Below are 141,384 nucleotides of genomic sequence, written 5' to 3'. Positions count from 1 at the left end.
AAGCGTAGATCTCCCGCCGACGTGGACCTGCAAGCACAATACCGGGCCGGGGAGGGGTTCCCCGGCGATGGCCCTCTGACGCTCATGTAAGATCTCCGGCGGAAAGAAGTAAACCAAAGAGGAAACGAGCACTGTAGCTACAGTAAAGAAGTGAGCATACCTCTGTCGAAGTCTAGGGGTCCTTATATAGGGCTCCCCAGAGGCGCGTGCATGATCCCCAAGGCGTGCACACTCCTCAAAGTATACCTGGAATGGATATGTTAGAAAAGTGTGTCTGACGTCATACCTCAATAGCACGAGCATATCCCTAACGAGACAGTAGAAGCTTCCTCCGTACGATTCTCTGTCTGACCATGCCGCCGACCATGCCACCTGTCGGCGACACTGGTCCCCAAGAAGATATCATCAACTGCTTCCTTTGTCCTCTACCGGGCCGAGTGGCGGGACTGTCCGGCTAGTGCCTTTCAGGCGACACTAGGGCCGGACTGAGCGGGATTTTCGCTCGGCCAATCATCCTATTGTCTCGATTCTGTCTCGTCGAGCGAAGAAACCGTATTTGCAAGGCCGAAGCTGCGTTCCACGTTCGACCGAGCGGGGAGGCCGCTCGGCCCTCGTTCCTCCTTGCTAGTCATGCTTGAGTCTTCTTAGCGTCGGAAGCTCGGCATCAGACCGAGCTGTAATGCAGAATCGGATACACATACGTCCACTCGGCCGGATACTCACAACGTTGACCGTTGACTTTCCACGTATCATCGCCCCTATTTATTATCAAATCAGATTGTAAGGTCATCCCTACAGAAAGCTTAACTACCTAACATAAGTTAGTAGTGTTGGATATATACTCGAGTATAATATTAATAGAAAGAAAATATATACGACTCCTAAAATAAAGTGGTAAAAATTAAAGGATGAAAAATAAAATATATTTAAGGAGAAGGTAGGAGTACAAGTATTATGTGAAATATATGAAGACTTTAATACGACATGAGATAAGATGATATCAAAGTTGAAAATAATAGCTAAAAGTGTACTCGGTGAGTTAAAGGGATATGCACAACTAAATAATGAATCTTGATGGTGGAATGAGAAAGTACAAGAGAAAGTAAAGGAAAAAAATGAATAGCCTATAAGGAATTATATATTTATAAACAAACGAGAAAAATTAAATATATATATATATATATATATATAAATGAAGTAAAAAATAAAACTTTTGAACGATTATATAAAAAATTGGATACAGAAGAAGGGGAAATAGACATTTATAAAATAACTAAAGTGAGAGAAATGAAGACAAGAGTTCTTATCCAAATAAAATGTATTAAAGATGAATATAATAGAATACTAGTAGTGGAAAAGATATTTTAATCAACTTTTTAATCAACGCTTAGGTGATCAACTTAACTCAGGTAATTTAAGTAGCTCAAATAAGTTTAAAAATTTAAATTTTTATCATAGAATTCAAACTTTAGAAGTAAAATAAGATTTAAATTGGATGCACAATGGAAAAGTTGTTGGACCAGATGATATTTTGATAGAGATATGGAAGTGTCTAGGGAAACAAGGTATTAAATAACTTATAAAATTATTTAACATGATATAAAAAATAAAAAAATATTTTATCAATGGAGACGTACAAAATAAGGGAGACGTACAAAATTATACAAACTATAGGAGTATTAAACTAATAAGTAACTTTGGGAAAAAGTAATAGAAAAAAGATTAAGGAAGGAGATCATGATGACCGAAAATCAATTTAGGTTAATGCATGGAAGGTCGGCAATAGAAGTTATACATTTTCTTATACAACTAATTGAAAAATATTGGGAGCAAAAACAAGATGTATACATGGTATTCATTGACTTATAAAAAGTTTATAATAGAGTCTCAAGAGAAATTATATGTAGAATTCTAGAAAAGAGATGTGTTGACGTAATATATATTAAACTAATTCAAAATATATACGAAAATGTAATGATCAAAGTAAATATTTCAAGCAGAATAACTAAAGTATTTCCAATAAAGATAGGGCTACACAAAAAATCAACTCTAAGTCTCTATATTTTTACACTAATTATGAACGAACTCATTACATACATTCAAGACATAGTACTGTAGTGCATGTTGTTTGCAAATGATTTTGTTTTAATAGATGAAACAGTGAAGAAGTAAATGCTAAACTAGAATCTTGGCGGGAAACACTGAAAGGGAAAGGTTTTAGACTTAGTAGAATAAAGACGGAATATATGAAATTTAAGTTTAGCAATCATAGACATAATGAGATAATTGTTAATGATACGATATGTGATGAGTGGACCCAGTAGTGAGACGAAAGTCAAAGTCAAGGTGAGGTGACAGTTAAAGTCAAAGTGAGGTGACAATCAGGGTTAGAATATAAACAGATGGTCAAGTCCCTCTCACTGAGAATCATCTCCTCACTCCTCAACGCTAACGCATTCAGCACAGAGTCGGTCACCTTCAAGCCAGTCGAACTTAAGGGTCTTTGATGTGAGCCCGCAAGTGCTTGGGTGTCATCAAATAATAAAAGATTATCGATCCCACGAGGATTGGTTATAAGCACTAGTAATTACTCATGACGAATTAGCTAAACAATCGAGGGCTAAGAGTTATGCACTAAGGGAAGAGAAATAAAGTGAGAAGAAAAAGAGAAAGAGGAAAGGCGTTGAAGAACTTGGCTTGGGAAACATTTTAAGGGTTCGGTTTCATTGTGATATCAATCGATGTATCATGGATCACCTATCGCCTATCCTCTATTCCTATACACTTGAGGAAGTTAGATTCATATTCTATACTACTGAAGGGAAGTGATTCCTATGAAGTCCAGTAAGGGATACCTATGTCACTAGGACCCCTCGATAATAAATCACAAGAACACACTAACACTCATTAACATAGAAATAGAAACAACAATCATATCCAATTCCATACTGTTGGTGCGAGAAGCATCCGACGATCGAACCTAAGTTTTGATAATGGCAAAGAGATTCAAAGTTAAGATTCCTTGTTATCTAAAGTGCTTAAATAAGATTGCAGGAAAGTCCTAACTGCGATTAGGTAGGTGAAAAATGCTAGGGGGTGGTAACCCTAGATCCTAGGGGAAGGTAACCCTAGTGTTAGGACCTTCGGATGCGGCTAGAGAGGGGGGTATGAATAGCCGACCCTAAATTCACGTTTCTTCCTACAATTTTTGTTAGCGCAGCGGAAATAAAAGATAGAAACGAAACAGGAGAATATCAAACCTCAAACGCGATGATATAACGAGGTTCGGAGATGATACTCCTACTCCTCGGCGTGTCCGTAAGGTGGACGAATCATATCAATCCGTCGGTGGATGAGACCCCGAAAAATCGGCTAATAAAAACTCCTTCTGGGTGGAGAAACCTCGCCACAATCTCTCTTGCAACAGCAAGATCGGAGTACAAAGATAAAGCAAGAAGCCAAGAACAATATGAATGTAAAAACACTAGTTTGCTTGCCTTCTCATCGACTGGTGATGAAGCAACCACTTCACGGATGCCAACAACAGCAGCAACTGATCAGTTGGAGTTCAGCCGAGGGAAGCTCACACAAAGCTTCAGCAGTGGAGAGCTCAGCAAAGCTCAGATCGCAGGAGCAAGAAGAAGTCAGCACTTCTTATCACCTTCCTTTTCTGTAGAGGCCTTCAACCTCGATTTATATACTGAACCTGCGAAGAAGACAAAGAAGACACAGAAATCTAGCCGTTGTGACTCAACGGCTAGACCTGGATCGATCAGGCTCCACCCTGATCGATCCAGGACGGATCTGATCGGTCTGGGGACCGATCAGGCCATAGGTGGATCGGTCCACAGACTGATCCCTCCTATTCCTTCTCCCAATCTTCTCCCAAGCTGTTTGGTTACTGATCGGTCACCCGACCGATCAGATGACTCACAGTGAGAATCAGTGTATCACTAGATCGGTCAGCAGACCGATCCAATTTCCCAGCCTTAAACCTAAAGCCTTCCTGATCTAGAGAACGAGTTATCGAGCCCTCTCTGACCTAGTCTGGAGAACGAGCTACCGAGCCCTCTCCGACTCCCACGTCCGGTCCAGAGAATGAGCTACCGAGCCCTCTCTGACCTAGTCCAGAGAACGAGCTACCGAGCCCTCTCCGACTTCATCCAGTCCAGAGAATGAGCTACCAAGCCCTCTCCGACCTCCCATGCCAAGCTTCCATACTTGGACTTTTCCCCGTGCCAAGCTCCCTGCTTGGACTTTTCCCGTGCCAAGCTCCCTGCTTGGACTTTTCCCGTGCCAAGCTCCCTGCTTGGACTTTTCCGTGCCAAGTCTCCATACTTGGACTTTTCCCGAATCAGGTCAACTCAAGTCGGGTCAACCAGGTCAACCTTGACCAAAGGTTGCACCCACAATCCCCCAAGTTCCTATTCTTGTCAAACATCAAAATACAACTTCTCTATTCTTGTCAAACATCAAAATATACCTCGAGTCGGGTCACCCAGGTCAACCTTGACCTAAGGTTGCACCAACAATCTCCCCCTTTTTGATGTTTGACAAAAATCATAATCAAGTTAGGTTAACCCGATAACCTAACTTAGGTTTTCCAATAGTTCTCCAATGTTCTTCCTTGAACATTCTTTGAACATTCTCCCCAAACTCCAATGTTCTTCCTTGAACATTCTCTGGACATTCTCCCCCTTTTTGACACGCATCAAAAAGAGTGAATCAAGGTCAAGAGTTTCTTCCTAATGAAAGTCTCATACCTTTCATTGAAACCCTTATTTTCCCCCTTGATACTAAAATCAACAATCAACTTAGTGATAATCACTTATCAAAAAAAACTTGACGAGCAAAAATTCCCCCTAAAAGTCAACTCCCCCTTGACCATTAGGTAAAACTCCCCCTAAAGATCAACTCCTCCTTGACCATTACACCAACAATGTCTTAGAGAGTTTCAACCCTTTAGAAATCTAAAGCACCAACTTCCATAGTTAAAATTTTAGACAACAGTCGAAAATCAGTATTTTGGCATGCTCTGATCGGTCACCAGACCGATCAGGACTCCACTGGATCCACACTGCCCTGGATCGGTCCAGTGACCGATCCAGACTTCCCTGGACCGATCAGGATCTTCTCTGATCGGTCCACAGTTCTCTGATAAGAATTTCTGATTTTTCTCCCGAAATTCAGAAACCCCTAAAAAATTACAGAAAATTCCAAAAATTGTAAAATTTTGAGGATACATTCCTCATAACATATATTATCACGAAAAAATAGTTTTCTATGAAAATAACTCCCATTTTTAAATCTTGATACAAAGTTCGAAAGACTTTGAAATAGCTCAAGGTTAATCCTGTTAGGACCAAAAGTAGCTAGAGGGGGGGGGGGGGGGGGGGGGGTGAATAGCTCGTTGCTCGCTCGTTGCTCGGCGTTGCTTGTTTCTTCAAGGATATGCAGCGAAAAATAACAGAAACAATCACACAACGCTAACAAGGTTGGTTTACTTGGTATCCACCTCACAAGAGGTGACTAATCCAAGGATCCACACCACGCACGCACCCTCCACTATGAAAACACTCCTTTTCGGTAACTACCGAGGGCGGAGAAGCCCTACAAGACTCTCAGTACAAGAAGAAAGGAAAGGGAAACAAAACACAAGCGCAAAGCTTACAATGAGTACAGAAAACCCTAACCCTAGCTTCTCTTCTTGCCTTTGATCCGCCTCTTGACTTGGAAAGCTTCCAAGATCCTTCAAGAACTGGCGATCTGATCTTTGAGAGCGCTGTGGAGAAGTTGGCGAGAGATCTGGAGTGAATCGGTGAAGAGATGCCGCAGCCATCGCACGCCTGCAGCTTAAATCGACGCCAACGGTCGGAACCCGATCGATTCAAATGTTCCCAATCGATCGGGGAGGCTTTGGATCGATCCACAGATCGATCCAGCGCTTATCGCGCGAAGCAGCATCGATCGATCCAGCGCTTATCGCGCGAAGCAGCCGCGTCCCAATCGATCCACTGATCGATTGGGACATCTGGATCGATCCACGGATCGATCCAGAGGCTTTCTGTTCGCTGGGAAAAGCCTGGATCGATCCACTGATCGATCCAGCTCCTGGATCGATCCCCTGATCGATCCAGCACTTGGTTTTTGCCCAAAACCAAGTTCCAAGACTCCCAAACCAACATCCGGTCAACCTTGACCCGTTGGTACATCATGCCTAGCATCTGGTCACTCCTTTGACCTGCTAGGACTTCCCACCAAGTGTCTGGTCAATCCCTTTGACCCACTTGGACTTTTCTAGTCGTGCCAAGTATCCGGTCACTCCCTTGACCTACTTGGACTTCCACCAGATGTCTGGTCAACCTTGACCCATCTGGATTTCCTCATGCCAAGTATCCAGTCAATCCTTTGACCTACTTGGACTTCCCAACACCAGATGTCCGATCATCCTTGATCCATCTGAATTTTCCCTTGCCTGGCTTCACTCACCAGGACTTTCACTTAGTTTCACTCACTAGGATTTTCCATCTGCCTAGCTTCACTCACTAGGACTTTCCATCTGCCTAGCTTCACTCACTAGGACTTTCCATCTGCCTAGCTTCACTCACTAGGACTTCCCAGTCAAGTATCCGGTCACTCCCTTGACCTACTTGACTCTTCTTCAATCAATATCTTATTGTCAAACATCTAAACTCAAACCAAGACTCAGCTTGGTCAACCAGGTCAACCTTGACCTGAGGGATGTTGCACCAACAATCTCCCCCTTTTTGATGTTTGACAATACCACAATAACACTTACAATACCACATGTAAGTTAAGCTAATCCCATAGCCTCATTCTTCATGCCACTAGGTAATGAACACATAAGTTAGACTCTTCATTCTCCCCCTAAGAGGGCAAACTCCCTCTAGGTAATGAAAGCCTAACTTACTCCCATTCACAAGTCCTTTCATTCTCCCCCTATTGGCACACATCAAACCCCCTACTGATAAAACACATCAACCCATCTTTGGGCACACATCAACCCATGCCCCAATTTTGGGTATACATCAACAAATTCATTTGTTGACAACTCTCCCCCTGAAGAGTTGCTCATCGTTGTTCACAACATCACTCGTTGTGATCAACACGACAATGAAGGTCCCATACCCTTCATTTATCCTTAACTTCTCCCTCAATGTAGACAAATACCCAACCTTGAGCATTTTCTAACCACTTGAGTTTCCACTTGAAATAATGAGGATATCCACTCCCCATTTCAAGTTCAAAAGCTCGTCCATGAGCATTTTCTTTAAAAAAAAAAAGGTTAACCACCTTCCAAGGTTCATGAAAAATAATTTTCATGCCTTTAAAGAGTCCCTCCCCCTAAAGACATGGTGGTAACTTCTGTCATTGCACCAACAATGACTTGGAATCCCTAAACCTTTAGGAAACCCAGATTTAGAAGTTTTGAGGTTCAAATGTTCAAAATTTGAAACAAACCTCAACCTAAACTTCAATGAAGTCTTCCTTAACCATTCCATCCTTGTTTTCAACACGAAAATACCCTTTTTATGTATACAAATATATTTTAAGGGTTTGGAATGGTTACCTAGACTAAAATAGGTTTAGAGTGCTGAAATCAGACATTCCCAGCCAAAATCAGCATTCCGGATCGATTGAGTTGGGTTCCAATCGATTCAACCTATTTGAATCGATCCACCGATCGATTCGAGATGTGTGGATCGATCGGCTGATCGATCCGACTTCGCCAAGAGTTGAGGTTCCCAATCGATCCACGGATCGATTCAGCACTCAATCGATCCATGGATCGATCGGAGCTCGATAGTTGCTGAATTTTAAATTCAGCCAACTTCGAAACCCCTAGAAAATTCTACAAAATCCAAAATCATGAAATTTCGTGTAGACATTATTTAGGGCATACTTAATCATGGAAAAATAGTTTTCTATGAAAATACTTCATATTTTCAAAGATTGACACAAACTTGAAAACTTGCAAAAACTTTAGCGTTTTCTTCAAGTTTGTGTCTAACTGTTCAATGGTGATTACTATCAAAAGATAGTCTTCACCAAGGTTTTCCAAAAACATTTTAAAAACATTTTCGAAACCAATATCTCATCATGTTCCTTGGGCATAATGCACATGACTTGTACATTAGCTTTCCCAATGATGGGAAAAACACATAACTATGTGTTTTGATGAACCTAAAAACTCAAAAGAATGCACTAAATCAACATCTTAAGCTTTGTTCATCATCCTAACATCTCACTTGTATCTAATGTGCACTAAACCACATACAAGTCATCTTATAGTCTTTGTGAGATGTAGATTTTGGTTTTGCCCTGAACTAGGGATCATGCATATCTATCTAGGCATTTTAGAGATATTAGACATCCACCTAGGATGTCACTCGTTAATAAGTGTTGTTAAATGCCATTTGTCCTTAATTACAAGGAATTAAACTAATGCATGATAATGTTATGGCATACATCAAAATAAAATAACTTTCAAAAGAAAGATTCCTATAACTACATGATGTATGAATGTCATGACATGGTATTTTTGGATTTTGCATAATAAAACATGAATGCAAAAATAGACATGATGTCATGGCATATGATAGGCAAACAATCATGGCAAGATTTAGCCTAAATAAAATATACCTAGATTAACTATCTAAGTATCCTTGAAATCTTAGCTAAACTTACAACTTAAACCTAGATTGCCCTAAAGTGCTTCATGAAAATGTCAAAGCCTAAATTGGCATTTCTACTTCCCTTGATTAATTTATGCCAATTGAAATTAAGCATATTCCTCAAATGTTGGCATATTTCATTTTTCCACAAGAGTAGCACAGTTAAATTAAGGGCCGGATTGCCTTAAATTTCCTAAGAGCATACCAAAATCCCAACTTGGTAGTTCTTATGAATTTCCCAATATGTGCCATTTAAGATTAAAATCAATTCTTCCACCATTAGGCACATTTTACTCTTTCAAGGAGTAAATAATAATTTCATTTCATTTTCAAAGGTTAACAAAAATCTTGAAAATGCTCCTTGAGTGTCAATTTCCTCAAAGTTGGGTTAACTACCATTCTAATCGGAGTTGACACTCTCTAACCCATCTATGGGGTAGAGAAGATGCTCTTAGGAACCCAACACCTATTGGTGCTCCTTGGATGCTCTAGGTATTCACTAGGGATAACTTCCCTAGATACCTTCCTAGTGACCTTGTTTGGCTTCTTGGAGGCCTTGGTCACACTTTCTAGGTCAACTCTAGGGATAGCCTCCCTTGTGACCTTGTTTGTGACTTTCTTAGACTTCTTAGAAGCCTTAGTCACATTTATTACAAAAATACTCTTAGGGATGACTTCCCTAGTATTTTTGGCTTGACCACTAGACCTAGGGTTTGTTCCATAAGTATATGGAACTCTATGGTAAGAGGGCACATCCTTCTTAGCCTTTGGTTTGTATCCCAAACCTCTATGGCCATTGGATGGCTTTTGTACCCCTAAACCTAGGTTATGCTCTTTTTGCCCTAATAGGATATTTTCCATCCTTTTTAGTGTCTTTTCCATTTTATCAAGTCTTGACCTCAAGACTTGATTTTCCATCACTAAGTCCTTAGTTTTTGTTTTTCCATTAAGTTCATGAGCATTTTTGTTTCTAGGCTTGTAGCTACAATCCTTAGAGTTCTTGCCTAGACTTTTACCTACATTCCTAGCCTTAGGTGTAGTAGTTTTGGCATGTAGGGCCACATGCTTTTCCTTAAAGCCCTCATGCTTCCTATTCTTATGGTAAATTGCATTAAAATGATAAAAGTTAGAACTATCATGCTTTTTACCATAATGTAAAGGGGTAGGCTCAATAAATGTTACCTTCTTCTTTACCTTGGAGGCTCCCCCTTGACTAATGCCTCCTTGAGCCTTGACCATCTTCTTCCCCTTGGGGCATTGACTTCGGTAATGCCCTTTTTGGTTGCAAGAAAAACACACAATGTGCTCCTTGCTCCTTTTTGTTCCGGGGATGGTCTCCTTGGGCTTCTCCTTGCCCTTTTTTGCCACTTGGTCCTTCTTCTTGGCCAAGTTGGGACACTTGCTCTTGTAGTGCCCACTTTCCCTACACTCAAAACATATTATATGATTTTTATTTTTAATTGAAACATTTATACCTTCTTGTGTAGGGATGACACTTCCTCCTCCATTTGTTATTTCTTGAATTTCGGAGGTGGCACCACCTTCTTCTTCTTCACTTGACCCGGATGTCGAAGCTTCTCCTTCTTCTTGATCCGGTGTCACCAAGGATTGCTCCCCCTCAATCCTAGAGGTGGAGGCTTCATCATCTTGAACATGAAACAAGGAGTATGCTCCCTCCTTGTTCCCTTCGTTGCATTCCCTTGAGGATGAAGCTTCTTGGATTTCCTCTTCTTCGGAGGTTGAGCATCTCTCAACCTCGGAGTCCTCTTCTTGGTCTTGCTCCAAAGAGTCACCCTCTCTGGATTCTTCATGATCTTGTACAGTGGAGGGGATCTCTTCATGAAGCTTGTCCAATTTGCTCCATAATTCCTTTGCATCTTCAAATTCTCCAATTTTGAAAAGGATGGTGCTTGGCAATAAATTGACCAAAAGCTTGGTCACTTTGTCATTAGCCTCGCACCTTTGGACTTGCTCTTGGCTCCACTTGCTCCTCTTGAGAACTTTACCCTTTGAATTTCTTGGAGCCTTGAAGCCTTCCATTAGAGCAAACCATTGCTCTATCTCCATCATAAGAAAATTTTCGATTCTTGATTTCCAAGAATCGAAACTCGTAGAAGTGTATGGTGGAGCCACCCTTGTTTCAAATCCAAGTCCATCTTGGAATTGCATCTTGAAGTTGAGCTTGATAAAGTCTTGAACTTGAAGAATTTGCTCCAACTTCTTCACCCTCTAGCTTTTCTTGTTATGCTTGACCCTTCCGGCGATGATTCCGGTGAAGAGCAACCTCGCTCTGATACCACTTGTTAGGACCAAAAGTAGCTAGAGGGGGGTGAATAGCTCGTTGCTCGCTCGTTGCTCGGCGTTGCTTGTTTCTTCAAGGATATGCAGCGGAAAATAACAGAAACAATCACACAACGCTAACAAGGTTGGTTTACTTGGTATCCACCTCACAAGAGGTGACTAATCCAAGGATCCACACCACGCACGCACCCTCCACTATGAAAACACTCCTTTTCGGTAACTACCGAGGGCGGAGAAGCCCTACAAGACTCTCAGTACAAGAAGAAAGGAAAGGGAAACAAAACACAAGCGCAAAGCTTACAATGAGTACAGAAAACCCTAACCCTAACTTCTCTTCTTGCCTTTGATCCGCCTCTTGACTTGGAAAGCTTCCAAGATCCTTCAAGAACTGGCGATCTGATCTTTGAGAGCGCTGTGGAGAAGTTGGCGAGAGATCTGGAGTGAATCGGTGAAGAGATGCCGCAGCCATCGCACGCCTGCAGCTTAAATCGACGCCAACGGTCGGAACCCGATCGATTCAAATGTTCCCAATCGATCGGGGAGGCTTTGGATCGATCCACAGATCGATCCAGAGCGCCTCTGTGCTCTAGGAAAAACGCCTGGATCGATCCACGGATCGATCCAGCGCTTATCGCGCGAAGCAGCCGCGTCCCAATCGATCCACTGATCGATTGGGACATCTGGATCGATCCACGGATCGATCCAGAGGCTTTCTGTTCGCTGGGAAAAGCCTGGATCGATCCAGCTCCTGGATCGATCCCCTGATCGATCCAGCACTTGGTTTTTGCCCAAAACCAAGTTCCAAGACTCCCAAACCAACATCCGGTCAACCTTGACCCGTTGGTACATCATGCCTAGCATCTGGTCACTCCTTTGACCTGCTAGGACTTCCCACCAAGTGTCTGGTCAATCCCTTTGACCCACTTGGACTTTTCTAGTCGTGCCAAGTATCCGGTCACTCCCTTGACCTACTTGGACTTCCACCAGATGTCTGGTCAACCTTGACCCATCTGGATTTCCTCATGCCAAGTATCCAGTCAATCCTTTGACCTACTTGGACTTCCCAATACCAGATGTCCGATCATCCTTGATCCATCTGAATTTTCCCTTGCCTGGCTTCACTCACCAGGACTTTCACCTAGTTTCACTCACTAGGGTTTTCCATCTGCCTAGCTTCACTCACTAGGACTTTCCATCTGCCTAGCTTCACTCACTAGGACTTTCCATCTGCCTAGCTTCACTCACTAGGACTTCCCAGTTAAGTATCCGGTCACTCCCTTGACCTACTTGACTCTTCTTCAATCAATATCTTATTGTCAAACATCTAAACTCAAACCAAGACTCAGCTTGGTCAACCAGGTCAACCTTGACCTGAGGGATGTTGCACCAACAAATCCATCTTTGTATCAACTTGCTCAATGATAAATGCTATCACTAGAAAAGCTTCATCAAGGTTTTTCAAATCAATTTTGAAATGATTTTAAACCATTCAATTTAGGACCACAATCTTAGGGCTACCTGACTTGTACGCAAGTTTTCCCTATGATCCTCAATTTCAAATTAGGCTCATCTAAGTACAAGAACTATGCACCTTGATCCTAACTCATCATCCTAATATCTCACACACATCTAAGGTGTATCAAACACATCCAAGTCAATTTTGATGTGAGATATGGGTTTAGGTCATCTTAAGCTAAGTTCTCATGCATTTTCTAAACAACAATTAGATCTCCATATCAAATTGTGTTTTTATCCTTAAATCAATTTAATTGATCATAAATGCAAGAGATGATGACATGGCATAAAATAATATCATAAGTAGAAGTCGTCACAGGCTCCGAATCAAGTAACTCCTCGAGTTCTTATGTGATTGTTTATTTTATTTCCGCTGCGTTATTACTCGAGTTTTGCGATTCTGAAACGAGTGAAAACCACGAGCGCTATTCACCCCCCCCCCCCCCCCCCTCTAGCGCTTTCGATCTAACAATTGGTATCAAAGCGGGGTTGCTTTGAATTGGTACAACTATCGTTCGAGCATTTTTTTTCGTCGCTTTCTCGTTCGTATAGGGTAAAATTGTTTTTTTTTTCATCATAGCCTTTCATTTTTTCCCTCCAAAATTATTTTCGAAAAATTCATTCTCATCTCTTCACCACTCATTAGTATTGATAAAATATCACATTAAGCAAAATTTGATATAATATTTTTTTAATATTTTATTATTTTTTCTCAAAATTCATGAATTTCTATTTCTACCTTTTTCCCGCACTACTAATCCAAGACCAAGTCTTGGAACAAGTTTTATTGCTTTTACTTTTGCAAGATTCCTTCTTAATAGCCTACGAAGATGGGTACAGCTCCACATGCCTACCACTTCTGTCCGACGAGAACTTCAGATACTGGAAAGACCAGGTGGAGCACCAACTGAAGACCGAAGCATAAATATGGACCATAGTCCATATTGGATTTATTCTCCCCACTGAAGAAGGTGTACCCATCACGTGTGACAAGTGGGATGCACAAACAATAAGGACATTCGAGGCAAATGCAAAAGCAACTTGCATTCTCCTATACGGACTAACAAATTCAGATCTTGATCGAGTTGGAAAGTTCAACAATGCTAAGGAGCTTTGGGAGAAAGTGCTCAAGCTTTATGAGATCCCTTCAAAGTCAGAAGATCGAATAGAACTTGAGTCCGAATCTGAATTTAAATCCCCAAAGTCAACCTCCGAACCAGACTCAGAAGAATCAGAGCAAACCAATTTCATAGCACTGATGGTCAAAGACGAGATATCTGAATCTGAGTCAGAATTTGAAATGACAACAATCAAGGGGGAGGATCCTATCACAGATCTAAAAGGTAAAATTGTAAATTCAAATTGTAAATCTCTCATAACCTGTTTTAAGTGTAGGGAGAGAGGGCACTATAGAAACGAATGCCCCACTCGTAAGACTCGACCGACACAATCGGAGGAGAAGGAGAAAATGATCAGGAGAGGGAAGAAACACATTAAATGCTCAAAATGCATACTAATGGAGCACTGCAAAAGACAATGCCCAGAAAGAAGACCCAAGAATCCAGAGGGAGAAATCAAGGTTAGTACATTTACATTATATGAAAATCCAGTTTTTGCAACACATGATTGCACTAGTTTAACTAATCCTGCTTGCTCTAGTAAGATTTCTCTTCAAAATTAGATATGCATGCTAATAATGTAATGAATAAAATTAATTCAAACAAAAATAATAAATTAACTCTTAGAAAATTAGAAATACAAAATAATATTTTAAAAGATAAAATTGATAAATTAGAGAAGATTGTTAATAATTTAGTCAAATCATGAAATCTAGACTTGGGTTATAAGTCTAAAGTAAAACTTAAACACTACATACCAAGCTATAATCAAGTACCTTTTATTTACTAAACTTAATTTAAATATAACTCAAATCTAATTTATAAATTTAAATAAAATTATCAACAATGTAGGAGGAGGATCCAGAATAGCTGACACCTCCAAAACTAACTTACCCGGCAGGGTAATTAGAACTAATTAAAAAGGGCTAAGTTTAACTTGACCCACGGTACTGGTGAAATATTGGATGATAGTACGTTAGGGAAGCTTAGTCTATGCATGTCTAGGAAGATATGGCTTCGACCTGGTGCATTTGGCTAAGTGGAACTGACCGAAGCTACCCATTATGGATCCTAACCAGTTAGACCAAGGTTTTGTATTAAGTTCAGTGGATAGGACTATTTGGAAAACCTCGAAGGAATGGTTATTTTAATGATGTCCAAGTGACTCACCATAGCCCAGAAGTTTATCCAAAAAACGCCAATTTGTTGAGCTCAAAACTAAACTTGAATCGAACACAAAGTTAAACCAAATCCAATAACTGAACCCAATTCATCTCACAAAAATTATAAGATTCCCTGATTTAAAATTTAGATCGGGCGAGATGACTAAGGATTAAAAATCAAATTAAATCAAGTTAATGATTAAAAATCAAATTAAATTAAATTAAGGATTAATAATCAAATTAAATTAAATTAATAATTAAAAATCAAATTAAATCAATTAAATATTATTTCAAAAATCTTTTCAAAATATTTAAAAATTATTTCAAAAATCATTTTAAAATCCTTTAAAATTATTTCAAAATATTTTTAAAATCTTTAAAAATTATTTGAAAAATCATTTTAAAATCCCTTAAAATTATTTCAAAAATCTTTTTAAAATCTATAAAAATTATTTGAAAACTCATTTAAAAATCCTTTAAAATTATTTCAAAAATATTTTTAAAATCTTTAAAACTATTTGAAAAATCATTTTAAAATCCTTTAAAAATTATTTCAAAAATCTTTTTAAAATCATTTAAAACTTATTTAAAAATCATTTTCAAACTTAATTTCAAAATCTTTGAAAAATTATTCAAAAATCATTTTAAAAATCTTTTAAAAACTTAAATTCAAAATCTTTGAAAAATTATTTTAAAAATCATTTTAAAAATCTTTTAAAAAATTAATTTCAAAATCTTTGAAAAATTATATAAAAAACATTTTAAAAATCTTTTAAAAAATTAATTTCAAAATCTTTGAAAAATTATTCAAAAATCATTTTAAAGATCTTTTAAAACTTAATTTCAAAATCATTGAAAAATTATTCAAAAATCATTTTAAAAATCTTTCAAAAAATTAATTTCAAAATCTTTGAAAAATTATTCAAAAATCATTTTAAAAATCTTTTAAAAATTAATTTCAAAATCTTTGAAAACTTATTTAAAAATCATTTTAAAAATATTTTAAAAAATTAATTTCAAAATCTTTGAAAAATTATTCAAAAATCATTTTAAAAATATTTTAAAAAATTAATTTCAAAATCTTTGAAAAATTATTCAAAAATCATTTTAAAAATCTTTTAAAACTTAATTTCAAAATTTTTGAAAACTTATTTAAAAATTATTTTAAAAATCTTTTAAAAAATTAATTTCAAAATATTTGAAAACTTATTTAAAAATCATTTTAAAAATCTTTTAAAAAATTAATTTCTAAATCTTTGAAAAATTATTCAAAAATCATTTTAAAAATCTTTTAAAACTTAATTTCAAAATCTTTGAAAAATTATTTGAAAATCATTTAAAAATCATTTTAAAAACCTTTTAAAAAATGATTTTAAAAATCATTTAATTTTTCCCTTTTAATTCAATATCATAACTTTCAAATTATTTTAATTTGAAAATTCAAAGCTCATTATTTACAAAATTATAATTTCCAAATCATAATTATATTCAGAGTCTTAATGTTAGTTAATTTTTAAATCTTGATCATATGTTCAAATTACAATTTCAAACTCAATTTTTAAAAATATTCATAATTTTAAATGATTACTCATTTGAAATTCAAACTCAAACTTATTCTAAAACAAAGACAACTCCGTCTCACACTCACTCATAAGCTGAACATGCTTGATAACCTAGAATGAGTGAGATGAAAAATTAGGAAAATATAAAATAGCTATTATTATTTTTCTTTAATTTGCATGCTTGATAATTTACATGCTTGGACTCTAGGACCCTAAGGATTTATTTTGACATTAATTAAGAGGGAGTGAGTGGAGTCAAGTTAAGCTTCTTTTAAAATAAATTTTATGGTTTTAATTATTTTTAAAAGTTAAACTCTTTGAAAAGTTAAAGCAAATCCAATTTTTCTAGAAAAATAAGTTCTTTAATTAAGCTTTAAACTTTTCATCATATTTTACTTAACTAAGCCTGTATCAATCTCTTCTTAAAACCAAGTTGTTTTCAAAAAACTAAATAAAGTTTTTTTTGAAATATTTTTAGAAAAATTACTAAGTTTTTTAATTTATCTAAGTACCTTTCAAAACTAAGTATTTTCAAAAGCATTTCAAGTTTAGCAACTAAACAATTTTCAAAAAGCTTTCAAATTTAACTAAATATCTTTCCAAAAAGCTTTTTCAAGATTAGCTAAGCATTTGTTTTTTTTTCAAAGTTTAACTAAATGTTTTGATATCACAAAATTAGCTAAGTTACTTTTCAAAGTCAATATAATTCTATCTTAGCTAGTTTTAAAAGAAAAAGTTATGTTTTCAAAATTTATGACAAATATTTTGATCTCACTTAGGTAAAAGTTTTACAATGAATATTAATTCTAAAAAAGCTAAGTGTTTATCAAAATTTGGTTAACCCTCTATTTTAAAAGCCTTTTCTAAACATTTTTTGAAAAGTTAAGTTTCTCAAAATAAGCTAAGGCCATTGATCATTGTTTCTTTCACTCTTACTCTCTTATTTATTTTTGATATATGGCAAAGGGGGAGAGTAGAAGAAATTCAAAGGAAATTAAAGAAAGTTTGAAATTTTATAAATTTAAGGAGAGCTTTTATTAAGGGGGAGCATTTTACAAAATTTATAAAACTCTTGGACTAACTTATTTTTTTCCTTGTGCTAAATTTATGCTAGTTATGTTTTTCTTTATTGCATCTTTTTTCTTAACTTTGAATTTTGGTTGCCATAATCAAAAAGGGGGAGATTGTTGGTGCGAGAAACATCTGACGATCGAACCTAAGTTTTGATAATGGCAAAGGGATTCAAAGTTAAGATTCCTTGTTATCTAAAGTGCTTAAATGAGATTGCAGGAAAATCCTAACTGCGGTTATGCAGGTGAAAAACCCTAGGGGGTGGTAACCCTAGGTCCTAGGGGGTGGTAAGCCTAGGTGGTAGAAAACCCTAAGGGGTGGTAACCTTAGGTCATAGGGGGTGGTAACCCTAGGTGAAGGAAAATCCTAAGGGGCGGTAACCTTAGGTCCTAGGGGGTGGTAACCCTAGGTGGTGAAAATCCTAAGGGGGGTAACCTTAGCTCCTTGGGGGTGTAACCCTAGGTGGAGAAAAACCCTAGGGAGCGGTAACCTTAGGTCCTAGGGGGTGGTAACCCTAGGCAGAAAGTCCAGTCGGTCTGGAGGACCGAACTGCACCAGGTAATTTCTCTTGAGGGGAGTAGGTGAGGACGCGTTCCCCGTAGAGGGAACAGTAGGCGTCAGGTCGACCTAGGGTTTCCGGTTGGAAATCCAAAATCAGACCCGGACAGTCCGTTGACTATCAATATTTCATTTAGTATACCTATTCTGTGCTAACTTTGTTGTGCAGGGTATGTGTTTAGAACTAACACATTTTGCAGGAACAAAAAAACAACTTATACCTCGGATGAACAGTGTCCGAGGCGCCTCCATGGAGCTTAGAGGCGCCTCGGGTGCAAGCCGAAGCCAGCTATTCAGAGGAGCTAGAGGCGCCTTGGAATAGGCTGGAGGCACCTTGGATCAGGCCTTGGAGGCACCTTGGACCAGCCTTGAAGGCGCCTTCAAGTGGATGAGGTGCGACCGGATCAGAGCTGATCCACGTGACTGACTCGCGGCTTGGAGGCGCCTTGGATGAGCTTTAAGGCGCCTCCAGTAGAGTATAAAAGAGGCTCTCGAGGCAGCACTAACAACAACAACTCACGAGCCATCTTCTTGCGACAAATTGCTAACGAGACGATCCGACGAAGCTACGACTTGACGCCGACGACCCGGAGACTTAATATTATTATTTTCCTTCTGTCGTTGGTATAAGTTTACTGTTTTCCTTGTACTTAACTTGTAATTCATTTTCGATATTATAGTTGTTGCCCATCGAAAGTGATCAACAATCGCGGGCCTTGGAGTAGGAGTCGCCGCAGGCTCCGAACCAAGTAACTCCTCGAGTTCTTGTGTGATTGTTTATTTTATTTCCGCTGCGTTATTACTCGAGTTTTGCGATTCCGAAACGAGTGAAAGCCACGAGCGCTATTCACCCCCCCCCCCTCTAGCGCTTTCGATCCAACACCTACTTCCTTGTGGAGAATTCATTCTCCTTTCAAGGTAATGTTCTAAACATTCGGTAACGGAATACCCTTGTCACTAGGGTCCCTCGGTCATACGATCTAGGGAACTCTCTTTACGGGATGAACAATTCTATATAAATATTCAATAAAACATGTGAATTAAGCTCAAACACAATACATATGATGCGGTGATATGGGGAGGCCCACTTAGTACGGGGTCAATGGCCAAGGTGGAGGTCAAAGTCAAGGCGGTTAACATCAGGATGTCAAAGGGTCGAACGAAGGACAATTACAATGGCCGATTGGGGCATTCAGTGCCTGACCGGCGGAGATATGTCCGAGCGGGCCAACCGTCCAGCTCGAATACTACAGGAAGACAGTCAGACGCTAAGTATGGAGCAACAAGACGCTAAGGAGATCGGAGAGCTTGTCCGAACGGGAGGATACTCTGCTATACAGTCACCGCAGGGAAGAGCAACTAACGTTGATAGAACGGAGGAGTCCTGGCCAAGCGGCTACCCCACTCAGCCAAACAACAGGACCTGGCCATGAACGGAGCGTAGGGGTCCCGGCCAAGCGACTACCCCGCTCGGCCAAGAAACGGGATCACCGTAGTATCTCCCGACATCCTTTTGGGAAATAGTGCCGCTGACAAGAGGTCGATAGGTGGATCGTACGACGGAAGCTTCTACTATCTTGTCAGGGATATGCATGCCATGTTAAGGTATAGTGTCAGAGGTGTTGGACCCCGTGGTTATTTTGATGTGATTAACCCAGATAAGTTAGGTCCTGTATTGTTTTGATCTCTGTTTCTAAGTGTGCAAGAGCTTAGGAGAACAGGAAGTCAAGCGGAAGATGCAGCTAGCGAGAAGGATGACACGTGAAGGGAGCCGACAGGCTCGATGCATCCGAGGGACGAGGTGATGCAGAAGAGTATACTGGTGATGAGAAGAACGTATGTGATGTTCAAGGGACGAGAAGCCATAACGGAAGCCTACTCGAGGAGACGGTCAAAAATTGGGTTCGAGTGAGCCCTATTTCGATTGACCACAATCACCCAGACGATCGGAGCAACAGAACAGTGTGTGGAGACTATACTTGCTGCTAGAGGCGCCTTCAAAAGACATTGAAGGCGCCTCTGAGGCGCTCCCGTGTCTCCGCAACCTTCAGGCGGGAGGCGCCTTCCATGGGCATGAAAGACGCCCTCTATAGTATGGAATGCGCCCTCCATGAGCATAGAAGGCGCCTTTGACCAGAAAGTTAGCTGTTGGCAGTGGATAAATCTTTATCCACTGTGCCTCGCTGGAGGCGCCCTCCAACTCCTTTAGAGGCGCCCTCAAGTTACGGATAGGATTTTCAGGAGCTATAAAATGGCTCTTGGAGCGAGGAAATAGAATAACAACTACTGTAATCACTTTCCTAGTGTTTTCTAAGCTTTCATTATGTGTAAAAGGCTTCTCATCCTTTAGAGAAGGAGATTCTCAGTGAGCTTTGTAACCGCCTTGGATTAACAACCACCTAGGTTGTAACCAAATAAATAGTGACCTTTTACTTATTTTTTAAGTTGTTATTTTTGTTTATAATTACCTCACTAATCTCAGTCCAAGGATAGAGGAAGGGTGTACTTTTCTGTTTCAAGCGATTCAACCCTCTCTTGCCGACCCCGCTCCGCCAATAAGTGATATCAGAGCTCAACCGCCTCAGAAGGACTAACCGTCGACTAGAGCATCAAGATCAAGATGATGGTCGGACCAACGATTTATCCCCAAAATTTGAAGGAGAATTTACGTCATGGAAGAAACGCATGGAGGAATTCTTCAAAACTGACTTCGAAATTCTACTAATAATTAAATACGGTTTTATAGCTCCAAAAACCCCCCAAGGAGAAGAAAAAGAAGAATATTAGTGGACCAAGAAGGAGCAAGCAGACTTCGTAGCAAACGGACAAGCCGAGTTCACCTTTCAGCGTACTTCCACCCCAGGAAGTAAATCGAATCGGAGATTACAACTCAGCAAAGGAACTTTGGGAGAAGTTCCTGGAACTGCACGAAGGAACTTCCGAAACAAAGTTTGCGAGATGGGACGTGCTCCGGAATCAACTAACGAACCTCCGATGGAAGAAGGAGAGTCGGTAGCACAACTACACGGAAGACTCAAGGAGCTAATCACCGGATTATCAAACATCGGAGAAACGATAACGAATCGAGACGCACAAAGGTATGCATTAAATGCATTCTCAAGAACACCGGAATGGACATCTATAGTAGACTCCTACTATATCTCAAAGGATCTTGAGGTAAGTACACTAGATAATCTCTTTTTCGTTTTCGAATTACACGAATCTCGGTGTACAGGACAAAAGAGACCGAGCCAGAACATTGCCCTAAAGGTAAGAATGAACGATTCCGATTCCGAAAAATCAATTGATAAAGACGAAGCTGCCCTAATGGTAAGAAAGTTCAATAAGTTTATTCGATCTAATAAATTTAAATCGCAGACGAATAAGGATTATCGAAGCAAAATGAAGGTCCGTTGTTACAACTGTAACGAAGAAGAGCACATTAAGGATGAATGCCCTAAACTAAAGAAGAAGGAAAAGGAAAAGTACAAAAGACCAGTATTCTCCAAACACAAGAACCTGAAGACCACATGGGATGAATCATCATCCTCTGAGCTGAGGTTGAGACCTTCTCAGGACTAGCCCTAATGGCCAATCATCAAGTAGAAGATGAAACCAACTCATAGATGAGCATCGATGAAGGGGGAGGGTCATCAGAAGAAAGAAGTGATGAAGGGGGAGCATCAGAAATTAAGGTAAGTAAGGTACGCGCTCTATCTCCTAAGCAGTCTTTTAATTTTATTAAAATTCTTTATAAATATTTAGTAAAATTAGAAAAGGAAAATGTTGAGTTAAAATTGAACTTAGCAAAAACATGTCCCTTAGAATTATTTAACAATTTAAAGTTAGAAAATGATAAATTGAAAATACGAAACGAAAGTTTAAAAAAAGATGCATGCCGGAAGCCAAATAACTTTCAAAAGTCAAAACTTAAAATTTATGGAAAGTTAAACTGGTATATTAGAAAACATCAGAGACAACTTAGAAGAATTCCCAGAAAATATGTACCCCCCAGATTCTTAGCTAACCCAGTAGGAAGGAACTTATAATGGGTTCCAAAATCATACTTAGATTAAATATTTTTTTTATATAAGGCTTTCAGAAAAGTTAATGTTTAAATTCTTTAAGAGACTTTGTCTAGAAGTGGTTGATGATCCAATAACCAAGAAGACTTAGTGTCTCGCCATAGCTTGGAAGTCAATTACTGAATTGAGTATTTAATTGACAAACTGATAAGCTTGTGAAATTAATGAAATGCTTTCAATGTTTGACAATTATTTGAGAACTTCATTTTTTTAAATGTCAAGTTATTTTCTTATTGTACCATTTTTTTATGTAATCAAAGGAGGAAGAATAGGTACAAGTTTAGGGGGAGTTAGGATTTTTTTTAACTTTTATAATTTTGCTAACTCTATTTTATCACCCTGAATTTTGATAAATCAATTTGAATTATACTTGATGTTGCAATTTCTTTTATTGCAACTTGTTCATTATTACCCTAACTTGAACTTGGGTTGATGCACATCAAAAAGGGGGAGATTGTTGGACCTCGTGGTTGTTTTGGTGTGATCAAACAAGATAAGTTAGGTCCTGTATTATTTTGATCTCTGTGTCTAAGTGTGCATGAGCTTAGGAGCACAGGAAGTCGAGTGGAAAATGCAACTAGCGAGAAGGATGACATGTGAAGGGAGCCGACAGGCTCTGTGCATCCGAGGGACGAGGTGCTGCGGAAGAGTATATCGGTGAATGAGAATACGTATGCGACGTTCGAGGGGCGAGAAGCCAGAGTGGAAGTCTGCTTGAGAAGAAGGCCAGAAATTGGGTTCAGGTGAGCCTATTTCGGTTGGCCGCAATCAACCAGACGATCGAAGCAGCAGAAGAGTGTATGAAGACTATACTTGCTGCTAGAGGCGCCTTCAAAAGACATTGAAGGCTCCTCCGAGGCGCTCCCATGCCTCCGCAACCTTCAGGCGGGAGGCGCCTTCCGTGGGCATGGAAGGTGGTCTCCATGAGTATGGAAGGCGTCCTCCATGAGCATGGAAGGCGCCTTCGACCAGAAAGTTATCCGTTGGCAGTGGATAAATCTTTATCCACTGCGCCTCGCTGGAGGCGCCCTCCAACCCCTTTGGAGGCTCCCTCAAGCTACGAATAGATTTCCAGGAGCTATACAAAGGCTCATGGAGCTAGGAAATAGAATAACAACTTGTGTAATCACTTTCCTAGTGTTTTCTGAGCTTTCATTGAGTGTAAAAGGCTTCTCTGCCTTCGGAGAAGAAGATTCTTAGTGAGCTTTGCAATCGCCTTAGATTAACAACCACCTAGGTTGTAACCATGTAAATAGTGGTCTTTTACTTATTTTTTAAGTTGTTATTTCTGTTTATAATTGCCTCACTAATCTCAGTCCAAGGATAGAAGAAGGGTGTATTTTTCTGTTTCAGGCGATTCAACCCTCTCTTGCCGGCCCCGTTGTGGCAACAAGAGGTACTTTCCTGACAGGCACCTTCATGGGACATATTGGAGAATGTGTCCATGTCTCGAGGAGAGTGCATGTCGCCCACCATGGCTCTATATAAAGGGGGGTCCATCACCGGCGGAGGTACGCATTATTACTATTTGCGCCTACGTTACTGTAGCTCTGCTTTCCTTCTACAGTTCCAGTGACTGACTTGAGCGTCGAAGGGCCAATGCCGAGGACCCCTTTCCTGGTTCGACACTGACGTTACTTGTTTGCAGAGTGAAACAAGGTCTACAGCCGGTCAGCGAATCCGCTATATCCCTAACTTTCCACCTTCCCGCTTTCAGACAGAATCAACATAGATATAAGATCAAATAGATACAAGACATAGTAATGCCATATAGATAGGAAATTAGAATATCCATGAGTTCTTAGATCAATCCATATAACAATTACTCTAAAGACCTCACACGGTCGAGGTTGTCTCCTTCTCTATTTCATGGCACGGTTGTGTGGGATCACACGGCCTAAGTTCTCTCCACTTCCAGTAAGTGGCACGGCCGTGTGGATTTCACATGGCCAAGCCTCTTTATCTTTGTTTGTTCTCCGAATCGTCCACGAGCGTCATTTTTACAACAAAATTATATCCTGCCAGCAGAAAAACACACAAAGAGCATATCTTCAATAAAGAATACTAATTATGCTAAAACTATAATAAAAGGTGTAAAAAATGCATAGATCAAGTACACATTAAGTACGTGAATGTGCGTCACAGCATGCATAAAAGTGTATATAATTTATACACATAAGTCTTAGCGCTCCACACCTTAGTGCCAAGGCGTACAGAATAAACCTGGTCAGCTATCGCAATGGTCGAACATGTAATACAATTCTCAATATATATCTAGTTGGCCCAAGGGTCAGTCAGGCTTACTAGGCTTAGCTTCCTATCTCTCAATATATGTCTGATTGGTCCAAGGGTCGGTCGAGATTACAGGGCATAGTTCCCTATCTTGCAGCATTGAGGCAATTCTCAGCATATGGTCAGTCGGTTCCAGAGCTGATCAGACTTCCAAGACTATGGTTGATCGGTCACAATGTTGGTCAGGTCTACAAGGCTTAGTGCCCCCACTTATATATAAGGTAAGTGTATGAGATAATTCTCAGTACAAACTTGGTTGGTCTAAGAGTCGGTCATATTTAAGAGACTTAGTTCTTCATTTCTATTGCTAGTCTCTCATCATACAACCGATCGACTAATAGGTCGGTTGGATTGCCTCTAGGGGACAACATTGTTAGGAAATCACAACAAACCATCAGAGAATAACAGCTACTTGTTATAGAATATTTTGCTACTATAACATATACATACCATGGAACCTTTCTTGAAGGGTGGCTATACATCTTCCATTATCCGACATTCTGACATCATATTCTCTTAATTGCCTCATTGATGGCAGAGGTTATAAGAAATGATTCATATACTGGTAATGGAAGATTCCTCGGAGGATGACTACACTGTTAGAGCAATCTCAATGGTCCGTTTGACCATGTATTTTGGTGTTTGGGCAAAGGATTTAAGTTAGGTTCACCCTTGTATTTGATATGTGTATGTGAGTGTGCAGGTTTGCAGGATACACATATGACTCAGCTTGATAGCTTCGGGTCTGGTGAAGGATGGAGCATCCGAGGGACCATGGACAAGACAACAAGGACAAAGGCTGAGGGAAGCGACTTCGAGGCATACATGAAGGATGACATTAGGGACGAGCCGCGGGCTTGAATGCATCTGAGGGATGAGAGCCAAAGGAAGTAGGCTTGATCGTTTGGAGAAACCCCTAGATAGATTCAATGTTGGATCTAGAGGGTTAAGCATGGTATTGGGTAACCAACGACCCAACAATGATAGATCGGGGTTAGGATATCGATCTAATATCTCCAAGGCTAAGGGAAAGTCTTATACTAGGTGATCCTGTCCGAATCGCTGAATCAACGGACGCTGGGCACGTGGCGCTCTCCTGGTTGTTGACGTAGATCCCTGACCGGTCGTGCGTCACTCCGGCGAACCTGCAAAGAAGTCAGGCCGGGGAGGGGTTCCCGGCGACGACCCTCCGACGCTCAAGTCAGGCAAGTGGACAGCAAAGCAGTGGCTCTAAAACTCAGAGAACGCGTACCTCCGGCGAAGTGTGAGACTCCTTATATAGAGCTGGGAAGGGGCTTACGCACACATTCCGAGGCGACTACGTGTCCTCAGCCCATACCTCCGTATGGACTTGTCAGAGGAACATGCCGGGCCGACCTGACATTCGGCCAGGAGCTTCCCGAGCCGGACAGAAGGCAACCCGACCATGGGCGGGTTTCCGACGCTCATAGTGAAAAGGGTCACCGGGTCGAGCGGATAGCCCGCTCGGCCGAAGCATAAAGCATCGTTGCTGTGGAACACTCTCAGCTGAGCACCCGGTCGGACCGATCCTTACGCCCGGTCGGACCTATGCCTGCCGAGCGGATGAATGCTTGGCGTCAGGAAAAAGGAGACAAGGGAAAGGGGACATTAGGGAACATCATTTTCTGACAGCAGGCATGTTCGACGACCAGGCCATACATAGAATCGTACGACGGAAGGACCTGCTGTCCCATCAAAGAAGTGATCAGACTGTATAGTATGGTGTCAGGCATGTTCCTCTGACAAGCCCATGCTAAGGTATGGTACCAGGACACGTGTACGCCTCGGTAGGTGTGCCCGAGCCTCCCCACAGCTCTATATAAGAGCCTTCATACTTCGCCGGAGGTACGCATTCTCCCGTATTCGAAGCCACTTCTGCATTTCCTCTTGCCTGACTTGAGCGTCGGAGGGTCGTCGCCGGGAACCCCTCCCCGGCCCGACTTCTTTGCAGGTTCGCCGGAGGTCCACACGACCAGTCGGGGATCTACTTCAGCCCTTCGGAGAGCGCCACGTGCCCAGCGTCCGTTGATTCAGCGATTCGGACAGGATCACTAGGGTTGCATATGACATAGTAAGGAGAAACCAATAAATGGCAAGGAAAAATCATTTAATGGTAAGAAGAAGCTAACCACAGACAAGGTATCCAAGGTTAAGAAGGTTAGATTTGTAGACCAAGTGTCACCGAAGGTGCACCGATGTGGCCTAGCAATTATGGATGAGTCACCTAGGGAGGCGACCAAGGTTAAGAACTCTAGTGGAAACTCAAAGAGTCAATTTGGGACTCATGGCAAATGGATCTCAAGTGTGTTTTGCTTGAGAGTCTAGATTGGGTCATGGAATGTTCCAAGTGATTTGGAGACAGATTTGAGTCTCAACCTTAGGAAATTGACATAATTAGGATGTGTTTTATGCTTAGAAATATGACATTGGGGTCATATAGCATGATAATTGGTGGATGTATAGATGTCATTTAAACCAATGCTAAGGATGCATTGTGGTTTAGTATGAGCAACTACACCAAAAGGAAGCCAAAACTAGGACTTTATGTCAAGGTTCAATTAAACCATTTAGCTAGTTTTAGGTTTTGTGTCAATCTTGGGATTGGTGATAGATACATTTTTTAATGTATTTTTTCCAAGTAGGATGAGTAAAACAGATATCTCCACAAAATTTAGGGATTTTTAGATGTCTGTGGAATTTCTGGTGCATTTCTGAAGTTGAGTTCAGAATGTCAAAATGGGTTGAAAACAGAGTGTCGGTCGACTGATACAGTTACTAGTCGACTGGTAACAGTGTTTATCGAATACAGAATGGTTCTGTGGGTTTGTTTCGATAAGGATAGTCGACTTGTGCTTTTGACAATCAGCTGGTGCTTTTGACAGTCGACTGATACCAGCCTGAAACTGTTTTTCAGCATTGGGTTTTGACCGGAATAACTCGTATAAATGTATGAGATTCATGGGGGATAAATACACGCTTAGATGACTAGTTTCAATAATTGAGATATTGTTGGAGCTTTTTAATGTTAGGCAAAGGTAGGTTTAGTTGGAAAAACCTGAAAATACCTTTGCGATGGTGAAAATCCTAGCTCGGGAGCTTAGGTGTACGGGGAGTCTTGTAATAGGTTAGCCCTGTGGTAAAATTCCTAGCTCAATGGGGAGCATAGGTGCAGGGGGAGCCTTGTGATAGGTTAGCCCTGTGGTAAAATTCCTAGCTCAATGGGGAGCATAAGTGTAGGGGGAGCCTTGTAATAGGTTCCAATGTATGTTTACATTTTTGATTCGACGGTGTAAGTTCAAGTGTATAGCCTTGGCAACGTAAGTCCATTCGGCGGCATAAGTCCAAGTGTATAGCCTTGACAACGTAAGTCCATTCTTTTTAGCATGTTTATTTGCTATTATGTTTTTCCTAACTTAAATGTATTGTCAAACATCAAAAAGGGGGAGATTGTTGGAGCAATCTCAATGGTCCGTACGACCATGTATTTTGGTGTTTGGGAAAAGGGTTTAAGTTATGTTCACCATTGTATTTGATATGTGTATGTGAGTGTGCAGGTTTGCAGGATATACATATGACTCAGCTTGGTGGCTTCAGGTTCGGTGAAGGATGGAGCATCCAAGGGACTGTGGACAAGACAGCAAGGACAAAGGCCGAGGGAAACGACTTTGAGGCATACGCGAAGGATGACATTGAGGACGAGCCGCGAGCTTGAATGCATCCGAAGGACGAGAGCCAAAGGAAGTAGGCTTGAAGGCAAGAGGTCAAGGCTACAACGAAGAAGAGTCAAGTGAGTCGTAAGAGTGAGGGTCCGAGTGTTGAGAGACTGTACTCGGGGTACCAGTCGACTGATGGAAATGGCAGTTGACTGGACTGGGAGCGAACAGAATGCTTCTGTTCGCTCGGCTAGTGTAGAGCAGTCGACTGGTACTTTCATCAGTCGATTGGTATCGAGCCGTTGGGTTGTAACGGTCGAATCTCCACAGAGGACAGTCGACTGACACTTTCACCGGTCGATTGGTAAGCGGGGGTTTCCAACCCGTGGTCTATATAACCAAGGCTTTAGAGCTTGGTTAAGGTTGACAAAATAAAGGTGGTTAACTCCTATTAGTAGTCTACCTCTTCCCTAGCGTCTCAAGTGTTCTTGTGAGAGTTGTGGTGAGATTTCTCCATCCACAAGGAGCTACGTGAGTTAGCCGGAGTTTGCCGGGAAGTCATCCATCGATGGATCGGGATCGTCCACCTTACGGACAGCCGTGGAGTAGGAGCCTTATCTCTTAAGCACGTTAAACAACATGTAGTGGTTTGCTTGTTTCTTCTTTGTCTTTAGCTTTCGTATTTGTGTTTGTATTGTTTGTATTCCGTTATACTAACAAATATGTAGGAAGCGATCGATTTGGGGGGGACCGACTATTCAACCCCCTTTCTAGCCGGTCATACAAGATCCCCAACATACACCTCTTCCAAGTTGTACATCTTCCATCACCAGACATATTTTGACATCAAATATTCCCTATTGCCTCATTATTAGGAAGATTATGTGAGACAACATTTAAAGGGATTCTCTCCATTGGCCAGGTATGAAAAAACATCCTCATGTTTTACATTACGTACACACATTTACTGTTCATCTTCTTCTCCACTTTAGAGGGTCTACACTAAGGACTCCCTCCCTGATTCTCGCGCTAACGTTTCTTTGCTCTCCTTGCTATGTGCACAGAAAGGAGTACCTCGGAGGAGTGCTAGGCTTGATTTCCTTCTCTATTCCAGAGTCTTCTCCCAATCAACAACAAAGTCATCTGCCTAGCGCATCATCTCCACAATTTTAAGACAGAATCAGTTAAAATAAGAGATGATGAGTTACTCAGAACCAAGAACTTTAAATATTTAAGATCATTTTGTAAAAGATTGAGGAATGAAGAAAGATATCTTACATAGAATACAAACAAGAAGGTTGAGATGGAGAAGAGCGTTAGGTGACTGTGAAATACCTCTAAAACTTAAAAAAAAGTTCTACAAAACCTCAGATAAACCTGTTATGTTGTATGGAGTTGAATGTTGGACTATAACTTGAGCACATAAGCAAAAGATGAGAGTTGCAGAGATAAGGATGTTAAAGTGAATGTGTGGACATACGAGGATAGACAAAATAAAATATGAGAATATTAAAGAGAAAGTCAACTATTAAAGAAAAACTTAGAAAGATGTTTAAGATGGTACATACATATATTTTTATACGACCAATAAATACTCTAGTTAGGTGATGTGAAACTATGACAAACACACGTATCAAACGAGAAGACAAAAAAAAAAACTTGATTAGCAACAATAAAACAAGAAAAAAATTATTTAAGTATAGATGTAACAAAAGACGAAATCGCTCGCCTCCAACGCCCCCGCCGCACCCGACCTCATGCCATCATGAAAGAGGTAAATCACGATAGCCGAGAAGACAAATGATGGTGAGATAAGTTGCACAGGATCCAGGAATTTACGTCCTGACAACCTTACGATTCGATCCCACGACCTCATGTGACAAACATACCACCACTTATAGCTCATCCAATGTGCTACCATTTTCTTTATCATGCTCTTATGTTTTCAATTGCATTAGGTGTTTGGTGTATTAATTATTGGGTTTATACATAAATCTAACACTATTTTATCAATTTTTGGAAAAAATATACATTAGTATCCATATTATAAATGGCAAACAATCTATTTATCCATATTACAATTCGTGTACGGACTTTGCTAAGCAAAATATCTATTCATCTTGAATGGTAGACATGCAAAGGAGTATGTTCCTAATAAATGTATGAGCCAAATATCTAAATGAATTTGTATCAGTGAAATAATGACATGATCAAGCCCTAGAAGACGATAGGCTCAAAGCGAAGCGCCAAAATTCGCAAGCAAAAGACGACGATAATTCAAATAGAAAGCATAGCGTATCAAAACTAGAATAAAGGAGAACAAACTCAAGAAAACAAAGCGACAGACCTACTTCATGCTACTGTTCACCTCCACATTCTTGATCAAACGACAGTGTTCGAATAGAAATTCTAGCACACCAAGACTACATGAAAGAAACCACAAACTCAAGAATATCAAGCAGCATCGATCTCAGGGCAAGCTTGCTCTTCCTGTTACTGTCCTTCCCCGGATTCACGCTTTGGGGCCTCTTTGATCTCATCTCCAACATCCTCCTGAAAGCAAGGCATAAATGTGAAAAAGATGTGAGGAAGACAAAATTAATAGGAAGGGAAAGTAAACATCAAGGGGAAGAACTGACAGTAATATCAGAGGTCCATAAGGTTAGGTTGTCACGAAGAAGTTGCATGATCAATGTGCTATCTTTGTAAGATTCCTCACTGAGAGTGTCCAACTCTGAGATAGCCTCATCAAAAGCCTGTAGAAGATTAGGAACTATGTAGTTTTTGAAGAAGCAATTCCAGACTACATTCACAAACTGAAATGAATGAAGTATCACTGAACTAAACATTGTAAAAGCTATCGCATCTCTAGGTTGAAAATTTGAACTTTCAGCCTCAACCAATAAATTAAAAAAAAAAAAAAAAAAATCTATCAGCTATGAATGAGAGGGTTCCATAGCAAAATTTCCATTATCCATGGCTCTTGGCAAAATCTGATAAGCCAAATCAAAGATCAAGTAAACTTGAATAGCCTATCACCTTGCTCCTGGTCAAGTGACTAGGATTCAAAATGGACTCAATCTGACTCTTAAGAACGTTCCACGAGTAAGCAAAATAAAAACTATCAAGATGGCAGCTGATGTTTCTTCCACTTGACTTAATGTGGTATATGTGTCTGCTTTCCTCATTAGACTTCAAGGTAGTAAAAGAAATAGACTGAAAGCCCTTAACATCCAATTTAATATATAATCATACATAAGATTGTCACTTATCACTTATTATATTAAATTAGTGCACAATATAATTATAATTAAAGATAATAATGTCTACACACTTAAGAAAAGGATATTAGAAAGTCAGACCTGTTTTGCCAGGCTGCAAGCCCGATCAGGAGAGTTCACAATTTCATAGTAGAATACTGAGAAATTAAGAGCCAGACCTAGCCTAATAGGATGAGTTGGAGCCAGTTCAGCCAGGGCAATGTCCTGTAAAATTTGGAAACGAATTTAAGAAAAAATATAACAATAGAAATGTAGTCTAGTCAAAAATCAATTCTAGTGCATCCTTGACAAATAAAATTATTATGTAACCAATAGCAGACTGTAGGTGATTCACACACGTCTAGACTATTGAAACAAGTTGATTTTTCATGGTGAAGAGACAATTAGGATCAAACCTGAGCAGACTTGTAGGCTTGCAGTGTACTCTCTGCAGCCTCCTTTCTCTCATCTCCAGTCTTGAATTCCGCAAGGTACCTATTTGAAGTGAAAAATTAAGCCCTTCTGATATAAATGTATCAAACAAGAAGAAAAATGAACTCAGTTATTGGTGAACCTGTGGTAATCCCCCTTCATCTTCAAGTAAAACACCTTGGACTCTGCAGCAGTGGAAGAAGGTACGAGATGAGAATCAAGCAATTGCAGAATTCCATCGCAGATCTTGCTGAGCTCCGTCTCAATCTTGCCACGATACTCCTTGATCGAGGAAACATGCCCCTCATTCCCGCGGCTCTCTTCCTTCTGTTCAATGGAGGAGATGATGCGCCACGACGCACGGCGAGCCCCAATAACATTTTTGTAGGCCACAGAAAGGAGATTGCGCTCCTCCACTGTAAGCTCTTTCACGTCAACCGTCTTTGCAACCTTCTCCATGAAGTCAACCATTTCCTCATAGCGTTCAGCTTGCTCGGCTAGCTTGGCCAAGTAAACATTGTCCTCACGGGATGATTCCTGCGACATCCTTCCTTACTCTTTATGAATCTAGTGAACTATTGTCTTATAGAACCTGCAAGTAAACAGATCCAGAACAAGAACATAATGTTTCCCCAACTATTTTATATCCAAACACCAGATCATAATGATTCGTTTAACAGATAAATCAAAACGATTGAGCCAAAAAAAATAAGAGAGAGAGAGAGAGAGAGAGAGAGAGAGATTTTCTTTAGTTTTTCAGCTTCAAATAGAAAAAAAAATATCTTGAAAAAAAAGAAAGGGAAATTATTCTACCTAGCTAAGGCAAGAAAGAGCAATACTTTCCTAATTGATATGTGCAAAAAAAAAAAAAGAAAGGGATTTGAAGCATTTGCGAAATTGCACACTGAATCTTACACCAATAATCCAAATCATCTTGATCCAGAAAAGAAGACGGCCACCGACAAAAACGAAACTTAAGATCAAAACCTCATTATGTTTTCGGGGGGAAAAAAAAGAAAAGAAACAATAATCCAACCAACCAGGCAATCATCACCGCAGAAGATAAAAAACACGGTTAATACCGATTTAAAAATCGAGAAAATGCAGATCATCAAAAACAAAACCATTCGAAGGAGAAAACCTAACCCTCGCCACGCAAAGAACAAGACCGATTCAGTGGGAAAAAATGGAGACGAGGAGAAGAAATCGAAGCAGAAGCGGATAGGAAAGGCACCTTGCGATTGAGTTCGTCGAGGAGCAACGCGGAAAACCCTGCGCAAGACTCTCTCTCTCTCTTCGATCTCCTCTTTAGACTTCGGATTTAACCTCCTTGACGCTTTCATCGATATATATAAAGAGCTCACGTCCGGTCATATCTCCAATGAAATAATGCCACGTAGAGTACCTACCCCATACGACCAGATAAATTTAGGGCGAAAATAAAAAAGATACCATTTAAAATATATACAATATATCAAAAGGCACCCTATATTTTGAAATATTTTAAAGGACGATCTTATAATTTTTTAAAAAATAAAACGTAACACAATTTTCCATTGACCTATTGAAAAGCTTGAACTATATGCGCATAACATATAATTAAAAGTTTCAATTATATTATCATCAAAAATTACTTTCTAATTTATATTAGATTATTAACTACTTTATAAAATTTTTAATTGCATATGGCAAGGAGGCGTTTATTCCATGCCTCCGTAATGTTAAAGATGTGCAAAGATAGAGCTTAGCTAGCCAATTGTAAGATAGTGTGGAAGGAAAATTGGATGTATATAGATGTGCATCATTGCATGAGTTGTGTATTTTTCATATATATATATATATATATATATATAGTAATTACAGTGCTATTATAAAATTTATAAGATTTAAGATTTATATGAAGGACGAAAAGATTTCACTGTCTATTATAAAATTTATATATATAAACATCACTAAAACTAACTTGGGTGGATAAACAAAATTATGTACAAAGAAAATAAGAGCATAATTTTATTGAAATCCAAAATAAACACGAAAAAAAAAACACTTCGGTCTGACTCCATTTTCCAGTCCAAATAAACATATTCCTTCCTTCCCTCTTCACGTCTTATCCTTCCCCTCTCTCCTCCCGCACGTAAACAGTGTCAAAGTTCAAGATGATGGAAGACAAAAGATATCACCATATAAAATTTTAAGATCTTGATGTATCCTACCTTGTACCTTGACGATTTACACTAATAATTAATAATTATTCACAGAAATACTAATAGTTAATAGTTATTTATCTCCTTCGTATTGATTTAAAAATAAGTTAACAGAAATACTAGAGTGAACAAATAGCTTCGATTTTAGAGTAAATAAGTGCTCACCAGCAATACCATAAAAAAAAAAAAATCTAAGTGCAATAAAAACATCCTTGCATGATTTTGGCTTTTGTTTTTTTTTCTTACGAGAATCCTTGATAAAACATATGATTTTTGTTTAAAAGACCATATGTATAAAAGAGAGTGTTCATCCTGCTTCCAAAATGGGCAGCAGCCAATAAATTGATTTTCTGGGTTTAGATGAGAGAGGAGAAACAGGGTGTTTTGCCATGGGTACTTTTGCTTCGTCCAGTAAGGAGGCATCAAATGCACTTTTAAGTTCTTTTCTTTCACGATGTTTCTGCTTCGGATAGGAAGGACTGGAGACCAAATATTAAGAAAAGTACGCCACTGGAGAGCGCAACCTGCAGTCAGATTAATCTGGCATCAGTTCCGGCAAGTTCAGTGTTTTCAAAATTGGAACCAGGCAGATCAAGCAATGAAGCAAAAGTGATAAAGTTCATGGAGTAAAAGAACCCCAGTTGAACCAAAAAACCGCCAATCCACTTGTGAGATATATGAAATCAGTTCTAGCAAAGTATATTTCAGTGTTTCAGAAGCAGGACTGGACCGAGCGGTTAAACCAACATGAATCAGAAGCAAGACTGGTCTAGTTCATGGAATAGAAGAATCCTTTCGGAACCAGATTTTACATCCAGAAAATCAGCTGGCCCACTGTTAAGAAACACTGGTACGTTCATCATCAATTCCAGTGAGATAGTCCAGTGTTTCAAAAACTGGACAAGACCGAGCTGTTCCTGTTGAACCAGATTTTGGCTTGGCAAAAGCCGCTGGTCCAGTTTTATAAAATATGGGTTCAGTTGTGAACTTTATGCGACAAATATAAATGGTTTCTCACCATTTTTTCCGATATCTGTGATGCCAAGCTCTTTCCTCCAAGTACTGCTGCTGTCGTGCACAATGCTTGCCCGCTGTCATCCAAATAAAAAAGAAATATATGCGCATATATTAGTATTATTCCCCAGAAAATGGGAGGAAAAAAAAGTGACGAGTGTTTGAGGCTGTACATAATGCCACCTAAAACTACACCCAGTGGATTAGCATCGGAGGCCAATCCAATTGTAGCAATCTGCAAAAAACAAATCAGCGTAAGACAGTGAAAATATCCTACAAGGGAAGGAATTTATTAGCTTCAACCATGATTTACCTGGCTCTTGTCACCCCATTCACCAAAAAAAGTGATGGAAAATGCCTGCATTAGCACTTAACATGATGCTGAGGATTTAGAATAATTTTAGATTTTGTTTCTTTAGAGACACTACCTTTAGGAAGATGGGGGAGAAGAATTGGGTTAGAAATGGCCGCTGCTGTTTCTTTAAATCATCACTCTGCTATCGATAAACACAATCGTATGACAGTATCAATAATGCAAGTTCCAGTCAAAATTCTGCTCAAATGAAATCTTTTACATATAAAATTGTGCAATGTGACATGCAAAATATTTGCATAGGATGAGTTAATTTGGTAAGGCCCTTGTCTGAAATTTATGAGAAAAATATCAAAAAAAATATTGCTGAGAGGATTGCAATTCTATTACTCGAAGTCAAGAGAACCAGCTGATCCTACTCATAATAATAATAAGAAACTTCAAGCAACAAGATAAGATTGGCTACATGGATCCTTGCATCCACAGATTTCCTTGTGGAAAAGAAATATGCGTTAGAGAAGGCCTCCCATTTTTTCAGCTTGCAGATTGGCCATTTAATTCAAGTTTCAGCCAAGCGCTAGTCTTGCATCAGAAGAAGATTATTGTTTACTTTAGAGCTCTAAGAAGAGAATGACTTTTGGACAGGTCAGATAATTTCTGGAGTCATTCTATCCTTGTCTGATTGATAGCATAAAGTTTTGCAGATCTGTGAAGCAGAAAAAGCGACCTTGACATTTCACAGACTGAAAAAGACAGAAAAAGCTAGCTTAGGAATAGATTGAGATCAGCTCCTACTTCTAGTCTTTTCTGCAGCTAAACCTGTAGTTGATATTGCTGGAATAAATGCTCAAAAGAACACACTTGCGTTCCAAAGCACGCATCATTATGAATGAACCCACTTTATCTTGGATAACAACCTCACATAGAGAAAGAAGATCTCACACAAGGAATTGAAAAAGAAAAAAAAAAACTTTATTAACTGAAAATTGTCATGATGCATGTGTTCTTTACCCCTTTATAAATTGACAATATCTCATCTTTATAAATAATGACTCAACTTATCCTAATAAATCCTCTAATTGACTTTTTCTTAAGAAAATAAACATTTTAAAAAGAATTCTAGCTACTTTTCTAAAAAAAATAACAAATTATAAAAGTTTTAAACAAGTTAGATGAATTATTGGCAGTAAGTAAATCTAGTAAGCTTAAATTTGTTCTGACAACTTTGGTTCTAGTTATTCTACCTGTGATCTTGCAGTTGTCTTGTATAGATGATAGGAAAGTGAGAAATAAGACACTAGAGTTTGGATGTGGAAAACCTAAAAGCTTATATGCAGAAATTATGCACAGAAAAAAAAAACCTTGAAATTGCTTTTGGAGCTATCTCCTTCAGCCTTCCAATCGGCACTCTGAACATTTGAAGAAACTTAATGAAGTTCCACCCATGATATTAGTCGAAGACCAAATCTTAAAGATAATTTTAACTAACCAATTTAGCTTCTACTTCTGCTAATTCTTCAGCCTCACTACACGAATATTAAATATAATGTCAGATAATACTAAAACACCTGATATAGGTGAAGACGAGATAACACTGAAACAGACTGAAGGAGGGATTTAAAAGATTTACCCATCTTCTGTAAAACCTTCCCATAACGACCAAAAACCGAAACCAAAGAACAGTATGGTTGTTATATGGTGTGACCATTTGCGAGAAATCTGCATCAGAAAAAGTACCAATCTAACTTGGAGTATAAGGCAAAATGCCAGAGCTGAGTATGATTATCTTATAATGTAATTATAAGTGCAAGGAAAAGGCATTAACAAGACTAGAAATAGTTATAACTTTCTCTTCAGGTTTTGGACTCTAGAGCATATCTGCTGCTTAATTTCTTTTCTTAAGTGTGCAAATAAGAAAAAACATAAGCAATATATGTTCAATGGTCAACTTGAATTGGAATCTGAATGCTCTATAAATTCAAGTTGTGAGTATAATCAGTATATTTATCCATATAACTGCTAGAAAAGGGTTAAATCAAGTTAACAAAAGGTCGTACAAGAATATTAAAAAACAGAAAGAATGACAATCAAATAGTTCAAGTACCAATAGTGTATATGATATGTTCCATGAAGTTTGGCAACTCAAGCTAACATGTAAAGAAAGTTAAGATGCTACCTGCTAAAGAGGTCATAGATTATGCTGGCAGAGCCATAATGATAAGCATAAGAAAAGTCAGAGTTGAGGAGGTTTGAATATGAGTTCCACCAAGGAAAATCATGAGAACCTACCACATAGCACTTGACAGTTGGAAGCTTTTAAATCTATTAACTAATTTATTCTGATTCCCAAATTTATAATTTCAGCCACCTTATGATAAGGGCAGCCCGGTGCACGAAGCTCCCACCATGCGGGGTCCCGGGGAAGGATCCATTGTACGCAGCCTTACCTTGCTTTTTGCAAGAAGTTGTTTCCAGGATTTGAACCCGTGACCTTTTGGTCACATGGCAACAACTTTACCGTTGCGCCAAGGCTCCCCTTCTTCAGCCACCTTATGATAAGTGATCTAAATGAAGTGTATATAAATAATGCAATGTAATCTAGTTGATGAGAAAAAATTATCTAACTAGATTAAGTAGTTTGCTGATCCTACCAAAAGTCAACATGATTTCCAGCATCAACTAAGATGTCTCCTGATCCAATGTCTCCTTAAAGAAGATCACCTAAACCAATTGACCCCACAAAGATCTACTATATTGCCTCATAATTTGGCAGATTCAAACCAGGTGCTTTATCTCGGAGTTGAAATTCAGAACGTTAAAAAAGATTATTTACTTAAGACATGCATATACATTTTGCCCAATGCAAAAGATCAAGGCCGAAACTAACCCTGGAAAAGTGTTAGTCTCCTGCAAAACAGAGTTAGAGTAATAGCAAATAATAAACCACTATAAAAGATAACTTTTGACAGTCTCCGGACTGTCCGATTCTGACTTTCAGATTTCCCGGAAGCCCTAGGTCGAATCGACGCCTACTGTTCCCTCAACGGGGAATGCGTCCTCACCTACTCCTCTCAGGAGAGTTTACCTTTTGCCAAACCGGTCCTCCAAACCAACTTGACTTTTGCTCAACGCCCGAGACTTCAGGTCTTCATGCTGAACATCCGCTCCATGACCCGTACAGACTTTCACCTAGTCTGCGACCACCAGGATTTTCATCTAGAGTCCCCGACTTTAGGATTTCGCCCAAAGAACTCAACCCGCCAAGACTTCACCTTGCCTAACTGCAGTTAAGACTTTCCACAACCTAAGGTTACCACCCCCTAGGACGTAGGGTTACCTCCCCCTAGGGTTTTCCATAACCTAGGGTTACCACCCCCTAGGACCTAAGATTACCTCCCCTAGGGTTTTCCACCTATCTAGTGTCAACTAGGACTTTTGCCTAAGAACACTTAGGACTTTCCTACAAGCTCAATCACACTTGTTAGACAACAAGTAACCTTAACTTTGAACCTTTTGCCATAATCAAAACTTAGGTTCGATTATCTGGTGCTCCCTGCACCAACACTAACTACAACTATTAGTACTTGTATTTAATCTATCCAAATCACTTCAGTGTACATATGACTCCAAGAGTTATCTCATTCATGTAATACCAGAAGAGAACAAATTACTGCAAAATGTACACTTGAGCAAATCTGTCAGTCGATAGATCAATTCAATCGGTAAACACATATGGCAAAGAAAAAGTGGTGATTCTTGCTGATCTTGAACAGCTTACCAGATTAGGTGCAGCCCAACCAAGAGAGGCTGACAAAATGGTCATAACCTACAACAACAAGCGCAACAGATGTAAAGGCAAAAAAAAAACAATAAGACATAATAAAGATGTAACGCATGCAACTCACAATTAAGGCTGATAAACATCCCGATAACACAATCTTGCGAGGATGCCGCATTGCTAAGATCTTATGATGAAAAATATGCAGTGTTAGTTAAATCAGTTTCTAGAATACCATGGTCAGTTAAATCAGTGTTTAGAAGAGAATGCAAGGTTAAATTGGTGTTTAGAATACCATGGAAAAACAGAATCAATTATCCAAAACTCAAAAAGATAATTCACAAGTTTGTTTTCAAGAAAAAAAAAATCATTGTATCATATTTGGTCCCATAATTGTGGTAACAAAACAAATATTGATTACATAATTGTGGCAACAAATCAAATATTGATTACTTCACTTCAATATTATAACCTGGACATTATCCAATCACAATGTTCTCACAGTGTTGGAAACCATAAGGCATTAACGTACGTTGGTGAAGTCTGCGATCTTCCTGTCTTGTTTTAGTTGTTGGTGATAGTGGCAACTCCAAGGGAAGACATTTAGTTTCTCCAAAGACTTCTTGTAGAATCTTGTGGTGATTTAATATGTGCCTTATGGATTTTTGCAGTTCCAACCAAATTGATCATTAAATGATTGTTTGTATGCTCCCATGACAACTTGAAGGTATAACCTCCTCATTAAAGAAGTTTGGCAGACTCCAAAAAAGGTTGTAACTTCAAGCTAGTTATAGTCATTCTATGGTACTCATGTGTGTGCTACTTTAAGTTATTGTTTACGTGAGGAGATAGTACTCTTCCTTTACAGCAAACCATGCACATTTTTGCATCTTTATGTCATTGGGCTTTCATCGTTTGTATTTCCATCTAACCTCATCTTGTAGCATATATCCTATGATTCAAGTTACTGCAGCCAAACATAGAGAACTAAACACCAAAACGATGAGAAAAGCCTAAGTATGTTTTGTACATTAGGAAAATTTCTTTGCTTGAGATTGTAACCACTATTATGCTTCTGTACGTTTGTGCAACACAAAGAGAAGTTATCCAATCTGCATAGCATTGCAGGATTAGACACAATCACAATGCAAATAGCCAAAATGCAAATGAAAAGCTATCTACTCAGATGATTCACAGACTTGGCCAGAAATTATTTAAAGAAAGATTGATTTGAAACTGAGCTTAAATTGTTACTCATAGTGGAGGAATCAAAATAACGAAGTATAATAAGGCTAGATATTCAATTTGTTGTGTTCTTCAAAGTGAATCAGCAATCATATTTTGGGTCTCAAATGGAACCCAAGACCACTGCAACAGTCACTAAAATTCAAAACTAATAGATTGACAATTATAGACATCAGCTAAGCATTATGAAAAGGTGATATGGAGAGTATCAATATTCACAATCCTGGATTCCATATGCTCTTGCATGGAAGATGCTCAATAGAATATAATAATGTGAAAGACAAAGAACGAACTAGTGTTTAGCGTCGACCTAGGGCACTACATCAAAAACAGCAAAAGTAGCTACTCGTCCATCACAAAACTTGGCATATTGTTGTGTTCTTCAACTTCTTTCCGAGATAAATAAAACAGGACGAGAACTATACTACCACATGTTTAGCGTCGATCCTTCATTTACCTTCATAATTTCCACGAAACACCATTCTGGACTAAAAAGTCAAATTACAATGCCAACGCAGTCCTACCTTATCGAAGAACCAATGCCATCCAAAACTTCATATCACTAGATATAAGATCTTATAGCAAACACCAAAAGAAGAAAAAGAAACAGAGCGTCAAAATTAACCGCGGCAGCGAAGAATGTCTTGTCGCCGATCTCCGATAGCACAGTCATGGCAAGCGATTTGGTGAGACCCTGACCAAAACAAAGCACGGAAGCACAGATCATGAACAGAAGCAACACCAGCTCAAATCTGGAACGAGAGCGGTTAATTGAACTTGAATATTGACCTCGAATAGAGACAACCCCATCTTCGTCTTCCTCGACTCAAATCCAACGCCAAGGTCTCCTGCGAAGGCGCTCGAGATCAGCGAGGCGGGCGGGTGGACACGGCAATGGAGTCCACGAGTAGCCAAATGAGTGGGCTCGTACCGATTTGCCGGCTAATTAAATAGAACCCTAAATATTAAATAAATAAACAAGAAAATTGTCAAGTTTAACTACATTCTCAAATAAGAATTTATGGTAGCATTCCCTACCTACTTTAATACGTACAATCAAAACAGACCTTAATCATTAAAATAGGTCTATATTAATAGACGTTTCTTTTTTAAATAAAATAATAAAAGAACATTCCATTATATTTTTTATTTTTTATTATTTTTTTATTTTAATGTTATTGGATTAGTTATTTATAATGGGTAAAAAATAAATCGATTTAACTTGGTAAAAAATTATATATAAAATACTTTTATATTAAAAATATTTTTTATCAACTTAATTAAAATTATTTAAATTTATTTTATTAAAATTATCAATAATATTATTGTAATAGTCATTAGTTAGTTTAAAATTGACTACTATAATAAAGAGATTTTATATATAAAAAAAATATGTATAGATTTTTTTATCAAATTGAACAGATTTATTTTTACATAGCTACATGGGTAGAAATAAGAATATTTTTAAAATAAAAAAATATGTGTGATATTGATTTAACTTTCTTTAAAAAAAAAACTTCTTCTTAACTATTTTAATAATTAGGGGGGCGCCAATTTTTTATTCTTTAACTGTAATATAATAAAAATGCTAAAATATTTTAGGTTTCTCCTAGTGCATGGATTATTATATTAATACGGAATTGTTTGAAATCTTGATTGAATGAAACAAAAATCCAAATTAAAGTATGATTACAAGCCGCTAAGCCAACTTTCTCTTAATTAATGATTAGATCAATCCTGAATTAGTAAACAGAATGCAATGTTCATGAGCTATAAAATCAAGTCCTCGGGCAATGGAGTGAACGTCTGTATTTGATTTTTAAAATATTTAAGGATCGAGTTTTAGATTCGAATTTTTTTAATAAATAGTTGATCTAAAAATATTTGATTGATTAATCATCACTCCGTGACACATGAAAAAATTTTATAAAACAAAATTGATCATCCTTAAATTAAATCACATCCATGAGCATAATTTAATTAATTTGGTCAACTAGCTAGGGGATATTATTGAGGTGACATTTTTATTTATAAAATCAATTCTTGGTATTAATCGGGTCTTCCTAGCAAACCCACTCATTTTTTTTTAATTAGTGTGATGTAATAATGAAAGTGACTACAGACTGCATGGTGTTTTTTTTTTTCTTTCTGGTTTTTAGCAGTTTTATAAACAAATGTGCGATAATATTTAAGTTTGATAATCAAACCTTCAACCATTATTTTTATATGGTGGTGCTTGGTTGGTGCACCTTTATTTTTGTATTTTTATTGTTTTTTATTCGGTTAGGAAAAGATAATGGAAAAAATAATAGTAAATGAAAATGAAAGTAAAATGAATAGAATATGTGAATATGTTTTTTTTTTTAATCTAGAGCTCTTTAATACTCAAATCTTAAATTCCTTGATTGAAGATTTAATCATTACCTTGGAGCACCAATATGTTTATTCATGGTACTGTAAAATAGTAAAATGAAAAGAGAATAAAAAGAATTGAATGAAGAGTCCCCTTTGATTGAGTTATGCATGTGTATTTATATCCAGAGGGAGGAAAAGAGAAATATGTGAATATCATTTGTGATTATGGAGATGAGGATTATGATCCATGTTTGTTTATAGTCTATTGAGCTTGGAGATAAAAATTTAACCGACCTAGAAGACTTGACTGGAGGAATTTGACCAACGAACTATCTTTAGAGTGATTAATTTGGTTTTATTAAATTTTTCACAGATAATTAAAATAAATCATGAACTATTTTCATAGATAATCAGATAAACCAAGAAGTATATGGGGGTGAAGAATCTAAGAATCCAATATTCTTTAATTGTGCATCTCATTTGAAGAAAAAAAATTCCTATAAATACGTCATAGTTGAGGATCAAACCGCAGGTGAAAAATATAATAAATCTGTTAGCTTCATTGACTATCCCTGTATGAACAACCCTAAATGATAAATCTAGTTAGCCTCAGAGGTGACCGGTCCGACCCTAAGAAAATTTTTCGCTCGTCATCAGGGCAAATCAGGAAGCACATGCGTTGATCAGTCCAGAAGTCCAACATCCTTTGATTGTACCTTCTATTTAGAGAATATTTTTTTTACAAATATACTATAATTAGGGATTGAACTATAGATATCTGGATAATAATCTAGATGCCCTACCTCGACAATTAATCCAGATGACTCAACTAAGGTGACTCAACTCAGAATGACCTTGGTCTTGTGACTAAGCTAGAGTCACTCTACTAAGTTGGGGACGGGACTGGACTAGTCTCGAGAATTTGGTTAAACTAGAGAACTTAACAAAATAGAGCAATTAATTAGACTGGGCGCTCAACCAAATTGGAAGACTCAGGAGACTGGGCACTCAACCAAACTAAACATTCAACTAGAATGGAGGACTTAGTTAGACTAAGACAAGGTCACGTAGACATGTCCCAGAGCGGGTCAATATTAACCATCTTATGAGTCTCTCTCCCTTTAAGCTAAGTTATACAAAGACTCGAATGAGATGTTTAGATCAATAGGATGTTGAAGTGAGCTAAAGTAGCCTGAAGGGGGAGATAATACTTGATCTCAAGTAAAGTCGGGGAGAGAAAAGCCGAGTCGATTCTTTAGACCAAGCTAAATTGGGGAGAGATGAGTGGAGTCGATCCCTCTGTAGCAGGGGGAGATAGTGCTGAATCTCGAGATCAAGCTAAGGAGAGGTAAACCGAGTTGACTCTTTAGAGAAGGGGAGATAATACTGCTCGAGACCAGATTAGGTATGGAAGAGGTAGGCCGAGTCAACCCCTTCGAAGGGAGGGGAGCTTGATCTAAGAGTCCTATGGATGTAAATGAACCAAGCCGTTCGCGAGCTATTCGAAGCTCGATTCGATAAAAATTCGTTTGAGTTCGTTTAATGAGGCTCGTTAAGATAAACAAATCAAGCTCAAGTTTCACAATATTCAACTTGTTAACTCGTGAATACGTTCGTTACCCCTTCAAAGGGGGAGAGCTTGATCTCAACCTACCAACCCCTTTGCAAGGGGAGGAAGCTTGAAGCTGCCAAAGTCCAGAGAGAGATAAATGCTAAATTGACTCCTTAGTAAAAAAAAACGGAGACATAATAATGCTCAACACCCAACGTCAATGGTTCAAACTCCGCCAGTATGATATTTGAATTATCTGTTGGACACAAATAATTTAATGTCGGAGATTTATGGGTATTAGTTGAATTTAAGTTACACTGAATTAAATTCAACTTACAGTCGAAATGATTTGAGCGAATAATCTCAGGCTGCCAGCAGAGACTGGTTTCTGTAAAGTGCAGAGTGAAAGACCAGGTCTGCAGAGCGGAAGACTAGGTCAACACAGCGGCAGACCAGAGCGGCAGAACAGGTCTGCAGAGCGGTAGACCAGAGCTGCAATGCGGAAGACCAGAGCAGCAGGGTAGATATGTAGAGCAGCAGATCAGAGAGACAGCGTAGGTCTGCAGAGCGGAAGACCAGAGCGGCAAATCAGAGAGGCAACGCATGTCTGCACAGCGGCAAACCAAAGCATCAGTGCAAGTCTGCAGAGCGGATGACCAAAGCGGCAAAGCGGAAGACCAGGTGTAACGCCCGCCCTTCTTACCCAACCAAAGGCGGCGCTACGTTCTTATACTACTTACGTACATGTTTTACTATAACAGCGGAAGAATAAAAACTTTAAAAAATTTAATTTATTAAGCATAATATCACATATTCTGATTTGTTCAAATGTGCATATATTGAACTTATAACTAAAAATATTAATTTGTCCGAATCGTCCTAGCCGAGCCACCACCACACACATCACTATCTGCTCCTCCTCTCCACCAATTGTTCTATCCACTTCTTTATCTATTGGGTACAATGAAAGTAAGCTATGAGCACTCATGGCTCAGTAAGTTCCTTTCCTACTCACTAAAACCGAGAATCATCGTATATCAAGAATGGATCAACATATCATCGTCTCAACTAATCATAACATAACATATCATTCTATTTAAACATATCATGCATATTTCTTATTCACATATCATTTCATAGAAGCATGAATATCATATCATAAAACAAATAAATCACAAGCATAAGACATACAAGGGCATCATATTCATATCATAATATCACATGACATTATATCATATCATCATATAATTCAAGCACATATGAATGTAGGCAATGCATCGTGAATTTGAAAACTTATACTTAATAGTACTTGAAATTAATATCATCATCATTTGGGATCCCGGTTTGTACCACATACATAATGCGTAGGTCCAAGGTAGCAAGTCTTGAGCCCTACCATGCATACATACTAGGCCCGAGTCTTACTCCATCGACCTAGGGCACTCAAAGGCCCATTACTGACGAGGCCCGAGTCTTACTCCATTGACCCCGGGGCGTTTACGGAGCCCACCCTTGGTACAAACCATAAAAATAACTTATCATGCATAACTATCATATCATGTCCTTAACAATCTTTCATGCATTTATTCTTTTCATTTCTTTTCATTATGTATAGCATTTTCTATGCTATCACATATCATAACATGACTTCATTTCTTTTCATTATGTATAACATTTTCTATGCTATCACATATCATAACATGACTTCATTTCTTTTCATTATGTATAACATTTTCTATGCTATCACATATCATAACATGACTTCATTTCTTTTCATTATGTATAGCATTTTTTTATGCTATAACACATCATGGCATATTTCATAATATAACTTCATTATGCATATCATTTCGTAACTAAAGCAATCATGCATTCTAACTTATTATCATATCATTTTCATACAGCATGGCATAGACATATTTAATTTTTGTTCTAGGGTTTCTAGGGCATCTATCCCTTCATGGCCGAACACATAATGATTCATTTAGGTCATACAAACATGTATCGCATTCACACATTATCAAGTTTTCATAAGAAGTACTTTTAACCCCTTAGGTTTCATTTCCAAGGCCTCTAGGTCCTTTAAACCTTACTTGGCCAAAATTCATAGAATATAAACTTCCTTTAAGTGGCCTAAAGCATGGGAAACCTAAGTAAATTTCATAGCAAGATTTACTAAGAACATCATACACAAAGTTGGATCATAAACAAGCTAGGACTCTTGTGATCTTACATGTCATAAATCATGTAACTAATTTTCTACATTCCAATTAAACATGAGAGCATTAATCATCTTTCATAACATAATATCACAGAGGTCATTGAGCATATTAGAATTTTGTTTAAGCTTCTCTAAACCATCACCTTACCATGGCCGAAATATTAAGAGTAAGGTTCATGAGTTTCTTTCAACATACAAGTATACAACTCTTAAAAACTTTATATCATGTCATATAAGCATAGTTATTTTAAATTCAAGGTCCTCCTAACCCTAAATTCTTTCTTGGCCGAAACATGAGAGTGGGGTTCTTTTGGTTCCAATCAACTTCCAAGCAAGAAAACCATAGGAAGGTCCTTAGCATTTCATAGAGGGAACCTTGCACTAGTTTGGTTAGACAATAATTTTCCTAACCTATTTACAATATTTTTGATTGAAATTCTAGGGTTACATACACCTCTGATCATGCATCATATATGTATAAAAACTTTCTTTCAAGGCATAGAAAAAGAATCCGAAAATCACATGAAAGCCTTGTACCGCAGGTGAGGGGAAGCTTACCTTCTTTGCTTAAGTTTCCTAGAGTTGAGAACTTGCTTGTGGACCTTTCTTCCTTGCTTGCTTTGCTCGGCACCAATGGAGGAAGAAGTGGCTAGGTCTTTTGGTGGAGAGGAGGAGGAAGAAGAGGAGGCTTCTTCCTCTTGTGTTGCTCGGCAACAAAAAGAAAGAAAGAAGGGGGAGAGTTGTTGCTCTTGACTTGATTCATCCTCCTCATTTACTTCTCCTCTTAATGGGAAAGAATATGCTAGAGAAATGCTTCTTGAGTTTCTCTCTTTTCTTTCTCTTAATTTCTCTCCTTTCTTTCCTTTAATTATAATTCTCATCTCTCCTCTTACAATATTCACTCCTATCACACTTGGTTAACACATGCATGCATCCACAAGAGAACCAAGGATCAAATCCTTCTCCTAACATATTTTTGTACAAAATAATTCATATATATGCATTATGCATAAATAATTCATGTATATGCATTATGCATAAATATTTCATACATGCATATGTAATATCTCATATTTCTTTTGTTTACATTAATTCCTTGCATTATAAATCATGTATAGAACTTTATATTCTCAACTTTATTTTCTTTCATAAAGTTTTTAATCATCTAAATCCTTCCCATCGTAACATTCAACGTAGACTATATACACATTCTTTTCATTACATTCGTACTCTCATTGCCCTTACTTTATCTAGGCTTTCTAGGGGTGTTACACCAGGTCTGCAGTTGATATGACAAAAGACAGATCGGGCGAGGAGATTGGCCGACTAGGAAAACTAACCGAGGCATGCGAGAGTCGTAGTTTCCTTGAAACATATTCGCCCACCTCCGGCTGTGCTTCGAGGCTTACAAGGGTCATCTATTTCTCAGGATACAACAGTAGAATATGAATCCGACCAAGTACTGATGGTCACGGCGAACTGAGTGGCACTCGATTGCTATCATTTTACTTGTAGTCACATCCTCCTTTTACCTGTGATCATTACTCACTTAGGCGAATTTTGTCCCGACCGGTCCGGCATTCGTGTGCGTAAGTCACGCTCGCACATGAGTCAACTTGGTTCAATGTAAATCCGGACCGTGAATTTACACCCTCTACGCACTCACATGTGAGAGAAAGTCTTTCTCTATACATTTATTCACAACCCCAATATATATGAATTAATATAAATCAACAAAAATATAAACTTCTAATATAAAACTAAAATCCCATTCATAATACAACCTCCTTCTTATATCAATTCTTCTCCATTAACTTATTCAACATTATCGAATGAAAATCATTCTTTATCTCTTTCCATCAAACCGTGCCGCGTGGGGCATCTATTGTTAAGTCTGGGTAGTTGGATCTGCTCTCCCTCAGGCATGCCATGATTTCCCACCGCCTTATTTGGGAGAGAGGGTGAAAACGAGAGAGAAATATATATAAAATAAAAATTATGGAGCCAAGATATTTAATTTGAATCCATCTGATCTTAACTTATATTCATCCTCAAAAAATACTTATAACAGCGATGAATTAATAAATCCAAAAAATTTCACATTCTATTTGACGAAAAAATCTTCCCAAACACACTGTAACTGAGAATGAAACTACATATACCCAAATATACCTAAATGACAACTTAATATCTTTTCACCGTATCACGAGTGCTCAAGAGATAAATATCTATACGGCAAAAGATGTCCATTCGTCTTAGTGCCCCACCAGCGAGATAAAAGCGGGGATAATTTTTCCCATTAATTTCCAATATTAGTGTCAATTTATGATCATGGATAGATCACTGAAGATTGTGACCCATATCAGCTTCTAATCAATTGGGTTCTGGAGAGTCAGCTAGAAGAATTTGACCAGGTGACTCGATTAAAATGACTCAGCTTAGAATGACTTAGAATTACTCAGTAGCTCGGATTGATTCGGCCTAATGACTTAGGTAGAGTGACTTGACCAAGAGTAACTCGATCAAGTGGTGGCTTGACCAAGTTGGAGGACTCGACCAATTTTGAGGACTCAACCAAATTGGAGAATTTAACGGTATTAGACAAGTTTTTTAATCCTAAATAGATTTGCGTAATTTGTGATATTTTTTATTATCAAAATTAATTTTTACCAAAAAAAATGCTTTTACATCTCTGATATTATTGCTAACTTAAAAATGATTAAAATATTTAATTTTTAAACATTAACGGATTTGAGTATATTTTGTTTGGACCACGCAAGCGAGGAGGGGGCAGTTTGGTAAAAGTTTAAAAATACGGAAAGTCAATATGATAAATTCAAAGAGTACGGGGGGCATTTCAAAAAGTCTAACCTACATCATGCCGAACTAAATTTTAGCTACATCGAACGAATTGTAGATCCGTGGAGCTTCCAACGAGAGGGGCGAGATGAGGCGTCAAGGCGAGGCGATCTCGGTGCTCGCCGAGGCGCCGCTTCTCCTTCTGTGCTCGTTGATTCTGATTGTTCCGGGCGCGTCCGGTGTCTGGCTGAACCTGCCTGCGTCGGGCACCAAGTGCGTGTCGGAGGAGATACAGCCAAACGTGGTGGTGCTAGCTGACTACGGTGTCATCCACGAGGGCCAAACCGACAACTTGACCACCATCTCCGTCAAGGTACGATCGCTCCTTGCAAAACCATAGATCGATTAGTTTTGATCGGCGATCAGCGTGGTATTTATGATTTAGACTTGTTTGGGGGGTAAAGGTTCGAAATTTATTAGAAAAGCATAATATTTTCCATCTTATCTTTATATTAACATTTGTACCGAGGGAAGAACATAGAAGTACATAGTGGATTACTAAGACCAGTATGTTTTTTGTTCATTTATTTGTTTCACATCACAGGAGCTAAGGTGTAGCGTGAAGGGGCATAGATATCTTTTAAAAAGGATCCGAAAGCTTGGATCTTTTCTTGTTTGGATTTTGAGTTGTTTATTGTTGAACAAATTATAGAGATGAGCTTGAATAAGGTCTCTTGAGGGCTTTAATTCTGAAAGCAAGAATTATATAGTAGAAAGAGTGAGACCAGCTTGTTATTTATTTATTTATTTATACTTTCTTGAATGAGTTTAGATATCTGAAAACAGATCCATCCGTTTGGAGCTTTCAGTTGATCACTGTTGAATCATTCAAAGCATACAGATGAGCTTGAGGCGTATTTGGTACTCCATCTTTGCATATATAGATGCATTAAATGTTAGTTTAATCCAGAAATGCCGGCATGTAATTCCATATCTCTTCTGCAAGTGACAAGGGAGTTTTAGTGTTGGTTTCATGATATGTTAACTAGATAAAAAAAACACTATCATCTAGATTAGTAAAATAATGGTTATACGTTTTCCCGTTGGTATCTCTTTTCCATTATAGGTGCTTACACACTTGGTTTGATTGGAGATACTATGTAAGTATGCATGATGGTTTGTGGAAGTTGTATGAATAGGAAGCACCTAAGGATACATGCAGCTCTTGTAGATCTAGCAGAAAGATTCCTAAAAATTATGGTTTGTTTGGTGTTGATATATATTCCATCTCACCATTTGCACGAACCTTTTTCTATGCCCACTACAAAGAAAGTTTCAGCCAGTGCCACAATTTTTTTTACTTGATCTAGACATATCATGCTACTTCTGGTACAAGTATCAGTAAACATCAAGATTGATTATACCAAATTTTTGGCGCTATCACCTCCTAAGCTGAATTGGAGATATAAGAGTACATGGGCTTTGTTTTAGAAAGTAATTGGCATGGTTTTTAAAAAAGTGAATATCTGAGTGTACAGAAGCAATCCCTTAGGAGGATTTGGAAGGGGACCACAGAGGCATATGGCATATATTGTCCTCATATGCTATTTCTTTTTTTTCCCCCCTTTTTAAAAAAGGTTTCTATTTGGTTCATTTGAACTTGTTTAGACAAAGCCAAATTTACTTAAACATTCTGAGCTACCCTATTTGGCACTTTGTAACTTGTAATTGATAACTTATACACTTATTTTTCGCAAGTGACAAACACTTTAGATATTAACTATATATCATTTATTCTACATTGTTTGTTAGTATTGGTTATTATATTTTATGTATTTTGTGTTGTATGATTATTGATTAACATAGTTTTCTTCTACGTGAAAGTATGGATTATATATATGTTGATTAATATTCATAATTGTGTATGTGTTAGTAATTTTTATTGCCATAAAATAGTTTAAAATTTTTGAATACTAATTACATACACCCTTGCATACTACATATAGTGGGTCCTCCATATACTGCTTGCATGCACTTTTTAGACCTTGGTGATTAGAACTTCTAATGTAAATTTTTCATGGTATAAATAACCAGACTTGAATTTTGATTGATTATGGCTTACTCCACAGTCATTTGATTTTTAACTGATTATGGTTTACTCCGCATTTATTAGAACTTCTAGCAGGTGTTCTATCACTATAGTTCACATATGCTTTTGATAAATATTGGATCTACTTCATGCAAGCAACCCTTTTCCTGGCTGTTTAAATCTTAAACCACGAGTGTTAAATCCTATTATGTCTTAGATGCATTGTCTAGAATCAGGATATCTGCTTATTAACTATCTTTGAGTTTGAATCTCTTCACATTCTGTGCAATATTGAGACCCATGTCCTTTAAAACATCCTATGATTTTCTTTATTGATCTCTAGACACCTTTCTCTGCATTCTATGTTCTGTATCATTAGGCTAGGGAGTGCTTGGACCTGAAGACATTTTAATCTAGTTTGAGAAGAATCTCCAGAAAATTTGATTGGATTGTTGTTCTCCTCATGATAGCCTATTGGCGAGGTGCCTTGCTATTCATGATCATCAACTGCCAATTTTAGTTGTGGTTGAATTACCAATATTAAAACCTTATTACTGTCCATTGTCACATTTTGAATAGCTCTGGTTTTGGTTTAACTGGTAATTTATTCCAATTGAAAATGAGGGCCTCTAGATCAATGTGACACCTATTTATGATGAAATTGTGTACAAAATGATATATGTTAGTTATGCACTATCCTAATTTACTATTTCAAAATCATTCTTCAGATCAATCATTCGTGAACGATGTGTGAGTTTCACAAGCACTTGATGTCACAGCTTGTACACATATTTGCAAACTCTGGAAGTAAATTAAATAGCCGGGATAACTAAATCTTGGTGAATTTCGTATTGAGACTTGAAAGTAAGAGATGGTAATGAATCATAAGACAGAAATATCTTTCTTTTTAGCAGACAAAAGTAACTTATCAATTGATGTTTTGGTCAGTAATGTCGGAATAAAGCAATTATAGCTTGTGACTTAGGCGGAGAAATATTGTAATAAGAGTATTCATCTAAAGAAGTAATCATTTCAAATTTTCATGTCGTTGAATCTTGGAGTCAAATGTGGGATACTAAAACAACAAACCATGAGTCTGAACTATTTGGTTGCTACATCAATCAGTTCTCAGTATTGAACTATGCAAGGCTATATCTCTGATTATATTTTAGATCTTTTGGGCCATTTTTAATTATGTTAACTATTTAGTTCAACTTGGCTAACCAATTCACCTCGAATGAATTATTTTAAGAACATAACCTGAAGCAAAATGTCTGTTTTAGTTTAATCAGTAATGCAAAGCAACATATGAAACTAAACGGTCTTTCTTATTTCATGGTTTGTGTAGTACAATGAATGCAAAATAATGTACAAAATGGTATATGCATCTTGCAACACATAAGAAAAGCAATCGCAAGAATTGTCAAATAGTATCCTGTAATTGCCCGATGTTTGGTTTCCTAAATAAAAGTTAGATGCTGTTGGAAATAATCTGCATTATCAAGGATCACATTTGATATATATAATGCAGAGATGACAAGCAATTGAAATGTCCATGCCTGATAGTTGATTCCCTTTGTATGAATTAATGGCAATTTGAGATAAGCTCACTTTCTGATTCTGAAGCATCCAACCCTTAGTTGAAAGCACTGGATGTAGATATGTGGTGCTAAACTTTGTTATGTTTTTTTTTTGTATATTGTGATGCGGGGAGATGGAAATGAATGACAATGGCTGCACATCTCAACATTCTTTTGACTGAGGAACTGATATTTTTTATTGTGATTCCACCTTTTGTTTATGTTAAGAAATTTCAAAATTGTTTTGCTTTGCAAAACGCTAATTAGCCCTCAGTTTATGTTCTTCATTCTTCATAATTCAACAGGTTGAATGAATGGAGATTGCATGAAATCCTATGCCATTTTCCCATTGACTTTAAGGTTGCTGTGAAGTATATGGTTTTATTGATAGGGTTGACCTTATGCAGGTTACATCACCTTATGGAAATACACTTCACGAGAAAGACCATGTTACAACTGGTCAGTTTGCATTCACCACTTCTGAGGCTGGCAACTACTTGGCATGTTTCTGGATAGATAGCAGCAACCAAGGTGTAGAGACAAGCATTAGCATTGACTGGAAGATTGGAATTGCAGCCAAGGATTGGGATTCTGTTGCCAAAAAGGAAAAAATTGAGGTGAGTACCTAAAATGTTAGATTGTCAACCACGGCAATTTTATATGCAATCTTCTTGTGACAAGTGTGGCATGGCTCCTCAATTCCAGGGTGTTGAACTAGAGCTTACAAAACTAGAAGCAGCTGTGCAGGCAATCCACGAGAACTTGCTGTACCTCAAATCCAAGTAATTCTGAAACTTGATGTTTCTTTCTAGTGCTTGTGCAAATTGTGAACTGCTAAGAATAATGGTTTGCTAAAATTTCCATCGCTTCCCATAATTCCCTCACATTTGCAATTTGTTTGTCAAACTTCCAAAATGTTAGTTTGCTACCCAAATAAATTCACTTCCCTCTCTTAACCTGCAGTAACTTTCATGAACTAGTTACACACATTGAGTTTCTTTTTTTGGTACTCGCTAAGTCATTTTGAATCAGTCATATCCCTAAGTTACAATCTGCAATTTGTCTATCAAACTTCTAAAGATGTCTGTTTTCCTTCAAAAGTTACATTCTGAAATCATTTTTCTCTCCAATCTCTGACATTGTATCTTAGTGACATTTTACATTCAAAATCCTAAAATTTTATGTATCTAACACTCTTATGATTTTTTTTTTCCTCTTTTTTTTCCCAGGGAAGCTGACATGAGAGAGGTGAGCGAGAGAACCAATGCGAGAATTGCATGGTATAGCATTTTCTCACTTGGAGTTTGCATCTCGGTTTCCATCTTACAGTTGTGGCACTTGAAGAGATACTTTCAAAAGAAGAAACTTATCTAAAACGCGATTGTATACAGAAGGATGTTGTTGTGTATTAATTTTTTGGCGTTGAAAAATATTTTCACTGATACACCAACAGCCTTTCAGCTGCTTATTCCAATAGTTTGCAAAATGACTGAATTCATATTGTAAGGATCACACCTTGGCAATTGGTTGCTGAAACTTATTTTGTTGTTTTCTGGGGGTAAAGTTTGGATTTGACTGCCATTTGCTCGTTTAAGTCTATAGCCTTAATTGTTTTTATTTGTTGTTTACTTTTAAATGTTTCTCTGTTTCAATTTTTTTTAGTACTTTACAATTTTATTCAATGTTTATGTATGATATTGCAATGATGTCATAATTATATTGTATTGGTTGAACTCCTGTTGCATAATTATGGGACGGACTGTGAGGGCGGCGTAGTTTCCTTTTGCTAGCATGGTTGAACTAATCAAATCAAATTCAATCTAAAAATCCAGTGAAGTTAAAATTAAAGAGATACATTGTTAGAATGGTATTTTACCGTTTGGCACGCTCAAAGTTCACTATTTTCCAAAAGGCACCACATTTTAGTCATTTGAAGAAATAGCCATTGGTCACCTTGTCTAGCGAGATGTAAGATGTTGTTCTGCATGAGTGTGATTGATGTAATAGAATTTAGGGTCCATTTTTAGGGAATACGAAAGTATCTTACCAGGTACTTGACCTTTTCATATAAAGAGTTGCTATGCTAGATAAATGTCTCAATAATTTATTCTATTCTGTGAGACTGTCTTGAAGGAGCTGCTAATGGGGCAGACAAGCGGGAAGGCATGAGCGACACAAACAGGAGTAACTGGATCAATTCCCTAAAGGGCATTTGTCCGATGTGATTAATTCTCAGAAAGTTCGGCTGGGCATTTATCCCATGTGATTAATTCAGGAAGTTCGGCTTAGAGTGTTGGATCACTTGTGGCTTCTTGGATTAACAACCCTAGTGGCTTCTTGGATTAACAACCCTAGTGGCTAACTCACAAGGAAGTTCCTAAGGGCATCCATAATGTATTATCATTATAATATTCATCATCTCATCAAAAATATAGGGTCCACTATCACATATTCATTAACAACATATCTCTTTCACTCACATCCCTTTTAACATTAACATTTATTATTTATGAGTTTATCGTCCACTCATTTATCTTAAAATTATATCATATTGAATACACATATTTTAAAATATTTAAATTATTATTATTATTATTTTAATAATAATCTTACTTATAAAAAAATAATTTTACTATTTTTTAAATAATATTAAAAATTTTACAATTAAAAAAAAAGAAAATAAAAAAAATTGAGAGAACCTTTGAGCACCCTCTTTCTTCTCTCTTGCGAGTGAACATTACGATGGCAAAAGGTGAATACGCTCGCCCCCAGCGCCCCCCCAACTCGTCCTAGGACCAACACGGAGGAGATAAATTATGAGTGAGCATTATAACAATAGAGAGGGGGGGAGGGGGGAGGTGTTAAATGAGCATTAGAGTATCCTCAATGGGATGTTAAATGAGTATTATAATACTCATTTAACACCCTTTCTCCACAAGAGAGAGGAGAGAGAATGTTCTCTCTCAATTTTTTTTTTCTTTATTTTTTTAAAATTGTAAAATTTTTAATATTATTTTTAAAAAATAATAAAAGAGATGAGTGAGTAGACGATGAAGCGTATAAATAATGAGTGTTAATATTAAAAGGGATGTGAGTGAAAGAGATATGCTGTTATAATGAGTATGTGACAGTGGACCCTATATTTTTTTGATGAGATGATGGATGTTATAACGAATTAGCATTACAGATGCTCTAAATAATGCCCATTTAACAACTCATTGAAGATGCTCTAATGGATAAATTTTGTCCACGGGGCCATGGTGCGTGGTAAGACATACCCGTGGTTTGAACCCCAGTTATGACGTATTTGTAGGAATTTTTCCTCCAAATGGGGAGCGTAATCAAATGATAATGGGCTTCTGAGCTAGCCGCCACGTGTGCTTCCCGATTTACCCTGATGATCGATAAAAAACTTCTATAGAACCGGATCGATCACCCCCGATTTGACATTATCCAGACGAATTAATCATTAGTAAATTTTGATAGGTCAGATTGATCACTTTCATAATTAATCATATTGGCCATTTTTCCTTTTTTTTTTTAATTCCATCCCTCTTTTTCTTTGAACCTAAAGGGCCAAATTGGACCGCCAAAAAAAAACCGAGATGAGGCCCATGGCCGCTCTAGAATCCCATAGCCGCTCTAGAACAATTCTGGAGTACGACGGCGAGTCATCAACAGTGCCACCATCTTCGCCTCCGATCTCCAATTCGCTCCCGTTCAATCTCCCCGCCCCGAGTCCACCTCATCCATCTCTCCTCCACTCGCACCGCGCCGCCACCATCTCCCGCGCCGCCACCATCTCTCGCCTCCGATGAATAGACTAAAACTTCTGGGTTCATCTAAAAACTCGATCCTTTTCCTCTCTAGAAAGGTTAGGTTCAATAAATTGCTCCTATTCTGGATCAACGAGTTCTTTTATTTTTCGAAATGGTCATTTTTTTTCTACATTTTTTAGGTTTCTGGTCACTCTTGGACTTCTCCGGCAGTAGGTTCGCAGTTTGATATTATCAGGGGAAGGGACGCTATCTCGCCATTTGTTAGAGCAATCTCTCACCTTTCAACGCGTAATCATTTCACTAAGCTTGTCTCTTGATCATTTTGTTAAATTCAGTGCAGTTTTGACTTTGGTTAACTCTTGATGCCCCACGAGAACTCATACGAATGAATTGCTAAACTGAGCAAATAAAATAATTACTATAACATGGAATGTAGTTTTGTAATATCGGTGTATAAATATAGATTGCTGCGAAAATTACTACAAACAAACTGTTCCTGATTCTTGATTCTTCTGTGGGAAAGAGAACTTATCTATATCCAATCAAATGATCCAAAGTCTGAAATATGTGTGGGTTAGTGCAAATTTTTGGGAGTTTCTTATATGAAAATACATAGTGATACAAATATTGTAATGTAAATACTACTAAGGTGAGTTTGCCTCTAGATGAAATCAATAGACTATAGCTATTCTGATATAAATATAGGCAAACAAGTTCCTATGATAAAGGTTGTTATTTGAAGGGCCTTAATTTATTATGAGCGCCTTTAGCAAGATTTGGTGGATTTTTTTATCAGCAAAGTGATTATCAGTATTGATTATGTTTCTTTGATGGTTCTTCTTCTGACATTTATATTGGTTGCCATTATCTTCAGTTGTCCTCTCACCTTGTGATACTGTGATGAATTTCATCGATTGATATCACGTGGATGAAACAAAATTTTTCGAACTGTTTTGCCCTTTGACATGGCATGGAAAATCTTGATACCATTGTAATTTCACAATATATGCATGTTCAATTCATAGTCGTGCCTTGGGGATTAGACAATCCTCCTTATGTCAATACCAATTCAGTTGTTATCACTTGGCCCATTAACCTATGGCACAACTGCTGACTGTGTCAAAGAGTGGTTCAGCTACAGCTATGGTATCTGTTCCTCCGTAAAAAACTTTTATTAGCCATATAGTAGTTCTAATAATGATTGTCAATTTGACCCTGAAAGTTTCCTATGTTCATCTTCTTTTGGACTATATGAAGTTATCTAATATGATTTTGAGGTTGTGTTTGAAATGGATTAATTTAATATTTATGTATGTATCTACAATTCCTTTTTTTAGGTTATGAAGCTAATCTTGGCATTGCTAGAAGAGCTCATGACTTATTGAGATTGAAGAAAGTTTTGTTAAGCCAGTCATTTCATGCAACAGGTGATTGATTATTAAAAAAATGGTTTTCTATCATAATATACAACAAATTTGGTACTTGTTGATGAAGTTTTCTTGTGAATCTTTGTTTTGTAAGGACCTTGTCATGCCATTGAGAAGGACTACTATGAAATCCTTAGTGTCCCAAAAAATGCTTCATTAGATGACATCAAGAAGGCTTTTCATGAGGTTGGTATCTTATCATCAGTTTGTCTAGGTCAACTGTTAATTACTTGTTTTCACTTGATTCTACTAAAAATTATGTTGTAGAAAAAATATTAACTGTCAGAATTTTGCTCCTTTTTTTCATGCTGGAACTGAATGTTTGGTAATTAATGAAATTTTGAGAGGAAATTTGTTTGAACTATGGGAACTGGCATTGCAATCTGTTGGTGGTGCATGAATAGCATGTACCTTGTTTGCTTACAATGCAAGCATTTGTATTGCTCATAGATGAATAAACATAAATCAATATCAGAAAACTCATGGTTACCCGGGGAAAAATTTCTTTTCATGGATCTTATAGGAGAGAATTGTAATGCTTTCGCATGTCATTGTGAAAGAGATGAATTCATGGCTAATGAAAATGACTAGAATAATTTTGTTGTGAATAAATTCATCCAAATTCTGGTTGACCTCACTTTCTTGGTTGCCTTCACTTTCTTGGTTGGAAGAAGCATAATTAGTTTAGTAATGCTTCCATGCTGATTTAGTCCTTACTGGATTTTAGCTCCATCTATAACTTGAATTGCCTTGTTCTTTGCTAAGGATCCTTTTTTGCCCTTTTCCTCTTCTTGTCCAATTTTTAAGCTTGCTAAGAAGTACCATCCAGATGCAAACAAGAACAATCCTGCATCAAAGAGAAAGTTTCAAGAGATAAGAGATGCATATGAGGTCAAGTTTTCAAAACCTATTATAGACTCTGATTGTATTCTAACAGAACACTCAGTTTGTTTACTTGGACTCCTTACCACAGACATTGCGGGATCCCGAGAAGAGAGCACATTATGACAAGGTAACTGTTATTGTTTGACAATTTTTGTTATTTCTTAATGCTCTTGTTCATGTACCTTAGTTTGAGTGTATTTTATTTAATTCATCTGAAATAATATCACAAGAAAGGATAGTCATTCTTCCTATCTTAGTCCATATGGCCTACAATGCCTCGTGTTGAATGCAACCGGGAAAAAAAAATCATATTGCCATGTGTGTGTGTGTGCTTGAGCACTCACACTCCTGAGGCAGTGCAACATCCATTAACAGTGCTCACATGAGCACAATTGTACCTTGGTATATCTCAACATGATTGGAAGGTCAATCCTTGATCTGTTTGAATTTTTTTAAATTATCTTTTTGCACATCTTATATACCAGAGGACATTGTTTAGATTATATTCCTGCCTTTTGCTACATATATTGTCTTGAATTCATCATACAAAGGCTTCAAGTTTTTGTGCCTTGCATTTCCTTCACATTATCGTGCTGAACCTATTTTGCCTTTCTCCATGCTGAGGTTATCCTGTATGCACATGCTTGATCATGCTAACTTTCCATATGGTGGATTAACAGGCCTTGATATGACTTGTAAAGAATCTCAAACTGTTAACATGAATCCTATGATTAAGTTGTGAAACCCATCTTAGCCTGATTATGCTCAGGTAGCAGAGCAGCTGATGCTTTTATTTACCAAGATAGATTGTGTGCTCTCACTGGTTTGCATGTTTCAGTAACTGGTGTGAGAGAAAAGTGGATCTCCAAAATTTTTTTTTGGTATTATGTCAGAAATTAGACTAGGTTTTCTGGAAGTAAGAAATTAAATATTGCATTGTACATTAAAACCAAAATAGTGTAAACAAAATTAAAGTTTGACAATGTTTAGACAAAATATTAAATTGCCTTTTAGTTGTGGCAATGGACATGCTAGAAGTAGATTAGTCTTCTGTTGGGGGATATTGTTATGCTTCAGGAGCCATATAGGTAGCTTTCCAGAGATCTTATATGAGTTGAATGACTATGATGAATACACAAATGATCCACTGTATTCAACCGCATTCGGGAACATGCCTGGTTAGCAAGCTTGGAACCCTGAACTGAGTGTTACACTTGAGTTTGATGCACTTTAGTGCCTCGTTAAGAGCTACTTCAACAATGCATACAATCTTTTGCATATGCTCTTAATGGTATGGTGTTATCAAGATTGGATATTCTTTATCTGTCATTATTTCATGCTTACACAATATGAAGCTGCATAATGCATGCGATGTCTTACCCTAGCTTTTTTTGGTGTTGCTTTTATTGTTAAACTAATTTTATAAGTCATGTACTTAATTATTCTCATAATGGTGATTGAAGAATTTCTCCAGAGGACCAGAGAGGGCAAGGTACTCTGCAGATAGTACAGAGGAGTTCCGTGAAGCTTATCGTGATCCTTTCTCAGAATTCCACCAATCCAACCGTGGTCCTTTCTCAAGTTCATTTTACAGAATTTTCTCGGAGGTATTTTGTTCTCAGTAGTTAATAATAATAATAATTTACAGGCCAATTCTATAATTATTGTTCTTGATTCAGGTCTTTGAAAATGAGAGAGAAACATATGCAGATGATGTAGAGGTTACTTTTCTTGGACCGTGTTTTTTTTTCTACGAGCATGTTTGTCTCTATGAATTTAAACCTTGTGGTGCATAGGTGGAGCTAAATCTTTCATTTGCTGAAGCTGCTAAAGGTTGTATTAAGAAGGTGTCTGTTGGTGCACAAGTTCTCTGTAACTCATGCTGTAAGTAGAAACACTCTTTGTATGGACTTCTAGTTGCAAGACACTCCTATTCTCTTAACTGAGAATAGGTGTTTCAAATACAGTGGTGCATCTGTTCACTTTCTAGCCAGATATCCTATTGCCTGATTTTGCATGCATTGCCTATAGCTTCTTATCTGGAATTTTCCATTACAGTTCTTATAGCTTCTTTTGTAAATAGTTGTGAAGCATATTAAATGGTGACAGTTCTATTTATCCTTGTTTTTGTTAATCATGGTTGAATTTTTGCATTTGAATTCGGGAGTTCTGGAGTAGATTTCCAAGTTGAACTAAGAATGCTGAAAGGAATTTCATAAGAAAATAATGAACCAAATGCTCACTGTGTGATGAACTAGGAGGCCATGAATACTCTCCCTCTCTTTGGTAAAGTTCCTTATTCTTATTTTTTGCGTGTGATTTGATGTTTTTGTGGCTTGCAATGAGATGCAGATGGAAGAGGCCATCCAGTTAATACAAAGCCAGTGAGATGCCCTACCTGTGATGGCGTTGGAAGGGTGAGCTCATTTATTTAGTTCATGGCTATATGACTGTAGTGATCTTCCATATCTTCAATTGAGGATAGAAAATAAATGCAACTCATTTTCTTCTTTTGCAATTGTCATATCTTAATCTAGGTCTCAGTGTTTCCTTTTACATCCACATGCCGATCATGCAAAGGGTCAGGGAAGATAATCAAGGTGGGTTGTTATTTTAAAAGAATGGTTCAGAATATTATGTTCTAGTTATGTTAAAGGCCAAGCATATCCCTGCAGGATTATTGCGCAACCTGCAGGGGGTCAGGGTTCGTTGATGGTGTGAAGAATGTTGATGTAAATATTCCAGCAGGTTATGTATTTTTTTGTCTCTCTGAAGTTGCACCAAAAATATATCTCCTTAAATTTTGGCACAAGAGTTTTTTGTTTCTGCTTTCTGGTTATATAAGATCTAATGTAACTCTTAAGATGTTTATTCCGCCCATGGGCGTATGTAAATTATTAAAATAATCCTTCTTGTTTTTGACATGATAGTTTTATACAACTACTCCAAGATCCCAATGCATGTATTGATTGTTTAATTGTTCATAGTATGACTATAAACAACATTTTGAAAAAAAAATATTGGAATAATTGTATCAGACTGCTGAGAATGCAAGAAATACTTATTGTGCAAGATGTTGCATCCTCATACAAGTTTATCATGACGAGTGAACTTGATTCTTCTTATTTGTATTAACACTCATTCATTCATCTGAATACATGGTGGATTTTGCAAACAATTGGTAGATTTGGGTGAGAGAAATGAAAGTTTTCTTATAAACATGTGCTAAGCCTATCCATGGTTGGAACAATGTTCCAAATTTTGGGTCGTGCCAGCCAATATGTGCTAAAATTTTCGTTCCTCTAGCTGATCAACTCGTAAAAACTTCCGATATCTTGGTACACTTGAGATGAGTTCTTCCGAACCTTCTGTCTTTGTTGTGATCCTTCTGCCTTCATCTTGAGCTTTGATTGAGCCTTCATTGTCATGAGCCTTTTGCTTGCTTCACAAGGTCCATCAAGCTTCCACATTCATCATGATCTTCACTTGAGCTTCCTCTTTCATTGCTAACTATGCTGAACCTTCATCGTGAGTCTTTTGCAAGAATGAAACTTGCGATATTCATTCAAGCCTTTGTTATGAGCTATACCCAAGCCGTCGACTCGCAAGCTCCTTGCATAAGCATCTTCTTTCTTCATGAGTTCCAATGAGTCTGGAACTCCTTCCATAATTGCCCTCCTAAGCCCCAAATTCTTGAGTAAGCTTCTCCTTCCTCCACCTCCTCTTCTCTTTCTTTTCCTTCCTCCTCCTTGGAGCAACCAACAGTAGGCCAAAATTGAATGGTACACTATTGAAACTGTATCAGTTCGGTCTATGACCAACACTTCAGAATGAGCTAACCATAGGCCGTAGTATCTGCTACTTATCACCCCTCATTAGTGGATCATTTTGGTGAATAAAAAATAAAGCTGAATTATGATAATCTTTATAATTAAAATACTTGGTTCCACTTAATACCATTACTCACAGGTCACTGTTGTCATCATCAACCATGTTTATCCCAACTACTTGCTCTTCACTGTCACTGCATATATACATATATTGTATTTACACTTTTTTGTTGACTCCATTTTTTTTTATAAAGGGGTTGATTCTGGGGATACTATTTGTGTGCCAAATGCTGGAAATCAAGGAGGACGGGGCGCCCATCCTGGCGATCTAAACATTAAATTGAAGGTTTTTTCTCCTTTGACATTTTTATCTTTTCTTAGCATCTGCTTATAATAATGATTCTGATAGCCTAAAATATTATATTCAACATTAAAGTCTTATGCAATGCTTGCATTTGATGGAGACCTCAGTTTTCATATATCATTTAGCTTTGTGATCACCATTGGAAACAGATTGAAATAATATTTTCAAAACAAGCCAATAATACTAATCAAGTACATTTACTAATGTTTTTTTATGTCAAAATGTATCATGTTTTTAATGTGCAGAAGGCATCTAATTTTCTTCATCGATGTTTTTTTAGTAAGTGATATATACTGTGTGAGTATTTTTCTACTGTTGAATTTGTGGATACAATTGATGCTTCCTTGGATATGAAGCTCTTTGAGAGTGTTATATGTGGCACCGGTTGTTTAAGGATGGACTAATTATTAACTCGAAGATCTTAGTGTGTAGTTATTTGTAGGAATTGTTTGATTAGTTAAGTAAGTAGAAGTAAGATAATATAGCTTCTTTACTCCCTACATAAAATTACTGGAAAGATTGAAAGAAAAGCAGGTTACAATCTCAACATCATTTATCTTCTTTGTTTTTCCCTCTCTTCAAGATCTGTGGGGTTCTACCACCTTCAAGCTTCAACGAGCCCACAATTTCAATGTATGTGGAAATTTATAATATCTGTTTTTTGTTTTACATAGGACAGAAATTGTGATGTGTAAATTTTTTATAACTATCAGCTCTTTTTAAGAAGGATGCCCTCAATGCTGTTACTGCCGTGTCTCCTTTTCCCATTGTTTTTATGATTCTGTTATTTTATTTCTTAAACATCTTAGGGTGCGTTTGGTTGGGGGTTATCCTTGATAATCTCGGTTATCCATCCAAGGTTATCAACGAAAACCCTGTTTGGTTTAGGTAATTGATGATTCCCGAGTAATGTTCCATGTCCGACACGTCAGCAAAAGGGGCATGCAACCCGGAATCGAAAAATCTTGAAAAATTGAGGTTTTTCTTGATTTCGGGGTTAACGAAATTTTTTTACCTAAAATACCCTCGAATAAGAGAAGAATGTGATAAAAAAGAAAAATATAAAGAAAAAAATATAAAATATTAAAAATAAAAAATAAAATAAAAAACTTAAAAAAATAGAAAAACATTAAAAAATAATTAAAAATATAAAAAATAAAAAAAACACATAAAAATGTAACAAAAATTAAAAATATATATAAAAAATTTAAAAATAGAAAAAACGTAAAAAAATTAAAAGACATTAAAAAAATAAAAATAGAAATAATAAAAAAATGTAAAAAAAATAAAAAACGTAAAAAAAATTTAAAAACCTTTAAAAAAAATAAAAAACGAAAAGAAATAAAAATACCTAAAAATAAAGAAAAACTTGAAAAATAAAAAAATGTAGTTTAAATAATAATAATATATATATATATATATATGGTTGGTTTTATAACTAAGGCTAATATAGTAAAATATTAAACTAGGTTATTCATTAAAATCTTCAAACAAGCAAGTTTTTGTTGTATTACCTAGGTTGAACCAAACAACATTTGGTTATATTTTATCATGTATAACGTTAGTATGTGATTACTTGGTAATCACATACTAACGTTATATATGATAACTTGAACCAAACGCACCCTTAGGCTTAGTTTGGAAGTTGGAAGTTGGAAGGGAATTGAAAAGAAGAGAAAAGAAAGGAAGGAGAGAGAAAGGAAGAGAAGAGAAATGATGTGTTATTTTATTTGGGAGTGGAGGAAAGAAAAGAAAGGAAATTACTTTTGAAGGGTATATTTGGAATAAAAATTAATGATTTTCCCTTCAACAAAAGTTTCCCTCCATTTTCTCCCATTTTTGGGTGGAAAATCTTTTAATTATGAAAGGAAAACTTTCCCTTCCCTCACTTTCTTTTCCTTTACATAAAACAAATCTTTTCCTTTCTCTCCAATTTAAAACTCCCAAACAAAGCCTTAGGGTTATGCCGATGAAGGAAATGGTGAATTATGCACATTATTTTCAATTATTTCCAATCATTATTCTGAACTTGTTTAATGTTAATCCATCACTACTGTGATGATTCAGGTAGGAAAGGACCCTGTTTTCACACGAGATGGTGCTGATGTATATGTTGACACCCATATAAGTTTCACTCAGGTAATAATTCTTTATTCTTTCACTAATAGTTTTTGTATAATAATAAAATTGATTTTTATACAATTTATACTATATGCTCCTGGTGGAGCTTTTCATGTCTCAAACATTTGAAATGATGAGATTCATGCATGTATAGTGTATTTTGCTTGAACAGGCTATTCTTGGTGGTAAGGTTGAAGTTCCCACTTTGACTGGCAAAGCAGAATTGAAGGTGTGTATTCTTACATGTATAGTGCTTTCTTTATAATGTGTCCATGACTCATCTTTCCTTTTTATGTGTATGTGAAACTTTCTGCGAGAAGTTTTCTCTGTAAAATTTAGCTGTCTCTCCATGATATGTTTCTAGAGCCTATGAAAGATTAGAATTTTATTCACAAATGAGTTATTTGACACTTCCCCATACAAGATATCTAATATGAATAAACTTGGCAAAATTAAGCAAAAAACTGACCTTGTTCAATTAGGTAGCAACTTATTTCTACGTATGACAATTGGGGCGAACACTAAGGGTGACGTGTGGAGTTGTGGTGAATTATAGAATTTGAGATTTTTTTGTATCTGTGGATGATTGGGCATAATCTTTTGTTTGGGGAAGGATGATTGGGCATAATCTTGATAGAAGGAAACATTGTTCTTGGTGATATTAGTTAAATGATAAGAGTTCATCATCATTGTGGGGCAACTACACGTATAGGTGGAGTAACTACAAGTATATTTTCCTCTGGCGGCGGCTGATGGAAAACTTTCATAAGGCCAGTCGGCCTATGTTCGGTGTTATCTGGTTCAGCAATTTTTTTTTACAAGTATAGGTGGAGTACCAACATTATTTTTGACTAATTTAAAAGAAAATGAGGATGTAACAAAGGAAATCCATTTAAGATAATGATTAAAATAGAGAAAACATAAACATTCTAGATTTTCTACTCGAGTTTATTCCCTTCAAGTCACATGATCAACTATAATAGTTTGGCAAAATATCATGTATCAGCTTAATCACAAACTAATGCCCATGAGGAGAAATATCAAATGTTACTAAAGTTATGACTATATTACCCTAATTTTAGTGGGCACATGCCACCATTAGTGCTATTATAATGTTAATTCATATCTCTACATCTTCATCAACACACATACAACATACACAAACAAACCAGTCTATCATTGAATTGTTTTCATCTCGAACACGGTCACATTAACTTGATCGAGAGCATCACCTATGATGCATTGTGGTGTTACTCCAATCATTTGCAACAAAAAGCCAAGTGTATTAATCCAGCAAAGGGGGACTTGCTCCACATTGAGAGACAAATCCAGATTTCATACTATACTGTAATCCCGGTCTGTCTTAGAGACTTTCTCTATCATGTCAAGATGCCTCTTCGTCTTAGTGGTTTTCTTAGATGACAGTATGTCACCAGCAAATATTGCATTTACGACTTACGAGCATTGACATGTGTGTGTCTCATGCCATACTTTGATTTGCACTTCACTCTTTAATCATACTGCTTCAACTGCCTTTCGCTTGGAATTTTTTTCCAAGTAAATATGCTTACTGGAAATTTCAGTTAACTTCATTTCATTTAAATTTTGTTCAGATACCAAAAGGAGTGCAGCCAGGACAATTGTTAGTTCTAAGGGGTAGAGGTACAAAAGAAAATCGTTTTTCTTTGATGCAGATTTGTGTTTTTAATACTGAACATAGGATAAAATGTCAGGTTTGCCAAAGCAAGTTGGCCTAGTCGATCATGGCGACCAATATGTGCGATTCCGTGTGCATTTTCCTTCGTAAGCTCTTCTTTGCAGAAGAATCAGCACAGGATCTTTCAAGTTCTTCTTTTTACTCATAGATGCAATTGAATTTTATTTATCTGAGAAGATCTAGTTCTATCTGCTATCTCAGAACTTAGCAGACTTGTTTATTAACTATCTTCCCTGGCTTTTAGGAATTCAGATGAAACAGATAGCTCCATGTGTGCATGTCTATCAACACCTCTGCTGGACTGAATCCACTGTGACATGATTGTACGATCTAGAGAAAAAAATGATTGCTACATGGCTTTGTGGGATAATTAAAAAGAAAAAAATGTTATAATCATATTGCAACACACAGCTTCCTATGCATCCCTTTCTTATATGTATGGATCAACTTGAGTATTTAAAAGATTGTGTACAATAAATGGAAGTTCCTGTCTGTAGTTGACATTTTAATGATACATTACAACTCGGCAATTTGGGAAAGGAAATAATAGAAATTTGATGGAAACATTTTCTTCTAAGTCTCCAATTGACCACTTATATTTGATGCTCTTGTCATCAGCTCTGGAGCTATGATTATGCACGCATGAAGGAAATATTTTTCCAAACTTGAGTTCCAATATTTCAGTTATTGATTTTGAGAAAACTGATCCTTGGTTAATTTTATTAAACATTTGAAATGATACCCGATTTGAAATTGCATTTGGTGTGCAATTTGTAACTGATCTATCTTTTGGACATTTACCAGATCTGTAACAGTACGCCAACGAGAATTGTTGGAAGAATTTGCTAAAGAGGAGGCGGAACAGGAAAGCTATGTGTTCGCTAATGGAAACTGGTATGTCTATACCCACTCTCCTTCTCAAGGTAGAATAAAATATTTGAGAATAGGACATTATTAATCATCTTGTTAAAATGACTTTCAGTTTTTCAGTCATACAACACAAAATAACAATGCTAAGAACTTGATTTTTAATCTAAGTGTTTTTGAATAATTAGTTAGTAAAAATTTAATCTTCATTTAGTGTTTATCTTGTGCTTTTTTACATTCTAGAAGCAAATTTTTTCTTAGAAACAAACTCATTTTATGGAAGATCTACTGGAAAGCAACTAGGTATAGCTTCAAGCCTTGAATAGATTATACAATAAGAAAAAATAGGTTGAGATGATATAGACTTGTTTTAAGATAATTAATAGATTTTTATAGTTGAAAGAGTTGAATTTGTTAGACCGGAAGATATAATGGGTAGAGGAATTTGAATATTATTAGTGATATTGCCTTGCAGAGCTCAATTGAGTGATAAGATCGATGTAGGGATAAACACGACTTGATGACGATGACGATTTTATGGAAGGTGTGGTTGATCTTGCCAATAATAACTGCTGTTTTATTTCTATGACCTAGTTGAAGCTCTATGAAGAGGCTATATCAACAGTAAGATTGATAAATTATCTTATGTTATGTTAATTTTTTTTATCTCCCTTTATCCTTTACGCCTTCTATTCTAATTTATAAATATTCTCTAGATATAAAATCTATTAGTCACCTTCAAACTTTTTAATACCATCGTAATTTATTTTCTCTCATTTGATCATTTATTGGAATTACATGAATTTCATTATTTTCTATTTTATCCTTTCTGATAACTTCTTGTATCTATGTTAGCATTTTCACTTGGGCTGCATTAACCTTTTGATGTGTTGCCTTTTGACAATACTGCACTTCCATCCATGATGCATGATGGTCTGTCTAAAATCTTATAAAAATTTTCGTACGCTATGCTAAAATATTTTAATTTACTTTTAATTGTGTTAAATAGATCTTCCTTTTGTCTCCCTCTACCTTCTGCACCTTTGGCTATAGTTTACTCAACCTATAATTTATTCAATTTATGTTCCGCCCCTTGTTCTTCTTTTGATCATTCTTTCACCGAATTTTACTTTTCAATTTAATCCGATTACAATTTTAATAATATTGATCGCACTTTGTCTTTGATTCTTCTTGCTTTATATATTGATATAATATCATATTTAAAAAAGAAAGTATTATGCAAGCTTCTACAGAGAATGCCATCACGACCTGAAGTTTTACCCACCTTCATTTTTCTTAAAGAAATTCATATATGATTTTTTTATTCCTAGTCGTGTTGTTAATTAATTTATAGAAACATTTTTAATCTTCATTTTTTATCAACAACAATATTTGGTGGTTCATCTCTTATTCATATAATGCTACCTAATTCTTGTTTTATATTTTAGTAATCCTGTTAAAATCCTTCTCTGTTGTAGCTATAGAATTTGCCAGATATCGGAAACTTTGTTATACTCGACAGATTTTCCCCCTCAGTTTAGCTACTTTGTTATACTCCTGCCTTTACAAGCAGTAGTCATTCTCAATTAGAACTCACTTTGTTTTGGTCCATTTCGTGTTGAATCTGCAAGAATACTGAGACTGTCCTCTTATTTCAAGTCTTTCACATTAAAAAGCATACGGTTTTAACCGGAACATAATGGAGATTTCCGATATGACCAACAGGATTTACCAGCAGCTCTCTACTGGTTGAAATTACAGGTGGCAGCAAGTCGTGAATTGTGTGAGCGATCCCAGGTTCATGCTCGGCATTGCCTTTCTCATGTTGCTTAACTTACTGGTGAGAAAAAGCTTGAGCTGAAGGGGCTGATGCATGGCCCAAACTATCAGGCGCCGTTAAGCATTTGGAGGAAGTCCTGATCGAGCGTGCTAAAGCTAAGCAAATGCCTGGATTTGCATGGTAGATGAGCCAAGGCATAGAATCAAATTAACATCTGGACCAATTTTTTCTTGGTAGGATTCAGATGCCTAATTGGTGAGAAGGCATTTATTTATTTTTCCCCCCTAATAGAATAAAGCAATTTACTTTTTGATACCTTAAGCCATGGAAAGTGAGTCTTCCAATCTGGATACTATATATTTGTTCTAGCTGCCCACCTTACAATGATAAAAGAAAATATTATTTGCATGCATTATCGTGTTGGAATTTGTAACTTGATTCAAAATTTTGCAAGTAAAATGAAATGTATTGGTTGTAGTTAATAATAGTGTTTTCACCAATTGGTCACATGCATAATCTTTGATGATATGATGTTGCAGGTACATCACAGTTATTATTGTGTGATTTGGGAGTCATGGATTTAAGTTGTAGAAATAATCTCTTATAAAAGAGACAAGATTATGTATAATAGATCTTTTCTCGTGACTCCATATTAATTAGAGCTTTGTGTATCAAACTGTCTTTTATACGTGTCTTTTTACATCAGAGTTATTATTGTGAGTTATTATTGTGTGATTTGGGAGTCATGGAAATAATCTCTTATAAACGAGATAAGATTATGTATAATAGATCTTTCCTCATGACTCCGTATTGATTAGAGCTTTGTGTATTAAATTGTCTTTTATACGTGTTAATTCATTGAGAAATTAAGTTAATAATAGTGTTTCTATCAATTGGTTATATGCATAATCTTTGATGATATGATATTGCTGAAGGGGAATTTTAGCATAACGGTAGAATTATTGTCATGTGGTATTGGGGTCAGGAATTCAAGTATTAGAAATAACTTCTTGTAAAATATGATCCATATTAACTGAAACTTTGTGCGGCCTTCTATATATGCTAATTTATTGAGAAATTACGTTAATATTTCTAAATGCTTGAACTTCCCTTTTTGTTATGTTTGAAAAATTAAATCCGTTTAAATGAATTTCTAATTAATCTTCGCTGAAATTCTAAACATAAAAATTAAGTAAATCTCGAACGGTTAATTTTCTTCACACAACCCATGCCGCATCTCACTCACCACCAGCTGTTCGACAAAATGCTTACCTATATACAACCCAATCTCATGCACACATCTCCATCCTCCTACTGATTATCAACCAGGTACATACAAATATGGGTGTAACCGGCAAGGTAGCATCGGCCGTATGGTTATTGTTGTTGGTGGCGGCGGTGGACTCCTTGCCGTCGGAGGACCCCTGGCCGTGTTTCTGCCCCTGCATGAAGGATCAGTGTATGGTCATCCCGGGTGTGACGAAGGAGATCTGCGCCGGCTCGTGTGACAGGGGCTGCCGGAATTCAGGTGTCCCCGGCCAACCCAACCCCAACGAGTTCTGCGGCTTCTGATATCGTTCAGTCATTTTTGCAAGCACCTTGCGTGTGTATATGACTTCAAATAAATTCAAATCTCTAGCAAATTTTGTTTTTATTTATTATTTTTTAAATATATGCTCTCCAATTTAATAGTTCTGTGTACACTTATTTTTAAATAAGCAACTTTTCTATGGATTACTCAACAAAAAAAAAATTACAAGATAAATTATATATTTCATATTTAAGTTTCACAATAGTCGAATTTACCAATATTTACTCGCAATAAGCCATTTCGTCAATAAAAGATAAATGAGAAACTGTACAAAGATTTAGTTCAGTTGATGTCCCTGTTATGAATAATTGTAATTTGCAAGGTTTGGATGGGTATTCAAAGTATAGGATTATATAGACTTATTAGTAATAATTAGCATATGAAAGTAAGTTTAATTTTTTAGTTGGTAATAATTTTGTAATAATTATGGATTATTTCTAAATAATATTAATTTATTATTGACAAATTTTGATTTAATATATGATAATGATACAAGTATTTTGATTTTAATATATATATGACAATATTCTCAAGATATCTATCTTTACCATTGAATGGACCAACATTTTATTCCATATCTATGCAATGTTTTTCAAACACTTTAATTCTATTTCTATGTCGTGTTTTTCTATTTGTTTCGTGAAACTCTTGTATCACGTGAATATTTAAAGTGCATCACGTGTCCTTGTTGCGTCTACAATAATATGATAATATAAAAAAAATAAAAATAAAACACAAACATTGGTTATTGAAGAACATAATTACAAATATTTTAAATATTTTTTAGTTCAATAAAGAATTTTTAATTTTTTTTATCTACAAATGGAAAAAAGAGCTAGGATATTTTAGACCATGCATGTATTATTTAGCTTTCTTTCTTTTGTTTAAGTAAACAATGTAATGGATCGATTTCATTCATCTTCCTTAATTCAAGTAATTAAATAAGCACACCCAATGAATAATTCCTTTCCTTTCCCAAGTGATTCTTTCACTTGGTATTTCTTTATTTCTCAATCCACACTTTGAAGTAAACATAGCCTTAATTAACATGAAACTTTACAATTAGAAAAGGTAATATTATTATATTCAATTATTGCAATTTACTTGTATAATATTTATTCATGTCCTTAATCAATTGATTTAAGTTCGATTAGCAATTTGAAGCATTCTCAATTTATTTATTTATAATTATTTGAAATTTTCTTAATAAATTTCCACTCACATTAAAATAAAATGCAAACCAAAAGTCGCTATCCCTCCCATATCATCCATGAATGTGAGACCTCTTCCATTCGACAGAATGATTACTTACAATTCACTCTAAGAAAAACGTCACATTAATTAATAAATAGATCTTGAAATATTTGTTTCTTTTACTTTGACAAATCTTAAATTTGACTATTGTCATTCATTCTACAATTGATGATACCTTAAGTTTGTATACAAAATGATGTGAACACTTTACCTACTTAGCATGAACCACAAGTTTCACTAATTTTTTTCTTTGTCTCTTTCCCATCTGATTGGAACTTGAGACTCAATTTTCTTGTATCCAGTTTGAATCCAAAAGAAATTTATTCTTGTCCTTCATTTGAGTTATTATCAACGCCTATGCCATAATAACTTCCATATTTGGATTGTGATTTGTTCAATGAACTCTCTTAATGTGACATCTAAAATGGAAAGAGATAGATTAGTTTAATTTGGTCTATAATGATAGTAAAAGATGATTATGGTCACTTCACATGTTTTCACAGTCTGTCTCCACATTATATGAAGGGATATAAATCATGGGATCAACTTATAATTGGCCGCAATAGCCTATAATAAGAGGATTTTTTTTCTCAAGATCATACATCTATCGAGAATTGATCTTTATTCAATTATAATAAATTTATCACCTTCTATTGAATTAGATACCCTTACGAGGACAAATAATATTGCCCATAAGTATAAAAGATGTGCTTAAAGCTTTATTTATATTTTGACCTATTGAAGAAAAAAATTAGAAAGAAAATTAGACACCTATTGTAATCATGAGTTTAACATTGAATATTAAATTTAAAATAGTTTTTTTAAAAAAAAAATTAATTGATATATCATTAATGGAGAAATGTTAATTTGGTGCGAAGAAAAAAATTAATATATAAAAAGGAAATAAGTAACTATTTATTTAATTTTATTAGTAAATTTATGTATTAATTTTAAACACAATTAGTTAAATTTAGTTAATTTAGTAAAAAGAAGTGGCCGGATTAAATTACCCAAATTGGATTAATTTTATCCTTTAAAAATAATTACTCATTAAATTAAATATATTTATCTCTTTTTTTTTAAAAAAGAATTATTTAATATATGGGAGTTTACACAATAAAGTCCGGGTCGATTCTCGACAAAAGATTCTTTCATACATTCGCTATCTATAATTTATCTCCTTTGTGTTGGGCATGAAATCGGTTGGTAGAGATGCTAGGGACAAACATTTCAATTTTTGTATAATAAAAGATCCACTATTTTGATTCATGTTTCAAACATTGAGAATTTTATATCCAACTGATCTATGAAAACGGATGTATGAGTTTATGAATAGGAGATGTTGCGCTAGTATCTACCTAACTTAAATTATGTTCATGAACAAACTTATTTATAAAACAAGTTTATAAAAAACTATATAGATTTAAATTATAAATTTTTATTTATCTATATATATAAATAAAAATTTATAAAATAATTTTGTTATTTAAATTTATATAGTTTAATAAATAAGTTTGTTCATGGACATCAATTTTTTGTTATTTTTTATATTCTTTCACTGATTGATGAATATGATAGATATTTATATTATTGACGACACCAAGTTTGAGGGATATATAAATTTATTTTATAAATTTTTATTTATCTATATATATAAATAAAAATTTATAAAATAAACTCATAATTTAAATTTATATAGTTTAATAAATAAGTTTGTTCACGGACATCAATTTTTTGTTATTTTTTATATTCATTCACTAATTGATGAATATGAACAGATATTTATATTATTGACAACACCAAGTTTGTTCATATCCCTCATAGTTAACATATTATTATATAATTAGTTACCCGTCATTTTACACATGTTACATGCCATATTGAAAACCTTGGTCTATCAAACTTACCTTTTTAAAAAAAAAAACCAAAAAAAAACCACGATTTTATTCACTATCAATAAACAAAAATAATATTTAAGAGACGGAAACTACTATTCATTTTAAAGCACGTGAATTATAAAACAAGGGCACGTTTGTTCACGTGAAAAATAATATAACATACTTCTTAATTATCTGTTCTAACGTTTTTTTTCCGCTTCATCTGTTCGCATTTTTGTATGTCCAATTTGTTCGGTTGACTTTGCATGATACACGTTCCACATGTTCATATTCTAGAAGTCTTCAGAGTTATGATATCGATGGAATATTTAGATTGATATTCAGTTTATGATTTAATTTTTAATTATATCATATATATTTATAGATTTTTTTTTCGAATAAAATTTATAATCAAAAGATGTTGAATTTTTAAATTGATTATTATGTGTATTTCTTGATTTATCCTGATGACTAATAGAAAATTTTCATAAAATCGAACCGGTCACCCCAAGATAATCTAATAGAATTGTCATAATTTATCAATTGATGTTTTCTTAGAATGATACAGTGCTTGAGATATAGAGTATTATCACATGAGGTCTTGGGGTTAAAACTCGATGTATCTAAGTATGCTCTTTTTCATGCCTTAATCATTTAATTTATCTTCACTGTATTAATATAGGAACGAATTCACAAAAATATCAAAAGTAAATGAATCATCTTTTATCACATAATTTATCAATTAATACGTGGTTATAATTTATTAATAATTTAGGGGATGATAAATTAACTTGCGATGTTGGACTGTTAGACTAGCGTTGTAAATACTTTTAGATTTATTTTAATAATTGATAAAATATCTATATCATCATTCTAAAATTAATCGGTTTAAAAAATTAAATAATGGGTGCTTAAAAAAAAACATTCATTTCTAGCATGGGCAGCTGCATGATGTTTAGAGTCATTTTCCATCTCGACTTCTGTAGTTATAAGTCTATAAGAACAAAATAATAAACCTTCGTAAATGTGAACGGTAACAAAAGTGCAAGTCCTATTTCTAATAAAGATTAAAGAGGGCTTTGGGAGCTTGACGGCAATATAATAGTTACAAAGGGATGTAACTCCAGTGTGAAAATAGTTATTAAATTTAGTGTTAAACGGTAAAATCAAATCGACCATCTTAAAATTAATCGATCTCAGAAATTAGATAGCTGATGTTAATAAAAAAAATTTTAAAAAAAAATTCTTCTCAAATTTGTACATGCTGAGTTAACACTGTAAAAATAACTTTAATAATTAAAGTTCTAAATAATTTTTTTATAAACCTAATATGCCACATTATTAACATAAAATTTATTAAAACATTTTCGATTGTGAGAACTCTATATAAATTTTGTTTGATCCGATTAATAGAATGAGTTGTGTAACTACATTCATATTACATCAATTTCAAATTTAAAAAAAAAACCTCCCAATGCCACGTAAACCATAAACCTCAAATTTCACCTTTATAATAATTTAAAACTTTTCATTAACTTTTTTTTTTATTTCACCAAGAGATGTGTTCATTTCTAATGTACTGTAGTATGGGACAAGCCAACTGTATGAGTTTAATGAGTCACTTCCCATCTTGACTACTGCAGCTAAAAGGACACGGGCTGTGAATATAATGGCTTCCAAATGTTCCTGGATTAATTTTTTTTTTAATATTTAGGAATTAAAAATTAACACAATCATAACCTTATGCTGGGCTCAACCAATATAATAAAAAAAATAATAATAATAAATAATAATAATAATAAATAAATAAACAAATAAACAAGCAAATCAATTTGAAGTTAATTTCTGGCACACAAATTAGTCAATTGACGCCAACTTACAACGATTGCTATTTTAACATTATTTTTCCCCAATTTCGTAGTCCACATTAATTTTAAATAATATTATTAAAAACATTTTATAAATTTTGTCCCGACTTTTCTTCCTTCACTTATAAAAGGAGGAGGAAGGCAATACAATTATACAAACACCACCTTCCTCAAGCTCCATGGAGGTAGAGATAGCTCAGGAGATACGGCCGGAGGCCTCGGTCGAACAAGCGAACCAATCGCCTAGTCATATAATTCCAGTACTCGAGTCGAACCGGAGCGGGATCTTTTTAACATGGGAGGATTTATGGGTGACGGCATCCACCAAGGCGGGCGCAATGCGAGCGATATTGTCCGGCCTGACTGGGTTCGTGCAACCCGGCGAGGTGTTGGCGATCATGGGCCCATCAGGGTGTGGCAAATCGACCCTTCTCGATACGTTAGCAGGTAGGGAAGATCACAATCTATAGATTTTCTTTCTTTCTTTTTTTTTGCAATTTTTCTTTGTTAACATATAATTCATCATTGAATACTTCAATGAATTAGTGGGAATTATGATAATTAATTATTTTTTAGGGAGACTTGGATCAAGTGTGAGACAATCAGGGCGCATCTTGGTAAACGGAAGGAAGCAACGGTTGTCGTTCGGGACTTCTGTGAGTTTTTCGTTTTTTTTTCCTAATATATTTTTTATTTTAAAATATTCTTATTGTAATATCGTTGTAATAGTTATTCTGTTAAAATAAATTAATTAATTAATTTGACAAAATTATTTAAATATGTTCAAAATCATCTGGCCATTAGCCGTTAAGTATTATTACACTTGTAACAGATATTAAATAATTACTATAATGATTTTGAGTTTTCAACATGATATTAATTAAATTTAAATAATATTAACTAAATAGATAAATATGTTTTTTTTTTTTATAAAAGTGCTCTATTATATTGCTACTCTATGATTTCTATTAAAATTATATCTATTTTTAAAATTTAAGGGGTTAAACAAGGAATTTTTTTTTTCCTATTTTTCCCCCATTTTTTAAAAAGATTCTTGGAGGCAAAAAAAAGAATAAATTATGTGGGTGAAAGAACAAAATTTTAATTTAGTGAAATGTAGCAAATGAATCCGTATTTTTTTAAAAAACGGGGTGCGATTTGGTTAAAAAAAAAATTGGAACGGAGAGGGTTGATCTGGTCCGGTTCAATTGGTGCAGGCCTACGTGACCCAAGACGATATCCTGATGACGACGCTGACGGTCCGTGAGGCGGTTTATTATTCGGCCCAATTGCAGCTGCCTAAATCGATGAGCCTGGCCCAGAAGCGGGCTCGGGCCGAGGACACGATCCGCGACATGGGGCTCCAGGACGCCGTCGACACCCGCATCGGCGGCTACGCCTCAAAGGGCATCAGCGGCGGCCAGCGGCGGCGGGTCAGCATCTGCATCGAAATACTCACCCGCCCTAAGCTACTCTTCCTCGACGAGCCCACCAGCGGCCTCGACAGCGCCGCCTCATTCCACGTCATGGACCGGATCGTCAAGCTCGCCCGCCAGGACGGCCGCACCATCCTCGCCTCCATCCACCAGCCCAGCAGCGAGGTTTTCGAGCTCTTCGATCAGCTGTGTCTCCTCTCCGCCGGGAAGACTGTCTACTTCGGTCCTACTGCCAGGACCAATGAGGTATTTGGGAATCCAATGATTCAGTTCTGCCATTTTTGTTTTTTTTTCTCTTCTAATTTGCTTAGAATTTGGTGAACTTAGTACGTTCCTAAAACAAAGTATGCGTTTTTATTGAATAATTCAACAATTTTATTGTCTAGTTCAAAAAGAAAAACACAATGTTGTATCAAGAATACAAAGTATATATAGATTCAGTTTTGTTTTTTGCTGTTGTTTTTTCCCCCTTATTTGCTGAAAATTTAGTAAGTTTAGTATAATCTTAGCATGAAGAAGGAATTTTGTTGGTTCGATTTATCAATCTCGGTGAATCCTTTTGTCCCTCATAGTTTGTAAACTAGGAACACAATATCCTCTCCTTCAGCCCTAATGGAGGGGATGTTGTTCATTCATTGTAGCAAAAGGTGACTACGCTCACACACCCCTCATAGTCCCCAGGTTATATGAGGGACGTTGTTCATTCATGTTCAATATGCATGTGACATGAAAGTTATCGATAAAATATCTACTCAGTCGTATCAAGAATACCAAGTGTAGATTGAACCTGTTCCTAATTGTTTATGAAACTGATAGCCTCCCTAATCCACTCAGGTCATATTGTTCATTCTCACTCTAATTTGTGAGCTTACTCTTAGTAATCCAGCTAAGAGTTTTGATGGAGTGTTAGTAATCCAGCTACATCTTAGTTACAGAGCCATGTAGAATTTTTCATGATAAGGGCTGTTGAAGTTACAAGAATGGTTTATACAACAGATAAGTATCAATTCTATAAACATGCATGATGTCTAGACTGTAAAGGTTTAAGTCGGAATTGTTTGCTTCAAATACTTTAAATGATCATACTATTTACTGTCGATGCTATTCTGCAGTTCTTTGCTCTCCATGGCTTTCCATGCCCAACCTTCAGAAATCCATCTGACCACTACCTAAGAACAATAAACAAGGACTTTGACATGGTGAGATAAATTGTTCTTATACATACAAAGTTTTTGAATCGATTGTACTTGTAACCTCTTCTTTGAATCTGAAACTTCATAATGAACAGGTGTCTGAAGGTACCAGTATGGAGGACACCCAAGCAAGTGCAGCCATTGATATACTAACAAATTCTTACAAACAGTCCCAAGAATGTCAAGATACAGTAAGAAGAGTAGCCGAGATATGTGCAATGGTGAGTTATTCATTGGTTTTACCATCAATTTTGATTCGATTACTGATATTAATTTCTCGTGTAGGATGGGGCTCTGGTGAAGAACAAGAGACAGGCAAGTTTTGTTGACCAGTGCATTGTTCTCACAAAGAGATCCTTTGTTAACATGTTCAGGGATCTGGGTTATTACTGGTTGAGACTTGCAATTTATATTTTGCTTGGTCTCTGCATTGGCACTATCTTCTATGATGTTGGACACAGTTATGGATCAATTCAGGTAAAGATTAGTCAAGTTAAGATTCCTTTAAAGAATAAAATTTTTGCAAGCAATTTAGCAAACACAAAAAACCACAGATTAACTGCAACAAAAGGCCTTTAGGTGAATAAGATCATATGCAAAATTAGCTCTTTTTAAGATCTTCCATGGTATGAGAAGCTGAATTGGAGTTGTTAATCTTCAGGCCAGGGGTTCAATGCTAATGTTTATAGCTGGATTTCTCACCTTCATGGCAATTGGAGGATTCCCGTCATTTGTTGAAGATATGAAGGTAAAACACATTGATTTTGTTTCCCTTTATATATATTTTGCATTGACAATGTTTCAAGAACCAAGAATCTTTGAAGAAAAATATATATTTATGCTTCCTAAAAACAGTGTTTGTTTTAAATTGCATGTCAGTGCTAACCTATGTATTGGTTGACTAAATGAATTTCAAATATTGGCATCTTTTGAATTAACTCTGCTGCATTTTGGATATATTCTTCAAATTCTGCTAGAATAATGTCTTGACAAAATTCAATCATTTTTTCTCCAACTATGCTAGAATTACAACTGACAACTCATTCTTTTTTGTTTCCTCCAACTAAAAGATTTTTAGGCGGGAGCGACTAAACGGGCATTATGGTGTTGCTGCTTTCGCAATCAGCAACACTCTTTCTTCAGCTCCCTTCCTGGCTCTTATCTCCTTTATTCCGGGGGCCATCGCCTACTACCTCACTGGCCTCCAAAAAGGCTTCATCCACTTCATCTTCTTCTGCTTGGTTCTTTACATGTGCATGCTTCTCGTGGAGGGTCTTATGATGATTGTCGCCAGCCTAGTCCCCAACTTCCTGATGGGCATCATCACCGGCGCCGGAATCCAGGCCATCATGATCATCTCCAGTGGCTTTTTTAGGTTGCCTGATGACTTACCAAAGCCATTGTGGAAGTATCCAATGTATCACATTGCCTTCCACAAGTATGCTAACCAGGGATATTACAAGAATGAGTTCTTAGGGTTGGTGTTTCCGAATAGCACCGGTGACGGGACGCTAACTGGGGACTGGGTGGTGAGGAGTTATTGGCAGATGGAGGCAGGGTACTCCAAGTGGGTGGATCTCACCATTTTATTAGCTATGATGATCTCGTACAGAGTCTTGTTTTTTCTCAGTGTAAAGACCGGCGAGAGGCTGAAGCCAATGCTGGCAGAGTTCAAGAACACACGACGCAAGAATATCATCCAGATCGTAGAGCAGCCCCTAGAAGAGGAAGAAGAGGAGGATATCGAACCTACTCCTTGAAATACATTTATTTGTTTTATCATGTTAGTGGAATACAAATTATCAAATGACAATATGAGCTGCCATAAGCAGCACTTAGTCTGATATAATAGTGTAGTAACTTCTTACAAATAGGTTAGAGATGGAAAAAAAGTCACTCCTATTATGCGTTCGATCTTTGTTTGCCTATCTGTTTCTTTCTTTGCTAAAATGAAAGTATTTTGTAGGCTGATAACTCATTTAGTCACATTATTGAGTTAAATATTCTCAACACTGTGATCTTAACACACCAATTTAACTTTAGTTATCCAAGGAAACGGACTGTAAAATCTCGACAGTACATCATTAGTCACACAATCAAAACAAAATAACTCTCATTTTCAAAATACCGAAAGTAAAACACTCTTTAATACTTTTCGGCTAATCGAGCACTAACTGTTCTAAGTTTCGAGTATACCTTTCCTGCTGGTGATCCTAATATAAGACTGCAAAGTGAATCTCGAGCAATCTTGATGTTCAAGAAAGATCCCAGGATGTGAATCTTACTGTCTGCGATCACAATCCGAGTTCTTGTAGAATTTTCAATAGCAAATTTTGTCTTGCCTCCCTTTCCTGACAACCGACCGATAGCTCGAGAAAGGTGTTCCCCTCGTAGGGTCTTCACGTCCTTGATTTCAAAAGTATCAACATAAAGATCGTCCAGACGCAACAGAGCAACGGCGTCTGCAACATCAAATCCAAGCATGAAAGCATGAACGAAGTCTGCACTCTTCTGCAAATTAGAGATGTCTGGAGTATCTGCTCTATTTTTAAGCTCCACCTTCTTTGTCTACATGATATAACAGCCTCAATCAGAAAGCTAGAATGTATATACCAAAAATATTCAAGAGGAATCTCATAAACCGATTTCGTAGTGCTAAAAAAGTAAAGGAAATCAGAAATAGAACAGAAACTAATCTTGCTTGATGCACTTAACTCAACTAAAAACAACAGGCTTTTAATTCATTAGTGAGAATCCTAAATCTAAACAGGAATAATCAACCAAAATATTTACATTTCAAAATACTTGCCAATACTTTCACAAGTTTGTATTTATTCAACAGATTTACAGCTAAAAGGTTTTAACCAATCAAAAGAAGCATTTCCATTATTCTAACAATTCAAGATAAATAATAAATTGCTCCACTTAAAGTGTCAACATGCAATATGCGACCAACAAAGAATAAATGAGCACATGCAGAAGCCAAACAATCAAAACATACATATATGCATAAGATAAAATCATGAAGTCCTAATAATATAAGCAGAGAACATAGCAAGCCTCATCAACAACTGATAACTCTTAAACTCTCCTCCAATCTAACTCTTAAAGTTCACAAATGTGAAGAATCTAAAATCCTAACCATGATAAAAATCGTAATTGTGGATGCCAATATTCTCAGATCATAGGACAAACTCTAATTCCAACGAAAAATAACTAAGAGGTGGAAAAGAAGACACCGATCAAACCTTGAGGTTCATCCTTATATCTATCTTCATCTGCTCATAGACAGGGGTGTAGATCTCCATCCAGCATCGTTTGAGAGGCGCAAAGCGGTGCTGCGGCACCGATACCTTCCGGAACTCAATTTTCCTGTCCGACATCTCATGCGGCTTCAACGGCTTGAATTGGGGGCGAGGCGCTGCCGCGGAGGAGGCCGCTTTCTCTACCTCCATGGCCGTCGCAACTGCTGTCTTCGCTTCCAATTTCTCCACCTCCATGCCTTTGTCGCCGACGAACCACAGCACCTGAAGAGTCGGCGGCAAAACAATGGAAGAGTGGGAAAGAATTACAAAAGATTGACCTAGGGCAAGTTATATATGGGCTGTGGTGGGCCTGATACTTCGACATAATATAGAATTAGGCTTGGGCTAGGTGAAGCCCAAATGCCAGTCGTAGAAAATTTTATTTTGCCGCTGATATTTTATCAATATTTTTGTTATGCCCCTTGTGAGTAAAACATAATAATTTAAATTATAGGCATAAATAAAAAAACTGCGGGGAGCAAAATGGAGATTCCGACCCCGTTCAGAATTCAGATCTTTTGTCGCCTCTGATCCCGGATGCTATTTTATTTATATTTAAAATTTTCCAAAAGACTATCTAACTCATCAGTACATTTAGATAGTTTATAATTAAAGTCGATCTATTTTTACCTTTTTCGGACTAATTCATTATTTTTATACAAGTGAGAATATTTTAGTTAAATTTTATCGATTTGAGCATGGATAGAGTGAATTTTATTCTAAGTGTGTCACTAATAAATTAGATAGTTTTTCAAAGAAGTTTTAGCGTAAATGAAATAATATCCGAAGTGTAAATGAGAGAATGGACTAGGAGGGGATCAGAAATTACAGATCCTTTGGTCCACAATCTCTAGTCCTTTCTTGTTCTCTTCTCTCGTTTACACTTTGAATACTATTTCATTTAAGCTCAAATTTCTTTGAACGATCATTTAATTCATTAGTGACACACTTAGATAATTTGTAGTTAAAGTCTATCCATTTTTACCTTTTTTCCAGATGAATTCATTGTTTTTTTTTATGCAAGTGAGAATATTTTGACTAAATTTTGTCGATTTGAACATTAATAGAATGAATTTCATTCTAAGGGTGTCACTAATGAGTTAGGTAGTCTTTCAAAGAAGTTTGAGCGTAAATGAAATTGTATCTGAAATGTAAATAAGAGAAGGGATAAGGAAAGATCAGGGATTATGTACCAGAGAATCTAAACTGTCTTTAGCCTTTAATCCAAAGGGCAATCCTAGTTAATACTTATTCATCTCCTTAGTCATGTTTGTCATACCCTAGTTAAAGATAATCTTATATACTTGATAGTGTAATTTCCTCTATTTTTTCCATAAAAAATTGGATGCTAAAATAAGAATATGATGTTAAATTCTCTGCACATGAGAAAGAAAATGATCTACATTAAGACCAGTATCTCTTCATCCTATCATATGTAAGTTGATATGATATTAACACATCGAAAGTACCCAATAATTAGAGTGAAAGAGGTAAGGATTAGGAATTAATTGAAAAAATTATCAATATGATTAAAGAATAATTTTATTAGTTTGAACATCATCAATGATTCGTCTTACATGGATATCAATAAATCATCACTAAAAAATACCATAGAATAGTGACAGAATTATTGACAGAATTAATCCGTCGATAATTACCGACGAAAATAGTAATATTATGTCCATCGATAATTACTGATAGAATATTATTTTCATCGATAGGATTAATCATAACTCGAAAACCCTAGCCTTACCGACAAAATTACCGAAAGAATATGTGTTACGTCAGTAAACACCGACGGAAGACACATTTCGTGTTAGAGTGTATACTGAAAGCCTAAGCTTTTGTAAACATTTATTTTGAATAAAGAATCACATTTGGTCAAATTGTCTATATTTAGTTGTAGTTGTTCAATTAATTTATATTGTAGATAACATAGTATGTGGTGCCACATACAGAAGATGATGTTATCAGTACCATATAAATTATAAACAGCAGCTCACGACCAAAATGGAAAGGAACAAACCATTGGAAGGTCGTAGTGTAATTAGGAATTAGTTTATCTTAACTATATAATTATACTAGTACACTTAGAGTGTATTGAGTATGACCATTAGAGGTCGTTTTCTTTTATACTGACTTTATAAAGGAACAAAGACCTCAGTTATTATGGAAGTGTGTGCTCTTAATCCTAATATAATAACAAGCACATATATTTGATATTTATTTCTTTAATTTATCAATGGGTGAGATTTAGTTCGATAAATCAATAAGCCCGATAAGTTGGGAAATGATATCACTTATAGTGTGTGTTGTTGATTATAGAAGGAAACTGTGTCCTAATAATCTAGGTTGATAATGTCCTCAAGATGAGCTCATAAAGATTGTCATGTTAAACCCTGCAAGTGGACTTAGTCCGACATGATGATAAGGTTGAGTGGTACTATTCTTGGATTAAGATATTAATTAAATGAGTTGTCAGTAACTCACTTAATTAGTGGACATTTGACATCTTAAACACAGGGAGACTAACACACTCATAATAAGAAGGAGCCCAAAAATATAATTTGGGATTGGTGCGGTAGTTCAATAATAGTTCTCTAGTTGAATGAATTATTATTGATAAAATTAAGTTGTGTGTTCGGGGCGAACACGGGATGCTTAATTTTATCGGGAGACCAAAACCAATTCCTCCTCTCGGTCCCTATCGTAGCCTCTTATTTATAGAGTACTATACCCACCTTCATACCCATGATATAGGGGCCGGCCAAGCTAGCTTGTGGATCAAGCTAGGGAGTTCATGGGTGGCCAGCCCTAGCTTGAACCCAAGCTTAGGTGGCCGGCCCCCATTAAATTAAAAGGAATTTTAATTTTAAATATTTCTTATGTGAAAGATATAATTTGTTGGAGAGATTAAAAATTAAAATATCTCTTTTAAAAGGATCTACAAAAGATTAAAGAAAGAAATTAGATCTCTTTCCTTATTTGTAGATTGGAAAGATATTTTATTTTTATTCTTTATAAATTATTCACATGTAGAAAAATTAAAATTATAGAAATTTCTTTTTATCAACCATGAAGGGATTTTAAAGGGAAATTTTATTTTTTAAAAATTTCTGAAGACAAATAAGGAATTTTAATTGTTGATTGAAATTGCCTTGTTTGCTCCTATTAAGGTGGCCGACCATGATGAAATTGATTAGGAAATTTTATTTAATTTTTCTTAATTAATTGTTGTCAAGGAAAGTTAAGGAAATTTTATTGTAATTAATTTCCTTATTTACCAAAGCTAAGGAATATAAAAGAGGGGGGTTGGGGTGCCTTCATGAGTGACAACCTCTATTATTCTCTCCCTCTTTTTCCTTGGTGTTGTGGCCGGCCATCCTTTCTCCCTCTCTTCCTCTTTGTGGTGGCCGAAACTCTTCATTGCTTGGAGCTTTTGTGGTGGCCGGATACTACTTGGAGAAGAAGAATAAGAAGGAGAGAAAGCTTGCATCCCTTGGAGCTTAGTTGGTGGAAAAAGTTCTTCATCCTTGGATTTTGGTGCTTGGCCGAAACTTAAAGGAAGAAGAAGAAGGTGCTAGGTGGTCCTCATCTTGGAAGATCGTTGCCCACACAACGTCTGAGGTTAGAAGAGGAATACGGTAGAAGATTAAGAGGTCTTTCTAAAAGTTATAACTAGTATTTTTTCTTTTCGCATCATACTAGTTATTTTTGGAAATAATACCAAATATAAGAGGCATGCAATTCTAGTATTTCGAATTTACTTTCGATGTTGTGTTCTTTTATTTATTTTTCCCTTGTGATTTGATTGTTCTTTTCGGTTGACCTAAAGTTATTTAAGGAAATTAAATATTAGTTTTCCTTAAAAGGCTTTGCCTAGTCGGTGGTGGTTGCTCCCATATCCAAGAAGGCCATGTGCCTCGCCACGTCAGTACTGGAAGCCAATTTTGGAAATTAATATTTAATGGAATTAATAACCTAGGAGATTTGGATCGAACGTGTTAAGTTCCGCAGGAGATCCAAGTCAAAACCTAAAAGAACAAATAGATTAAACTTTGGATCAAACGTGTTAAGTTCCGCAGACGATCCAAGTTTAATTTAAAAGAACACATGGTAGCTAGGAAAAGATTCAGACCTTTGTACAAAGTTTTTATACATTGGAACCATTAGGTTTTCCGAGTAGCAACCAACATTTCATTGGTAATACCTATTAGGTATTATCGACGGGCACACATTTCGTCGGTAGTACCAAATAGGTATTATCGACGGAACTTGATATCTGTTGGTAATACCAAAAATGTATTACCAATAGAATGTGTCTTCCGTCGGTGTTTATCGATAGAACATATATTTTGTTGGTAATACCTTTTTGGTATTACCAACGGATATCAAGTTCCATCGGTAATTACCGATGGATTTCTAATGAAAATAATTCCGTTGATAAGTCTGCATAAAATTTTGGGGCACAACCTCAATTTTTTTCATGCTCGCGTTTGATCCCCAATCCCAATCTACTCCTTTGACGATTTTTGGTGAGTTCTCTCCCTTCTCTCTCCCTCTTCTTGACACCGGTAGCGACAGGCGGCCAGCATAGCACGCGGTTGGCTATTGGCCACTAGCACGTTTAGTTCATTTATTTTATTTTCAGTCCAAGTCAATTTTTTTATCTAAGCATCCGATAATTTTTTAAAAAAAATTGCTTAAAGTAAATTGTACCTCGTTGGAACCTTCGGAAACGAGTGTGGACTCGTGACTTGATTCGGGTTCGGACCCGTCTTCCTATTCGCTTTTTGATTCAGGTCCGTATGTCATCAGTGTGAGGTAGTTGGTGTGATTTGGTTCTTTGTTGTCCGATTCATCCCATGTTGATTTGAGAGCCTTCTTTTTCTTCAGATTCGGGCAGTCATTCTTGTAGTGTCTCTTTTTATTGCATTTGAAGCATATGACACTCGTCTTATTGTTGTTGGAGTTTGTGGTTGAGTTAATCTTCTGCAGATCCCTTTTTGTGAAATTCTTCTTTCACCCAGTGAACATTTTTCTTACCAAGTATTCTTCATCATCTAAGTCTTGGTCAAACTCAATTTCGGGTTCTGATTTGGTTCTGGTCTTTTCTTTTGATGTTCCTACAATAAAAGCAACACCTTTCTTGGGTTTGACGTTAGTGTTAGGACCCTTGGAGGCCGGTAAGAGGGAGATGCAAATAAATTGAAAAAGAAAACAATATCTTTCCTGTTCTTTCAACTCAAATTAAAAACAACAATAATAATAACTTAAATTAACAACTAAAAAGATGAGGCACACTATTTACTTGATTGTAACCTAAGTGGTTGTTAATCTAAGGGCAATGAAAAGCTCTAAAAGATCTCCTTCGTGTAGGAGGAAAAGCCTCTTACAATCGTTAGACGCTCAAACAATTGCTTGGAAAAGAATATAGGAGTTGATACTAAAGTTGTTATCTATTTCCTAGCTTCAGGGGCCTTTTTATAGCTCCAGGAAATCCTATTCGTGGGTGGAAGGCGTCTCAAACAAGTTGGAAGACACCTTCAGCGAGGGGCCAAAGGATAAAGCTTTATCCCTTGGCAACGGTAAAATTAACCTGGTCGAAGGTGTCTTCCATATGGCTGGAAGGCGCCTTCATACTGTTCATCGAAGGTGCCTTCCACAGTGAAGGCGCGAGGGCGCCTTCAATTCACTTTGAAGGTGCCTCCAGCAGTAATTCCAGCCTCCTTTCGCTCTTCTGCTACTCCGATCACCTGGGTGATCGCGGTCATCTGAAATAGGCTCACCCGGGCCTATTTTTTGGCCTTCTCCTCGAGCAGGCTTCCGCTCTGGCTTCTCGTCCCTTGGAACGTCGTGCACGTCCTTCTCGTCCACCGGTGTACTCTTTCGCAGCACCTTGTCCCTCGGATGCACCGAGCTCGTCGTCTCCCTTCCCGTGCTATCCTTCTCGCTAGTTGCATCTTCTACTCAACATCTTGTGTTCCTAAGCTCCTGCACACTTAGACACAAGGGTCAAACACAACATGACCTAACTTAACCTGGTTGATCACATGAAAACTACCATGGGGTTCCAACAGTTAATCTGTTTGTGTAGCTCTAATTCACAAAAAAGTTCATCTAACTTTAACTTGGACAAATTCCTCGAAATCTTATAGGCATCCACAATGGATGCCCATGATGCATTTCGAGGAAATGCATTTAGAGCTGTTAGAGTGTATACTAAAAGCCTAGCTTTTGGTATAAACATTTATCTAGAAATAAGAATCACATTGGTCAAATGTCTACATTTGTGATAAATGTAGTTGTTCAATTAATTTATATTGTAGATAACATGGTGTGTGGTGTCACACACAGAGGATCATGTTATCAGTACCTTATAAATTATAAACAATAGCTCACGATCAAAATGGAAAGGAACAAACCATTAGAAGGTCGTAGTGTAATTATGTATCAGTTTATCTTGACTGTATAATTACACTAGTACACTTAGAGTGTATTGAGTAAGACCATTTGAGGTCGTTTCTTTTATACTGATTTTATAAAGAAACAAAGACCTCGGTTATTATGGAAGTGTGTGCTCTTAATCCTGATATAATAACAAGCACATATATTTGATATTTATTTCTTTAATTTATCAATGGGTGAGATTTAGTTCGATGAATCAATAAGCCCGATAAGTTGGGAAATGGTATCACTTATAGTGTGTGTTGTTGATTATAGAAGGAAACTGTGTCCTAGAGATACTAGGTTGAGAATGTCCTCAAGAGGAGCTCATAAGGATTGTCATGTTAAACCCTGCAGGTGGACTTAGTCCGACATGACGATGAAGTTGAGTGGTACTACTCTTGGAACTAGATATTAATTAAGTGAGTTGTCAGTAACTTACTTAATTAGTGGACATTTGTTATCTTAAACACAGGGAGACTAACACACTCATAATAAGAAGGAGCCCAAAATGTAATTTGGGATTGGTGCTGTAGTTCAATAATAGTTCTTTAGTGGAATGAATTATTATTGATGAAATTAAGTTGTGTGTTCGGGGCGAACACGGGATGCTTAATTTCATCGGGAGACCAAAACCAATTCCTCCTCTCGGTCCCTATCGTAGCCTCTAGTATATAGAGATTTATACCCACCGCATACCCACCTTCTTACCCATCCAATGGGGCCGGCCAAGCTAGCTTGGAACCCAAGCTAGGGCCGGCCAAGACCAAGTGGATGAGTCATGTAGGTGGCCGGCCACTAGAATATTAAAAGGATTTTTATTAAAATTATTTCTTATGTGGATATCATGATTTTAAAAGAGAGTTTAAAAATTAAAAATTTCCTTTTATAACTTTCTACAAAAGATTAAGAGAAGAGATTAATCTCTTTCCTTATTTGTAGATTAAAAGGATGGTTTTAATTTTTGGTAAAAACTTTCCTTATTTGTAAATCATCTACATGTTTAAAAGAGAGTTTAAAATTTGAAATCTTTCCTTATTTGCTGATTAAAGGAGGATTTTAAATTTTAAGAAAACTTTCAATTTTAATCATGTTCATGATTTAAAAGAGAGTTTAAAATTAAATATTCTCTTTTATAAGTTTCTACAAAAGATTAAGAAAAGATTTGATATCTTTCCTTATTTGTAGATTAAAAGAGATTTTAATTTTTAGAGATAACTTTCTTTTTATCCACATGTTTAAAAGAAATATTTTAATTTATAAAATTTCCTTTTTATTAACCACCATGAAAGGAAAAATTATTTGAGAAATTTTTATAAATTTCTGAAAGCAAATTAGGAAGTTTTAATTCTTGTGTGAATTAAAATTTCCTTGATTTGTGGAATGGTGTGGCCGGCCATTGTATTTGTAAAAGGAAAATTATTTTAAATTAAATAAATTTTTCTTTTTTCATGGCAAAAGAATTAAGGAAGTTTTTAATTAAATTTCCTTATTTGCCAAGACCAAGGATTATAAAAGAGGGGGTAGAGAAGGCTTCAAGAAGAACAACCTCTATTATTTCTTCTCCTCTTTTTTCCTCCTTGGTGGCCGGCCCTAGCTTCTTCCTCTTCTCTTCTTCTTATGGCCGGCGGCAACCTCTCTTTTGGAGCTCTTGATGGTGGCCGGTTCTAGCTAGGAGAAGAAGGAGAGAAAGGTGGTTTTGTTTCTTGCATCCCTTGGAGCTTGGTGGTGGTGGCCGGACCTCTACTTCTCTTGGAGAATTGTGGTGGCCGAAACTTGTAAGGAAGAAGAAGGTGCTTGGTGGTTCTCATCTCGGAAGATCGTTGTCCACACAACGTCCGAGGTTAGAAGAGGAATACGGTAGAAGATCAAGAGGTTTTTCTAAAAGGTATAACTAGTAATTTTTCTTTCCGCATCATACTAGTTATTTTTGGAAATAATACTAAATACAAGAGGCATACGATTCTAGAGTTTCAAATTTATTTTCGATATAGTGTTCTTTTGTTTTTCTTGTCCTTGTGATTTGATTGTTCTTTTCGGTTAACCTAAAGTTATTTTAGGAAATTAAATATTAGCTTTCTATAAAAGGTTTTGTCTAGTCGGTGGTGGTTGCTCCCATATCCAAGAAGGCCATGTGCCTCGCCACGTCAGAACCGATTATGGAAATTAATATTTAATGGAGTTAATGACTTAAGGTGACTTGGGTCGAACGTGTTAAGTTCCGCAGGAGATCCAAGTCAAAACCTAAAAGAACAAATAGATTAAGTTTTGGATCAAACGTGTTAAGTTCCGCAGACGATCCAAAATTTAATTTAAAAGAACACATGGTAGCTAGGAAAAGGTTCAGACCTTTGTACAAAAAGTGGAACCTCTAGGCTTTCCGAGTAGCAACCAACAATTGGTATCGAGCTAGGGTTTTGCCCTGTATTTGGTATTAGTTTAATTATGCATGTCATACATAATTTAGGCGGTTAATAGTAGGATGTGCTAACTTTGTGGATGGATCCAACTATTATGGCTTATAGTTATTATGTGTGATTGGACCCTGGACATGTCAAGGGCATTTTATTGTGTGTGCATGATTGTATTATAAAATACAGCAGGAGTCGTATTTAGTTTTATTAGGATTTTATTTTTGATCTAGATACATGTACTTTCCTTTTATGGAATATAGGATAAAAATGTAAAATTCTATTTATGTCCGGATCTAATCTTGCAAAGCGTGGAACCTTCGAGGACCAGAGGCGCAACTAGGAGCAAGATGGACAGCTAGACCCATAGCGGTGGCCAAATATGACAAGCTTGGGATGACAACACGGAGGACAACTAGAGATAAAAGCCATAATAGTTGAAAATTAGATTTTCTATTTATTGCTTTTATATTGTCGTGTGCATGTTAGTTTACAAGTTTAGTAGGCTAGCATAGTTAAAATTCCTCATTAATAAATAACTAAGTGGGAGAGGGATTTTTAAGTAAATCCCATGGTCTCCATGACTGGTTTGTAAGTGATGCAAACAAGCTTGCGCGTTGGCTCTGAGTGCCTTCCTCCATAACGGATGAGCTTGTTTGCGGATCACTAGAACAGACTTCCATTTTTGGATGACTATAGGAAGTTAATTAAGAGCGTGTGATCTTCCCCAACGGAAGGGGCATAATCTTATTAATGGACTTAGTGTCAAGTAATGGTATACACTTAGATACATCTAATAGTATCCTCCCCATCGGAGTCACTGTTATTATTTGTGTGACCAAATGAAACCAACTATTAATTTGTCATAAAACTAGGTTGACAAGATAATAAAATTAAAGGGTTAAAACCCCTCTTACAAATGATTGATTTTGTATACGTCCACACTAACGTGGCATACAAAATTAACGGTGTTTGAGATAATTTTATTTGTCATAAAGTTACGTTGACAAGATAGTTAATGGGTAAAACCCTCCTCTTACAAATGTTGATTTTGTATACACTAACGTGGCATGCAAAATTCACGGTGTTTTGAGGTGTTGGTAAATTTAAATAGTATTGTTAGAGGAATCAATATTATTTTAAATTTAGAGTCTTGACCAAATATTTGATTAAAGATAGACCAACTATTAATTTTATTCGTCATAAAGTAAGGTTGACGAGATAATAAAATTAAATAAAATTTCCTCTTTGAATTTGTATACACTAACGTGGCATACAAAATTCATGGGGATTTTTAAGGAGTTGGTCTTAACCAAATATTTTTGTGATTCTTAGGAAGATGGTCAATCCCTAGCTGATATACTTTAGGATAGACTTAGTGGTCCCAATTATAATTGATTGGAAATAGAATTTGGACATTAAGGTAGACTGTCCTCTTAGAACTAAGAACAATATAGGTGTATTTTATTCATTAGTTGATACATGTTTAGTGGAGTTATCTACCGGTACCTGGTGTGTAGATATGGGAGCCACTAATCATGTCTGCAATTCATTGCAGGGTTCCAGGATACCCAACAACTAAATGAAAATAAAAAACACCGTCCACATGGGCACTACTGCAAAAGTAGCAGCTGTTGCAGTGGGAGAGGTTTATTCTCTAATAGGAATAAAATTTGGATTATTAGGAATTGTCTTTACATACTAAGTTTAGAAAGAACCTGATAGAATAGATATTGTGTCTATTTTGATAACAAAGTTGTTATCAAGAAAAATAGGCAAGTTATCTATTCTGGTATGATTGGTTGACAATTTATAATCCAATAACTCCCATGATGCAACAAATGGAAATTAATAACACATCTTCTAACTTAAGAGAAAACAACCTTCAAAAATGAACCAATTATATCTTTGACATCTAAGGCTAGGTTATATTAACTTAAGTAGGATTCATTGGTAGCTAATGAACTTTTGGGTTCATTGGTAGTGGAAATATTTCCAACCTGCGAGTCTTACTTGGAAGGAAAATAACCAAGAAGCTTTTAAATCCAAGGGGCATGGAGTCAAAGATATGTTGAAATCGGTTCATTCTGATTTGTGTGATCCTATGACTATCCAGACAAGAGGTAGTATTGAATATTTTGTCTATTTTATAGACAACTATTCAATATACAAATAAATTTACTTAATGTACCGCAATACTAAGTACTTTGATTAGTTCAAAGAGTACAAGGTTGATGCGGAGAAATGTTAAAGTAAATGTCACTATGGTAAGATCGTAGTGGCAAGTACCTCTTGGGAGAATTTAGGAGTCACTTATCAAAAGTAGGGATTCAATCCCAACTAACTGCACCTGGTACACCCCAACAGAATGGTGTAGTAGAAAGAAGGTAAAGGACTCTTATGAAATAATTAGATAGATGATGAGTTATTTAGAAAATTACCAAATTTGTTTTAAGGATAAACTCTGATAACGAAAGTGAACATAGTACCTTCCAAGTTAGAACTCTCTACTCATATAGAATTGCTGAATAGGTGTAAGCCTATTTTGAAGCATATTCGGATTCGGATAGTCCAGCACATATGCTGAAGAGAGACAATGATAAGTTGGACAGGAATTCACTTGTTTGTGGGTTATCCTAGAGAAATGAAAGTAGGTTTATAGTCTTAAAAATCAGAAGGTTATTGTTAGCATCAATAACCGATTTTTAGAAAAGGACTATGTAATAAACCTCATGCCCATAAGTAAATTTGTTCTTAAGGAAATAATAAAGGACATGTCTAATCTAGTACCAACTATACAAGATGAAATATCACAAGAAACTGCAACACGTATCACAAATGATACACAATTGCAGAAAGTGCCTCATCGTAGTGGGAGGGTTGTTAGGCAACCTAAAAAGATTTATGTTTTGGGAGAGTTTTTAGACTCGATCCCTGGAGGACATGAACCTGATCTCCGGTCATATGATGAAGCACTCCAAGATAAAGATGCAGCATCTTGGCAAAGAGTAATGAATAAAAGAATTAGAATATATGTATTCTAATAAAATCTGGAAGCTTGTAGAATCACCAAATGGTGTAAAAGCCGTTGGGTGTAAAAAGGTCTATAATAGGAAAAGAGGGATAGACAGGAAGGTAGTAACTTTCAAAGCAAGGCTTGATGAAAAAGGAAACTTTTTCACTGGTAGTCATGCTTAAGTCTATCCGGATTCTTTTATCTATTTGGCAAGTGGATGTCAAGACAGCATTCCTTAATGGAAGTCTTGAAGAAAACATCCATATAAAGCAACTAGAAGGGTTCATTGCAAAGGGCTAAGAGCATCTTGTGTGTAAGCTCAATCAGTCTATGGACTGAGGCAAAGCTTCAAGGTCTTGGAATATCCGGTTTATCAAAGTAATCCAGATCTATGGATTTAGTAACCGGATAAGTCTTGTGTATACAAAAGATGTGATGGAAACGTGGTGGTAATTTTTGTACTATACTTAGATAACATTTTTGGTAGTTGGAAACAATATCAAAATGTTGTCAGAAGTAAGGGTATGGTTGTCCAAACAATTCGATATAAAGGACTTGGGAGAAAATATATATTCTTGAGATCAAAGTAATAAGAGATCGCAAGAAAAGAATATTTTACTTATCCCAAGCTTCATACATCGGAGAAATCCTTGTTCGTTTTAAGCATACAAAACTCCAAGAAAAGTTTCTTACCTTTTCAGGATGGAGTAACTTTATCTAAAGATATGTCTCTGTAGACATCAAAGGAGATAAAGGAAATATAGGCAATTCTTTATGCTACGGCTGTTGAAAGCCTAATGTATGCTATGCACGAGATCAGAAATAAGGCATAGTTAGCAGATATCAAAGTAACCTGGACAAGGACAATGGATTGCAGAAAAGCATATATTGTAGTACCTTAGAGGCACTAGAGATTATATGCTAGCTTACAAGACACTTAATTTGGTCCTTGTGGGTTGCATGGATTTTGACTTCCAATCGGATAGGGACAATAATAAGTCAACCTCGGGTTTTGTGTTTACTTTAGGAGGTAAAGTCATAACTATGGAAGAGTGATAAGCATAGGTGTTTTTCTGGACTCCACCATAGAAGCTTAGTATATGGCAAGCCTCGAGGTAGCTATAAAAGTGAATGACTCAATAATCTCAAGATAGACTTAGATATGATTTGGTTTGTCCAAATATTATTACGATTTATTGTAATAATATTGGTGCGATAGTAAACTCAAGAAACCATAAGTCTATAAAGGCAAGTAAACACAAAAGAGCAAGTACCACCCAATACGAAATCGTATAAACGAGGAGAAGTTGTTCTCGCCAGATTGCATCAGTGATGACCTATAGATCCTTCCACCGAGGTCCTTAAGGCAAGAGCTTTTGATGGACATGTTGAAGGGTTAGGAATCAGATGTATGGCAGCATATAGCAGCTTAGTCTTTTAGTATAAGTGGGAGATTGTTAGAGTGTATACTAAAAGCCTAGCTTTTGGTATAAACATTTATCTAGAAATAAGAATCACATTGGTCAAATGTCTACATTTGTGATAAATGTAGTTGTTCAATTAATTTATATTGTAGATAACATGGTGTGTGGTGTCACACACAGAGGATCATGTTATCAGTACCTTATAAATTATAAACAATAGCTCACGACCAAAATGGAAAGGAACAAACCATTAGAAGGTCGTAGTGTAATTAGGTATCAGTTTATCTTGACTGTATAATTACACTAGTACACTTAGAGTGTATTGAGTAGGACCATTTGAGGTCGTTTCTTTTATACTGATTTTATAAAGAAACAAAGACCTCGGTTATTATGGAAGTGTGTGCTCTTAATCCTGATATAATAACAAGCACATATATTTGATATTTATTTCTTTAATTTATCAATGGGTGAGATTTAGTTCGATGAATCAATAAGCCCGATAAGTTGGGAAATGGTATTACTTATAGTGTGTGTTGTTAATTATAGAAGGAAACTGTGTCCTAGAGATACTAGGTTGAGAATGTCCTCAAGAGGAGCTCATAAGGATTGTCATGTTAAACCCTGCAGGTGGACTTAGTCCGACATGACGATGAAGTTGAGTTGTACTACTCTTGGAACTAGATATTAATTAAGTGAGTTGTCAGTAACTTACTTAATTAGTGGACATTTGTTATCTTAAACACAGGGAGACTAACACACTCATAATAAGAAGGAGCCCAAAATGTAATTTGAGATTGATACGGTAGTTCAATAATAGTTCTTTAGTGGAATGAATTATTATTGATGAAATTAAGTTGTGTGTTCGGGACGAACACGGGATGCTTAATTTCATCGGGAGACCAAAACCAATTCCTCCTCTCGGTCCCTCTCGTAGCCTCTTGTATATAGAGATTTATACCCACCACATACCCACCTTCTTACCCATTCTTTAGGGGCCGACCAAGATAGCTTGGAGTCCAAGCTAGGGCCGGCCAAAGGCATGGTTCATGTGCACATAAGGTGGCCGGCCCTAGCTTGAAGCCAAGCTTAGGTGGCCGGCCACATCATATTAAAAAGGGATTTTTTATTAAAATTATTTCTTATGTGGATATCATGTTTTTAAAGAGAGTTTAAAAAATTAAAATTTCCTTTTATAACTTTCTACAAAAGATTAAGAGAAGAGATTAATCTCTTTCCTTATTTGTAGATTAAAGGATGGTTTTAATTTTGGTAAAAACTTTCCTTATTTGTAAATCATCTACATGTTTAAAAGAGAGTTTAAAATTTGAAATCTTTCCTTATTTGTTGATTAAAGGAGGATTTTAAATTTTAAGAAAACTTTCAATTTTAATCATGTTCATGATTTAAAAGAGAGTTTAAAATTAAATATTCTCTTTTATAAGTTTCTACAAAAGATTAAGAAAAGATTTGATATCTTTCCTTATTTGTAGATTAAAAGAGATTTTAATTTTTAGAGATAACTTTCTTTTTATCCACATGTTTAAAAGAAATATTTTAATTTATAAAATTTCCTTTTTATTAACCACCATGAAGGGAAAAATTATTTGAGAAATTTTTATAAATTTCTGAAAGCAAATTAGGAAGTTTTAATTCTTGTGTGAATTAAAATTTCCTTGATTTGTGGAATGGTGTGGCCGGCCATTGTATTTGTAAAAAGGAAATTATTTTTAATTAAATAAAATTTTCTTTTTCATGGCAAAATAATTAAGGAAGTTTTTAATTAAATTTCCTTATTTGCCAAGACCAAGGATTATAAAAGAGAGGGTAGAGAAGGCTTCAAGAAGAACAACCTCTATTATTTCTTCTCCTCTTTTTTCCTCCTTGGTGGCCGGCCCTAGCTTCTTCCTCTTCTCTTCTTCTTATGGCCGGCGGCAACCTCTCTTTTGGAGCTCTTGATGGTGGCCGGTTCTAGCTAGGAGAAGAAGGAGAGAAAGGTGGTTTTGTTTCTTGCATCCCTTGGAGCTTGGTGGTGGTGGCCGGACCTCTACTTCTCTTGGAGAATTGTGGTGGCCGAAACTTGTAAGGAAGAAGAAGGTGCTTGGTGGTTCTCATCTCGGAAGATCGTTGTCCACACAACGTCCGAGGTTAGAAGAGGAATACGGTAGAAGATCAAGAGGTTTTTCTAAAAGGTATAACTATTAATTTTTCTTTCCGCATCATACTAGTTATTTTTGGAAATAATACTAAATACAAGAGGCATACGATTCTAGAGTTTCAAATTTATTTTCGATATAGTGTTCTTTTGTTTTTCTTGTCCTTGTGATTTGATTGTTCTTTTCGGTTAACCTAAAGTTATTTTAGGAAATTAAATATTAGCTTTCTATAAAAGGTTTTGTCTAGTCGGTGGTGGTTGCTCCCATATCCAAGAAGGCCATGTGCCTCGCCACGTCAGTACTGGGAATCGATTATGGAAATTAATATTTAATGGAGTTAATAACTTAAGGTGACTTGGGTCGAACGTGTTAAGTTCCGCAGGAGATCCAAGTCAAAACCTAAAAGAACAAATAGATTAAGTTTTGGATCAAACGTGTTAAGTTCCGCAGGCGATCCAAAATTTAATTTAAAAGAACACATGGTAGCTAGGAAAAGGTTCAGACCTTTGTACAAAATTTTTGTACAGTGGAACCTCTAGGCTTTCCGAGTAGCAACCAACAAGAGCATATCTTATAAGATCCCGATTCTCCATCTGGTAGCCGATTGTGTGAAGTCAGTTGAGGATGTCCTTTATCCTCGCATGTAGTTGACTCGTAGATTTTCCTTCCTGTATTTTTATGTTAAATAGTTTATTTAAAAATAGATCCCTTTTTGTTACTTTTGCATCATTGGTTCTCTCGTGCAGTTTTGAGTTTGCCCCATAGCTCCTTCACGTTTTCATGTGGGTCGATGCGGTTCAGTTCTTCCTTCGTTAGCTTACATTGGATTGTGTTGAGGGTCTTATAATCAATCTGGGTCTTCTTCTTTATTTTCGGATTCCAATTTTCTTGGTCCATTGGAATTTCGGCGTTGTCAGCGGGCACCTTGTATCCTTTGGTGACCCTGAACCATTGGTTGAAGTCGGTCTTCAGGTACACCTCCATCTATTTCTTCTAATATGGAAAGTCATCACCGTTAAAGAGGGGAGGACGTAAGGTAGAGTATCCCTTATTTTAGGCTATGAACCTTGCACGCAAAATAGGAAAAGGCAAAAAAAATCCCAAGACTAGGTCTTGGATTAATAGTGTGGGAGAAGAGAAAAAAAAATATTAAGACTCGATTGGTGTTTCACCAATTCAGAGTTGTTTGCAACGAAGAAAAAAAAATTATCCAAAAAGATAATTGTATCAGTCTATACCGAATAAGCTCAAAATCCGAAAGAGAAAAAAAATACCCCTTGCTTGATTGGTGGTTGCACCGATTCAGAGCAGTACCTGTTCTGATATCACTTGTTGTTGGATTGAGTCGCACGTGAGGGGGGGGGGGGTGAATTGCGTGGTTTTGAAAATTCATCTTTTCAATTTTGAAATCAAAATTACGCATGACGAAAATTAAGTAAAAAAAGGAGAACACAAGAAAACACGGTCAATTTACTTGGTTTGGAGCATTCGACGACTCCTACTCTAAGACCCAGGTTCCGAGGACCTATCGACGGGTAATCCACTAAAATATCTCTTCCAGTACCTTTGGAAGAGGGAATCGAGTACAAGGATAAGAAATAGAAAAATGTAATAGGCTACATTTTCCTTTACGCAGAATTAAATATAATAAAGTAGCTTTGTTACCGACAAGTAAACATTAAATTTTGAACGCTTGTTTGTCGATGTCGGTCTATCGTCCGCGATCGAAAGTCCTCAGAATGGTTGTCAGGTACAGCAGCTTTACAGCACAGCAGGAGGACGAAGTAGCAGCACTTGGAAGCCCAAAGGATCGCGTGGAAGCTCGTATAGAAGTTGTGTTTAAAGCTTTAGGCGAGCATCCTTATAAAGAGCTTGGAAGGCGCCTTCCATAATCATTGAAGGCGTCTCCAACCTAAGTAATCTGATCCCGAGCAACCTGGCTTCTATTCGTGATGAGGTCTGAATTCTATCCTACGGAAGGTGCCTTGAAGCCATTGAAGATGCCTTCCATGAACAGTGCGAAGATGCCTTCCATAGCCATTGAAGACGCCTTCGAGTACCATCCATCCGAAGGCTTTTTGCTCCTTTTGCCCTGCAAGTTGTGTTAGTCCAAAACTAAAACATCTAACATGCAAAACAAAGTTAGCACGGTGAAAAATAAGAAGTAGTAATTAGTTCTTGTCCTCCCAAGACCAAGAATTAGTCAAGGTCTCAGATTAGTGATAAAAAATAGACCTAACTTGGACCGACGCCTACTGTCCCTCAATCGGGACGCGTCCTCACAAAGTCACTCTCCTCTAGTGACTTATCTTTACTTACCATCTTGCAATTTTTTTGACTAGTCTTCTGATCCACCAGGTCTTCATGTCAGTTGTCTGGTCCGCACACCCAACTGAACTTCTGTCGGTTGTCTGATCCCGCGGACCTAACCGGATTTCCTTCCAAATATCCGGTTGGCCCATTAACCTATCTGAACTTCGCACCAGCTATCTAGTCCCGCGGATCTAGCTGGGTTTCAGCCTGGTGTCTAGTCCGTTGGACTCGTCAATTCTTGCACACTCGGTAAAAAAAATAGATCATAAAACACCTAACTTAATTCATTTATCATTCATTAAAACCTGAGTTAGACCGTTAGTATAATCCACACCAACAGAAGGTGCCTTCCAAACATTTGAAGGCGTCTTCTATAAACAATACTCAAGGTGCCTTCCGTCGCCTGGAAGGCGCCTCGGGTACAGTTCACCCAAGGTATTTTGTTCTCTTTTACCCAACAAAATGTGTTAATTTAACACAAATAAAATATACCCTACAAGATAAAGTTAATACAATAAAATTAAGCAGTAATAATTGTTGGTTAGTCCTAGGAAAATGTACCGGTTCCACTGTACAAAAATTTTGTACAGGTGTCGAACCTTTCCTTAAATAACCTATTGTGTTATTTAGAAGTTAAATTAGGAATCGCAGACGGAACTTAACATCATTGATTCCAAATTTAACTTATCTGTTCTTAATGGTTTAGATTTGAATCGCAAGCGAAACTTAACACTATTGATTCAAATCCACCTATGTTATTAATTCCATTAAATATTAATTTCTAAAATTGACTTCTAGGACCGCATAGCGAGGCACATAGCCTTCTTGGATATGGGAGCAACCACCACCGCTTAGACAAAGCCTTTAAGGAAAGTTAATATTTAATTTCCTTAAATAACTCTAGGTTAACCAAAAAGAACAATCGAATCACAAATTCAAAAAAGAAGAAAACACAAACTCGAAAAACTAATTTGAAAAACTAGATCTAATGTCTTTTGTGTTTGGAATTCATACAAAGAAAAATAACTAGCATGATGCGGAAAATAATTGCTAATTATACCTTCTCTTTGTAAACTAACGACCTCGAGATCTTCTGCTGTATTCCTCGCCTCGCCTTGGATGTCGTGTGGGCGCCGATCCTCCAAGATGAACACCACCCAAAAACTTCCTTCCTCTTCCTCTAAAATCCGGCCACCGCCACCACCAAGGAAAAGAGAGCAAAGGGAAAAGGAGAAGAAGAAGGGTCGGCCACCACCAAGAGAGACTCCTCCAAGAGAATAAGAATTGTGTCTCATGAAGCCTCCTCACATCTTCTTTTATAATACTTGCTCAAGGTAAATAAGGGAAAATTTTTTACAAAAATTAAAATCTTCCAAGAGTTTTTCCTTTTCCCTTTTAATTATTCCTTTTCTTTCCTCTTGATTGAATCAATCATCAAAAATAAATTTGATGATTTTATTTTTTTAAACATGGCCGGCCACCTTACTTGGGCACCAAGCAAGGGTGGCTGGCTCCCATAAGAGGAAAGGAATATTTATTTTTATAAAATTTTACAAGAAGAAAACTCTTATAAAATTTTACAAACTCTCTTTCCTAAAGTAAGAGTTAAAAAAGGAAAGTTCTAAAAATTAAAACCATGTTTTAAAATTTAAAACTTCTTTTATAAAATTTTCTTTTTTAACATGATGATAGAAAATTTAAATTTTAAAACTTATCTTCCATTTTTTTCTTAAATCATGAGGATGGTTAAAAAAGGAAAGTTTTAAAACTTTTAAAACTCTCTATTAAAACATGTTGCTTAATTCAAATAAGGAAAGTTTTAAAAATTAAAATCTCTCTTTTAAAACTTATAATTTTTTACAAAGAGAAGATTTTAAAAATTCAAAACAACCCTCCTTTTTTGAATTATTATGGTCGACCCCTACTAGCTTGATCACCAAGCAATAGGGTCGGCCCCTTGGAAGATAATGTGGTCGGCCCTTACTTGGTCACCAAGCATTGAACCGACCCCCTTCTTGGACACCAAGATGGGCTTATATTTGGATGGACTTGAGGCTATAATGAGGCTACGACAGGGACCTAGAGGAGAAATTGATTTTGGTCTTCCGATGAGCTTGAGTATCCCGTGCTCGCCCTGAACACACAACTCAAGTTCATCGATAATAACTCATTCCACTAGAGAGTTATTATCGCACTACCACACCAATCCCAAATTACATTATGGGCTCCTTCTTATCATGAGTGTGTTAGTCTCCCTGTGTTTAAGATAACAAATGTCCACTAATTAAGTAAGTTACTGACAACTCACTTAATTAATATCTAGCTCCAAGAGTAGTACCACTCAACTTCATCGTCATGTCGGACTAAGTCCACCTGCAGGGTTTAACATGACAATCCTTATGAGCTCCTCTTGAGGACATTCTCAACCTAGTATCTCTAGGACACAGTTTCCTTCTATAATCAACAACACACACTATAAGTAATATCATTTCCCAACTTATCGGGCATATTGATTTATCGAGCTAAACCTCACCCTTTGATAAGTCAAAGAAATAAATATTAAATATATGTGCTTGTTATTATATTAGGATTAAGAGCACACACTTCCATAATAACTAAGGTCTAGTTCTTTTATTAAGTCAGTACAAAAAGAACTTACCTAAATGGTCCTACTCAATACACTTAAAGTGTACTAGTGTAATTTATTAATCAAGATAAACTAATACTTAATTACACTACGACTATTCCGATGGTTTGTTCCTTTCCATCTTAGTCGTGAGCAACTGTTTATAATTTATAAAGAACCGACAACATGATCTTCTGTGTGTGACACCACACACCATGTTGTCTACTATATAAATTAATTGAACAATTACATTTAACAAATAAATGTAGATATTGACCAATGTGATTCTTTTATTTCAAAAATAAATGTTTACAAAAGCTAGGCTTTTAGTATACACTCCAACAATCTCCCACTTATACTAAAAGACTAAGCTGCCATATCTGTTGCTATACATGTGATTCTCATCCCCTCCACATGCCGATCAAAAACTTTCGCCGGAAGGGCCTTAGTGAAAGGATCTGCCAGGTTATCTGCTGATGCAATCTTGGCGACAACAACTTCTCCTCGCTTGACGATGTCTTGTATCAGGTGGTACTTGCGCTTTATATGTTTACTTGCCTTATGGGCTCGCGGTTCCTTCGAGTTTGCAACTGCACCGCTATTATCACAATAAATTGTGATGATCTTGGGCAAACCAGGAATCACATCTAAGTCCATTAGAAAGTTCCTGAGCCATACAATTTCTTTGGTTGCCTCAAAGACTGCCACATACTCAGCTTCCATGGTTGAGTCTGAGACATATTTCCGCTTAACACTCCTCCATGCAATGACTCCACCTCCTAGAGTAAACCCATAGCCTGACGTAGACCTACTATTGTCCCTATCTGATTGGAAGTCTGAATCCGTGTAACCCACAGGGAGCAAATCGTCTGCTTGGTAGACTAGCATATAATCTCTAGTCCTTCTCAGGTACTTCAATATATGCTTTACAGCAGTCCAATATCCTTGTCCAGGGTTACTCTGATATCTGCTAACCATGCCCACGGCAAAACATATATCAGGTCTCGTACACAGCATTGCATACATAAGGCTTCCTACAGTCGAAACATAAGGAACTGTCTTCATATCCTCCATCTCCTTTGATGTCTTTGGAGACATCTCTTTAGATAAGGCTACTCCATGCCTAAATGGTAAGAAACTTTTCTTGGAGTTCTGCATGCTAAAACGAGCAAGGATCGTGTCTATATATGAAGTTTGAGATAGACACAACATTCTTTTCTTGCGATCCCTTATAACTTTGATCCCAAGAATGTGTGCACATTCTCCTAAGTCCTTCATATCAAATTGTTTGGACAACCATACCCTTACGTCCGATAATACCTTAACATTGTTGCCAATTAACAAAATATCATCTACGTATAGTACAAGAAATACCATCACGTTTCCGTTACACTTCTTGTATACACAAGACTCATCCGGACACTGAATAAATCCATATGATTGGATTACTTCATTAAATCGGATGTTCCAAGATCTTGAAGCTTGTTTCAGTCCATAAATGGACCGATTGAGCTTGCACACTAGATGCTCTTTGCCTTTTTCAATGAATCCCTCTGGTTGCTTCATATGGATGTTTTCTTCAAGACTTCCATTAAGGAATGCTGTCTTGACATCCATTTGCCAAATCTCATAATTCATATGAGCGGCAATGGATAAGAGTATCCGAATACACTTAAGCATGGCTACCGGCGAAAAAGTCTCCTCATAATCGATTCTCTCTTTCTGATTATACCCTTTCGCAATAAGCCTTGCTTTGAAGGTTTCCACCTTCCCGTCTATCCCTCTTTTCTTTTTATAGATCCACTTGCATCCAATGGCTTTTACACCATCAGGTGGTTCTACAAGCCCCCAGACTTTATTAGAATACATAGATTCTATTTCAGAATTCATTGCCTTTTGCCAAGATACTGCATCTATATCTTGGAGTGCTTCATCATATGTTCGGGGATCAGGTTCATGTTTACCCGGGATCAAGTCTGAAGACTCTCCCAAAAACATGAATCTTTCAGGTTGCCTTACAACCCTCCCACTACGACGAGGCACTGTCTCTGGTTGTGTATCCTGTGTGACACGTGTTGCAGTTTCTAGTAGTACTTCATCTTGTACTATTGGTACTAAAGTAGACGTGTCATCTCTTATTTCTTCTAGAACTATTTCACTCATGGGCTTATGGTTCATTACATAATCTTCTTCTAAAAATCGAGTATTGGTGCTAACAATGATTTTTTGATTTTTAGGATTATAAAACAAACCACCTTTCGTTCCCTCAGGATATCCCACAAACAGGCAAACTTTTGTACGTGATTCCAATTTGTCAGTATCTCCCTTCAGCACATGTGCTGGACTACCCCATATCCGGATATGATTCAAACTAGGCTTACGCTCATTCCATAATTCCATGGGAGTAGAAGGAACTGTTTTAGAACGTACCATATTCAGAATGTACACTGTTATTTCTAAAGCATATCCCCAAAATGAATTTGGTAATTCTGAATAACTCAACATCGATCTAACCATTTCCATAAGAGTCCTATTCCTTCGTTCTGCCATACCATTCTGTTAGGGTGTACCAAGTGCAGACAATTGGGATTGAATCCCGACTTCTGATAAGTAATTCCTAAACTCTCCAAAGAGGTATTCGCCACCATGGTCAGACCGTAGTGTCTTGATACTTTTACCAAGACGTTTCTCCACATCAGCCATATATTCTTTGAACTTGTCAAAGCATTCAGACTTGCGACGCATCAGGTAAATGTATCCGTATCTTGAATAATCGTCTATAAAGGAGACGAAGTATTCATAACCACCTCTTGCCCGGATAGACATAGGACCACACAAATCAGAATGAACCAGTTCTAACGCATCTTTGGCTCTATACCCCTTGGCCTTAAAAGGTCTCTTGATCATTTTACCTTCCAAGCAGGATTCTGTTGGTTGCTACTCGGAAAACCTATAGGTTCCACTGTACAAAAATTTTGTACAAAGGTCTGAACCTTTTCCTAGCTACCATGTGTTCTTTTAAATTAAATTTTGGATCGCCTGCGGAACTTAACACGTTTGATCCAAAACTTAATCTATTTGTTCTTTTAGGTTTTGACTTGGATCTCCTGCGGAACTTAACACGTTCGACCCAAGTCTCCTTAAGTTATTAATTCCATTAAATATTAATTTCCATAATTGGTTCCCAGTACTGACGTGGCGAGGCACATGACCTTCTTGGATATGGGAGCAACCACCACCGACTAGACAAAACCTCTTATAGAAAGCTAATATTTAATTTCCTAAAATAATTTTAGGTTAACCAAAGAGAACAATCAAATCACAAGGAAAAGAAAAAACAAAAGAACACAACTTCGAAAAACATATTCGAAATTCTAGAACGTAAGCCTCTTGTATTTGGTATTATTTCCATAAATAACTAGCATGATGCGGAAAGAAAAATTACTAGTTATACCTTGTAGAAAAACCTCTTGATCTTCTACCGTATTCCTCTTCTAACCTCGGACGTTGTGTGGGCAACGATCTACCGAGATGAGAAACCACCAACCACCTTCTTCTCCTCCAAGCAAGGTTCGGCCACAAAGGAAAAACTTCACCAAGGAGGAAAACCAAAATACTAACCAAGCTCCGAGAGATGCTAGCTTTCTCTCCTTCTTCTTCTTCTTCTCCGAGTAGTATCCGGCCACCACAAGAGCTCCAATGGAAGAAGGAGATTCGGCCACCACAAGAGGAAGAGATGGAGAGGATGGCCGGCCACACCAAGGAACAAAAGAGGGAGAGAAAATAATAGAGGTTGTGTCTTGTGAAGGCACCCTCACCCCTTCTTTTATATTCCTTGGCCTAGGCAAATTAGGAAATTTAATTACAATAAAATTTCCTTAATTCCCTTGACATGATTTAATTGAGAAAAATAAAATAATATTTCCCCAATTAATCTCTAATGGCCGGCCACTTCTAGAGGAAATAAATTAGACAAGTTTTAATCAACAAATTAAAACTTTCTAATTTGTTTCCGGAAATTTTAAAAATAAAATTTCTCTTTAAAAATCTCTTCATGGTTGATAAAGGAAATTTCTATAATTTTAATTTTATCAACATGTGGATAATTTTTAAAGAGAAAATAAAATAACTCATCAATCTACAAATAAGGAAAGAGATCTAATCTCTTTCTTTAATCTTTTGTAGATCTTTTACAAGAGAGATATTTTAATTTTAATTCTCTTTAAAAAATTATTTCTTCCACATAATAAAACTAAAATTAAAATCCCTTTTTAATTTAATTTGGCCCCACTAGCTTGGGTTCAAGCTAGGGCTCAAAATATACCTAGGCCGGCCCTAGCTTGTTCCCAAGCTAGCTTGGCCGCCCCCATTGGTGGGTATAGAAGGTGGGTATAGTGGGTATAGAACTCTATAAATAAGAGGCTACGATAGGGACCGAGAGGAGGAATTGGTTTGGTCTCCCGATAAAATTACATCCCGTGTTCGCCAACACACAACTTAATTTTATCAATGATAATTCATTCCACTAGAGAACTATCATTGAACTACCGCACTAATCCCAAATTACATTTTTGGGCTCCTTCTTATTATGAGTGTGTTAGTCTCCCTGTGTTTAAGATATCGAATGTCCACTAATTAAGTGAGTTACTGACAACTCATTTAATTAATATCTAAGTCCAAGAGTAGTACCACTCAACCTTATTATCATGTCGGACTAAGTCCACCTGCAGGGTTTAACATGACAATCTTTATGAGCTCCTCTTGAGGACATTATCAACCTAGTATCTCTAGGACACAGTTTCCTTCTATAATCAACAACACACACTATAAGTGATACCATTTCCCAACTTATCGGGTTTATTGATTCAACGAACTAAATCTCACCCATTGATAAATTAAAGAAATAAATATCAAATATATGTGCTTGTTATTACATTAGGATTAAGAGCACACACTTCCATAATAACTGAGGTCTTTGTTTCTTTATAAAGTCAGTATAAAAGAAACGACCTCAAATGGTCCTACTCAATACACTCTGAGTGTACTAGTGTAATTATACAATCAAGATAAACTGATACTTAATTACACTATGACCTTCTAATGGTTTGTTCCTTTCCATTTTGGTCGTGAGCCACTGTTTATAATTTATAAGGTACTGATAACATCATCTTCTGTATGTGACACCACATACTATGTTATCTACAATATAAATTAATTGAACAACTACAAACAAATGTAGACAATTTGACCAAATGTGATTCTTTATTCAAAACAAATGTTTACAAAAGCTTAGGCTTTCAGTATACACTCCAACAATCTCCTACTTATACTAATGACTAAGCTGCCATATCTTCTACCATACATCTGATTCACATTCCCTCCACATGCCAATCGAAAGCTTTCGCCGGAAGGGCCTTAGTGAAAGGATCTGCCAGGTTATCTGCTGATGCAATCTTGGCGATGACAACTTCTCCTCGCTTCACAATATCTCGTATCAGGTGGTACTTGCGCTCTATATGTTTACTTGCCTTATGGGCTCGTGGTTCCTTCGAGTTTGCAACTGCACCGCTATTGTCACAATAAATTGTGATGATTTTGGGCAAACCAGGAATCACATCTAAGTCCATTAGAAAGTTCCTGAGCCATACTGCTTCATTAGCTGCCTCAGAGGCTACTACATACTCAGCTTCCATAGTTGAGTCCGAAACGCATTTCTGCTTAACACTCCTCCATGAAATGGCTCCACCTCCTAAAGTAAACACATAGCCTGATGTAGACTTCATCATATCCCTATCTGGAAAAATCCGTATAACCCACAGGGAGCAGATCGTCTGCTTGGTAAACTAGCATATAATCTCTAGTCCTTCTCGGTACTTTAATATATGCTTTACCGCAATCCAATGTCCTTGTCCAGAGTTACTCGATATCTGCTGACCATGCCCACGCAAAACAGATATCGGTCTCGTATATAGCATTGCATACATTAGGCTTCCTACACCAAGCATAAGGAACTGCTTTCATGTCCTCTATCTCTTTCGACGTCTTTGGAGACATCTCTTTAGATAGAGCTACTCCATGTCTAAAAGGTAAGAAACCTTTCTTGGAATCCTGCGTACTAAAACGAGCAAGGATTGTATCTATATACGAAGCTTGGGACAGACACAACATTCTTTTCTTACGATCCCTTATAACTTTGATCCCAAGAATATGTGCACAATCTCCTAAGTCCTTCATATCAAATTATTTGGACAACCATACCCTTACGTCGATAATACCTTGACATTGTTGCCAATTAACAAAATATCATCTACGATAGTACAAGAAATACCACCACGTTTCCGTTACACTTCTTATATACACAAGACTCATCCGGACTTTGAATAAATCCATATGATCGATTACTTCATTAAACCGGATGTTCCAAGACCTTGAAGCTTGCTTCACCATAAATGGACCGATTGAGCTTGCACACTAGATGCTCTTTGCCTTTTTCAATGAACCCTTCGGTTGCTTCATATGGATGTTCTCTTCAAGACTTCCATTAAGGAAAGTCGTCTTGACATCCATTTGCCAAATCTCATAATCCATATGAGCAAAGAATGGATAAGAGTATCCGGATAGACTTAAGCATGGCTCCGTGAAAAGGTTTCCTTATAATCGATTCCCTCTTTTAGCGTACCTTTTCGCAACAAGCCTAGCTTTGAAGGTTTCTACCTTCCCGCCTGTCCCTCTTTTTTTAGATCCACTTGCATCCAACGGCTTTTACACCATCAGTGGTTCTACAAGCTCCCACCTTATTAGAGTACATAGACTCTATTTCGAATTCATCGCCTTTGCCAAGATCTTGCATCCGATCTTGGAGTGCTCATTATACGACCGGGATCGGGTTCATGTTTACCCGGATCAAGTCCAAGACTCTCCCAAAACATGAATCTCTCAGTGCTCACAACCCTCCCACTACGACGAGGCAATCGTCTGTGGTTGTGTATCATGTGACACGTGTTGCCTCTTGTGGTACTTCATCTTGCATTGTTTCTGTCAAGTAGACGTGTCCTTTCTAAGTTCTTCTAAAACAATTTTACTCATGTTGGGATCCATTATATAGTCTTCTTCTAAAAGCGGGCATTGGTGCTAACAATGACCTTCCGTCTTTAGGACTATAAAATAAACCTCCTTTCGTTCCTTTCTGGGATATCCCACAAACACGCGAACTTCAGACGAGATTCTAACTTATCAAGATCTGGTTTCAGCACATGTGCTGGACTACCCCAAATCGAATATGTCTTAGACTAGGTTTTCGCCCATTCCACAATTCTACGGAGTAGAAGAAACCGATTTAGAAGGTACTAAGTTCGGAACGTATACTTCTGTTTCAGAGCATATCCCAAAACGAATTTGGTAATTCAATAACTCATCATTGATCCGACCATCTCCATAAGAGTCCTATTCCTTCGCTCTGCCACACCATTCTTGGGGTGTTCCAGTGCGCACAATTGGGATTGAATCCTTCGATAAGTAATTCCTAAACTCTCCTAAGAGGTATTCGCCACCACGATCGATCGTAGTGTCTTGATACTTTACCTAATCGTTTTTCCATCACCTTGTATTCTTTGAACTTATCAAAGCACTCGGACTTACGCATTAGGTAAATATATCCATATCTTGAATAATCATCTATAAAAGAGACAAAATATTCAAAACCTCCTCTTGCCTGGACAGACATAGGACCACACAAATCAGAGTGAACCAATTCTAACACTTCTTTGGCTCTATACCCCTTGGTCTTGAACGGCCTCTTGGTCATTTTACCTTCTAAGCAAGATTCACAAGTTGGAAAATTTTCCAACTCTAATGAACTTAAAAGTCCATCGGCTATAAGCCTCTGAATCCTACTTAAGTTAATATGACCAAGCCTTAGATGCCAAAGATATGCTTGGTTCATTTCTGAAGGTTCTTTTCTCTTATTAGAATTAGAAGATGAATTATAAATTTCCATGTTTTGCTTTGTGGAAGAATTTGGATTTAAAATATACAAATTGCCAACTAATACACCAGAACAGATAATCACTTTATTTCTTTTAATAACTACATCGTTACTGAAAGAAACTGAATATCCATCTAAAAACAGTTTAGAAACTGAAATTAAATTCTTTCTAAAACTGGTACATAAAGACAATTTCTTAAAACCAAATTTCTATTTCTACTAAAAGATAAGTAGACGTCTCCCACTACAATAGTAGCATTGCCCATGTAGACGGTAATCTCCCCTTCAGATAGTCGTCGGGTTTCCTGGAACCCCTGCAAGGAATTGCAGACATGATCAGTGGCTCCCGTATCTACACACCAGGTGCTGGTAGATAACACCGCTAAACATGTTTCAACAACTAGAGCATGAGATATACCTTTGTTTTGGTTCCTACGAGGATACCTTCCAATGTCCCACTCGTCAGATGAAGCATTGCCTTGACTTCTTCACCCAACTTTAAATCCTGTGACTGAGATTTATTCACTTTCTTTCCTGAGCCACTTGTTTCTTCTTCTTCTTTCCTCTCGGTTTAGAAGTAGAACCATTTTCGAAAGTGAATTTGAGAATTGTGACGAAATAATCCTTCTGCTGAAGTTCCGTCAATAGTTCCCCTAATGAATAAATCCTTTTATTTATATTATAGTTCAAACGGAATCGCTCAAAACTTCTAGGTAGCATTTGGAGGATCATATCGATCCGGGTTTCCATCAATTTCTCCTCCAAGGATCAGTATCTGCTCGGATAAGCCATCATCTTTAGGATATGATCCTTCACAGGAGTACCCTCTCGCATGGTGGCGTCATTATCTTTCTCATGGCTTCTTGCCTGGAAGCCCATCCCGATGACTAAAGAGTTCCTTGAGATTGTTCATAATATCATAGTCTGTTGGTAAATGTTGATGTTGCAATACATTCGACATTGAAGCCAAAATGTAACACCGCCATCTCATCTGCCTTACCCATTTCCTATGAAATTCAATCTCCTCTTGGGTAGATTCACCGATGGGTGCTTCAGGGCAACGCTCATCAATATAAATTTATAGCTAAGAACAATGTTCGTGTTCCTTTTCCAATCTATGTAGTTTGGTCCAGTAAGTCTATTCTGTTGAAGTATGAAGATGGGTTGAAAGTCATCCTAAGAATCACAATTAACTTTTGGTCAGAACTCTAAATTTAGAATAATATTGATTCCTCAAACAATACTATTTTAAATTAACCAACACCTCATAACACCGTGAATTTTGTATGCCACGTTAGTGTGGACGTATACAAATTCAACATTTGTAAAAGGAGGGTTTTAACCCATTAATTTTATTATCTTGTCAACCTATCTTTTTGACAAATAAAATTAATAGTTGGTATTATTTGGTCACACAAATAATAGTAGTGACTCCGTTGGGGAGGATACTATTAGATGTGTCTAAGTGTATATCATTACTTGACACTAAGTCCATTAATAAGATTATGCCCCTTCCGTTGGGGAAGATCACACGCTCTTAATTAATTTCCTATAGTCATCCAAAAATGGAAGTCTGTTCTAGTGATCCACAAACAAGCTCATCCGTTATGGAGGAAGGCACTCAGAGCCAACGCGCAAGCTTGTTTGTATCACTTACAAACCAGTAATGGAGACCATGGGATTTATTTAAAATCTCTCTCCCACTTAGTTATTTATAATTGAGGAATTTTAACTATGCTAGCCTACTAAACTTGTAAACTAATATGCACACACAGCACAATATAAAATCAATAAATAGAAAATTTAATTTTCAACTATTATGGCTTTTATCTCTAGTTGTTCTCCGTGTGTTGTCATCCCAAGCTGCTGCCATATTTGGCCACCGCCACCGGGTCTAGCTGTTGCATCCATCTTGCCCTTAGTTCCGCTGCGCCTCTGGTTCCTAGAAGGTTCCACGCTTTGCAAGATTCGATCCGCGACATAAATAGAATTTTACATTTTTGATCCTATATTCCATAAAAGGAATGTACATGTATCTAGATCAAAATAAAATCCTAATAAAACTAAATACACCTCGTATTTTAATACAATCACGCACACACATATAAATGCCCTTGACATGTCCATGGTCCAATCACACACATAATAACTAAAAGCCATAATAGTTGGATCCTCCATTCACAAAGTTAGCACATCCTACTATTAACCCGCCTAAATTATGTATGTACATGTGCATAATTAAACTAAATACCAAATACAGAGGCAAACCCTAGCTCGATACCAATTGTTGGTTTCTGAAAACCTATAGGTTCCACTGTACAAATTTTAGACAAGTGTCGAACCTTTCCTAGCTACCATGTGTTCTTTTAAATTAAATTTTGGATCGCTCATGAACTTAACACGTTTGATCCAAAACTTAATCTATTTGTTCTTTTAGGTTTGACTTGGATCTCCTGCGGAACTTAACACGCTCGACCCAAGTCTCCTTAAGTTATTAATTCCATTAAATATTAATTTCCATAATTGGTTCCCAGTACTGACGTGGCAAGGCACATGACCTTCTTGGATATGGGAGCAACCACCACCGACTAGACAAAACCTCTTATAGAAAGCTAATATTTAATTTCCTAAAATAACTTTAGGTTAACCAAAGAGAACAATCAAATCACAAGGAAAAGAAAAAACAAAAGAACACAACTTCGAAAAATATATTCGAAATTCTAGAACGTAAGCCTCTTGTATTTGGTATTATTTCCATAAATAACTAGCATGATGCGGAAAGAAAAATTACTAGTTATACCTTGTAGAAAAACCTCTTGATCTTCTACCGTATTCCTCTTCTAACCTCGGACGTTGTGTGGGAAACGATCTACCGAGATGAGAAACCACCAACCACCTTCTTCTCCTCCAAGCAAGGTTCGGCCACAAAGGAAAAACTTCACCAAGGAGGAAAACCAAAATACTAACCAAGCTCCGAGAGATGCTAGCTTTCTCTCCTTCTTCTTCTTCTTCTCCGAGTAGTATCCGGCCACCACAAGAGCTCCAATGGAAGAAGGAGATTCGGCCACCACAAGAGGAAGAGATGGAGAGGATGGCCGGCCACACCAAGGAACAAAAGAGGGAGAGAAAATAATAGAGGTTGTGTCTTGTGAAGGCACCCTCACCCCTTCTTTTATATTCCTTGGCCTAGGCAAATTAGGAAATTTAATTACAATAAAATTTCCTTAATTCCCTTGACATGATTTAATTGAGAAAAATAAAATAATATTTCCCCAATTAATCTCTAATGGCCGACCACTTCTAGAGGAAATAAATTAGGCAAGTTTTAATCAACAAATTAAAACTTCCTAATTTGTTTCCGGAAATTTTAAAAATAAAATTTCTCTTTAAAAATCTCTTCATGGTTGATAAAGGAAATTTTTATAATTTTAATTTTATCAACATGTGGATAATTTTTAAAGAGAAAATAAAATAACTCATCAATCTACAAATAAGGAAAGAGATCTAATCTCTTTCTTTAATCTTTTGTAGATCTTTTACAAGAGAGATATTTTAATTTTAATTCTCTTTAAAAAATTATTTCTTCCACATAATAAAACTAAAATTAAAATCCTTTTAATTTAATTTGGGCCCCACTAGCTTGGGTTCAGCTAGGCGACCACCCAATAATATACCTAGGCCCCTAGCTTGGTTCCCAAGCTAGCCTAGTCATCATGGGTATGTAGGTGGGTATAGGTGGGTATATAACTCTATAAATAAGAGGCTACGATAGGGACCAGAGGAGGAATTGGTTTTGTCTCCCGATAAAATTACATCCCGTGTTCGCCCAACACACAACTTAATTTTATCAATGATAATTCATTCCACTAGAGAACTATCATTGAACTACCGCACCAATCCCAAATTACATTTTTGGGCTCCTTCTTATTATGAGTGTGTTAGTCTCCCTGTGTTTAAGATATCGAATGTCCACTAATTAAGTGAGTTACTGACAACTCATTTAATTAATATCTAAGTCCAAGAGTAGTACCACTCAACCTTATTATCATGTCGGACTAAGTCCACCTGCAGGGTTTAACATGACAATCTTTATGAGCTCCTCTTGAGGACATTATCAACCTAGTATCTCTAGGACATAGTTTCCTTCTATAATCAACAACACACACTATCAGTGATACCATTTCCCAACTTATCGGGTTTATTGATTCAACGAACTAAATCTCACCCATTGATAAATTAAAGAAATAAATATCAAATATATGTTCTTGTTATTACATTAGGATTAAGAGCACACACTTCCATAATAACTGAGGTCTTTGTTTCTTTATAAAGTCAGTATAAAAGAAACGACCTCAAATGGTCCTACTCAATACACTCTGAGTTTACTAGTGTAATTATACAATCAAGATAAACTGATACTTAATTACACTACGACCTTCTAATGGTTTGTTCCTTTCCATTTTGGTCGTGAGCCACTGTTTATAATTTATAAGGTACTGATAACATCATCTTCTGTATGTGACACCACATACTATGTTATCTACAATATAAATTAATTGAACAACTACAAACAAATGTAGACAATTTGACCAAATGTGATTCTTTATTCAAAACAAATGTTTACAAAAGCTTAGACTTTCAGTATACACTCCAACAGATTCACATGTTGGAAAGTTTTCCAACTCTAATGAACCCAAGAGTCCATCAGCTATAAGCCTTTGAATCCTACTTAAGTTAATATGACCAAGTCTTAGATGCCAAAGATACGTTTGGTTCATTTTCGAAGGTTCTTTTATCTTATTAGAGTTAGAAGATGTGTTATTAATTTCCATATTTTACTTTGTGGAAGAAATTGGATTTAAAGTATATAAATTGACAACCAATACACCAGAACAGATAATCACTTTATTTCTCTTTATAGCCACATTGTTACTAAAAGAAATTGAATATTCATCCAAATACAGTTTAGAAACTGAAATTAAATTCTTTCTAAAACTGGGTACATAAAGATAATTTCTTAAAATCAAATTTCTATTCCTATCAAAAGATAAGTAGACGTCTCCCACTGCAATAGCCGCCACCTTAGTAGCATTGTCCATGTAGACGGTTATCTCTCATTCAAATTGTCGTCGGGTTTCCTGGAACCCTTGCAAAGAATTACAGACATGATCAGTGGCTCCCGTATCTACACACTAGGTACTGATAGATAACACCGCTAAACATGTTTCAACTACTAGAGCATGAGATATACCTTTATTGTTCTGATTCCTACGAGGACAGTCCGCCGTCATACAGGGTTTGTGCCTTCCTTCTTCATTTAAGCTTTTGTCCAATACCCTAAGGTTTATTCACCTTCTTTGTAAACACTGCTTCTTCTTCTTCTTGCCTTTCGACTTGGAAGTAGAACCATTTTCAAGATAGTGAATCTGAGAACTGTGAAATATTCCTTCTACTGCCTGTAAGTTCCGCCAACGATACTCATTTTTGTTCATGTTATAGTTCAGGGAACTGCTCAAAACTTCGGGTAGCGTTTGGAGAATTATATCGACCGGTTTCCCATCAATTTCTCCTCTAAGAACTTGTATTTCGTTCAGATAGCCATCATTTTGAGGATATGATCCTCACGGTGTCCCCCTCATACGGTGGTCATTAGCCTTCTCATTGCCTCTTGCCTAGCTCCGACTGGTGCCCAAAGAGTTCTTCGAGATTGTTCATTATATCATAAGTTGTTGGTAAATCTTGATGCTGTTGCAATACATTGACATTGAAGCCAAAATGTAACACCGCACCATCTCATCAGCTTTTACCTATTTCTTATGATACTCAATCTCCTCTGGGGTAGAGTCACCGGCATGCAGGACAGACCTCAAGATACGAACTTATAGCTTTCAGCAGTAATAACAATGTCCAAGTTTCTTTTCCAATCAATATAGTTGGGACCAGTAAGTTTGTTCTCTTTCAGTATAATGACTACTGGGTTGAAAGTCATCCTAAGAATCACAAAAATAAACTTTAGTCAAGACTCTAAATTTAGAATAATATTGATTCCTCAAACAATACTATTTTAAATTAACCAACACCTCAAATCACCGTGAATATTGCATGCCACGTTAGTGTGGACGTATACAAATTCAACATTTGTAAGAGGAGGGTGTGACCCATCAATTTTATTATCTTGTCATCTTAACTTTATGATAAATAAAATTAATAGTTGGTTTCACTTTGGTCACACAAAACAATGGCAGTGACTCCGTTGGAGAGGATACTATTGAATGCGTCTAAGTGTATACCATTACTTGATACTAAGTCCATTAAATAGGATTGTGCCCCTTCAGTTGGAGAAGATCACACGCTCCTAAATAATTTCCTATAACCATCCATAAAGGAAGTTTGATCTAGTGATCCGCAACAAACCCATCCGTTGTGGAGGGAGGCACTCATAGCCAACACGCAAACTTGTTGCATCACTTACAAACCAGTAATGGAGACCATGAGATTTATTAAAATCCCTCTCCCACTTAGTTATTTAAAAATGAGGATTTTAACCTACGCTAGCATACATCACATGCACATAAACATCACAGTAAATAAAAGTAATAAATTTGGAAATTAATTTTCCAACTATTATGACCTTTTCCTTCACTGTCTTTAGTATGCTCCAACCCTAGCTGCTGTCATCTTTAGCCATCGCCATCGGGTCGAGTTGTCGCATCTATCTTGCTTCTTATTCTGCTGCGCCTCTGGTACTCCAATAGTACCACGCCTCACAAAGATATGATCCGCGACAAATATAGAATTTTACAAATATCGATCCTATATTCCATAAAGGAATGTACATGTATTCTAGATCGAACAAAAAAATAAAATTCTAAAAATAATACAACTCTTGCTGTATTTGATACATACAATCATGCACACAAAATAATGCCCTTGACATGTCCAAGGATCCAATCACACACAATATCTAAATGTCATAATAGTTGGAGCCTGCAACTACAAAGTTAGCACATCCTACTATTATCCTGCCTAAATTATGTATGACATGTGCATAATTAATTTGAAAACCAAAACACACAGAGGCAAACCCTAGCTCTGATATTAATTGTTGGTTAGTTCTAGGAAAACGTACCGATTTCACTGTATAAAATTTTTTGTACAAGTGTCGAACCTTTTCCTTAAATAACCTATTGTGTTATTTAGAAGTTAAATTAGGAATCGCAGACGGAACTTAACATCATTGATTCCAAATTTAACTTATCTGTTCTTAATGGTTTAGATTTGAATCGCAAGCGAAACTTAACACTATTGATTCAAATCCACCTATGTTATTAATTCCATTAAATATTAATTTCTAAAATTGACTTCTAGGACCGCATAGCGAGGCACATAGCCTTCTTGGATATGGGAGCAACCACCACCGCCTAGACAAAGCCTTTAAGGAAAGTTAATATTTAATTTTCTTAAATAACTCTAGGTTAACCAAAAAGAACAATCGAATCACAAATTCAAAAAAGAAGAAAACACAAACTCGAAAAACTAATTTGAAAAACTAGATCTAATGCCTTTTGTGTTTGGAATTCATACAAAGAAAAATAACTAGCATGATGCGGAAAATAATTGCTAATTATACCTTCTCTTTGTAAACTAACGACCTCGAGATCTTCTGCTGTATTCCTCGCCTCGCCTTGGATGTCGTGTGGGCGACGATCCTCCAAGATGAACACCACCCAAAAGCTTCCTTCCTCTTCCTCTAAAATCCGGCCACCGCCACCACCAAGGAAAAGAGAGCAAAGGGAAAAGGAGAAGAAGAAGGGTCGGCCACCACCAAGAGAGACTCCTCCAAGAGAATAAGAATTGTGTCTCATGAAGCCTCCTCACCTCTTCTTTTATAATACTTTCCCAAGGCAAATAAGGGAAGAATTTTTACAAAAATTAAAATCTTCCAAGAGTTTTTCCTTTTCCCTTTTAATTATTCTTTTTCTTTCCTCTTGATTGAATCAATCATCAAAAATAAATTTGATGATTTTATTTTTTTAAACATGGCCGGCCACCTTGCTTGGGCACCAAGCAAGGGTGGCCGGCCCCCATAAGAGGAAAGGAATATTTATTTTTATAAAATTTTACAAGAAGAAACACTCTTATAAAATTTTACAAGCTCTCTTTCCTAAAGTAGGAGTTAAAAAAGGAAAGTTCTAAAAATTAAAACCATGTTTTAAAATTTAAAACTTCTCTTATAAAATTTCCTTTTTTAACATGATTATAGAAAATTTAAATTTTAAAACTTATCTTCCTTTTTTTTCTTAAACCATAAGGATGGTTAAAAAAGGAAAGTTTTAAAACTTTTAAAACTCTCTATTAAAACATGTGCCCTAATTCAAATAAGGAAAGTTTTAAAAATTAAAATCTCTCTTTTAAAACTTATAGTTTTCTACAAAGAGAAGATTTTAAAAATTCAAAACAACCCTCCTTGTTTGAATTATTGTGGTCGGCCCCTACTAGCTTAATCACCAAGCAATAGGGTCGACCCCTTGGAAGAGAATGTGGCCGGCCCTTGCTTGGTCACCAAGCATTGGACTGGCCCCCTTCTTGGACACCAAGATGAGCTTATATTTGGATGGATTTGAGGCTATAATGAGGCTACGACAGGGACCTAGAGGAGAAATTGGTTTTGGCCTTCCGATAAGCTTGAGTATCCCGTGCTCGCCCCGAACACACAACTCAAGTTCATCGATAATAACTCATTCCACTAGAGAGTTATTATCGCACTACCGCACTAATCCCAAATTACATTATGGGCTCCTTCTTATCATGAGTGTGTTAGTCTCCACTACAACAAAAAAGCTAATAGACAACGCTTTTAAAGCGTTATCTTTGTGCCTGAAAAAGCGTTGTTAAAGGCACTGTTGTTAAAAGTCTGCTCAACGACAACGCTTTTAAAGCGTTGTCGTTTGTACCAAAGACAACGCTTTAAAAGCGTTGTCGTTTTATGCAAAGGCAACGTTTTGCAACGCTTTTAAAGCGTTGTTATTTTTTTACAAAGACAACACTTTTTGCAACGCTTTAAAAGCGTTGTCGTTTTAAAGAAAAAAATTATTTAAAAATCATTATTTTTATATTTACGAAACTATTATTTTTCTTTTACCATGTCTAGATTAGAATTTTACATATAATCAACTCAGTTAATGATTTCAAACTCATCAAAATAATAGAAATATGACGTTGAAGTAATATTAGTAATTAATTACATGAGAAGCTAGTAAATATCAAAATTAACACTAATTCTGTTTCAAAGTATATAGTGATATTCACATATAAAACAAAAGAGCACAAAAAATCTATTTTGAACAGCTACAATCTGTTTAGCTAACAATCAGTTTACTGAATACTGAATACTGAAGTAGCCAACAATCTGTTTATTCAAAATAGTACAGTAGTTACTGAATCCAGACGCTTAGTGTACTGATCAATTACTGAATCCAGACGCTCCTTAGTGTACTAATATCGACTGTCTTGTATCCACCTACAAAAGTAGCAATAATATGTTTCAAGTCCATACATGAGCATTACTGAAATATCTTAATGAAGAAACAAACACACGCAATATCTTAATGAAACAAAACAAAACAATCATCATGACTTTCTACCTACCAAACACACGCAATATCTTAATGAAGATTTTCTGTAGCTATTTTGTGCAGTTAGTGCTAAAATGAAGATTACTGGTGGCTTTTCCTAATATTTCTGTTAGTCTAAATGCCCATAGAACCATCGAAGAAAATATGCAAAGCAACATTAGGAAACAATAGACACGTAAAGTACATAGAAAGAGTACTAAAATAAACATGTAGATTGTTAAAAAGATAAAATAAAAATAAAGCACATCTCAGTATTTCTCCATTCTAAAATGCATTCAGTTATTCAAGAAATTTGATGAAAATTTATTAAAAGAGTGATTTCAGTGCTTTCAAACTTAAATCAATCCAAACTCATGGAAGAAAATGCTATAGACATAGTGATCGTTAGAGCCTGATTCAAAAGGGTAGCTTTAAACTAGAACTGACCTGTCATTCCAAGCACTGCTGAAGTTGCAGCTTAAAATCAGTAAGGCCTTCGTGTGTTTTAGAATTTCATCTTCAAGAAGGTGATCAGAGTTTTCCTGAGCAGATGCACTGCAAAAGGCACCTTTGTTCAGTGTTAAGTTGATAGATGGTTTATATCTTCTAGATGCGTACATATATGCATGCGAGCAGCAATGTACAAATGAGATAGCACATCAGTGGAGATTGCCAATTTATTATTTCTGTTCCAGAAATTTTTTTTGTCATATTGAACTGTATTCAAATCTACTATATTAGTCTCTAGACTAACATCAGCCAACTGAATAGGAGTGCACTGGTCAAGAGAAGAACCACTTAAATCCTGATCTAGTGAAGCAAACTGAGATGGGCCCAAGAAACCTATTTCATCACTGCAATAAATAGAAAATCCAAAAAGCGAGATCATTTAAAAGTCAGATCATAACTTAAATGAATAGAAGAATAATTATTTATTATTGCTTTAAATGACACAAATTAAGAAGCATATGAGAAACCAAAGAGCTTGAATAGTCATTATATGATACACAAACCAATATCCCATGAGCCTTTCTTACAAAAATATTGTTTTAAAATTAAAAGAAAAAATATTTAAAGAAATGAAAAGATGGTTGCAAGATCAAAGAAAAGCAAATATTTCAATGGTGATGCTGAGGTGAGCTTTTCTATCATGGTAAAGTTGCTCATGCAGAACCTAGTTTCAATAAAAGAATTACTCATTCTAGTAGCCTTTTTTTTAAATCTTTCATATAGCCATATGGGTGCTGCTGTATCTTAAACAACTTACTAAATCAGTGGGCAATGAAGCATATCTTGTAGAATTGGATCTGTAAAACATTCAGAGAGCTATTCCAGAATTTTTCTCTCGTCTTAGGAAGCCCTTATTGGCTCTAATGTAATCAAACTACCTCCTCCATCAGTTAGAGAACTTTAATATGTGCCTGTGTGAAGAATCTTCATGAATCATGATATAATTGGGAACATAATTTGGTATGGGAAAAACAAAAAGGAAACTACAAAATGCATATATTTTCATAAAGGAAAATGGAACTTAGCAGGCTCACATGAGTTTATCTCCTTCCAATATACCTTCAAATTGCTCCAGTAGAGACATTTCACTTCCTCGTGAGAAACTTGAATCCTTTTCCATTTTCAGTATCTAGAAGATGGAAAAAGAAGTAAGCCAAATTATATTGATTCATCAAAGAAACGATTGTAAAGGCTGAAAACAGAGAGATAATTTGTCTATTCAATTTTCTAATTTTAACAAACAAAATATCAGGACCGCGATGAACTTAGTGTTGCTTACACAATGTGCATTCAGGGAGAAAGGAAGAGAAGGGGAAGAAGAGAAATGAGGGGAGGAGAGAAAGGAGGGAAGGGAGAGGGAGGGAGAGGAAAAAAGAGGGAGAAAGTTGTGTATTCGGATGAAAATAGGGAAAGAATGGAAGGAGGAAAAAGGCCTCTGCTGCACACTGCCCTCTGAAGCTCGCCTGTGCCACCCCGAGGCTCGCCTTGCTTCTCAATCCCACCACCTTCCCTCCCTGAGCCACTGCACGTCCCTCCCGAGCTCACCGACCATCCTCCGCCGCCCGCTCGCCGCCACCTCTCCCGTCTCTACCCTCCCTCCTCGAGCTGCCAAACCTAACTCCCTGGCCGCTGCCGAGATCACCCAAGGCAGTGGCTTCGTGCGGGTATGAGAAAAAAAATCGTATTTCACGCTAGTTGACTCCAAATTGCTTCCGCGGAAACCCTGACAATCAATTTCTCCAAGAGTACACAGCCTTGTTGACGCCCCAGATCTGGAGGCCGGAGAGGAGTTGGATGGAGAAGCCGCATGAGATGAGGAGTTGGGAGAAGGGTTCGGGATCAAAAATGATCGGAAGATAGAAGTTGGGAGAAGGGTTCGGGTTTTCTACTCCTTACCTAAATCCAACGGTTTGTATTAATCAAGATTTAGATCCAACGGTTTGTATTAATCAAGATTTAGATGAGATTTTAAACATAGACAACACTTTTTATAAAACGTTGTTGTAGACACTAAAAATCAATCTAATAGACAACGCTTTTTACGAAGCGTTGTCTTTGACCCGTAAAAATCACTAATAGACAACGGTTTTTAAAAAAGCGATGTCTATTAATAAGAAAATAATGAAATAGACAACGCTTTTCACTAAAAGCGTTGTTAAAAAAAAATAGACAACGCTTTTTATAAAAAGCGTTGTCGTTTAAATGTTGTACAATCCCAATTTTCTTGTAGTGCTCCCTGTGTTTAAGATAACAAATGCCCACTAATTAAGTAAGTTACTGACAACTCACTTAATTAATATCTAGCTCCAAGAGTAGTACCACTCAACTTCATTGTCATGTCGGACTAAGTCCAGCTGCAGGGTTTAACATGACAATCCTTATGAGCTCCTCTTGGGGACATTTTCAACCTAGATAAGTAGGACACAGATTTCTTCTATAATCAACAACACACACTATAAGTAATATCATTTCCTAACTTATCGGGCATATTGATTTATCGAGCTAAACCTCACCCTTTGATAAGTCAAAGAAATAAATATTAAATATATGTGCTTGTTATTATATTAGGATTAAGAGCACAGACTTCCATAATAACTAAGGTCTAGTTCTTTTATTAAGTCAGTACAAAAAGAACTTACCTAAATGGTCCTACTCAATACACTTAGAGTGTACCAGTCTAATTTATTAATCAAGATAAACTAATACTTAATTACACTACGACTATTCCGATGGTTTGTTCCTTTCCATCTTAGTCGTGAGCAACTGTTTATAATTTATAAAGAACTGTCTGTTGGTGCAGTTAGCACTAACGATTTAACCCAGGTTTTGATGAATGACAAATCAGGTTAAGTTAGTTTATTGTTGTCTGACACTTTGATCGAGTGTGCAGGAGAAGTCCAGACAGGTCGACGGGCTGACCGGATGTCTGGCACGAAGCCCAGCTAGGTCGACGGGCTGACCGGATAGCTGGCACGAAGTCCAAGCGGGTCGACGGGCTGACCGGACGCTTAGGCACGAAGCCCAGCTAGGTCGACGGGCTGACCGGATAGCTGGCACGAAGTCCAGACGGGTCGACGGGCTGACCGGACGTCTGGCAGGTAAGTAAGGTAAGTCACTAGAGGGGAGTGACTGCGAGGACGCGTTCCCGGGAAGGAAACATTAGGCGTCGATCCGGCTTAGATCCATTTCGGATATCTAAGTCGAGATCGTGACTAGATTCCGGTCTCGGAAAGACGGAATCTAAGTCATACTCTTTTCTTGTTAAATCATATTACTGTACTAACAATCTGTTTTGCAGGTTATAATTATAAATTTGCCTCTGCAGGAAAGGAAGTTTCTGGAAATAGGAGGTTCGGGCACCCGGAAGGGATCCGGGCGCCCGGAGGTGAATTTTATCCAGGCCGAGTCGTCGCCACGTGGAGTTCGCTGATTAGACCTGCCACGTCGCACCAGGGCGCCCGGAAGGGATCCAGGCGCCCGGAGCAACATATAAAAGAAGCCCCAGGGGTGGAGCTTCAATAACAACCGAGAACTCTTCGACTGCTTGCTCTGCTACTCTACGCTCCTGCGACGCTAACAAAGCTCCGACAAAGTGCTCCTTCTTCTTTGGTTAACTTTCTTGTCGGTATCACTTTATTTCCATTAGCATTTCTGTACCTTAATTTGTAATAGTATTTCAAATTGCTAGTGAATTGCCCAACGAAAGTACTAAGGAGTACGGGCCTTCGAGTAGGAGTCGTCACAGGCTTCGAACGAAGTAAAAAAACACCTTGTTCAATTTGCCTAAGTTTTTTATTATTCCGCTGCGCTTAACTTGTAACGACCCGGCCCTCTTGGCCCATTTGGCGGCCCATTTGGCGACCTCTCATGTCGTCGACCGTCGGCCCTTATGTCATCGGCCCATTTGGCGACCTCTCATGTCGTCGACCGACGACCCTTGGCCGTGCCGTTACAAGAACAACTTCAGGAGCTGCTTGACAAAGGCTTCATCCGCCCTAGTCATTCACCATGGGGAGCTCCTGTGTTGTTCGTCAAGAAAAAGGACGGATCTATGCGGATGTGCATAGATTATAGGGCTCTGAATCAAGTGACCATCAAGAACAAGTATCCCTTCCCAGGATCGACGACTTATTTGATCAGTTGAGAGGGGCAACAGTGTTCTCCAAGATAGACCTACGCTCTGGGTACCATCAGTTGAAAGTGAAGGAGAGTGATATACCCAGAACAGCTTTCAGGACCAGATACGGACACTACGAATTCGTAGTCATGCCTTTTGGTGTGACTAATGCACCTACAGTCTTCATGGACTTGATGAATAGAGTGTTCAGGGAATACCTTGACAAGTTTGTCATTGTGTTCATCGACGACATTCTAATCTATTCAAGGACCCCAGAGGAGCATGACACGCACTTGAGAATAGTTCTGCAGACCCTTCAACAAAAGCAGCTCTATGCTAAATTCTCAAAGTGTGAATTCTGGAGCAGTGGCATTTCTAGGTCACATAATTTCTAAAGAAGGCATTCAAGTGGATCCACCAAAATAGAAGCAACAACTGGAGCAGACCCAAGAACGCCAGGAGATCGAAGCCCCTTGTAGGTATTACAGAAAATTCGTGGAGGACTTTTCTAGGATAACCTCTCCACTTATAGCCCCGACTAGAAAGAACAAGAAGTTTGAATGGTCGACAAATGTGAGCGAGTTTCCAAGAGCCGAAAAGAGATCGACCAAGGCTCCCATTCCGACTGCTCCAAAGTGACAAGAGTTTTGACATCTACAGTGATGCTTCCAAGATGGCCTAAGAGCTGTACTCATGCAGGAAGGAAAAGTGATAGCTTATGCTTTCGACAACTCAAATATTATGAAAAGAACTACCCCACCTATGATCTTGAGGCGGTGGTCTTTGCACTAAAACTCGCGCCATTATTTGTATGGCGCAGAATTTTCACAGACCATCGAGTCTTAAGTACTTCTTCACCGAAGGACTTAAACATGAGACAGCAGGTGGCCGGAGTTGGTCAAAGATTACGACCGTAAATCCTCTACCACCTGTGCAAAGCTAATAAAGTGGCGATGCACTAAGGTAAAATCCAAGCATCCCCGATGTCCCCGCTCATCATTAGCCCCGCCACAATGTATGAGTTATCGATTTGGACTTGAAATTATTTATGGGCAATTCTGCATTGACCTTAGAGTCAACCCTACTCGAGGATATACAGAGAAAGCAAAGAAGATCCCGATATCCAAAAGATCAAGCAAGGGATACGGAAGAAGGAAATTCAGGTTTAAGTTCGACGATGGAATTCTTTATCTCTTTGTTCTCAATGATGAAGAGCTGAGAAAGGAAATTTTGGAAGAAGCTCATAGTACACCTTATTCCATGCATCCTGGTTCTACCAAGATGTATCAAGACGTGAAACAAAGGTCCGGACTCAAAAGAGATGTAGCTAAATATGATTACATGTCGACATGTCAGAGGGTCAGCGAACACCGGAGACCAGGAGGAGTTCTACAACCTCTTCCAATACCAGAGTGGAAGTGGGAAGACATATCCATAGACTTTATAGTAGGTCTCCCAAGAACCACAAATGGATATGATGCGATATGGGTGATAGTGGACAGATTGACCAAGTCTGCTCATTTTCTAGCCATCAGGGTGTCTCACTCTATAGAGCAGTTGGCACAGCTGTATGTTAAAGAGGTGATCAGACTTCACGGAGTTCCTAAATCTATTGTTTCTGATAGAGATGGGCGCTTCACCTCTCACTTTTGGGAGTGTATTCAGACTGCACTAGGCACCAAACTCAAGTTCAGCACAGCTTTCCATCCTCAGACTGATGGACAGACAAAGCGAGTAAATCAGATTCTAGAAGATATGCTCAGAGCTTGTGCACTAGATTTCAAGGGAAGTTGGTGCAAGTACTTGTGCTTAGCTGAATTCAACAACTATCGGGCCACCATCAAGATAGCTCCTTATGAGGCATTGTAGGAAGTGCAGATCACCCATTTGCTGGCAAGAAGGTGAAAAGAGAGATGGAAGTGAACTGGGCATTCAGACAGAGCCGATAGATGAGACTACTCGGGCATCCGTAAGATCGACAGAGGATCGAGACCGCTGCAGGATGTAAGAGTTATCGACACGCCGTAGGCCACTGGAATTCCAAGTAGGAGACCCAGTCTTTCTTAAGGTCGCTCCTATGAAGGGAGTGATGAGATTTGGCAAGAAGGGCAAATTAAGTCCTCGTTGTGTAGGACCTTACCTGATCACAGAAAGGATTAGGAAAGTAGCTTACAAGCTGGATTTACCACAAGACATGTCAACAATACACAATGTATTTCATGTCTCCATGCTAAAGAAGTGTCTCCATGACCCGAGCCAAGTGATTTAGCCTCAGTCAGTGCAGATCCAAGAGGATCTTAGTTATGAGAGTAGACCTACACAGACAGAGCAGTCAAGAGACTAAGAAGCAAAGAAGTGCCACTAGGGAAGGTTATCTGGCAGAACCAGAAGCACGAGGAAGTCACTTGGGAGCGGGAGGACAGTATGAGACAGAAGTATCCAGAGCTATTCTAAGTTCGAGGACGAACTTTTTATAAGGTATGGGGGATTGTAACGACCCAATTTTCCCTATTTCAAGTTCTAAAAGTCCATAAAAATATTTGGAAATACCTTTAAAATATTCTAGAGATTTTTAGAAATTTTTAGAATATTTTTACGTAATTTTTGGAGTTCGTTTGGTATTTTTACCAAGAGAAAGAAGTTTAAAAAAAAAAGAAAAGAAATATGTTGAAGCCAGGTTTTGAACCCACGATCTCCGACCGGACTGACCCAAGCAAAACCGGCCCAACCAGCTGAGCTGCACGGTTTTTTGTTAATCATATATGGAGCGATGTATATTTAACTGGTAGTTAGGAACAGTAAAATAAATTGGAAATAAAAGGGACGCGGCTGAGAATCGAAGCACAAACCTCTGGCTTCGAGCAAAGCCCAGCGGACCAACTGGACTAGCGATCGTTGCTAATTAAATAGGCAGCGGCAAATATATAAGCTATAGTTGGAACAAAAAATAACTCTAGTTATAAGAAGAGGATTTAGGTTTCCCGAAACCTAATTTCTTTCTCACCTCTTCTCACGCGGCGCCGGCGATTCCTCTCGGGCAGAAACGAAGCCGCGGCTAGGGCTTCGTCTCCGGCGGCCGGCGAGCACTTTTCTCCAAGAGCTCTTCACACCGTTGAGATCCTCTCGTCGAGGAGAGGTTGTGGGCACGAGGAGGAGCCGAAAGTCGAGCTACCGAAACCCTAGAACCTCTCTTTCTCGGTTGTAAGTCCAAGAAAACGAAGGTAAGTGCTTCCTCACCTGCAGTAGGATAGCTCCGAGATTTATTCCTTGTTCTTTTTTCCTTGTTCCCGAAAGCTTTTGGACAGCTTGAGGGTGCTTGGCATTTTTGATCGGATTCTATGCTACTTAGTTTCATGCTTTGTGATAATAATGGAATAAATGTCTCCCTTGATGTTGGTAATGCTGGCTAGATTCTGTTGAATACCATCAGGATGCTTATAATGAAATTGATGGCTATGGAGAGTTTAGAAACGTGATGGCAACGGTGATAAGATCATTAGGAAGAAAAAAAAAGAAATATCCTATAGCATTTTAAGGTTAAGTGTTTACTCAATTTTGTACTATCATGTATTCCTTCTTGTGAGAACCATTGGTACAATTCTCAAGTTAAGGATTGAACTACAGAGTTCGCAACTGAGCATATAAATTAACTCAAACCTCAAGGTGATAACCATGGCTAAAAGGGTTATAAGATGTTATAATGTCTCTGTTTGGATTCAATTAAAAGGTTTATAAGGAATATGGTATTTACTGATTGAAATAGTAATTTTTATGATAGTATTTAAATATCTGATTTTTTTGTTTAAGGCCAGCATTCTAGTTTTGGTTTATGAAGAGTGCTTTAATATTGAAAACTTGGAATCTTCTTTGATCCGTATCAACCTTAATGAGCAATGATCAGTTTGTTTTGTTTACTGAGGTGGATACTTCCTTGTTTAACATTTAAGTCATTAATTCCAAGCACGTGTGTGATTTGTATACGGAATAAGTCCAAGGGGTCATGCAAAGTCAATCAATATTTGCCTATATTATGAACAAGAGAAGAAGAACATGACTTTCAGTTTTGCTTGATTTTGAAACATGTTTTGTTTACTTCACCAGTAGCTTCCATTGCTATTAGACAAGCATATTTTCTTATTGCGGTTAGACAAGCAGATTTTCTTATTGCTTTGCTTAGTTTTCTGTATATATATGCAATGAACTTGAATAGCATGTGTTCAATATATAGTTTTAGTTTTTATAGATATGCAATGAACATGGATAGCATGTATTTATAGTATTTTAGAATTTTGTTAACAAAGCATGCAGAATTTGTTTAGGATAGTATGCAGTTTAGATTTAAGTTTCTTTACTACCTCATTTAGCATGAACAGATCTACTTTTGGTTTTAGTTATGATCCTCTACTAAATTACCAAAAGATAAGTAAAAGAAAGATAAAGAAAAGAAAGAAAAAGGCTAAAGCCTTAAGTAAGATTCCGAAGTCAAGACTTTAGGGATTTTGGCACACAAGGTGCTTATTAAAATGCCAAGACATTTTATTATAAGAAGTATTTAAAGATAAAAAGTATTTTACTTTTAAAGGGCATGTACCGGACACAAGGTCCAAGGGATGGGCTCCAAGATGCCCCTAGGCACAAGGCCTAGAAGTACCTTAGTAGTTTCGGGATTAGCTACCTCGACTCTTATTAAGGATGCGCGCAAATTGGTAAAATACCAAAGTAGTACAATGCCGGGCCCAAGAGAAGTTGATTATTATTTTGAAGTATAAAAGTAAAAGTTTTTGGAAACAAATGAAACAAACATCAAATATGTTTAGAATTAGAAAGTTTAGCTTCTTGTTATTTGAAGCATGCAGTATCAGTTTTCATTTGCTTCCTTATGAGTTTATTTGAGAATGACTATATGTCTTATCATTTAGTTGATTTCTTGCTATTAGATTATTTAGCATGATTAGCTTTATTTGCTTTTCAGCATGCAGTTATAGTTTTATTCTTGTATAGCATGAGTAGCTTTACATGTTAGCTTTTCAGTTAATATGATTTCTATGCTATTTATGAGCATGATTACATGTTTAGTATTTCAGTTAATCTGATTTATTTACTAGTAGATGAGCATGAGTAGCTTTCTTCTAAGCATTCAGATTTAGCATGTTTTTCGTTATATACATGCATATCGAGTTTTTGTGAGTAGGCAAGCACTTACTAAGCTTTTAGCTTATAGATACTACTTTCCTCCTACTGCAGATAAAGGAAAAGCTAAAGTATGAAAGGAAGGCGACAAGGTGGTGGTGATGAAGGTGTGTGATGGCTGGACTATGGAGAGATCATGAGTTTGCTAAGGAAACTGTCAAGACTCCTTCTTTGGAGTTTTCTTTCAGTTATTAAATTGATAGAGATTGTTTTAGTAGTTTCCCTTTGTCTATGTTAAGTTTATTCCGCATTGTAGTTGAGTTATTTCCTATTGTTGGAGTTCTTTTGTTTACTATTGCTAGGATAGTTTATTTTTAGTTATATATAAACTGCGTGGTGATGTTATTGCTTTGTATATGTATGTACTTATGATTATTGTCACCGGTACAGGGGAGATTCTGTCGAAATTTTTCGGTTGAGTTTTCCTAGAGATTTTTAATAAACCGGTTAAGTAGAGTAGTAGATAAGTAACGGTTACTCTTAGAGAGTAGTAGTAGTAGTAAGAAGGGTGGTCGTTACAGTTGGTATCAGAGCAGTTCCCATTCTCCAGCATCACACACATCAGCATCAACCTTGCCGTCTTCAAGTAAGAAAGTTTTTAAGTTCTTTCTTTATTGCTTTCCTTATTATTAACTGCAGTACTGAGTAATTGCTTATGAGTGCTTAAGTAAGATAGAAGTTACTGTTTCTCCTTTCTTGATTTATACATATGTTTGTTTAGAAAGCATAGAGAAGTTAGAAAGGATAGAGAAGATATCAAGCCTTTTCTTTGCATAACTAGATGTTAAGAAGAGGATATCCCTGCACCGTTCGTACTGAGAACCAAGATCAGGTGAACGAAGAGCTTAGATCAATTGAGCCCAATCTCTCTGAAGTTCTTGCCCAACTCCAGAGACAAGTAGTAGAGCAGCAACAAGTGATTGTCAACTAGATGGCCAATCAGAAGCCAGCTCCTCCCACTCCCCCAACCATTAATGTGGAGATCCCAGGGGTGACTGAAGTCCCATCAGTTGCCTTGGAAGTCGCCACAACACCTAGAAGACAAGAAGCATACCTCATCCAGTGGCTGAAACTGAAACCAGAAAGTCGAGCCCTGGGGTGCCCAGGCTTGGTCAAGACACTTGAGAGCACAATGGAGCTTCTTGACTGACAAGAAGTCGAGAAGGGTAAGTGTGCCTCTTTCGCCTATCTGGAGGTGCTCGTATGTAGTGGGAGCGAGTTAGAGTAAGAGAGCATCAACCGGATGAACTAGGTTGACTTTGAGATAGAGTTTTACTAAGAGTTCTTCCGCCAACGGATCACCAATAAATATTATGAGGAGTTTATAAAATTTAGACCAGGTGACCTACCAGTAGAAGAAGCGGTTAAAAGATTTAACAGGCTAGCTCACCTTTGCCTAGAGTTAATAAGTACAGAGAAAGAACGAGTCAGACTGACGCTCCGAATGCCGAGACCAGAAAGGACACCTAATGTGAGTAGTGAAACTCACCGACCATAGATTGGTGAAGAACTCTGAACAGCAATAAGGCACAACAAACGCAACACAAGCCAGTCAAAATAGAAGACAAGACAGTGGGGAAATAGAGACCCCAGTCAAGTAATCAGAACTAGAAGGATAAAGATAACAAAAAAGACCCAAGCAGGAAAACGTTCGGGTAGTCTGTGAATATTCAGAGGTATTTCTAGAAGAGTTACCTGGACTACCTCCCAACAGAGAAGTGGAGCCAATTTCAAAAGCTTCGTACCGAATTTCTCTAACAGAGCTAAACGAGTTACAAGAACAACTTCAGGAGCTGCTTGACAAAGGCTTCATCCGCCCTAGTCATTCACCATGGGGAGCTCCTGTGTTGTTCGTCAAGAAAAAGGACGGATCTATGCGGATGTGCATAGATTATAGGGCTCTGAATCAAGTGACCATCAAGAACAAGTATCCCTTCCCAGGATCGACGACTTATTTGATCAGTTGAGAGGGGCAACAGTGTTCTCCAAGATAGACCTACGCTCTGGGTACCATCAGTTGAAAGTGAAGGAGAGTGATATACCCAGAACAGCTTTCAGGACCAGATACGGACACTACGAATTCGTAGTCATGCCTTTTGGTGTGACTAATGCACCTACAGTCTTCATGGACTTGATGAATAGAGTGTTCAGGGAATACCTTGACAAGTTTGTCATTGTGTTCATCGACGACATTCTAATCTATTCAAGGACCCCAGAGGAGCATGACACGCACTTGAGAATAGTTCTGCAGACCCTTCAACAAAAGCAGCTCTATGCTAAATTCTCAAAGTGTGAATTCTGGTTGGAGCAGGTGGCATTTCTAGGTCACATAATTTCTAAAGAAGGCATTCAAGTGGATCCAGCCAAAATAGAAGCAGTCAACAACTGGAGCAGACCCAAGAACGCCAGGGAGATCAGAAGCTCCCTTGGTCTAGCCGGGTATTATAGAAAATTCGTGGAGGACTTTTCTAGGATAACCTCTCCACTTATAGCCCTGACTAGAAAGAACAAGAAGTTTGAATGGTCAGACAAATGTGAGCAGAGTTTCCAAGAGCTGAAAAAGAGACTGACCAGTGCTCCCATTCTGACTGTTCCAGAAAGTGACAAGAGTTTTGACATCTACAGTGATGCTTCCAAGATGGGCCTAAGAGCTGTACTCATGCAGGAAGGAAAAGTGATAGCTTATGCTTTCAGACAACTCAAATATTATGAAAAGAACTACCCCACTCATGATCTTGATGGCAATGTGGTCTTTGACTAAAACTCCGCGCCATTATTAGTATGGCGTCTGAATTTTCACTGCACCATCGTAGTCTTAAGTACTTCTTCACCCAAGGACTTAAACACGAGACAGGCAGGTGGCTGGAGTGTTGGGATTACGATGAAATCCTCTACCACCCAGCAAAGCTAATAAAGTGGCGATGCACTAAGGTAAAATCCGCATCCCCGATGTCCCCGCCATCATTAGCCCCGCCACAATGTAAGGAGTTATCGATTTGGACTTGAAATTATTTATGGGCAACTTTCATTGACCTTAGAGTCAACCCTACTCGAGGATATACAGAGAAAGAAGTGAAGATCCCGATATCCAAAAGATCAAGCAAGGATAGAAGAAGGAAATTGAGTTTCGAGTATCGACTGGAATTCTTTATCGTGAGTCGCCTTTGTGTTCCCGAAGAGTCGAGAAAGGAAATTTGGAAGAAGCTCATAAGACACCTTATTCCATGCATCCTGGTTCTACCAAGATGTATCAAGACGTGAAACAAAGATTCTGGTGGTCTGGACTCAAAAGAGATGTAGCTAAATATGTCAGTACCTGCCTGACATGTCAGAGGGTCAAAGCAGAACACCAGAGACCGGGAGGAGTTCTACAACCTCTTCCAATACCAGAGTGGAAGTGGGAAGACATATCCATAGACTTTATAGTAGGTCTCCCAAGAACCACAAATGGATATGATGCGATATGGGTGATAGTGGGATGATCACCAAGTCCGCCATTTTCTAGCCATCGTGGTGTCTCACTCTATAGCGATTGCACAGTTGTATGTTAAAGAGGTGATCGACTTCACGGAGTTCCTAAATCTATTGTTTCGATAGATGGGCGCCACCTCTCACTTTGGGAGTGTATTCAGATCGCACTAGGCACCAAACTCGTTCAAGATGCCTTTCCATCCTCGATCACGGATGCATAAAGCGAGTAAATCAGATTCTAGAAGATATGCTCAGAGCTTGTGCACTAGATTTCAAGGGAAGTTGGTGCAAGTACTTGTGCTTAGCTGAATTTGCCTACAACAACAGCTATCAGGCCACCATCAAGATAGCTCCTTATGAGGCATTGTATGGCAGGAAGTGCAGATCACCCATTTGCTGGCAAGAAGCAGGTGAAAGAAGAGAGATGGAAGTGGAACTGGGCATTCAGACAGAGCTGATAGATGAGACTACTCAGGCTATCCAGAAGATCAGACAGAGGATTGAGACTGCCCAGAGTAGACAGAAGAGTTATGCTGACACACGCCGTAGGCCACTGGAATTCCAAGTAGGAGACCCAGTCTTTCTTAAGGTCGCTCCTATGAAGGGAGTGATGAGATTTGGCAAGAAGGGCAAATTAAGTCCTCGTTGTGTAGGACCTTACCTGATCACAGAAAGGATTAGGAAAGTAGCTTACAAGCTGGATTTACCACAAGACATGTCAACAATACACAATGTATTTCATGTCTCCATGCTAAAGAAGTGTCTCCATGACCCGAGCCAAGTGATTTAGCCTCAGTCAGTGCAGATCCAAGAGGATCTTAGTTATGAGAGTAGACCTACACAGATAGTGGACAGAGCAAAAGAAGTGCCACTAGGGAAGGTTATCTGGCAGAACCAGAAGCACGAGGAAGTCACTTGGGAGCGGGAGGACAGTATGAGACAGAAGTATCCAGAGCTATTCTAAGTTCGAGGACGAACTTTTTATAAGGTATGGGGGATTGTAACGACCCAATTTTCCCTATTTCAAGTTCTAAAAGTCCATAAAAATATTTGGAAATACCTTTAAAATATTCTAGAGATTTTTAGAAATTTTTAGAATATTTTTACGTAATTTTTGGAGTTCGTTTGGTATTTTTACCAAGAGAAAGAAGTTTAAAAAAAAAAGAAAAGAAATATGTTGAAGCCAGGTTTTGAACCCACGATCTCCGACCGGACTGACCCAAGCAAAACCGGCCCAACCAGCTGAGCTGCACGGTTTTTTGTTAATCATATATGGAGCGATGTATATTTAACTGGTAGTTAGGAACAGTAAAATAAATTGGAAATAAAAGGGACGCGGCTGAGAATCGAAGCACAAACCTCTGGCTTCGAGCAAAGCCCAGCGGACCAACTGGACTAGCGATCGTTGCTAATTAAATAGGCAGCGGCAAATATATAAGCTATAGTTGGAACCAAAAATAACTCTAGTTATAAGAAGAGGATTTAGGTTTCCCGAAACCTAATTTCTTTCTCACCTCTTCTCACGCGGCGTCGGCGATTCCTCTCGGGCAGAAACGAAGCCGCGGCTAGGGCTTCGTCTCCGGCGGCCGGCGAGCACTTTTCTCCAAGAGCTCTTCACACCGTTGAGATCCTCTCGTCGAGGAGAGGTTGTGGGCACGAGGAGGAGCCGAAAGTCGAGCTACCGAAACCCTAGAACCTCTCTTTCTCGGTTGTAAGTCCAAGAAAACGAAGGTAAGTGCTTCCTCACCTGCAGTAGGATAGCTCCGAGATTTATTCCTTGTTCTTTTTTCCTTGTTCCCGAAAGCTTTTGGACAGCTTGAGGGTGCTTGGCATTTTTGATCGGATTCTATGCTACTTAGTTTCATGCTTTGTGATAATAATGGAATAAATGTCTCCCTTGATGTTGGTAATGCTGGCTAGATTCTGTTGAATACCATCAGGATGCTTATAATGAAATTGATGGCTATGGAGAGTTTAGAAACGTGATGGCAACGGTGATAAGATCATTAGGAAGAAAAAAAAAGAAATATCCTATAGCATTTTAAGGTTAAGTGTTTACTCAATTTTGTACTATCATGTATTCCTTCTTGTGAGAACCATTGGTACAATTCTCAAGTTAAGGATTGAACTACAGAGTTCGCAACTGAGCATATAAATTAACTCAAACCTCAAGGTGATAACCATGGCTAAAAGGGTTATAAGATGTTATAATGTCTCTGTTTGGATTCAATTAAAAGGTTTATAAGGAATATGGTATTTACTGATTGAAATAGTAATTTTTATGATAGTATTTAAATATCTGATTTTTTTGTTTAAGGCCAGCATTCTAGTTTTGGTTTATGAAGAGTGCTTTAATATTGAAAACTTGGAATCTTCTTTGATCCGTATCAACCTTAATGAGCAATGATCAGTTTGTTTTGTTTACTGAGGTGGATACTTCCTTGTTTAACATTTAAGTCATTAATTCCAAGCACGTGTGTGATTTGTATACGGAATAAGTCCAAGGGGTCATGCAAAGTCAATCAATATTTGCCTATATTATGAACAAGAGAAGAAGAACATGACTTTCAGTTTTGCTTGATTTTGAAACATGTTTTGTTTACTTCACCAGTAGTTTCCATTGCTATTAGACAAGCATATTTTCTTATTGCAGTTAGACAAGCAGATTTTCTTATTGCTTTGCTTAGTTTTCTGTATATATATGCAATGAACTTGAATAGCATGTGTTCAATATATAGTTTTAGTTTTTATAGATATGCAATGAACATGGATAGCATGTATTTATAGTATTTTAGAATTTTGTTAACAAAGCATGCAGAATTTGTTTAGGATAGTATGCAGTTTAGATTTAAGTTTCTTTACTACCTCATTTAGCATGAACAGATCTACTTTTGGTTTTAGTTATGATCCTCTACTAAATTACCAAAAGATAAGTAAAAGAAAGATAAAGAAAAGAAAGAAAAAGGCTAAAGCCTTAAGTAAGATTCCGAAGTCAAGACTTTAGGGATTTTGGCACACAAGGTGCTTATTAAAATGCCAAGACATTTTATTATAAGAAGTATTTAAAGATAAAAAGTATTTTACTTTTAAAGGGCATGTACCGGACACAAGGTCCAAGGGATGGGCTCCAAGATGCCCCTAGGCACAAGGCCTAGAAGTACCTTAGTAGTTTCGGGATTAGCTACCTCGACTCTTATTAAGGATGCGCGCAAATTGGTAAAATACCAAAGTAGTACAATGCCGGGCCCAAGAGAAGTTGATTATTATTTTGAAGTATAAAAGTAAAAGTTTTTGGAAACAAATGAAACAAACATCAAATATGTTTAGAATTAGAAAGTTTAGCTTCTTGTTATTTGAAGCATGCAGTATCAGTTTTCATTTGCTTCCTTATGAGTTTATTTGAGCATGACTATATGTCTTATCATTTAGTTGATTTCTTGCTATTAGATTATTTAGCATGATTAGCTTTATTTGCTTTTCAGCATGCAGTTATAGTTTTATTCTTGTATAGCATGAGTAGCTTTACATGTTAGCTTTTCAGTTAATATGATTTCTATGCTATTTATGAGCATGATTACATGTTTAGTATTTCAGTTAATCTGATTTATTTACTAGTAGATGAGCATGAGTAGCTTTCTTCTAAGCATTCAGATTTAGCATGTTTTTCGTTATATACATGCATATCGAGTTTTTGTGAGTAGGCAAGCACTTACTAAGCTTTTAGCTTATAGATACTACTTTCCTCCTACTGCAGATAAAGGAAAAGCTAAAGTATGAAAGGAAGGCGACAAGGTGGTGATGATGAAGGTGTGTGATGGCTGGACTATGGAGAGATCATGAGTTTGCTAAGGAAACTGTCAAGACTCCTTCTTTGGAGTTTTCTTTCAGTTATTAAATTGATAGAGATTGTTTTAGTAGTTTCCCTTTGTCTATGTTAAGTTTATTCCGCATTGTAGTTGAGTTATTTCCTATTGTTGGAGTTCTTTTGTTTACTATTGCTAGGATAGTTTATTTTTAGTTATATATAAACTGCGTGGTGATGTTATTGCTTTGTATATGTATGTACTTATGATTATTGTCACCGGTACAGGGGAGATTCTGTCGAAATTTTTCGGTTGAGTTTTCCTAGAGATTTTTAATAAACCGGTTAAGTAGAGTAGTAGATAAGTAACGGTTACTCTTAGAGAGTAGTAGTAGTAGTAAGAAGGGTGGTCGTTACAACTATACCTCTCCAGCATCACACACATCAGCATCAACCTTGCCGTCTTCAAGTAAGAAAGTTTTTAAGTTCTTTCTTTATTGCTTTCCTTATTATTAACTGCAGTACTGAGTAATTGCTTATGAGTGCTTAAGTAAGATAGAAGTTACTGTTTCTCCTTTCTTGATTTATACATATGTTTGTTTAGAAAGCATAGAGAAGTTAGAAAGGATAGAGAAGATATCAAGCCTTTTCTTTGCATAACTAGATGTTAAGAAGAGGATATCCCTGCACCGTTCGTACTGAGAACCAAGATCAGGTGAACGAAGAGCTTAGATCAATTGAGCCCAATCTCTCTGAAGTTCTTGCCCAACTCCAGAGACAAGTAGTAGAGCAGCAACAAGTGATTGTCAACTAGATGGCCAATCAGAAGCCAGCTCCTCCCACTCCCCCAACCATTAATGTGGAGATCCCAGGGGTGACTGAAGTCCCATCAGTTGCCTTGGAAGTCGCCACAACACCTAGAAGACAAGAAGCATACCTCATCCAGTGGCTGAAACTGAAACCAGAAAGTCGAGCCCTGGGGTGCCCAGGCTTGGTCAAGACACTTGAGAGCACAATGGAGCTTCTTGACTGACAAGAAGTCGAGAAGGGTAAGTGTGCCTCTTTCTGCCTATCTGGAGGTGCTCGTATGTAGTGGGAGCGAGTTAGGAGTAAGAGAGCAGTCAACCAGATGAACTAGGTTGACTTTGAGATAGAGTTTTACTAAGAGTTCTTCTGCCAACGGATCACCAATAAATATTATGAGGAGTTTATAAAATTTAGACCAGGTGACCTACCAGTAGAAGAAGCAGTTAAAAGATTTAACAGGCTAGCTCACCTTTGCCTAGAGTTAATAAGTACAGAGAAAGAACGAGTCAGACGAATGCTGAGACCAGAAAGGACACCTAATGTGAGTAGTGAAACTCACCGACCATAGATTGGTGAAGAGCTGGTCAGCAGGGCATTAGTGAGCACTATCTGAACAGCAATAAGGCACAACAAACGCAACACAAGCCAGTCAAAATAGAAGACAAGACAGTGGGGAAATAGAGACCCCAGTCAAGTAATCAGAACTAGAAGGATAAAGATAACAAAAAAGACCCAAGCAGGAAAACGTTCGGGTAGTCTGTGAATATTCAGAGGTATTTCTAGAAGAGTTACCTGGACTACCTCCCAACAGAGAAGTGGAGCCAATTTCAAAAGCTTCGTACCGAATTTCTCTAACAGAGCTAAACGAGTTACAAGAACAACTTCAGGAGCTGCTTGACAAAGGCTTCATCCGCCCTAGTCATTCACCATGGGGAGCTCCTGTGTTGTTCGTCAAGAAAAAGGACGGATCTATGCGGATGTGCATAGATTATAGGGCTCTGAATCAAGTGACCATCAAGAACAAGTATCCCTTCCCAGGATCGACGACTTATTTGATCAGTTGAGAGGGGCAACAGTGTTCTCCAAGATAGACCTACGCTCTGGGTACCATCAAGTGAAGGAGAGTGATATACCCAGAACAGCTTTCAGGACCAGATACGGACACTACGAATTCGTAGTCATGCCTTTTGGTGTGACTAATGCACCTACAGTCTTCATGGACTTGATGAATAGAGTGTTCAGGGAATACCTTGACAAGTTTGTCATTGTGTTCATCGACGACATTCTAATCTATTCAAGGACCCCAGAGGAGCATGACACGCACTTGAGAATAGTTCTGCAGACCCTTCAACAAAAGCAGCTCTATGCTAAATTCTCAAAGTGTGAATTCTGGTTGGAGCAGGTGGCATTTCTAGGTCACATAATTTCTAAAGAAGGCATTCAAGTGGATCCAGCCAAAATAGAAGCAGTCAACAACTGGAGCAGACCCAAGAACGCCAGGGAGATCAGAAGCTCCCTTGGTCTAGCCGGGTATTACAGAAAATTCGTGGAGGACTTTTCTAGGATAACCTCTCCACTTATAGCCCTGACTAGAAAGAACAAGAAGTTTGAATGGTCAGACAAATGTGAGCAGAGTTTCCAAGAGCTGAAAAAGAGACTGACCAGTGCTCCCATTCTGACTGTTCCAGAAAGTGACAAGAGTTTTGACATCTACAGTGATGCTTCCAAGATGGGCCTAAGAGCTGTACTCATGCAGGAAGGAAAAGTGATAGCTTATGCTTTCAGACAACTCAAATATTATGAAAAGAACTACCCCACTCATGATCTTGAGCTGGCAGCTGTGGTCTTTGCACTAAAACTCTGGCGCCATTATTTGTATGGCGTTCAGTGCAGAATTTTCACAGACCATCAGAGTCTTAAGTACTTCTTCACTCAGAAGGACTTAAACATGAGACAGCGCAGGTGGCTGGAGTTGGTCAAAGATTACGACTGTTAAATCCTCTACCACCCAGGCAAAGCTAATAAAGTGGCAGATGCACTAAGCAGAAAATCCAGTGCATCCCTGATGTCCCTGTCATCATTAGCCCTGCCACAACAGAAGGAGTTATCAGATTTCGGACTTGAAATTATTTATGGGCAATTCTCTGCATTGACCTTAGAGTCAACCCTACTCGAGGATATACAGAGAAAGCAAAGTGAAGATCCTGATATCCAAAAGATCAAGCAAGGGATACAGGAAGAAGGAAATTCGGAGTTTCGAGTATCAGACAGTGGAATTCTTTATCAGGGGAGTCGCCTTTGTGTTCCCAATGATGAAGAGCTGAGAAAGGAAATTTTGGAAGAAGCTCATAGTACACCTTATTCCATGCATCCTGGTTCTACCAAGATGTATCAAGACGTGAAACAAAGATTCTGGTGGTCTGGACTCAAAAGAGATGTAGCTAAATATGTCAGTACCTGCCTGACATGTCGGGGGTCAGCGAACACCGGAGACCGGGAGGAGTTCTACAACCTCTTCCAATACCAGAGTGGAAGTGGGAAGACATATCCATAGACTTTATAGTAGGTCTCCCAAGAACCACAAATGGATATGATGCGATATGGGTGATAGTGGACAGATTAAGTCTGCCCATTTTCTAGCCATCGTGGTGTCTCACTCTATAGAGCAGTTGACACTGTATGTTAAAGAGGTGATCCGACTTCACGGAGTTCCTAAATCTATTGTTTCCGATAGAGATGGGCGCTTCACCTCTCACTTTGTGGAGTGTTCAGATCGCACTAGGCACCAAACTCAAGTTCAAGAGACTTTCCATCCTCGATCATGGATGCATAAAGCGAGTAAACCGATTCTAGAAGATATGCCGAGCTTCGGCACTAGATTTCAAGGAAGTTGGTGCAAGTACCTGAATTTAGCTGAATTTGCAAGCTATCAGGCCACCATCAAGATAGCTCCTTATGAGGGCAAGAAGTGCAGATCACCCATTCACTGGCAGAAGCGGTGAAAGAAGAGAGATGGAAGTGGGCATTCAGACAGAGCTGATAGATGAGACTACTGTATCCGGAAGATCGACAGAGGATTGAGACCGCAGCAGAGTAAGAGTTATGCCGACACGCCGTAGGCCACTGGAATTCCAAGTAGGAGACCCAGTCTTTCTTAAGGTCGCTCCTATGAAGGGAGTGATGAGATTTGGCAAGAAGGGCAAATTAAGTCCTCGTTGTGTAGGACCTTACCTGATCACAGAAAGGATTAGGAAAGTAGCTTACAAGCTGGATTTACCACAAGACATGTCAACAATACACAATGTATTTCATGTCTCCATGCTAAAGA

General features: G+C 37.2%; 6 protein-coding genes and 2 long non-coding RNA genes across 18 annotated transcripts; 3 read left to right on the top strand and 5 right to left on the bottom strand.

Annotated features, from left to right (window-relative positions):
* Positions 1–30,287: 30,287 nt before the first annotated feature.
* On the bottom strand, positions 30,288–33,093 carry LOC121988438 (14-3-3-like protein GF14-C). Its single transcript, XM_042541868.1, has 6 exons — positions 32,962–33,093; positions 31,870–32,319; positions 31,712–31,790; positions 31,398–31,520; positions 30,675–30,791; positions 30,288–30,588 (listed from the first exon to the last, which is right to left on the bottom strand). Exons 2-6 carry the CDS (start codon positions 32,271–32,273, stop codon positions 30,529–30,531), a joined length of 783 nt encoding a protein of 260 aa, XP_042397802.1. The 5' UTR covers positions 32,274–32,319; positions 32,962–33,093; the 3' UTR covers positions 30,288–30,528.
* A 958-nt stretch (positions 33,094–34,051) lies between these two features.
* Positions 34,052–41,230, bottom strand: LOC121988435 (GDT1-like protein 5). Of its 2 annotated transcripts, none has more exons than XM_042541864.1 (12): positions 41,071–41,230; positions 40,907–40,975; positions 39,164–39,223; positions 39,037–39,084; positions 36,889–36,977; positions 36,748–36,784; positions 36,620–36,667; positions 35,374–35,442; positions 35,259–35,303; positions 35,119–35,180; positions 34,950–35,022; positions 34,052–34,455 (listed from the first exon to the last, which is right to left on the bottom strand). In XM_042541864.1, the coding sequence occupies exons 1-12, from the start codon at positions 41,089–41,091 to the stop codon at positions 34,381–34,383; spliced, it is 696 nt and encodes a 231-aa protein (XP_042397798.1). In that variant the 5' UTR covers positions 41,092–41,230; the 3' UTR covers positions 34,052–34,380. The 2 variants fall into 2 exon arrangements, with proteins under 2 accessions (XP_042397798.1, XP_042397799.1); XM_042541865.1 differs by having other exon boundaries at positions 35,374–35,439.
* LOC121988437 lies at positions 35,802–36,613 on the bottom strand. Its single transcript, XR_006114027.1, has 2 exons — positions 36,054–36,613; positions 35,802–35,964 (listed from the first exon to the last, which is right to left on the bottom strand). It is a non-coding gene; the product is annotated as an uncharacterized LOC121988437 (long non-coding RNA).
* Positions 41,231–49,282: 8,052 nt separating the features above from the next.
* LOC121988436 (transmembrane emp24 domain-containing protein p24delta3-like) lies at positions 49,283–54,458 on the top strand. The gene is made up of 4 exons (XM_042541866.1): positions 49,283–49,581; positions 53,285–53,494; positions 53,583–53,659; positions 54,107–54,458. Exons 1-4 carry the CDS (start codon positions 49,357–49,359, stop codon positions 54,249–54,251), a joined length of 657 nt encoding a protein of 218 aa, XP_042397800.1. The 5' UTR covers positions 49,283–49,356; the 3' UTR covers positions 54,252–54,458.
* Positions 54,459–56,471: 2,013 nt separating this feature from the next.
* LOC121988433 (chaperone protein dnaJ 1, mitochondrial-like) lies at positions 56,472–70,129 on the top strand. 9 transcript variants are annotated; one of them, XR_006114026.1, is made up of 20 exons: positions 56,472–56,751; positions 56,836–56,944; positions 57,994–58,083; positions 58,178–58,269; positions 58,891–58,974; positions 59,057–59,095; positions 60,432–60,575; positions 60,648–60,689; positions 60,765–60,852; positions 61,321–61,385; positions 61,506–61,568; positions 61,644–61,716; positions 63,053–63,144; positions 65,230–65,301; positions 65,456–65,512; positions 66,897–66,945; positions 67,017–67,060; positions 67,805–67,894; positions 68,343–68,411; positions 69,629–70,129. XR_006114026.1 is itself a non-coding variant. In XM_042541863.1 (19 exons), the coding sequence occupies exons 1-18, from the start codon at positions 56,692–56,694 to the stop codon at positions 67,847–67,849; spliced, it is 1,308 nt and encodes a 435-aa protein (XP_042397797.1). In that variant the 5' UTR covers positions 56,472–56,691; the 3' UTR covers positions 67,850–67,894; positions 69,629–70,129. The 9 variants fall into 9 exon arrangements, 4 of the variants coding, with proteins under 4 accessions (XP_042397797.1, XP_042397796.1, XP_042397794.1 ...); XR_006114025.1 differs by having other exon boundaries at positions 69,593–70,129; XR_006114023.1 differs by having other exon boundaries at positions 67,017–67,086.
* A 6,278-nt stretch (positions 70,130–76,407) lies between these two features.
* LOC121988431 (ABC transporter G family member 1-like) lies at positions 76,408–80,777 on the top strand. The gene is made up of 8 exons (XM_042541858.1): positions 76,408–76,684; positions 76,814–76,893; positions 77,455–77,919; positions 78,786–78,872; positions 78,962–79,087; positions 79,152–79,343; positions 79,528–79,614; positions 79,937–80,777. Exons 1-8 carry the CDS (start codon positions 76,417–76,419, stop codon positions 80,624–80,626), a joined length of 1,995 nt encoding a protein of 664 aa, XP_042397792.1. The 5' UTR covers positions 76,408–76,416; the 3' UTR covers positions 80,627–80,777.
* Positions 80,778–80,886: 109 nt separating this feature from the next.
* Positions 80,887–82,436, bottom strand: LOC121988432 (RNA-binding protein pno1-like). Its single transcript, XM_042541859.1, has 2 exons — positions 82,115–82,436; positions 80,887–81,434 (listed from the first exon to the last, which is right to left on the bottom strand). The coding sequence occupies exons 1-2, from the start codon at positions 82,364–82,366 to the stop codon at positions 81,012–81,014; spliced, it is 675 nt and encodes a 224-aa protein (XP_042397793.1). The 5' UTR covers positions 82,367–82,436; the 3' UTR covers positions 80,887–81,011.
* Positions 82,437–119,857: 37,421 nt separating this feature from the next.
* LOC121988430 lies at positions 119,858–122,521 on the bottom strand. 2 transcript variants are annotated; one of them, XR_006114021.1, is made up of 5 exons: positions 121,949–122,521; positions 121,704–121,798; positions 121,427–121,580; positions 120,607–120,714; positions 119,858–120,065 (listed from the first exon to the last, which is right to left on the bottom strand). It is a non-coding gene; the product is annotated as an uncharacterized LOC121988430 (long non-coding RNA). The 2 variants fall into 2 exon arrangements; XR_006114020.1 differs by having other exon boundaries at positions 121,704–122,521.
* Between the last annotated feature and the right edge of the window lie 18,863 nt (positions 122,522–141,384).

This window comes from Zingiber officinale, chromosome 6B (genome assembly GCF_018446385.1).
Source record: "Zingiber officinale cultivar Zhangliang chromosome 6B, Zo_v1.1, whole genome shotgun sequence".
NCBI lineage: Eukaryota > Viridiplantae > Streptophyta > Magnoliopsida > Zingiberales > Zingiberaceae > Zingiber > Zingiber officinale.
Note: the sequence above shows the minus strand (reverse complement) of the source record. Positions and strands in the feature narration are given on the sequence as shown.

Coding starts and splice junctions, on each gene's coding strand:
- LOC121988438 (XM_042541868.1), bottom strand. CDS start 32,273: ATGTCGCAGGAATCATCCCGTGAGGACAATGTTTACTTGGCCAAGCTA. Junction 31,521..31,711: donor AAGCCTACAAGTCTGCTCAG/GTTTGATCCTAA, acceptor CAAATTTTACAG/GACATTGCCCTGGCTGAACT. Junction 30,589..30,674: donor TATGGACCTCTGATATTACT/GTCAGTTCTTCC, acceptor CCTTGCTTTCAG/GAGGATGTTGGAGATGAGAT.
- LOC121988435 (XM_042541864.1), bottom strand. CDS start 41,091: ATGGGGTTGTCTCTATTCGAG. Junction 36,978..39,036: donor GTTGGGCTGCACCTAATCTG/GTAAGCTGTTCA, acceptor TTTCTGATGCAG/ATTTCTCGCAAATGGTCACA. Junction 35,304..35,373: donor TCTCCCCCATCTTCCTAAAG/GTAGTGTCTCTA, acceptor GTGCTAATGCAG/GCATTTTCCATCACTTTTTT.
- LOC121988436 (XM_042541866.1), top strand. CDS start 49,357: ATGAGGCGTCAAGGCGAGGCGATCTCGGTGCTCGCCGAGGCGCCGCTT. Junction 53,495..53,582: donor CCAAAAAGGAAAAAATTGAG/GTGAGTACCTAA, acceptor CCTCAATTCCAG/GGTGTTGAACTAGAGCTTAC. Junction 53,660..54,106: donor TTGCTGTACCTCAAATCCAA/GTAATTCTGAAA, acceptor TTTTTTTCCCAG/GGAAGCTGACATGAGAGAGG.
- LOC121988433 (XM_042541860.1), top strand. CDS start 56,692: ATGAATAGACTAAAACTTCTGGGTTCATCTAAAAACTCGATCCTTTTC. Junction 66,946..67,016: donor GTTAGTTCTAAGGGGTAGAG/GTACAAAAGAAA, acceptor ATAAAATGTCAG/GTTTGCCAAAGCAAGTTGGC. Junction 67,087..67,804: donor TTCCGTGTGCATTTTCCTTC/GTAAGCTCTTCT, acceptor GACATTTACCAG/ATCTGTAACAGTACGCCAAC.
- LOC121988431 (XM_042541858.1), top strand. CDS start 76,417: ATGGAGGTAGAGATAGCTCAGGAGATACGGCCGGAGGCCTCGGTCGAA. Junction 76,685..76,813: donor CCTTCTCGATACGTTAGCAG/GTAGGGAAGATC, acceptor ATTATTTTTTAG/GGAGACTTGGATCAAGTGTG. Junction 76,894..77,454: donor GGTTGTCGTTCGGGACTTCT/GTGAGTTTTTCG, acceptor CAATTGGTGCAG/GCCTACGTGACCCAAGACGA.
- LOC121988432 (XM_042541859.1), bottom strand. CDS start 82,366: ATGGAGGTGGAGAAATTGGAAGCGAAGACAGCAGTTGCGACGGCCATG. Junction 81,435..82,114: donor ATATAAGGATGAACCTCAAG/GTTTGATCGGTG, acceptor TATATCATGTAG/ACAAAGAAGGTGGAGCTTAA.